At 46.2% G+C, this 121,896-nt stretch overlaps 6 protein-coding genes and 1 long non-coding RNA gene across 7 annotated transcripts; 4 read left to right on the forward strand and 3 right to left on the reverse strand.

Annotated features, from left to right (window-relative positions):
* Window positions 1–12,209: 12,209 nt before the first annotated feature.
* On the reverse strand, window positions 12,210–13,291 carry LOC147216339 (transmembrane protein 74). The gene is made up of 2 exons (XM_086178056.1): window positions 13,268–13,291; window positions 12,210–12,994 (listed from the first exon to the last, which is right to left on the reverse strand). Exon 2 carries the CDS (start codon window positions 12,943–12,945, stop codon window positions 12,238–12,240), a length of 708 nt encoding a protein of 235 aa, XP_086034182.1. The 5' UTR covers window positions 12,946–12,994; window positions 13,268–13,291; the 3' UTR covers window positions 12,210–12,237.
* A 10,516-nt stretch (window positions 13,292–23,807) lies between these two features.
* trhrb (thyrotropin-releasing hormone receptor b) lies at window positions 23,808–29,033 on the forward strand. Its single transcript, XM_086177871.1, has 2 exons — window positions 23,808–24,699; window positions 25,989–29,033. The coding sequence occupies exons 1-2, from the start codon at window positions 23,932–23,934 to the stop codon at window positions 26,409–26,411; spliced, it is 1,191 nt and encodes a 396-aa protein (XP_086033997.1). The 5' UTR covers window positions 23,808–23,931; the 3' UTR covers window positions 26,412–29,033.
* Window positions 29,034–39,601: 10,568 nt separating this feature from the next.
* Window positions 39,602–65,505, reverse strand: nudcd1 (NudC domain containing 1). Its single transcript, XM_086178256.1, has 10 exons — window positions 65,250–65,505; window positions 63,882–64,036; window positions 61,742–61,924; window positions 59,632–59,815; window positions 58,136–58,324; window positions 54,775–54,982; window positions 50,887–51,031; window positions 49,621–49,746; window positions 41,420–41,579; window positions 39,602–40,054 (listed from the first exon to the last, which is right to left on the reverse strand). Exons 1-10 carry the CDS (start codon window positions 65,362–65,364, stop codon window positions 39,765–39,767), a joined length of 1,755 nt encoding a protein of 584 aa, XP_086034382.1. The 5' UTR covers window positions 65,365–65,505; the 3' UTR covers window positions 39,602–39,764.
* On the forward strand, window positions 65,338–68,060 carry LOC147216342 (transcription and mRNA export factor ENY2-2). The gene is made up of 5 exons (XM_086178258.1): window positions 65,338–65,778; window positions 65,855–65,947; window positions 66,032–66,102; window positions 66,179–66,253; window positions 67,766–68,060. Exons 2-5 carry the CDS (start codon window positions 65,880–65,882, stop codon window positions 67,840–67,842), a joined length of 291 nt encoding a protein of 96 aa, XP_086034384.1. The 5' UTR covers window positions 65,338–65,778; window positions 65,855–65,879; the 3' UTR covers window positions 67,843–68,060.
* A 3,432-nt stretch (window positions 68,061–71,492) lies between these two features.
* pkhd1l1.1 (PKHD1 like 1, tandem duplicate 1) lies at window positions 71,493–113,131 on the forward strand. The gene is made up of 77 exons (XM_086178259.1): window positions 71,493–71,536; window positions 71,666–71,740; window positions 71,863–71,940; window positions 73,499–73,643; window positions 73,723–73,831; window positions 73,912–73,969; window positions 74,053–74,146; window positions 74,762–74,815; window positions 74,981–75,054; window positions 75,179–75,221; window positions 75,459–75,529; window positions 75,616–75,726; window positions 76,986–77,078; window positions 77,474–77,739; window positions 77,883–77,974; window positions 78,068–78,227; window positions 78,470–78,605; window positions 78,678–78,821; window positions 78,909–79,063; window positions 79,169–79,279; window positions 79,430–79,579; window positions 79,662–79,786; window positions 79,873–80,036; window positions 80,133–80,299; window positions 81,839–81,971; window positions 82,066–82,220; window positions 82,740–82,862; window positions 83,270–83,375; window positions 83,533–83,640; window positions 83,713–83,874; window positions 84,009–84,130; window positions 84,253–84,385; window positions 85,737–85,929; window positions 86,608–86,750; window positions 86,977–87,081; window positions 87,362–87,547; window positions 87,789–87,959; window positions 88,040–88,248; window positions 88,459–89,431; window positions 89,574–89,822; window positions 89,917–90,066; window positions 90,515–90,689; window positions 91,788–91,944; window positions 92,031–92,187; window positions 92,282–92,491; window positions 94,276–94,405; window positions 94,998–95,239; window positions 95,319–95,455; window positions 95,539–96,568; window positions 96,699–96,890; window positions 97,463–97,614; window positions 97,719–97,878; window positions 97,985–98,156; window positions 98,265–98,353; window positions 98,664–98,827; window positions 98,957–99,086; window positions 99,166–99,284; window positions 101,296–101,425; window positions 101,571–101,744; window positions 101,818–101,921; window positions 101,993–102,119; window positions 102,195–102,316; window positions 102,410–102,500; window positions 102,625–102,773; window positions 102,861–102,983; window positions 103,061–103,172; window positions 104,516–104,632; window positions 108,020–108,185; window positions 108,834–109,066; window positions 109,159–109,323; window positions 109,401–109,558; window positions 109,641–109,776; window positions 109,903–110,247; window positions 110,335–110,486; window positions 110,576–110,722; window positions 110,813–110,966; window positions 112,362–113,131. The coding sequence occupies exons 2-77, from the start codon at window positions 71,674–71,676 to the stop codon at window positions 112,766–112,768; spliced, it is 12,816 nt and encodes a 4,271-aa protein (XP_086034385.1). The 5' UTR covers window positions 71,493–71,536; window positions 71,666–71,673; the 3' UTR covers window positions 112,769–113,131.
* On the reverse strand, window positions 98,061–100,023 carry LOC147216344 (uncharacterized). The gene is made up of 3 exons (XR_015109164.1): window positions 99,883–100,023; window positions 99,213–99,288; window positions 98,061–98,178 (listed from the first exon to the last, which is right to left on the reverse strand). It is a non-coding gene; the product is annotated as an uncharacterized LOC147216344 (long non-coding RNA).
* Window positions 113,132–113,743: 612 nt separating the features above from the next.
* On the forward strand, window positions 113,744–116,048 carry gdf6b (growth differentiation factor 6b). Its single transcript, XM_086177819.1, has 2 exons — window positions 113,744–114,230; window positions 114,434–116,048. Exons 1-2 carry the CDS (start codon window positions 113,924–113,926, stop codon window positions 115,336–115,338), a joined length of 1,212 nt encoding a protein of 403 aa, XP_086033945.1. The 5' UTR covers window positions 113,744–113,923; the 3' UTR covers window positions 115,339–116,048.
* The last annotated feature ends 5,848 nt before the right edge of the window (window positions 116,049–121,896 follow it).

Consider the following 121,896-nt stretch of genomic DNA (forward strand, 5'->3'; position numbering starts at 1 on the left):
AATGCTGCCATCAGAGGGCAGAGGTGCTGTGACACACAAACTCCTTCCCACATAAAGTGAAAAAACAAAGATGTCTGTTTATACCTCCAACCAGAAGCAAGAAGTTTTTAATATTTATATTTCCCTTCAACCAGCGGCGTCTCATCCGTCACGGCTGTCGCGCTATCACTCTGTGCGTTGGTGTAAATCCGTCCCCCTGGAAATCACGCAGCAATGAAACGTTGCATTCATTTTACAGAACACGTTGTTTTTTCTGTTATTAATTCACCAGAATTGACGCGTCAAAGTCCAGGCCCTAATTGACAATTATTTCACGCTGCCGCCATTGGGAAGTGGAGAGTGACCGCCGCCTCGCTACCATCGCAACCATCGCTGCTGCAGAGCCCACAGCAATTAGGTTCAGAGATGGAATTGTCGAGGTAAACATTTCTAAAGTATCCCCGCCACAGAATCTGAACCTCACAGTGTGACACACATTGATCTACCTGCCACATCGGCTTCAATCGCATATTATCAAGAACGACATCAAGCAAGCATGAATTGAATACGCAAACAAGGGTTTCCGGTCGCTCGCTAAAACTGCAGAAATCGAAGTAGATGACAAGATTAGCAGATGGGTAAATATGGTTCAGTGACGTATAAAACATTGATTTCGATGGAGCACTTGAAGAAGAATAGACACAATCAATGTCCGAGAGAAACAGTCACCATGTTTGATACCTCAAGATTGCACTCAATTGATTCCTTGAAAATAAAGCTGGCTTTTGTTTGCACTCCTTCGCCGGGGTTAGGAGGCGTACGACCATGAGGACGGAGAGAGTTTCAATCCCCTCTCAGCTCTCTCCCAAGATGTGAGAAGCTGCCCTGCAGAATTAGCTGTACCATGAATCAAGCGGCCGGAAAAACAGTGCTACAACATATCGCTTGCTGTCATTTTCTTTTGTAAAAATCTATTAGGGGTGGCACAGTAACACATGGTCACAGCATGAAGGTGAGGCAAAAATTGTCCTGTTTGCCTTTTTCATTTTTGACATTTTGACAAGTCGGCATGTGACTCAGTAGTGGGGCGGCTAGCAAATTGCTAGCCCGCTTGATTGTAGCAGGGGCTATAATTACTGCTGATTAAATGTGCATTAGCCGAACGTCACATGGCAGAACGGCAGCTGAGAAGGTAACCGAGATACATTCAGTTTACACGAGCACGGCCACGAGCGCCTGCCTTTCACTTCATTCTCTTTCATTATCCACGTGCACCTGTACCGCAGACGTTTAGCCTCGAGGCACGAGCCCGTTGGTGAAATAAGTAGGATGGTCCCTGGGGATCCCATACACACACTCTGTGTTAGTAAAAATACGAAAATCACCGAAGGCTTCATATGCACAGTCTTTCCGTCAAAGCCGCCAGTAGGAAGTGTTACTTTTCAAATCTTACCGTATTTTTTCGTACTATAAGGCGCACTTAAAATCCTAAATTTTTTCAAAAATCAACCATGCGCCTTATTTATGAATTTTCACCTTGAACCAATTTTATGTGGTACGCTGTACTCAATCTGTCAAAATGTTTTAGTGCGACTTTGGTAAGCGATGAAGTCACTCCGCTTGATTGATTGTCAGACTGTTCCCACCTGACACAGGGATGTTGTATTAAAGTCGGTCCTTGGTTGTAAATGGGTTGCAATGTCAGACAATGTGAGATAACTAATTATGTAGTGCTGGAATACAAAGTTTATCCAACCTCACACTAACTTCAGGTGTCTGCTATCGCTGGCAACAATAAACCGATCGCTTAGAACGCTTACCTCCACTTTTTGAAATAGCGGTACATCCTGTGCTTCAACAAATTGTTACTGTACATTTGTTTACATGTGGACCCCCTAATATTGCATCTGTTAAGAGACATGCTTATGAAGCAGAACTCAAACTCAAGGCGATCAGTCACGCTGTAGATCATGAGAATAGTGCAGCTTTGAAAGAATTCAACATTAATAAATAAATGGTATGGAAGTGGAGGAAGCGAGCAGATGAACTGCGGCGAGTAATGAGGACCAAACAGAGTTTCCAAGGGAACAAAGCGAGATGAATTAAACGAATAAAGTTCAAAAACTGCCTGTTTTGTTTTGCTTTATATAACCGATGTTTTGTCATGCGCCTTATAAGTTAGTGCGCCTTATGGTCAACAAAATACGGAATTCTTTTAAGGGAAAGAAACTGGTGTAGTTTGTTAATTACCAAGGTATAAATAGCACTCGCCCATACTGTCTGATGCTGCTCCTGAATATTTTCAGAACTCATGGACTCTCGTGGCTTTGTGTCACGCGCAAACCCAGCCGTCGATGCTTTTCTCTTTTTCCGCTTTTCATCAGAAAATGAAACAAGCAGCAGCCTGTGATTGCTTGTCGCCCCAAACTATAGCTGACTGTAATTATGGGCATGAATATTGGGATTTATTCATTATGTGTGCCGTTTTTCCTGCAGTCAGGGTGGTGAGAGGTGGGGTTCAGGGACGCCTATAGAGATATAAAGACATTCACCTGCTCATACAAAAACGTACATCCATTCACTCTCTCTATCACATATTTGTCCAACGAGTCTCCTGCAGGGATGCCTGTCAGAATCCAACCAGGGACTTTCTTGCTTTGAGCCCAAACTGCTGCACCGCCCTGACTGTTAGCTTTCAAAATGTGTAAACAAAATTATTTTTTGCTTTTAACAGGTTATTGTGAAAAACCTTGTCAAAAAAAGCCTCGGTCCTTTGCTGTCTTTCTGCACGGCAGCTCTCCAAGGATACCCTCACACTCGCGCTCGGGCGAGTCGACGCGGGGTCGCAATTTTGTGAGAGCAAAATTCGTAATGCCAACATTTTTTTACAGCTGCTGAGCAAGGTAGCGCCCTGAGCCGACATGCAATACATTTTCTCATCACGGGTCCCTTACAAAAACAATGATGTGCTCTTTTTTTTTATCGAAACCTGTGAAATATGTGATTATTTTGTTGCCAGGGTGCAGCAATAAATAATGTAGGTATATGAATGAATGAACATTCTAAACCATGCCATTTTAAATTTTAGCTAATAATGCAAAGGTCATGGGGCACATTTCTCCACATTTCGCCCATGAGAACCCGAGGACAAACAGCGTCCGGGGAAGGCAGGTGGACATGGCCGCAGGAGTCAGCAGGAGCTGGCAGGCTCGTGACGGACTCTTTGTTCAGTTTTTATCTCTTTTCTTTATTTCAAGCCAACTGAAAGACGGTAAACTGAACAGACAGCTCAAAGACCACGGGGCAGATCCCACACAAACAGAGACCGGTTGCAAACTAAAAATACGACGTAGCAGAAACAGGTGGGAGAACACGAGGGCAGGCGATGGTAGTGGCAAGGGGGAAAGACGCAGAAAGGAGGAGGAACACAAAAACCGAAACACAGGATTGCAGGTGGGAGAAAATAAACCAAACATCATGGGTTCACGATTATGCGGACAGGAAGTAGCGAAGATGAAGGCGTTGATGGCGGGTAGCGAGACAACATGTCGAGCCAACATAGATGCCGTTGGCACAAATTACAGCTCATATGTCCCGACGGCAGCGCGCCCTGCTCCTCGTGGCATATCTGCCACGCTCGGCTGCCTCCCTCTCCTTCCTCGGTCTGGGCGGAAACATGAAGGCTCAGGTTGCCTTGACCCTCATCTTTAGCTCACCCGAAAAACACAACTTTGAATCCGCTGGGTCCGTCACAGATGATGGAGACTGGATGAACCGGTGGAAAAACCAACAAGATCCAGACTTGTGACGGAAAGAAAGTAAACGCAATCACAAACTCATTGAACGCTTTGTGCACACTGACATTCACCCGTTCAGAAACACACCGAAGGCGTCAGAACAGCCATGCAAGGCGCTGACCGGAACCGGGGGGTTCGATGCTTTGGAGTCGGGAATCGAAACCGCCGACGTCCAGAATGCCCCGCTCTGCTAACTGAGCCGGGATGCAACAGTCAAACCAGGAAGTAAGGGATGAAAAAGGAAGGGAATTTTCAGGACAAACCGATCAATCAAGCAATTAATGATAATCAATGATCGGGACGGGACCGCGCCCGTTTTCGGACATTACAGAAGACATACTTCCCGTGAACCGTGACCGATTTTGACTTTCTATGTGACGTTAGCCGTCACACTTGCAATCAGACGCTTCTCTGCGTTTGCTGTATCCAGTCGACTCCATATCTCTCAGCCTCCAATTATCGCTCACAACGTAACTGGATTCCAGGCTGCAGCTTGTTGTTTGATCTAAACATAGTCGGGAGATAGAGGTTTGAAGTATTTTCCCTTTTTTTTTTATTTTATTTTGAACCTTCTCAAGGCGTTCCCGTAGCGACGGCACCTGACACGTCAACCGCCGGAGCGAGGCATCTTGCGCAAAGAAGAGCGTCTCAACGCCGCCCCCATGCCGCATCCGCCGCCACCCTTTTCCGCTGAGCCACCACGGCTCGAAGGCATTTCTCCGTAGCAGCGGGTTGACCCCGTTTCTATGGTTATGGTGTCCTCAACCGGCGGCGCAGCTTGGACAAACAACGGTGCGATAAATTAGAAGAAAGAAAAAAAAAAAAAAAGGCTGATATATACATGGGCTTGACTTGAAGGTGGTTTCCACAAATCCAAGAGGGGGTTAATAACCACGAGGGCCGGGGAAGGGAGCGGAGGGAGGGTTCCTGCATCCACGTGGCCGAAGGGGCCGCAACAAGTCGAACAAATGCTTTTCAAGTGCCTGGCAAGAATCTCCATATCCCTAAGTACATTTATATATTTATTTGGTTCTTTCCCTGCAGGGCGCCGTGTTAAGAAGCTGCCTACAGGTAAGATCCGCTTCGACGGCTTTCGGCTCCAAAGACCTCCCGAGAGACATCTCCAAAACGAGAGGACGTCAGTTTCTTTTTTTTTTTTTTTATCCTGGGATTTTAGATTTTAAAGCCCTTTGAGCTGAAAGCAGAAAGCTGATAAATGACGCAGGGGGCGAACAAGGGGGGGGGGGGATTTCATTTCCAACCCGCTCCTTTACTTCTACGAGAAGAAGAAAAAGAGAGAGAAAATCACCCGAGCGCCGAGTCCCTTCCTTCCTTCCGCGGCGGTGGCTGGGCTGCCGTTGCTATGCAACAATCACCTAACGAGATTCGTTATTGAATAAGTCATTAATTTTAAGGCGATAGTTCAGGAGAGGGGATTCAGACCGGGAGACACCATCTAACTCCTCATTCTTAAAACTAGCACGACAAAGATGGCGCGGCGGGAGGGGGAAATTTTCCGTCCTGTGCGGCCGGCGAACGGGCGCTCCGTCACTCAGCGCGATGAGTGCCGGTGACAGCGGATGATAAGTGGCTGTCGGATGTAAAGCATCACCGCCGAGGCTTTTCCTCCTCCGCCTCCCCTGTGTCCCAAACCACACCCTGGCTCTTGACCCCGAGTGACCCCCTTCGGCAATCCAATTCCATTTCCTGCTGCCAGCTGCCCTGAATGATTACTCTGACTAACTCCATTCATGGGGGGGGGGGGGGGGGGGGGGGGGGGGGAGAGACGGGCGGGAGTTGCTGTCTACGGGTGTGTGTGTGTGTATTTGCAGGCCTCTTGGGCGGTTTGTGTGCGCTGTGTTTTATTACAGGTTTGATTTTGTGTCTGGGTGAGCCCCCTCCCCCCCCCGACGGCAAAACAAACACAGACACCAATTAGAGCTTCTGCAGTGTCACAGCCTCTCTCCATCACCGGCAGAGAGGGAGCAGCCAGGCCGCCGGGGCCGAGGTTGGGGCCGAGGTTGGGGCCGCGGCCGTAAGCTCGCACTCCCATTAGACGCACATCTACGAGTTCTTTTTCCTCTTGAATTGACAAGATGCTTTTGTACATTTGAATCCAAAAGTACAAGAGAAGCAAACAGGTGAGGGCCAAATGTGGAACATGTAAGGTTTGCGCAATCTCTCTCGCTCAACTCAAGGCCCAATAGCTGCTTTTGGAAAGAAAAGTTTAAAACAATCCAGCTCCAATTGTTTACCAGGAACTCCCCACATCCAGGGGTATTTTTTTTTTAGTTTTGCATTCCCACAGGCAGTGAGGGACTGTCTGTTTTGTCGCAGTTGACCATAGACTGCAATAGTTTTTAAAAAAAAATGTCGCTCCGCAGTCTGCAAGAATCTGGTAGGGTGGGATAGCTTAAGCAAGTTCTAAATTAAAAATGATTCCAGGAACTGAGGTCTACGACACCTGGTTCTTCTGCTCCCAATGCAAGAATCAGCCTGGTTTCTGAAAAGGGTCTGGGAACTTTCTGGGGCTAATATCCACCCGAACAGAGAATCACAACACTGAAGATAACACACCTGATCACATGACCTCCATTGCAGGCGAATATGTCCTTTGCATTTTAATCAGCCCTCTAAGGGTACGTATCTCCAACCTCGACCTAGCAGGTTTATGCCGCTCCTGGAAAATGGGTTTTAATCGAGACAAACCGTTGAAGCACGGCTTGTTAGCGCTGCCACCGAGGCCACCGTGGGGTTTTCGCGGTTTGCAAGGAATCAAATTTTGCTCTTTGGAGGTGATTGGATTTCATGTTTCAATTACAAACCTGCAGTTAACTAGTAACTGGGTGACGTGGTTGACTATCCAGAAAGACAATAACCAGCGAGCATCCGTGTCTCTGCAGTGGAACCGAATGAAAACATGAGTGAAACCGGGGGTTTCCAATGGATTTCCGAGCACCGCTTTTACTATCATATCTCGTTGGCACCACCAGAACATTTTTGCAGCAACTGAGAAGAAATTCAAGCCAAACAATTATTGTCGTGTCTTTGTAACAGCAGTTTTTCTGACGGGTCGGAGAACAAACCCTCCGGCGAATGGTTCCTAGCGTGCCTTCCCAATGCCACATTGTTTCCTAGCAACTGATTTGACATAATTGAGGTGTTAAGGGGGTGATAATGACTTCACCTGAAAACGTCATCACACAGTTGACGTGCTCAGTGTGCAAGTTGATGTTCATTTTGATTTTGACTTTGTCCAATTATTTACATATTGATATATATATGTATGTATATTATGACTGTTTATGTTTTTATATTATGACTCAAAAAAAAAAAAAATATATATATATATATATATACACTGCTCAAAAAAATAGGGGAACACTTAAAAAACACATCCTAGATCTAAATGAATGAAATATTCTTATGAAATACTTTGCTCTTTATACAGTTGAATGTGCTGACAACAAAATCACACAAAAATGATCAATGGAAATCAATTGTATCAACCCATGGAGGTCTGGATTAGGAATCACACTCAAAATTAAAGTGTAAAAACAAACTCCAGGCTGATCCAACTTTGATGTAATGTCCTTAAAACAAGTCAAAATGAATCTGTGTTGCTTCCTGAGTGGACACTATGATTTCACAGAAGTGTGATTGACTTGGAGTTACATTGTGTTGTTCAAGTGTTCCCTTTATTTTTTTGAGCAGTATATATATATATTTTATTTTATCTTATTTTCATTTTTTTTGAGTCATAATTGGTCTCTTCTTATGTAATGGTTTGACCCCGAGGTTTTTAGCAAGTACATTTTGTAATTGTTTAAAGGAGTCAAGCTTTAGATAAGGAGAATATTTAAAATGCTAATATCTTTTTTTTTTTGGTGGGGGGGGACATCTTTTTCTTTCTAAATCTGCTGGTAAGGTAGCACTCTGGCACAGTCGATTAGTCCATAGCAAGAAGGTTCCTGGTTCAATTCTAACGTCATATCTGCGTGGGTTTTCTCCAGGTTCTCCGGTTTCCTCCCACAGTCCAAACACATGCATTAGAGCCTAAATTGCCAGGTGAATAAGAGGGTGAACGCTCGTATGTATCTATATGTGACCCTGTGATCGACTGGAGACCGATCCGGGGGTGAACCCCGCCTCTCGCCAATAAGCTTCAGCTCCCTCGTGACCCTGAGTGCAGGATAAGCGGTATAGATAATCAATGAATGAATGAATGTGCAAGCATCTACATTACTGGTAAAGCATATATAAAAAAAAAGCCGCAAATGAACCTGTGCAATAGACACAAAAGTGAGGGTTGTCGTAGTTGTTATTCAAGTACTCTTATCCTCTGTCAGCTTCACGAGCTTTTCCGCCGTGCACGGGCTAATGGAGACTTAATGGACGGAGGAAACAGAAAACGACAAAAGCCAATTAGCAGTTTATTTAATTGACCTTACATTCGGAAATGGCACAAATCCCTTTTTTTACAGCCTGAATATCAGCACAGATGATACGTAAGCTGTAAAACAGACGAGATGTTCATCCGTCGCCCCCTTAAATGTAGCTGCGAGATAACAAAAAAAAAAAAAAAAAACAACAGAAAAGACACGTCTGGCACCGAGAACGTTGGATAACGAAGGCCTGACGGTTCTCTGGTGTCACTCAGGCTCTGTAAATCTGAGGACGCTCGCTCTCGACGGTTCCGGGATATGACACACGCATGCTGCGCCCACGCGGTGGGGGATTCCGCTGTTCAATCACAGCATCTTCTGTCACAGGAGGTGACCTGACGCCCCATTCTTGTCTCTGAGGTGTTTGCATCACTTTTTCCACTTTCTCCTCCTCACACACCTCCCTTGAGCAATTAGGGACGCCAATTACCGGGAGAGCATTCCCTCTGAGGTTCGCCGATTCTGCCGCTGAGTGCTTACGAACATCTGCAACAAAGTGTGTGTGAGGCTCCCAGACGCGGCGTGATTTCCCATCGGCGTCACACGTTCCCACCGGAGTGCGGCCCGGTTCATCTCAGGACAGGCGTGGGAAATGATTGACGGCTCGGTAAATCATTCCAATGGTTTGTACCGGACTTCGGGGATTTGGTTTGCCCTTCGATGGATATTTCAATATTTCGCGTCCTCTTCATGTGTGGGATGCCATTGGACCAGAGAGGTGGCTTTCAGAGCGCCGGCCTAGCAACACATTTAGGTTCTACAGAAACAAACAGCCATTCACTCTCTCATTTACATGCATCTGCAATTTAGGCACGCACTTTGGTGACAGGAACTTTACCCAGCTGCCGTTCTGCCGCGTGACGGCAGGCTAATGCAAGCGTAATCGACGGTAATTACGGCCCCTGATACGATCAGGTGGGCGAGCATCGTGCTAGCGATGCCAGTCACACGCCAACGTGTCAAAATGTAAAAAATGAAAAAGGCAAACTGTGCAAGTGCTATCGTGTCAAGATTAAATTTTAGGGTTTCCAATGAACCTCTTGCATGATTTTGGACTGGGAGGAAACCGGAGAACCAGGAGGGAACAGAACGGGGGTGAATGTGGAGACTCCATGCAGAAAGCCGCTGTGCCACCGCGCTGCTCACTGGCAACAGATTACTCACATATTTCACATGACTTGATAAAAAAAAAAAGCGGATCATTGTTTTTGGAAGTGAGGAGCTGAGATGTGATGAGAAAATGTGTTGCGTGTCAGCTAAGGGCGCTACCTTGCTCAGCTGCGGTGAAGAAATGTTCGCGTTACGAATTTCGTTCGCACAAAACTGTGACCCCGCGTCGACTCGCCCGACTGACTCCCGAGCGCGAGCGTCACTGCATCCTTGGAGAGCCGCCGCGCATAAAGACAGCAGAGGACCGAGGCTTTTTTGACAATGAACAAGGTTTTTCCACAATAAACTGGGTAAAAACGAAAAATAATTTTGTTTGCACATTTTGAAAGCTAACAGTCAGGGCGGTGCAGCGGTTTGCACTCACAGCAAGAAGGTCCCTGGTTGGATTCTGACAGGTCAGAATTGGACAAATATGTAAATGAGAGAGTGGATGGATGTTTGCGTCTAAATATGACGTGTGGGTGAAAGAGTGAACGATTGTGTTTACGTGGTGTCTGATAAGAGGGTGAATGGTTGCATGTCCCTTTAAGACGTGTGAATGACTGCGCGAATGTCTTTATATCGCTATAGACGGCCCAGAACTCGCCTCTCGCCACCCTGACTGCAGGATAAGCAGAACACATAATGAATGAATAAATGAATCCTAATATTCATGCTGGTAATTACAGAGTCAGCCACAGCTTGGGTCAACAAGCAATCACGAGCTGCGGCTTGTTTAATTTACTGTTTAAAAGCTGGAAAAAAAAAAAAAGGAGCGAAGGCTGGGTTCATGCGTGACTAAAAGCTGCAAGAGGCCAACGGTTTTGGAAAATAATCACGCACAGCTTCGTGATTGTGCATGAGGTGTGAAGGGTATTTATACCTTAGTGATTAACAAACTATACCTGTTTATTCAATTAAGGAAGTAGATTTGAAACGTAACACCTCGTGCTAGCGCCATCAACGGAAAGACGGCGTGCGTATGACGCCTTCACTGATAATCTCCATATTTTTACAAACCTGGAGTGGGTGTATGGGACCCCTCCTACTTGTCTCAACAATGGGTTCGTGGCTCAAGGGCGGCGGATAATGAAAGAGAATGAAGTGAAAGGCGGGCGCTCGTGGCCATACTCGTGCACCTGCACGCACCTTGTCACAAAAACTTGTGACGGGAAAGTGACGGGAGGCTAATACACGGGTGCTCCACGGTAATTACAGCCCCTGCTACACTCAGCATTCCGCTAGCCGACCCAATGTCGAATCACACGCTAACTTGTCAAAATGTCCATTATGAAAAAGGCAAACTGTGCCGTTGCTTTCATGTCCAGATTAAATCTTATATCAATGGTCATTCAGTCATTAACCATTCATTCATTCACGCATCTGAACAATTTAAGCTCTCCAATGAACCTCCTGCAGGATTTTGGACAGTGGGAGGAAAACCGGAGGAAACCCACTCTGACACAAAGAGAACATGGAAACTCCACACACAGAAAAGCCACCTGTCTGATTCAAACCTTGTCGCCGTGAGACAGAGGCACCACTGGAAAATATGAATTCATTACCAGTGTACATGTTATTAAATGGCTTATAGCTGCATTATTTAGCACGAGATATATACAGTTAACTATAGCTACTGAGTCAATCAACCTTAAAATAGACATTAACTCATTGAAAAAAAGGTTAAAAAAAGTTTTAAAATGGTAGAATATTTGTGTTTTTGATAAATAATGTTAAGGTGCCGATATTTATTCAGTTATTTATTATCTATATGACGTAAAATCGATGAGATGGAAAAACAATGTACTCCTTCATTCCAGCGTCAAACAGACATGCAGTCATTCACTGTCATTCACACATTATATCCAGACACGGAACGATTCGTTCTCGATCAAATGCCCAGGCAATTTAGGATCTCCGATGAACCTCCTGCGTGGTTTTGGATAGCGAAATACGGCCTCTGAAGAAACCTGAGAACCTGGAGGAAACGCACGCAGACATGATGGGTAACATGGAGGGAACCTTTGTGCTGGGAGGTGGAAGAGGTAAGCGCCGCACCCCCCTGCCGCCCACACATTCCTTATTAACATTACATTACATACAGTCATTTAGCAGACGCTTTTAGCCAAAGCGACTTGCAAAAATTGCAATTCAATAACCGAAGATCCAAAGTACCGGTAGTCGTTATTCAGAAGTCACCACTCTACCAAATAGCCATCTCAAAACTATATACAGTACATACATACATTCATTTCTTCATTTTATTAAGCGCTTATATGAAAGGGTTATCATTTAGTTGTTCTATCCCAAAGTGACTTTTTTTTTCTCTTTGTTTTTGGAAAAGTGAATAGTTCCTTTATCATCATTTCTTGAAAACTGCAGTGCAAATCCACATATTTTCATAACTAACCGTTTATTAATGCTTTTAAGTGACACTTAATTCAATGCATTATGGAGTTCCCCTCACCACTGCATTAAGCTTGTGTTAATTAAAGCAACCTCGGTGCAAAGTTAGCGCACGATAGTCGAAAGCCTACGAACTCTTTAAGAAACCCAAGGGTGTCGTCAGCATAGAGGGAGCGCTTTCCATCCACACTAACAGCTCACGAAAGAAAATCAACACACAATCTACTGATCCCACTTACGAGCGTATAATTTAAATTCGGAAATATTCTTTTTAGTCTGAGCCTGTGTGTGTGTGTGTGGGTGGGTGTTACTTTTACACCCCCTTACCCCTTTTTTGCCCTTTCCTGACAAGAAAAAAAAAAAAAAAAAGGTTTGAAAGAACTGTCAAAGAAGAAATACATTTATTAGTTTATTTGTAATAAATAAAAGCGGGGGTGTTCATTCATCCATTCACCGGGGATTCAGCTGAGCGCCTCCGGGTCCTCCTCGGCCTCCGACAGGTGCGAGCAGGTGTCCCGGCTCGGGCTGGATCCGGCCCGCAGGCTGAGAGAGCCGTATAAGTTCGCGGCGTGTTTGGAATAAGCGAAAGCCTTCCTCCTCATCATCTCCCCCTTCCACATGGAGACCATGAGCAGGATGGAGAGCAGCACCCCGCCGAGGGTCAGCAGGCACAACCCGGCTATGACGCACCGGTCCAGGTGGGCCCCTACCCGGGCTTTCTCCCGCTCCAGCCGCTCCATCTCCCGGGCGGACACGCTGTCCGGGTCGACGCGGACGTCCCGCGGGACCGTGTAGGAGATGGCGACCAACGAGATGCCGGTGACGAGGCAGGTGACGGCGATGATGAAGCCGTAGTCCACAGACTTCCCCGGGGACAGATCGTCGTCCGAGAGCAAGTAAAGTTCCGGGATGTCCCCCGCCTCCTCTTCCTCCTCCTCCTCCTCTTCTTCTTCTTCTTCTTCTTCTTCCTCCAGATCGCTGGAGGAGCTGCGCGTCAATCCGATCAACCGGACGTCTTCCTCGGCTTTACAAGCGAAGGATGTCTCCGTCTCCTCCGCGGCTCCCAGACCGGACCGGAGCGACTCCTCCTCCACGCACGGCAGGTCCGGAGGCGGGGATTCGCCCCACGAGCAGGGCTGCTCAAAGTAAAACAGTTCCAGATCAGCCATTCGGACCCTGGGTTGGGTTCCCCCGGCCAGCGAAGCCCATGCGTCCCCGCTGTCGGTGAAGCAAGCACAGAACAATGGGAGTCAACGGCCGGTGCGTTCAAGGACGCGCAACTTCTTTCGCTCCCCGCGTCTGCGTGACACTTGTAAGAAGTGAGTGCGGGATTTTTCCACGATCACCCACCCAGACATCGACGCCACCGTGGAACACGCGCAGAAACGGATCCAAACACTTCACGTTCCGGTACCGGAAAAAAACAAGAACGGCGGGCTGCAGCCTCCGGTTCCATCAATGGGAAAACACGCAAATCACCGGGAATCCTACCTTCCTCCGGTCCGCGCCGCTCTTTCTCCCCCGGTAAATCACCGGCGGGGGTGGGGTCGGTGGACCCCTCCCTCCCTCCCTCCCACGGACACACCGGACCGCCTTCCACGCTCCTTAAACGAGCGCGGTGCAGTGATCCGTCCCCCCCCACGCCAGGCGTGCGGGAAGGCGGGGACCTCCCGCCACTTCCGCGTGAGTGAGTGTCCGGGGAGGAGGACGCGTCCCGAGTGGGTTCATTAACGTGGAATTACGCCCGCTATGTGCTGGGTATCCGTGGAACTGCATAGTTCAGGCAATGTTGAAAATCGTGAAATATGTGTTTAATCCCACATTTTCATTATTGTGTTTTTTAAAAAAAAAAAAAGATTTACTTTTTCATTATTTTACACGGCATTACCGCATTACTCGCCTTTATGGGCCCGAACGCGTTAAAAAAAAAGTCTGCGGGAAGCTGTTTTGATTGTAAAATCATTAAAATCTCTCTCTCAAAAAAAAAAAATTACATTGAATTAAATTTAAAAAAAAATTACGTTGAATTAAATTAAAAAAAAAATCCTCTGGAAATATCCTTAGAAATATCAAGAATTTAAAAAATTGTCACCGAGCTCTTAAATACACGAGACACAAACAAGATTTGGCTCGCCACCTTTGAAATAAAATAGCAGGGAGTGGTTCTCCGCCGGCCAGCGGAGAGCCCTTCTTTGATTCCCAATTACAACCGTGTCAAATCCCATCCAGTGAGGAAAAAAAAAAAAAAAAAGCAAACCCACAGGGAGAGGGCCGTGGTGCCGTCGCCGTCAAGAAGGTACAAGTTCATCTGGAGAGGCTGGGGGTACCTGCCCCACTTTGAGGGTGAAAAGGACCCGAAAGAATTAAAGAAAGATTTATAAATGCCACAATATGCAGAAAAAGGGATCGTCCTCTTCCTGAGCTCCTTACTGAAATCCCGGCCCCGCGCTGGTCCGCTCTTAAGACGTCGGCAAAGGTCACGATTATTAAACACATAGTCGCCCCGCGCTGGTTTTACCCTCATGTTAGCAGGCTCTCGGAGAGCACGTGCACACGCCTGCTGTACTTTTACCGGTCAGGAACCAATTGGAGGACTCTGACATCTAAGTAAGACTCCCCTCATGAGGTCCATATCTCCTAAAACCCGACGGTGACGTGAAAGATCAGTCTCCATGCCCAGTAATTGATTTTTAACACGAAACAGCCCACGTGCTTTGTACACAACCTGTGGGACGGGGTCACACACACCCACACACTGCATATTAAACGGTTTTCACATTTTCATATAAACAGATTTATTTACACACACACACAGAAAGAGATTTTTATAAATAACAATGCTCATTATGCTTCGTAGTACAACCCTGTCCATCCATTTATCGACGCACCAACACACAGAAAGACACGCTTTCTTTTATTTATTCATTATCTGCACTGCTAATCCTGCACTTAAGGGTTGTGGGGGCGCTGGAGCCAAACCCAGCTGTGATCGGGCGAGTAATTGGGTTCACCCTGGATCAATCACCGGTCATGTAGAGGCAAGAAACAAACAACACCCTCTCACACATATCTGGACAATCAGGGGTCATCAATGAACCCTTTGCATGGTTTTTGGACCGTGGGAGGATTTTCGAGAACATGGAATTGAACCAGGGACTTCTCACCATGTGGAAGATGTGCCACCATATTTAAATCTGTTATTTCCATGAAAATATTTAATTTTTGGCAAACCTATGCAACACTAGTAAAAATCAATTTTTTAGTTCACAGAGTCCAATGGGAAAACAGCATGACTAGATCAGAAGAAAAAAAAAATAGAATATATAAATATATTGTAACAGCCCAGGAAATAGCTGAGAAATTAAATGAAAGAAGTTTTTATAAAATATGTATTATTCAAGAAACAGGATTGGTTATCAGTCTTCATGAATAATGTGACATGAAGGTTTTGCCAAAAGCGTCTCCAATTATCCGGTTGGAAATTCGTTCGCCTTCTCGATTCATAACTAACTAACCACCGTTACAAGCATCTATCAAATTGTCCTACGCGGGAGTGTTGTTGCACCCCAATCGCACCTTTACGTCTCTTTCAAAAGCGGGAGACGACATAATCGGCACGTTGTTCACCCCGGTGGTCCGGACTCCCTCCACAGCAACGGGGAAAATTGAACGAGGCCGTCGTCCCGTCACCATGACGCTCTCTTCTAGAACAAATGACTCCTCTGAGGAGATGATGTCGTTGGGGGGGGGGGGGGGGGGCGCGTGGCGGTGGCGTGCACTGATCCTCTGATTTAAGGGCCTCCAAAGTGGGTGGAGGGGCTCCTCGGAGGATGACGGCGAATGCTATTATGAATAAAAATGACTCTAAAAAACGGTTTCAGCTGCGACGGTTCCAAAAAAGAAAACAGATAAGTGTGAATGAGTGCGGCGGCGGTGAAATATTCAGGAGCCCCTGCTCGACGGCGCCGCGAGTCCCAGGTGAATAATGGGATGTCGGACTTTTTAAAACCTAAATGTGTCACACAAACACTGAACTCATAAAACGCCGGCTGAATATCATTTAGTGAGTGTTCCGATGCATCATAACTTATAAATACACAAACTTTTAAAAATAAGCCACTGCGCCCTGTGGGTATGTTTTCTATGGAAAGTAGTTTATAAAACCGGTAGAAACACTGAAAAGAGCCATCACTGGCGACGAAGCCGTAATTACTGCTCGCATTTGGCAGGTAAGCCCGATAAAATGTGACTTCCCGCCTGTTCTCAGCCACATCTGAGTGGATTCAAGATGTTTGCATTGCTGAGGAAAGCGTTCACTTAGCCTGCCTCATAAGATGACCCCGTGACAAGCTAATGCTAGGATGCTAATCTAACACATCCTAGTCGCTCATCAGTGTCCGGCTTCCTTGCTCAGAACAAGATGTTTGTATTCAGGTACTTTACTTATAGAAACGTGATTTTCAACCCAACTTGTCTCATTTAATGATCGGGCGACAGTGATTTAAGGTGATCGATCAGCCGGCGGAGAGATCCTACAGCATTGATCATCCAGGTCGATATAAATCTGGAATTAGTGCCTTGGGGTTGTTATTCCAGTTCACACCCATGTCAAGTAATGACTCCGAATTAACAACATGACCCATTAAAATGAATCCCATGTTTAGCATAATGGGAAGAAGGGTTAGCTATTATCAATCCAGACAATATTCTTCCAATCGATGGACCGACGGAGCTGCGTCGTATGTTTTCGGTCAGTCCAAACAGGAAGTGCCAATCGCTGTCTCCCGAAAATCAGATCAATGAAAAACCAAACTACACTGGATTCACTCAGAACGCCGAAGACCTACTTCAGGGAGAGGGCGGACAGGACTTTGTGAAGATGGCGATCAATCACATTTCAAATGAAAGATTTCAAACCACGGTTAAATTTATCTAAAAAAAAAATAAAAATGATGCACCCAGTCAACATGGTCTGCCATGTTGTTAATTACCGTTTTATAACATGCGGTTGGTATTTCCAACGGTTTCTTTTTTGACAGGGTTCAGATTTCCATCCAACTCACCCACGGGCGATAATCGACAACAACCAAACCGCGGCTGCGTGAACATGATCGCCCTCCTTGTTTGCAGTGGACATCCCTTCAAAAACACGCTGAATGTTTTTTGTAAAAAAGATTTAGCATGCTGTGAAATTAATCAAAAAAAAAAAAAAAAAAAAAAAAAAGTTCCCGGGTCTATTCAATATTAAACCCTTACAAATGTAAAAATTGAACCAATGCTAAAATACACCGTGCATGCCAACTAGCAGGCACAAAAATAATTAATGTACATCTTTCTTTAGCTCACCTGAAACGGCCTTTTACAGTACATTTGCAGGCTTCTAAAGAGTAAATTCAGGCATTATTCGTGAAATGTGCCAATGAAGTGCACTCTGTTGGAGGCGCAACGGCTTCGACTGGACAATGACGCAGCTGTTGTCTTAGTGACGGCGCACCAACGCCGGCCACAGAAGCTGCCACCCCACACACACTCGCGTCCCTTTCTCAATCCAATTTAAGATTCTGCTGATCACTTATAAATCCTTACAGGGCTCTGGCTCCGCTCTGTGTCTCGACTCCTTTCTCTGCACCGACTGCCTGGGTTTAGGATCTTTTAGTATATGTCACCAAGGCTACACATGTCAAATGCATTTGATGTGACAAACACACACACATGCACACCCGCGCGTGTTGTCGATAAAGTACACAGCAATAAGGGTGTTACAGTGACATTATAAACAAGGCGTGCTGCAACGACAAAGCTGCACGCTCATGCTAATTGCAGACATAGAACAGCCCCTCATGCATAAACATGACTGTGCCATGTCACAAAGAGTCACGCAGACCCCCCCCACACACACACGGACCTGAGGGGGCTGCTGGCATCGGCTTAATCTTAAACATGGCATGTAACATTGTCCACATGCCAAAGTCCAGCTCCTGGAATAAAGCCCTGGCCTGTTTTGTTGTATTTCTATAAATCTGAATTATAGCAGGACGCGCCCCACTTTGTGCATCGATAAACATTTGTCTGTTTTTTTTTTGACGTGGGAAAATAAATGGGACTGGACGTGGAGCTTTTCCTTCACCTCCTGCAGTTTGGTGTGTGTGACCTGCTATCCCCCGACCAGCAAAAAGTTGAATTTATCTGTCTAAACAGGAGTCCGGATGCTGTGAAACGTAAAGCGATTCCGAGAGACGCGCACAGAGACGAGGGCTCCCATTGGAGGTTTTTTTTTTTTGTTGTCCGCCCCCCACAGTAACGTCGGTGCTCTGTTGTTTGTGATCCGAAGTGATTTGTCGTTTCCTCCAGAGACGCTCCCAACCAGCAGGCCCCGGTTTTTATTTATGCCGTCCGGCCAAGTGAGGCGTGTTAACGCTGACGGATCCGCCGCGAAGAAGCTAGAGCGCAAGTTAAGGCTAAGAATAGCTGGCGGGGCGTTGACAAAAGACGTCGGCCCAGAGGTCAGATCGGGGCGTGCGGAGCAGGAGACGCGTCTAACTCAGATGACCTTTGAGCAGGACGTCTTTGACCGGGCAGAGAAACACACACTTCCACCGAGAGCTGTGTGTGTGTGTGTGTCCTGCAGCCATTTTACTCCCCTCCAATGCCCCCAACATCCAAGCACAAAGAAAAAAAAAAAAACACCTACCTGTTGCCATAGTGACAGCATTCCCGGCTCTGCCCCGGATGGAATACGTGATTAAGGGTCACCTGTTTAAAACCTGTCTGGGAACAAAAAAAGGGGGGGGGGGGGTCAAGTGTCAGTTAGGGGGTCGACCACCTTGTTTTTCCCGCCACCAGATTGCCTGAACATTGTAATATCTTAGATTTTCATATTTGCACATTTCAGATGAATCCTGCATTTAAGTGCAGACGCCAAAGTGAACTGTGTGGCGGGAATGTTAAGAGGAAATAAAATTATTTAAAAAAAAAAAAAAGCTCCTCACCTGATGGGAAGGCAGTGGAGGAGACGGTCGAGGTGTTGCCATGGAAGTGACAGGTGATGAACCGCTCAAGCTGTTAATTCATGTAGGGGGTGGGGGGTTATGGCTGACCTTGAGTCGTAGATATCTCGTGTGTGTGTGTGTGCATATGGGTACACATACACACACACACAAGCTCGATAGCTTCAGGTGCGTCAAGCTGATTATCTGCGGATTGAGCTGCAGTAAATCAGGAGTCTCTTCACATCCTGGTGTCCGGGTCGTGTGCCATGGATAAGAGGGGTTGGACACGTGGGCCATCAGGGGTTTTGAGAGGGTTGGGTCTTCCTCTGTGGAGCCTCAGGAGACAAACACAGGCAGTGTGAGAGTGTGAGTGTGTGTTTGTGAGGGTTAAGTACACCTGTGCTGGTGACGAGTGCGATGGTGAACAGGTGTGCGGAAGCTCAGGTGTGGAAACAACCTCCAACTTACATGGGAGGAGGGGAGACGCGGCCTGGAACGGGCAACCTGCGGCTAGGACGCATGCAGAGACATCGTTCCCTTATTTTTTTGTTGTTCTGTTAGTTATTTTGTATTAAAAATGACATAAATATATATTTTAATATATAACATATTTTAATATATAATATATAATAAATAATACATTTTATTGTTTTAATCATTTATATATTAAGTTAAAAAAATTATGTATGTCATTGTGGTGCAGTGGTCAGCGCTTCCACCTTGCAGCAAGAAGGTCCCTGGTTGGATAATGAGTGGAGTATCTGTGTTCTCTGTGTCTATGTGGGTTTCTTCTGGGTTCTCTAGATTCCTCCCACAGTCCAAAACCATGCTCGGGGAGCAGAACGTGAATCACTTAGATTTGTGAATGAATGAGTGAATATTTGGATGTCTTTATTTGATGTGTGATACGGACAAAAAGACAGGAGACAGAGCTGGAAGTCACAGAGATGAAGATGTTGAGGTTCTCTTTGGAGTGACCAGGATGGATAGGATCAGGAATGAGTCCATCAGAGGGACAACACATGTTAGATGTTTTGGAGAGAAGGTCAGGGAAGCCAGACTGAGATGGTTGGGTCATGTACAGAGGAGGGATAGTGAATATATTGGTAGACGGATGCTGGAATTGGAGCTGCCAGGCTGGAGGTCTAGAGGAAGACCAAAGAGAAGATTTATGGATGTAGTGAGGGAGGATATGAAGGTAGTTGGTGTGAGAGAGGAGGATACAGGGAATAGGGTGAGATGGAGAAGGTCGATTCGCTGTGACGACCCCTGAAGGGAAAACCCCAAAGGACAAGAAGAAGAAATGATGTGTGTGTGAAAGGTTGTATGAAAGTTCCCCATTGTGGGACAATTCATGTCAGATTCTATTCCAAACTCAAACCCAGATACACAGTCGACCAAAATTCAAAACTGCGCTAAAGTCAACATTGATACTTACTGAAAAAAAATCTTCCTCCAGATATAACAATGAACCCAAACAAGTTTTGCTTAAAAACGAAATATGGAACAAGCATAGCTTAATACTATACAATATATAACTTAATATCGCACACATGCAAAATCCTGTTTTCTGCCTAAGTAGCAGGGTGCCAGTATCAGAATAAGTTCGCTATGGCTACTGTAAACAGAGGAGAGGACGTTTATGGGTCCTGTTGTAATTTTCATGCCGAAACACCAACGAAATTCTTGGATTTGTAGAATTAGCAGTACATGCACCGTAGACTACACCGGCAGGCCAGCTCTAATCGTCTTTTGGTATGACTTTGCGGGCCAAATAAAATTACAGTGAGGGCCAAATGTGGCCCGCGGGCCAGAGTTTGACACCCATGTTCTATTCCATACTGGGTCTCTCTATGATGAGGGAGGGAGCGAGGGACTCAGGGACAGAGGGAGTGAGTCAGGGAGTGGTTCCATGTCTATATATGACATATAAAGGAGGGAGCGAATACTTGAATTTATCTTTGTGATCAATCATGGGGCCACAGATGGAGACAAAAAAAACATTAATTGACTCCCCCACTCATTCAGTTATCATCCGAGTGAACCCTGCCTCTCACACAGTAACAGCTGGAATAGGTTCCAGCACCCTTTCCACCCTGAGTCCAGGATAAGCAGTATAGATAATAAATGAATGAATGAATGAATGAATGAATGAATGAATGAATGAATGAATGAATGAATGAATGGAAATGACCTTCTCTGTGACCCTGCGTCCACTATGCTGCCGGTTTTCCCTGTTCCTTTTGCACCAGTTCATCTTATTCCTGCAGAAAACAAGGAGAAATTTGTTTTTCCTGGGTTCTCAGTGCGTTCTGGGATCCGGGGCCCCGTCGACCCCCCCATGCCAACATTTTAACCACACACACCACCCGCAGAGTCCTGTGCGTTGGCGTCTCCCTCAGGGCGCCAGACGGGTTTGTCCTTTGGGTGGCAGTAAAACTCTTCCGCTGAATTTCTCTGAACTGACGCTTTCCTCTCTTTTTTTTTCTTTTCTGAACGCCTTTTCATGTGATCCAACTCATTTTCCACGAAGGACAAATAAAAAAAAGAGGGCTTAAATAAAGGACGGGGCGTAACGGAGGACGAAGTGCACCTATTTTCACCCGCATGTCTTCGAAAGTGAGAGGCGAGATGGGAGAAAACTGATGCTGGTTCAAGTCCAAGGCACTGACAATGATTTAAAAAAACTGAAATAAAAATGCACAAACGTCATTCATCGGATGTCCATCAAATGGCTTGATTCAGTACAGAATCATTACATAAAACACACACACACCTCTCCTTGGTCCCGGTCCACCTGTTAATGGGAACGGACAGTTGGCAACTCGTGGAGCAGTCGCACAATCAAAGTTGAGTCGTCGGCAGCGTCGACAGTTGGTGCGGAGGAGAGTCTCCTCCACCTCCGCTCCGTTGTTCACTGACATGAATGGGATGTACAGTACATGCACTCACTGCGCACACATATAAGAAAACCAGCACAATGATTTGCATTGAATGCAATTGTTGCAGAAAAATTGTAATGGTTTGAATAAAAAGGATGAAGTCGAGTGAATATATATATATATATACATGCTTGAGTGTGTGTGTGTGTTGCCAGAATGTGTGATTTGATCATATATGTTTACTGAGCAGTTGTTTATAGGTTGTTCTTGGAGTACAAAAACAACCACTTGAGCATCTTTTTGGGGGAAAAGATGAAGGAGGAAAGGAAGATGGGGGCTTCAATGGACCATTCATTCACTTATTCATTCATTCATTGATTCATTCATTATCACAAATCAAAAATCAAGAATCAAAGTCAAGATTTTTAACATCATTGTGCAGGCATAGTGATAATTTTGTGATAAGAAGTCCCCGCTCAGAGTATGTACAGGTTTTTTGTTTTTTTTTAAATAAATAGACAGACAAGTTATTTACATAGTGCGTAGTTATATAAATGATGCGGATGGTATGAAAGGTGATATGAATATGACTGAGAAATCTATTTGTCATCATCATCTTTCTGTACAACTTGTCTTGCATTCATTCACTCTCTTACTTGCATATCATATAGAGCAGTAACATTCATTCAGGGGAGACACAAGAGGCTGTGCCTTACTCGCCAATATCGGAAAGAAAAAAATGTTAAATGAAAAAACTAAGAAAATTGTTATATTTATCAGTGATTGGTACAATAAAGATATTTTCATCACCAATTTTAGATTGTTTTGTTTTCAAATTCACTGGATTTTCACATTTACTGTTCAGATACTAGGAGATGTGCAGTGAGGCCACAGACTGTTGAGCCTCAATGTAGATTGTGTGATGACAGCTGGCATGCTCTGCGCTAAGACCGCATCGCTGTCTTTCTGTATGTCACTATTAAAATGTTTAAACACTTTTGCTTAATGAACTACATTTCCAATGTGCAGTGATTTTTTTTGTAAACATTGTATGTGTGTTACTAGTTCCTCGTGCTGAGTGATTATAAAACGGCTGCAAAGAGCCACTAAGTGAGGCATGCGGTTCACTTGCCTCACCAAAAAGTCAGCGCCTATCCAACCATGCACCTCAGCGCACGTCACCGATATAGACACATGCACCATTCACACTCATTCGCACGTCATATAGATACATGAGACCATACACTCACTCATTCATTTTCGATACCGCTTATCTTGCAACGAACCACCCTCTCATTTGCATATCATATAGTTACATAACCTTTCATCGTCTTATTTATATGTCACATAGACATTTGACTATTTAGGTTTTTGTTCATTTAATACATCTGAGCAATTTCTGTCTCCAATAAACCAGTTGCGTGTAGCTGAACTCTGGCTCCGTCCTCACACTGTATATGCAGACATGTCAACGCACACGCATCCATATGTCGGGCACGTTTTTCCAGATGCCCAGTTTAATTAAGTATTTATTATTGCTCATTAAAATCATTAATAAAAATGCGGTTCCCCTTGACGGAATAGTCTCCGGCTTCATTATGAACTCCATCTAATTTACTCTTTGTGACCCCAGAGGGCTCTCTGGTTTTTTTTTTTTTTTCCTTTATGAGTGTGTGCAGTTTAACCCTTTCACTTCCAGGCATCACACGAGCCGGCTTGGTTTGTTTTGAGAGGTATAAAAAAAAGTCAGCCATCATAAAAATTCGGATTTTTTCGCCCCTTTTTTCATACTGAACTCCGGTTTCGATATTAGGCGGTTATTATACATGCCAGCTTTATTACTGTGTCATTCTATGTTATTACTATGTGATAACAGTGAAATAACAAAAAAAGCAAGAGGTTGTTGTTCTGGTGGGGGTCGTCGGGATTTAAACCCGGATTCTGATCTCGCGCCAGGAGCCGGATGGAGGTTCGAAACCCCGCGAGAGTCCCATCTGCCCGGAGCGCATCCGTGACGCGGACATCGCATCCATCGCTTATTACGCACGACTCGGAGTGACACCGGACGCCCTCCTTCCCTCCTTCCCTCCTCCCGCTCCTCCTCCTCCTCTTCCTCTCCTTCCCCGCACTCCTCTCCACTCCGTCCGCGTCTTCCTCCCGTCGCCAGATCCGCCGCCGCCACGGAGATGAAGAGTCCGCGGCTCCTCCGCCGTGCGTAAAAAGCGAAAAACGGGAAAAAAAAAAAAACTCTCCACGGGCGCCTCCATCCCCTCCGGACCCCGACATGGAGAACTTCACGGCGGCACCGGAGCCGAACCGCACGCTGGGCGTCTGGACTGACTACAGCATCCAGTACAAGGTGGTCGGCACCGCGCTGCTCCTGCTCATCTGCGCGCTGGGGATGGTGGGGAACGTGATGGTGATCCTGGTGGTGCTCACCACCAAACACATGAGGACCCCCACCAACTGCTACCTGGTGAGCCTGGCCGTGGCCGACCTGATGGTGCTCTGCGCCGCCGGCCTGCCCACCGTCGCCGACGGCCTCTTCGGGTCGTGGGTGTTCGGCCACTCGGGCTGCCTGTCCATCACCTACCTCCAGTACCTGGGCATCAACGCGTCCTCCTGCTCCATCACCGCCTTCACCATCGAGAGGTACATCGCCATCTGCCATCCCATCAAGGCGCAGTTTCTGTGCACGCTGTCCCGGGCCAAGAGGATCATCTCGCTGGTGTGGGCGTTCACGTCCCTCTACTGCGTCATGTGGTTCTACCTGTCCGACCTCCAGGAGCTGCGGTACGAGAACGTCACCATCGTCACCTGCGGCTACCGGGTTCCCCGGAAGTTCTACCTGCCCGTTTACTTCTTCGACTTCGGCGTGTTTTTCGTGCTGCCGCTGCTGCTCTCCGCCGTCCTGTACGGCCTCATCGCCAGGATCCTCTTCCTCAACCCGCTGCCCTCGGACGCCAAGAGGAGCGGCCCGGGGAACCACGGCAAGAACGCCAGCTGCAAGAACTCCTGCCACTCCAGCTCCACCGCCACCTCCCGCAGACAGGTGGGTGATCGTTTCAATCCCGGGGCCGCGACCTCTCGCCTGCGAATCTGACGACTTTCATTTTAACATCCAGACCGTTCTGTTATACATGCTCTGTAACACTTTGGTTACACTTTTAAATCGGGTCCGCTTCCAACAATAAACATTGTACAGTCCAGTGTAAATTCACCCCTCAGCATTTAAACCCTACTTTTAATACAGTCTTGTGAAGAATGTGTTTTTTAACTTCAACACTGAGCCATTTCTCACAAATATAGAATGACATAAATAAATATAATTTTCATGTCATTCATTCATTCATTATCTAAAATGCTTATCCTGTATCTGACCGCTGCCGGAGCCCATTCACAGACCACAGTCCATCCCAGCGTCGCATAGAGACGACACGATTAACCTTCTCATTTACGCGTCACCAAAACATACAACCATTCACTTTCTCATTCACAATGAGAGGCGATTATGAAAAAAAAAAAAAATCCATTTAAAATTTTCACATTGCACTGAATGCATGAATTAATACTTTTGCATGAATGCTGTCCAACACACAAAAACACATATGTATATGTATATATGTATATACATACTTACCTACATGTATATATGTGTATATGTGCACATATACATATATTTATGTGCGTATACATATATGTACACACACATATACGTGAATGTATGTATACATGTATATATGCATATATATGCTTGTGTATGTTTGTATATGTGCATATAAACATATATATTACATATTTGTTGCAATCATATGTATGCACATGCACACACACACGCACAGACACACATATATATGTGAATATATAAAACCTATTTATGCACACATGTATATATTTATATACATACTTACCTACATGTATATATGTGTATTTCCATATGTATATGTACACGAAATACGTTTGCATGAATGCTGTCAAACACGCACAAACACATATGTATATGTATATATGTATATACATACTTACCTACATGTATATATGTGTATTTCTATGTGTATATGTGCACATATGCATATATTTATGTGTATATACATATATGTACACACACACACATATACCTGTATGTATGTATAGATGTATATATGCATATATATGTTTGTGTATGTTTGTATATGTGCATATAAACATATATTCATATATGTATACAATTATATGTATGCACATGCACACACACACACACACATATATAAGTGAATAAATAAAACTTATTTATGCACACATATGTCATTTGGCAGACCTGAGTAGTAGGGTTCCTGAGTGTGTCCCGTTGTCGCGCTGCAGGTGACCAAGATGCTGGCGGTGGTCGTGATTCTGTTCGCCGCCCTCTGGATGCCGTACCGCACGCTGGTGGTGGTCAACTCCTTCCTGGAGCCGGCCTACCTGGACAGCTGGTTCCTGCTCTTTTGTCGGCTCTGCATCTACCTCAACAGCGCCATCAACCCGGTCATCTACAACGCCATGTCCCAGAAATTCCGGGCCGCCTTCCGCAAGATCTGCCGTTGCGGGCGGAAAGGTTCGGAAAAGCCGGCCGCTTACAGCGTCACCCTAACCTACAGCGCCGTCAAAGACACCTCGGTTGCCGAGAGCGCCGATCACTTCACCACGGAGCTGGATGAGCTGACGGTCACGGACGACCTGCTGTCTGACCAGAAGGTGTTCCCCGGCTCCTGCGTGTACAGGAGGGAGGATTTCAGCGACGCTTGATGTCGGAGAAGCGGTTTCAAGGGGCCGGGGGGGGAGGGGGGTACAGAATTTGGAGATTTGCGGGCCCGTCGAGAGGGCGCGCTTCTTCCCAAATGCTCCCTGACCTTTTCAGAGTCGGACTGGAGATGTAAACAAAAGATTACGACCGGTCACCCGTAATGGCTGGAGGGTAGGAGCGCTCTGCATCTGCAACGGTACCGCGGAGTCGTAAAACGCAGTGTCGTTTGCACAAAGTGTCGGTCTACGTTGGACTTTGACCCGTCGCCTCTCACCTGTCGGATTTCGTGGACTCCGCGTCACCTTTTTTTTTTGTTGTTGTTGGTTTTTTTAATCTTCATTTCAGCAGGTAAAAAAACAAAACAAAACACTGAGATCAGGATCTCTTTTGCAAGGGAGGCTTGGCCAAGAGGTACAGCCTCCGATGCGAAATAAACCGCACCCTTCTAGTTTGTTATTAGAGACGGAGCGGCCGGGGAAACGGTTTGGATCTCTGCAATCCCACGGTGAGCGGCGTGATTCGATATCTGACGCCTTTTTCCTTAATTTCCTGCCTCCGGAGGGAAAGGTGCGGATTTTCACCAGCCTTGTTTTTGACGGATTGGCGCTATATGAAAAAGTCGAGCCGTTAACAAGAACTTTGTTTTCTGCACAAACTGGGCCAGCACCAACACTGACCTCTAAATTGAATGTTTTAGCCTCAGGTGTGGTTTGGAGGCTCGCCGCTGCCCCTAGTGGCTGTTGCAAGAAGTACATTTTCACAAAATGACTCAAAAACTCCGAGAAACATGATGGCCTGATGGTTCAAAAATATTACGGAAGTAAGGACAAGAAATTCAAAATAAAAAAAGGATAAAATGAAACAAAATTAAATCAAATCAATAAGTTGAAAGGATTAGATACTCTCTAAATTCATCCCCCAAAACACCTTTTGTGCATTTAAATAAAAGCAAATTCAACATTGAACGTCAGACAATGCAACATATTTTTGTTTCACCTAAAAAAAAGTCGATTAAGAGCATTCGTATTATCCTTGTTATAAAATGTATTGGGTGTAACTTCATTTCTTTACGGATCCAATACAACCTTTTGATAAAATCGATCCCACTGATACTGTGAAAGTCATCCTGGCCGATATTTTGTCCTCCATCGCATATAAGACGGTATTTATATGAACTAAAATGGACAAACCCGTAAATCCAAATCCAGTGGAAATACACCGTTTTCTTACTGTATGGAACGTCAGCAGAACGTTAGCGTCACATAGCTGACGTCCACCTCATCCCCCCACTGGCCGGTGGATCTCTCAGGTGTGTGTTTCCAACAAACAGCCGCGCAGGCTAATGGTCAAACAGAGCGCATGAAACACCGGCGCCATGACTTTTATTTACGCTCCCTTGCATCCTGTAATAAATGCTCTATACGGGATAAATAACTGTTCACAATCAGCTTCTTCGCAAATAAAGGATAATCGTCATTCTTGAATGGGTAACCGAGCGCAGCTTTTCATGTTTTATTCTAATGGCCCTTAAAGTGCAGCGTTTTCTAACTAACCGGATGCCATTTGAATGTATCCAGCGGATTTTAATGACGTCCCGCCCACTCGCTGCTTATATCACCGACGCCAAACCACTTCCTGTTTCCAATGCACTTCCGACACGAACCCTCCCACAGTGACCAACTCAGCTGTCTAAATGTTTGTGTTTTTTTGTTTAGTTTTTTTTTTCTTAGTGTGAGGTAGGGAATGTAACAAATGTAATAATCGCGTTTTCAACGAAGAATGCAGAGCAGGCAGCTACAGCGAATCGGGTCACGAGTTTGAGGGAAATGTTTTCAGTGCGCAGTTGAAATAAAGACATTTTATTTCCATATTTATTGCAACGCTGCCACGCTTTGACTGCAATTACAGCCCTTCTCATAAATTGGAAAAATTCGACACAAACAGATAGGAGAAGACTTGGGATGGATTTATATGATATTCATGGTTTTGTGTTTTTGTGAAACGCAGATTATATTTCATTTGCACTTGTCTGGAGATGAGGGGGTCACTAGTGATGCATGATGGATGTCAGATTATTTCTCAGTGTATTTAGCGATGTTATTCATCTCAATTGGCGCTAATAACCATTTTATAAATTGCCTCGACAGTCTCTCCATCTCACGCGGAGGCTTCGGTTTTATTGTATGAATGTTGTGACAGCCGCGTTCATCGTGTCATTGTGACGGAGGTGTAGTGAGATGTCCGACAGGTAGATTTCATTGTTTGATTTTCATCGCCGTGCACGTGTCGGTGATGTTTCTGCGCGGGGAAGTAAAACGAGCGTTCTTGTCTCCGTTGTGGATCACGCGAGCCGTGTGTTTAACAAACTCTGGCTTTGCTAGCTTTGTCAGCGTAGTGAAGTGGCCATCATGTTGGTTTTCTCTCCTTATACGCTGATGATGTGCTGAACTGCCGGATCAGTGAATCCCCACAAATTTCCGTGAACATTTAACAACGCAGAGTTTTAAAACTTGTTTCAGTGACTCATGCAGAATCTCACACATGACCAGAGACAGATTTGTCCAGTGATTGTACCGCTGTGTGTATTACATGAATGTTCCATGTATATCAAAAGTGAATTTGTTTGTGGCAGCAAGATAATGCTAGTTGTGAATATTTATGATGCCTGTTGCTTATTAGCTGCTTTTAATAAAAATCATTTTGTGAAATGCTGCCTTGGTCCTACTGTTAAATTCTAATGCTATTATTTTGATTACGTTGGGGTTTTGCCGTTTTGCAGATGATGTGGCTGTGTTAGCAATATTTCCTGCTCTCGCTCGAGCGGTTTGGACGCCGAATTTGAAGGGATGAAACCGGCCACCTCCAAATCCGAGCCCACGGCCCTCGGAAAGTGGAGTGCCCTCTCCACGTCAGTGGTGAGATCCTGCCTTAAAGTGTCTTGGGATTTTGTTACAAGTGAGGGAAAGACATAGCAGGAGATGGACAGGCAGTTCGGCGCACTGTCAGCAACTATATTGAGATCGAGCAAGGAGCTCTGCCGCTGCCGCTGCTCCATCAGCATCCAGGGAAGCTGGCTGAGGTGGCTCGGCCATCTGGTCAGGATGCCTTCTGAACGTCTCCCCGGTGAGGTGTTCCTGGGGAAGACCCAGGACACACTGGAGGGGCTTTATCTCACTGGGAACCTCTCGAGATTTCCCTGGAAGTGCTGGACCAAGTGTCTGTGGGAGGGTCTGCTGACACCCAACCCTGGATAAAGACAGAAGATGATGAATGGATGAATGGATGTGGATGTTTTTTGGGATGCGAGGATAAAAGTTGATTCTGGGTCCTGAGGAAGTGACAGTAGATCCCCTCAACCCCCCACCCAGGAGGGGTCAAACCTCCAGAGTGAAAGGCGTGGACGGCATCCATTGCAGAAGAGTTAACCATGAGGTCAGATGCTTTCTCTGGATCTTTATTGTGCTTTTAAGCTGAATAAATTAGCATTTAAGATTCTTTGTATAGCTCTATCTGTATTCCTACGGCATACGTCATAAAAGCAGCGTGGCTGTGGTCTGGATGCGGAGTCGTGAAAGGTGTTATTCAGCATCACCGGAGGAAAGAAGAGGATTACTCTTCGCCTCTTGTGGCCCCTGAGGATCTGCAGCCGCATTAGCGGCTCCCGCTTCGCTCTGATCCTTTTCAATCAAAAGGCGATCTCTGTTTGTCACGTGATGACGGAAGGTTTCCGTCTGAGAAGAAAGACGGGGCATGAGCGGACCAAGTAATACATGGCTAATAAACACATTTTTCCCATTTCTGTGTCTCTTTTTTAAAGGCCAAATATGGCAAAAGAATTTCACTACAAAAAAAACTCCTAGAGAGAGAAATCAGAACATTGCATTCTTGTCCGTTGAGAACCAGCTCATGCGCCTCCTCTGGCAGGTCTGGGTGACGTGACAAGAAAAACGATAGGCCTAGACTCCGGGAGCGTTAATTGATGTGGATGCTAGCACGCCGCCAGCCCCCCCAGCACGCCAATGTCGAGCCGCCGCCGTCTCCAGGCACGGAGGTGAGAATGGTGGAGGAGCCCCTTTTGGAGAGGGAGACGGGCTCTCCGTAGAAAGACATTAGCCTTTGGCCCCCGTCCTCGGTGTGCACCCGCAGCACAATGAAGGAGGTGAGGAAGGGCCGCTCACGACCGACGGCAAGAGATGGCGGCGGTAATGGCGAAACATAACCTTCCAGTTCCATCAGGTCCTGAAGGGAGTTTAACAGAACACTTAAGGTAGTCTGGCAGTCAGTGACGCCGACGTGGATTCGGTTGTCAAGGTTGTCAAGCCTCCATCCTTCTGGGAAGAATTTGGACTTGAAATCAGACACCAGCCGGCGTTACCATCTTATATTCGACGGAGAACCTCAAGTGAATGTATGATATGAAATGAAAAGGTCAGTTTTGTTGAAAACATCGGGGAGGGGATCCCCCGCAAAGGTCTTATGAGCCAAAGCCCGAGGAAGAAAACATGAAGAGTGGCTCCGAAGGTTGGACAAAAAGGTAAACAAACAGGCGAACAAAGGGCTTCATCTAGATGAAGATGGTGATCTTCTTTCATCCATCCATCCATGCATCTTCTACTGCTGATCCTGTGGGGTCCCAAATTTCCCTCTCCCCAGCCATTGCCTTCGGCACTTCCAATTCCGAGGCATTCGCAGGCAAGCCAAGAGACACAGTCCCTCCAACGTTTCCTGGATCTTCCCCCCTGGACCTGCTCCCAGTGGAACCTCCCTGGGAAACCCCACCAGGGAGGCGTCCAGGAGGCATCCTGACCAGATACCCCGAACCATCTCATCCGACTCCCCTGGATGCCGCGGGAGCAGCGGCTCTACTCTGAGTCCCTTCCAAGATGACCAAGCTCTCCACCCTCGAGCCGTGGGATTCCCTGTTTCCACCTAGAGCCGGAAATGGCGGTCCGATGGAGCTAACACAACCGCATCATCTGCAAACAGCTTTATCATTAGGATGGAAAGCGCTGCTCAGAAAAAAAAAAAACTTCAAACTATGTCTCCGGCCCAAATAACAAAAAGTTGACCAGATTTCCTGTATCAATCAGGAAATAGTAGCTCATCGTTATCTGACAGTGGAATGGATCAGCCAGGTGTTCAAGTTTAAAGAATAATGGCCGCCATTATGTTGACACCTGTAGCCACGACAGCTATCAGCTAGTAAACCCTCCTGTATGTCAACGCTTTCAAGAATCTCCCCCACCGACTGTGCAATGGATCAGTAGCATTAGCTTGAACAACCTGTTATTTATTACACCGTTATACAGCTGAAGTCGCCACGACGCCTCATCGCCCGACAGGCAACGAGTCTTCTCAGAATCATCTCTGGAAACAGTAGTGGAACACGACCTCCAAGTGGATCCACTTCGTTTATTTAAGCTAATTATTTAAGGTCACAAGCGAGGGCATCGTAAAATGTGACGCAAATGCCGGCAGCAGATGGTGCACCTGCGTCACAGGGGTTTCTGATTCAGCGGTTTTGCAAACTTTTTCGGTTCTCCTGATGTCGGTCCATGTGGGTGTGCGGGGACCAGATGGGGCGTGACACGCCGGAAAGCATGTCTTTGGACCGGCATGTTCACATCCCCGATAGGAGCCTGTTTTACCGACACAAAGAGCCATTTGTCGCTGGAAGTCTTTAGAGGCGACTAAAGTCATTACGGCATCTAAAGGATGGAGATGAAGCTTAAAGCCAACCTTGAATTTGCAAGGAATAAGATCAGCACAGATTTACTTGTAAAAGAGTTTGTTTACATAATGAAAGACACCCTTGGACTCTTTGGATATGACCTCTTTGACACCCACATGAGGGTTTAACTTATTTTAATACTTCAAATTTGGAAAAAAATAAAATACACTATTATTATTATTATCATTATTATATGCATACATACTGTATACATACACACACATATATATGTACATATATATATACTGTATATATATTTTACCTTTGTTGTCATTCCATGTTTTTATCCTTGTCATTCTGTTGTCTCTTCCTATCTTTGTCATTGTCTTTATCTTTTTAACGGTCTCTTCTATTTTTACTTATATTCATATCTATTGATATTGATATTGATATTGATATTGTTGCGCTGCTGTGACAAACGAAATTCCCCTATGGGGATCAATAAGGTATTCTCTTATTTTATACTGATTATCATTATTATTATTACTTTATGTTATTAATAATAACAACTGTTAACAACAACAACAATAATAATGATGATAATGCAGCCTCAGGGGGGCACTGGCCAGTGTCTCCCTGAGCCGGTCCAAAGCCCGGATAAATGCAGAGGGTTGCATCAAGAAGAGCATCCGGCATGAAACGTTTGCCAAAACCAAACATGCGAATCAAACCTAATAATCTCATACCAGATCAGTTGAGGCCCGGGTTAACAACAACCGCCATTGGTACCGATGACCTACATGGTACCAGTGGAAACTGGGCTACTGTAGGTCAAAGAAGGAGAGGAGGAAGTCGCGTTCGGAGGCAGAGAGAGAGGAGGAAAGGCAAGAGTCTGGGACTGAGAGTAGGGACTTTGAATATCAGGACTATGACAGGAAAAGGTAGAGTTGGTCGACATGATGCAGAGAAGGAAGGTGGATATACTGTGTGTCCAGGAGACCAGGTGGAAAGGTAGTAAGGCTAGAAGCTTAGGAACAAGTTTTAAGTTGTACTGTCATGTTACTGGCAGGAAGAGATATGAAGTAGGAGTTATCTTGAAGGAGGAGTTTGTTAGGAATGTTCTGGAGGTGAAAAGAATGTCAGATAGACTTATGACAGTGTATACAGTGGGATAAAAAAGTATTTCATCAGCCACCAATTGTGCAAGCTCTCCAACTAAAAAAGATGAGAGGCCTGTAATTTTCATCATGAATGCAAAAAAAAAAAAAAAAAAATCCAGAAAATCACATTGTCTGATTTTTAAAGAAATTATTTGTAAATTATGGTGGAAAATAAGTATTTGGTCAAGAACAAAAGTTCATCTCAATACTTTCATACAATACCCTTTGCTGGCAATGACAGAGGTCCAATGTTTTCTGTCTTCACAAGGTTCTCACGGTTTTTTGGCCCATCCCTCCATGCAGATCTCCTCAAGAGCAGTGATGTTTCAGGGCTGTCGCTGGGCAACACGGATTTTCTATGAAGATTTTCTGTGGGGTTGAGATGTGGAAACTGGCTCGGCCACTCCAGGACCTTGAAATGCTTCTTACGAAGCCGCTCCTTCATTGCCCGGATGTTGTGTTTGGAATCATTGTCATGTTGAAAGACCCAGCCACAATTCATCATCAGTGCCCTTGCTGATGGAAGGACGTTTTCACTGAAGATCTCACCATACATGGCCCCGTTCATTCTTTACTTTACACGAATCAGTCATCCTGGTCCCGTAGCAGAAAAACAGTCCCAAAGCATGATGGGCCTCGACATGTACTGGCCTCAGCAGGGGGACACGTCTGGGACTGCAGAATTTCAGTCCCTGGCGGCGTAGTGTGTTCCTGATGGTAGCCTTTGTTACTTTGGTCCCAGCTCTCTGCAGGTCATCCTCTAGATCCCCCTGCATGGTTCTGGGATTTTTGCTCACCGTTTTTGTGATCATTTTGACCCCACGGGGTGAGACCTTGCATGGAGCCCCAGATCAAGGGAGATTATCAGTGGTCTTGTGTGTCTTCCATTGTCTAATAATTGCTCCCACAGTTGATTTCTTCGCAATAGGTAAGTTGCTTACCTCTCGCAGATTCAGTCTTCCCAGCCTAGTGCAGGTCTACAATTTTGTTTCTGGTGTCCTTTAACAGCTCCTCTATACAGTTAATGTATAGAGGACTAAGGCGTCTCTGACAAAAGAAGTTACAAGTCTTGCTTGTTTGTAGGTGACCAAATACTTATGCAAATAAATCCTTTAAAATCAGATAATGTGATTTTCGGGATTTTTTTTCTCATTCTGTCACTCATAGTTTAAGTGTACATATGATGAAAATTACAGTGGGAGAACTTGCACAATTGGTGGCTGACTAAATACTTATTTGCCCCACTGTATGTGTGAATGAGAGGAACCCGGGTGCAACGGTGAGGCTACAGGGAGTGGAGATGAAGAAATTGGAGGATTTCAGGTACTTGGGGTCAACAGTCCAGAGCAACAGAGGGTGTGGAAAAGAAGTGAAGAGACGGGTTCAAGCAGGTTGGAATGGGTGGAGAAAAGTGTCAGGGGTACTATTTGATCAGCCAGAATAAAAGGAAAGGTGTACAAGACAGTGGGGAGACTAGCAATGCTGTGTGGACTAGAAACAGTAGCAATGACCAAAAGACAGGACACAGAGCTAGAGGTTGCAGAGATGAAGATGTTGAGGTTCTCTTTGGGAGTGACCAGGATGGAGAGGATCAGGAATGAGTCTATCAGAGGAACAGCACATGTTCGATGTTTTGGAGAGAAGCTAAGAGATGCCAGACTGAGATGGTTGGGTCATGTACAGAGGAGGGATAGTGAATATATCAGTAGAAAGATGCTGGTATTGAACTGCCAGGCAGGAGGTCTTGAGGGAGACGTATGAAGACGTATTTATGGACGTAGTCAGAGAGAAGAGAGAGGAGGATAAAGAGAATAGGGTTAGATGGAGAAGGTTTATTCGCTGTGGCGATCCTTGAAGGGAAAAGACGAAAGGAGAAGAAGTAGAATGGTGATGATGATGATAATATTAATAATAATAATAATAATAATAGGCAGCATGGTGGAGCATCGGTTAGCACGTCAACCTTACAGCAAGAAAGTCCCTGGTTTGATTCCAACAGGTGGCGTATAAGAATAAGAATAAGAATAAGAATAAGAACAACCTTATTAATCCCGAAGGAAATTGCATGAATGTATGAATTGTATGAATGAGATATGTCTCTACATGAGGTGAGTGACAGGGTGAATGGTTTGTCTTAACATGACCTGTGAATGAGACTGAATGGATGTTTGTCTCTAAGTGGCCCTGTGATCGGACGCCGCTTCTCACCCACTGGCAGCTGGGATAGGCTTCAGAGAAAGATAATTCAGAAAAACAGATTTGATGTAAAAAATAAAAAAATAAAAGGGTGGAGGAGAGATAATGTTCATCACGACACAAAGGGTTGTGTAATTAGAGCTCTCTGCCAGCAAAGGGACTGACATGGTAATAATCCTGGCAGAGAGTTGGAGAAAACAAACCCGCCTTTTTTTTTGACGACAGCCGTGACGAGAGGGGAGCTGTGGTTGGTGTTCCATCTGTCTTTAAGTCAACAGATCTCCTGAAACACCCGTCGTGCCGGACAAACCCTCCGAGGATCAACTAGAGAAGCCAGAGACACACACATTTTTGAAACAGAAATGTGAAGGGAGAAAAATTTAAAATCTTGCGACACTGTGTGAAATGTATGGCGAATAAATGAGAAATGAATGAATAAGTGAAGGTGATATGGGCGAATAAAGTTAAAAGATAGATGAATGAGAAAAGAAGGAATAAACATAAATGGAATGAATGAACACAAAAAACTTAAGAAAGAAATGTGCAAGAAATGAATGATAAATGAATTATTCAATAAATAAGTGAATTAAATGATAAATATGTAAATAAGACATGAATGAGTGGATGAAAATAAAAATAAGAAATCACTGAATAAATAAACCAATAGATAAGAAATGAATGAATAATGGGTATTTTCTATTTCTTCATAACTGATTTGTTTAAAGACAGAATAAGCATAAATGAAATGAATGAATGAACACAAAAAACTTAAGAAAGAAATATGTAAGAAATAAATGATGAATGAATTATTCAATAAATAAGTGAATTCAATAATAAATATGTAAATAAGACATGAATGAGTGGATGAAAATAAAAATAAGAAAAAATTGAATAAATAAAACAATAGATAAGAAATGAATGAATAATGGGTATTTTCTATTTCTTCATAACTGATTTGTTTAAAGACAGAATAAGCATAAATGAAATGAGTGAATGAACACAAAAAACTTAAGAAAGAAATATGTAAGAAATAAATGATGAATGAATTATTCAATAAATAAGTGAATTCAATAATAAATATGTAAATAAGACATGAATGAGTGGATGAAAATAAAAATAAGAAAAAATTGAATAAATAAACCAATAAATAGATAAGAAATGAAGGAATAATGGATATTTTCTATTTTTTCTTAACTGATTTGTTTAAATCAGCAGCGGCTGGGCGCGTGGGGGGGGGGGGGTGGAGAATTATTCATCATAAAAGAACATCAAAATTGAAATTAAAGCTCCAACCGCCAGTGACAGGCCTGCCCGTCCATCTGCTGCTCCCAGGGGTTGTGGAGCCAGTTTGTATGTGCATGTGTGGGTGTGTGTCTATCATTATCCAAGAAAGCGCAATCAACGCAATTATGTTTCGGATTCATGGGAAAATATATGGATTTGTTAACTTTAATGAGCTAATTGCTTATAAAAGGTGTTCATTACACCACTGGAGAAAAGCGGGATTTCAATCACAGACACACTGCTTTCGCTCCTCTCTCTCCTCCATCTCTCAGGTGGAACAGATGAGAGTCAGGAATAACACTGAAAGAAAGCTTTTTCTTTAAAAGCCTTTTTGGCTATTTAGTCAAAAGCTACTCTATTATACAACATCATTATCATCATACCACATCAATATGGTTTAAATTTATTTGTGGGTCACTGTCATTTCAGAAAACAAAAATAGTTAGCTATTGAAACCCATTTGATCAGGTGATCACAAAGGAGACTGATTATTACACACTATCACACAAACACAATAAATATCCCATTGTTTTTTTTCCGTAAACGTCGTCGCTGAGGTTACCCCATGATTTCCCACGCTAATGAATGCGGAGCCTCTTTGTAGTCGCAAAGTTTTTGAAATGTAAACAAAGCTGTTTAGCTGCAGGTCGACGCCATAAGCATCGTATGACGCGGACCGCCTTTAAAAGCGGTCTGAAGTGTCTTGCCGGAAACGGGAAAACTCAAGATGCTCTCAGAGTGAAAACATAGCGTTTGCAGCCCTGGAGGTATAACCCCCCCCAGCCGACACATGACCCTCTGTGGACACACAGACGTGGGCCTAAATCATATTACAACTGTCGGTGAAATCATGAGTCAGGTTGTATTATTTGTCCTTCTTTGCACATCACTCGGCTCTGGCTACGTAGGACACGAGACGCTTTCGGACAGAAAATTCTGAGAAATATCCTCTTAAATTTGGTGTGACACAGATATGAATTTAAGTATCACACTCAACAACAAACTGTCGTGAAGAAGACGGACGACATGAAGAAAGACGTTGCCATGGCGTCCGTGTTCTGCATGGCAGAAGTTATCACCATCATCAGATGGTTGGATGTGTTTATTTCTTCTCTCCTCTGCATCGTCGTGTGAAAAAACCCAGCCATTCGCTAACTCTGGACTTATTTTGGCCAAAATGGTAATATCGCAGCAGACCGGAGGAGCTCGGAGCTCTCGGTCGGTCTGTTTCTTGCTGCTTCTGACCATGCCTAATATGTTGGAGGTAAGAAATGGAACAGCTTCATTCCTAAAAAAGTACCTAAAGTGAGAAAGGGGGCTCAAGATACCCGAGTCGCCCAACCAGGAAGTGCAATCAAGCAACGTTGAGCCTGACTGATAAAGGTACGGCCATGCCGTTGCCGACTGTCCGGTTGAATCTCAAAGTGACGTCTCCACAATCTGGAAAGCCCACTTTTCATAAAGGTCGCCAAAACGAGGTTTGAAGATGGTTGCGCGGCGGAAAATCCACACAGCGAGCAGTAACCGGCTCAATTCGCCGCGGTCGGATCGACCCGCCGCCTCTTCACGTCTGAGGAAACACAGAGCCCGTCCGCTGGGACATCAGCGCCCCGGACGGGTCTCCTTCACTGCGGAGAAGCTGCTACAACTAATAACGACAGGCAGCGCAGCCTGATTCAATTGCACTCCGGTAATTCGATAAAAAACGACTTTTTCCCCCGAAACAAAACAATGGCGTCCGAGAGAGATGGCAATCGCGAAGCCAATAGCGATTCCTCTCCACGGCCTCGGGGGAGACGAAGACACCGACCGCGGGAGAGCCGCTGACCTGTGAAGACAAAGGACTCATTGCTGGAACTAACAACGCACAGACTGGACGGGTTCACGTTCCCACTCAAAGGCAGGAGAACATCAACCCGGCGGATTTGATGGCGCGGCAGTTAGCACTCCCGCCTCACAGCAAGAAGGTTGGATTCCGACAAGGGAAGAGAGACCCTAAATTGCCCAGATATGTGAATAAGACAGTGAATGGTTGGATGTCTATGTGGTGCGAATGAGTGAGTGAATGGTTTGGTGATCCATCCACCCATCCATCATCTGCTGTTTACGGGCACTCAGGGTTATGGGGGAATGCTTCGCGGCTGGAGCCTAAACCAGCTGGCGAGAGGCGGGGTACACCCTGGACTGGTCGCCAGTCAATCGTAGGGCCACATATACAGACGAACAATCGTTCGCTCATTCGGGGCATTTTGACCAATTTTTTTCCAATTAACCTGCAACATGTTTTTGCATTGTGGGAGGAAACGCGTGCAAACTCTACACTGAAAGGACCCCTTGTCGGAATCGAACCAGAGTCCTTGGTGCTGCGAGGCCAAAGTGCTAATCACTGCACCACCATGCCGCCCTGGTTTGATGACTGAATATTTTTTTTTTCAGAGGTGTAAATGACATTTAACGCTCATATCTCTCTATATGAGGCTGAAGGGTTGCATTTCTTTATTTAACACGTGAATGGCTGAACGGTCATGTCCCTATGACATGAGAATGAAAGGGTGAATGGGTTTATCTATGATGGTGGGAAAGAGAGAGTGAGTGATTGCACTGTAACTCTCAATATGACGTGTGAATGAGTGAGTGAATACATGTGGATATATGATGTCTGGATGAAAGGGTGAATATCGGTGACAGATTGGTGACGGGTCCGGGGTTAACCCCCGCCTCTGTCCAACAGCTGGGATAGGCTCAAGCGCCCCTGCCGCCCTGAGTGCAGGATGAGTGGAGAAGATAATGAATGAATGAATGAATGAATGAATGATTTTCCAGACTTCAATAGCGACAGACAGGTGGTCTGGAAAATTATGAATCAGTCCAAACATGTGATCGGATTTTCTCTGCCAATGTCATTTATTGCTCTGACTGGCGGACATTTTGAATCACGGGAAAACCCGTGACAACATAAGAATCGGTATAAAGTCTGAGCGTGCACGTACGAGCGCTTCACGCGTCAGGTTCGGAATGCTGGCGCTCCACCGAGACGTCCGGATCTAATTATTATTGACCTTGAGAACAAAAAGCCTATCGGAGGTCAGAATGTACAGCCTCTCATTGGTCGCTCTGAAGCCCAGGATTGGTTTGTCGGAGTCCAGGCTGGCCACCTGTTGCTTGGCAACCTGTCCTATCTGACGGCCCTGTTTCCTGTTGAAGAGGACGGTGTCCACGGGCGACGGCTGTCGGTAGATGAAGGTGCGGCGGAGGCACTCGCACAGGGAGGCGTAGGAGAAGTTCGGGGCGCAGGTGGAGAACTTTTTGTCCCGCTTCGACGCCTGAACGTAACCTTTAGGGGAGAAGAGAGGGATGAATAAAGCTGATCCCAGAAACACAAAAGCTAGCTTTTGCATAAGTCTAAAATGACACGAAGGGAATTCTTTCATTGTTATCAAATATTTGAAAACATGTATTCGCCCACTATTCGGGTCTTTTCTTCCAAGCTGTTTACTTCCTGCTTTGCAGGTGACAAGTCGTGGGTGTGTTCGAGACCTTTTCTTGTAAAACAGCGTAGTTTTGAGATACGAGCCGTTGCTCAGGCGAGTTAGGAGAAAACGGGAGCGTTTTGATGCCGTTGTCCATGAAGAATTTAAAACAGTCTCTCGTGAATTACCGCCACTAGGTATACCAGCAAAAATCATGCAAAAACATGAGCGAGGTGTGCGCGTTGTCGACTTGTCCATTAAGAGGTGGAGAAATTGTTGGTGAGATACCGTGACAGAGAGAATCATCTGTGAGAAGGCGGGGAAGAGTCATTCAAAGCCGGTCAGAGGTGGTTCGATCATTTTAAAAAGAGGACCGGCATTCACTCTTTCTCTAAAGTTTAGCGATGGGTTATTCACATTTCACAATACACTGTAGTGTTAAGTGCGTCTTGAGTAAGTTAAGCAATGCTAACACTGCCGGCATCTTCCTCTGATCTTCAAGGTAAATACATTTAAGTTTATTTACTTACATTTATTTATCATGATACGATCATGATACTATCAAAAAGAGTGATGAGCTTGGTCACAGATCGAATAAGACTCATAAGTCTAGATTTTACCGTATTTGATATTTATTCATTTTCATTCATCACTTAGGAATTAAACTACTAGCGCTTATTTAGCACTCAGGGTTGCGGGCGGGCTGTAGCCTCCAGGCTAAAACTGGGCCGGAGGCAGTCCAAACAACCATTCACTCTCGATTTCATGCGTCTGTGCAGTTTAGGGTCTCCAGTAATCCTCCATGTTTTTGGACTGTGGGAGGAACCCGGAGGATCCAGCAGGAATCCAACCACAGACCTCCGGCACTAACCACTGAGCCGTCCTACTCGATATTTAACTCACGCTTATAGGAATAAAACTGTTTTTTCACCGAAGGCGACAACAATCATTCTGAAGTATCCGTGTTTATTGGCGGCAGACAGCTGTTAATAGCCTGCAATTACAGGTGTAATAACAGGATCGTATTGCAATCTTACGTGCCTCTGCAAATACTAATCGTTCTTGCAGCCTCGTCAAATAGAGACAAGGCAGACGTTCTCTTTTTTTCCTTCTACTTAAATATCAACCAGGTGGTATGGGAGCGAACATTAGCATGATGATGATCTGGAGGTGAGTCAGCAGTGTGTGTGTGTGTGTGTGTGGGTGTGTGCATGTACGAGGGTCTTTACCCAAAGCGTTGAAGGTGGCGACGTGCTCCCACATGTTGCCGGGCCGGTCGGGCCGCGGCTGCCACAGCAGCGCATCCACGTCGTGTCTGAGGCAGAGGCAAGGCATCTCAGACGGATCCACGTGGACGGTGAACAGGTACTGATGGCTCCCCAGGCTCACCTGGGGGGGTTATTTAGATATACTTAAATATCTATATCTCTCAATATATATATATACACACACAGTCACCCACAGCAAAATTAAGTGTATATATACATATTTATATATATAAAAAAATTGTATATATGCACATACTTAATTTTCCAGACTATTGAGTGCACCTGAATATAAGCCACATTGGCTAAAAATAAACAAGTAAATATATGTGTACATATATAGGCCCCACTTGTCTATAAGCTGCAGGGGTCCACGTTATAACATGAGATATACATAAAGAAAACAGAAAAAATTGTTTTAACTTTTAACTAAATACATACCGGAAACATTGACAAATATGAACTGGAAATGCTTTCCCCAACAGTGCCCGTGACATGGCTGATGAAAAATATTAACAATAAATAACAAAAGGAAAAGTCCATCCATTTTCCATCCCCGCTTTGTCCTATTCCAGCCGATCGCTATCTTCGTCTTCCCCCCGCGCACTAAAACCATTAAAGTTCACTTCTTCAGTGTCGGAACTGAACCGCCTCAGACTTTCATGATAATTTCATTGGTCCGATGTGACGAGGCTAAGTTTTGGGCGGCATGAAGCTCTGAGCCCCAAAAAAATCCAGAAATTAGCCGCATCATCGTTTAAGCCGCGTGGAAAAAGTAGCGACTTATAGTCCGGACATCACGATATATTCACACATTAAAAAATGTCATAATCCCTTCCCTAACTTGGGTAGATGAAAGTTACACCTTCTCCTCCACCCTGACATTTGCAGGGGGAGTGACCTGACTTGTGACTTCAGCTCGTAGATGCCAACATGCACGGCATGTGTGACACGATGGCCCCCCACCAACCGACAACCCGCCGCCCCTCTACACCTCCACCAATGCCCACTTGATGGTCATTGAGAATTCAGCAGATGGCCGGAGGCCGGTGTCGGCCGGCACGCTCGCGCTGACGAGCCTGTGAGTCATGCCTCCATTACTCCACACCAGAGCTCATTTTCTTCTTTCTTTTTTTCCCCGCGACTGCGACCCGGCCCTGGACTGGGGGGGGTTAATTATTAAACCCCCCCGCAGCCAGCAACACTCACTAATTCAGGCCCACATCTTCTTGGCACCTTCCACGTCTTAGTCAGGAGTGAAAGAACGAAGGGTGGGCCAGTTTTCTTTTTTACGCGCCACATGATTTGTTTGTTTTTTTTATGAATATTAAAACTATTTTGGTATGACGTCAGCTATTATCATGAAACTAACAGCCCAACCTACTCTTTTGACAAGCTATGAGGCATCGGCCCTCAGAGCCGCATTTTTTGCGCATGATTTTTTTGCGCATGAGGACATTAATACGTGACTAAAATGTCTGCTCGACTTTGGTTCTCATTCTGTTTGTTGCATTTTTTTTGTTAATTTGTGCGATAAAAGAAGTTTAATTAGAATATTACACCAAAGTAAGAATGGTTTAGTAACAGAATATATGCACAAAACAAGCAATTGTAAGGCTTCTAATTACCGTAATTTCCGGACAACTGTTTTTCACTTAAACAACGATGCGGCTAATATATGGATTATTTTGGGGGGATGGCTGACAAGCTTCACGCCGCAAAAAAACGCCGCTTTATCCTCGACACATCGGACCCCTGAAATAATCAGGAAATTCTGAGTCCACTCAAGTCCGACGCCAAAGAAGACGACTTTGACGGTTTTAGTGCGCAGGAGGAGCCCAAGATAGCGATCGGCTAGCCGGCGCAGCTTATATTGAGGTGCGCTCGATAGTCCGTAAATTACAGTAAACACTGAACGCAAAAAGGTTTTCATTACATGACCTATAGGTTTTTCCTAGTAAAGCTGCAAAAATCCTGTAAGCAAATATGGGGTCTACAAAGATCCCAAATTCAGAGCTTAAGAGTCGAAAAAGATGTCGCTTCTCTGGGAGATGAGCCAAAAGAGCCGAACTTCAGAATCACTAGCTGGGATCTGTCCAGAGGTTCCTGCACAGGTAAACGGCAGCTGTTTCCTCACCGCCGTTGCCAAGTGCTTGCTCACGGGCAAATGTTGGTTTTGTGTTAATCAAGCTAAATGAGAGCCAGTAGAGCTAAGAGAGGAGCCTGAAGACCAGAAATGGACAAGTAGGGAAGAGGATTTAATCAAAACGGCCTTTTTTAGAGGCTGAACCGCCAGTCCCGCAATGCTCTCTGGAGTGAGGATGAGCAAGACTCTGATTCAGAAACAGATTGCCAACGTGACACTCCTGATTCATCCGCTTCCAATCTACTGTTAGTGTGGAGTCTGGCCAGGAAAGATTACCGATACACACTTTCATGAGATATTCACTGCCTGGATAATGTTTTCTTCTTTTATTTTAATCCAATCACAATGCTTTTATCAGACTATTTTATGGCGCGTCGCTTCAAACGCCAGCCGAGGAGGCTTATCACTCGCGTCTTCTGCCGCAGACGGTTCTGGATGACCAAAGCCTCTAGTGAACGGGTGTTTAAACAGAAGCCCAAGAATGGAGACCCCATTTTGAGTTGATTTCTATCTCAGCTGCAAAACATCAAGACGTTGCGTGGACTCAGCTTTAAAGACCCTCGGGAGATTTATTCATTTTTTTATCTCAAGTGCGTGGGCAATCCGTTGCTTACGACGACAAAATAATTGCAAAGACTGCAATGAGGTGAGTCTGCTTTGCAGAGCTATTAATACGACAATATTTGTGTACTACCAAGAAGTGAGGGCAGTACTGAAGGCATTTATGATTCAGAATGGGGTGATTAAATGATCGACCAATGGACTGAAGCTTAATCATAGGTAATAATACAAATGTTGCTTTATCATCAGAGGTTAAAAACCATCATGGGGTGCAATCAAATTATCATTAGCCACTTTCAGAAAGAACAATTCAAAGACCTCATTTCTAACAACTCCCCAGCTCACACTGGGTTCCAGGAACTACCTCCTCCACTGGATCCTTTTAATTTTGTATCCGCACACGCAATAAGGGACCGCTCTTTGCCATGTGAGGAACTCCGTGTTAACATTGTAATGGCAAAGTCTGTACTTATTCGGGTCAAAATGTTGATGTTCTGCTGCAAGCCCTGGAAACCCTGCCTAGGAGTAGTAGGCCAGAAGAGATTGGACTCTGTTGTCCATTTGGTCGCAAGAACAACTGACCAGTGACCAAATGGTTTTTCGGAATGGCGCTCCACAGTCCAAACCAAGTATCTGGTAAATGGTGTGGCTTTTGATTTCTACCAATCAACAAGCACCTATATCATGAGCTCCTATGGAGCCGTAAAAAGACCCTGCCTCGGAGTAGAAGCTAAGATGGTTCTAGGAACTGAGGTCCACAGCCCTTGTTTCCTATGCTGTCTCAATGCATGGAGAAACGGTCAGGTTCATGATAAAACTTGAGGAACTGCAAAAAGGTCCCACTGTGAGAACGGGGCTCATGTGTGAGAGGTGCTCAGCTACATTTAGTGACCAAACCTCCAAACAACAATGGCCTCACCCTGCAGGATAGCACATTATATTGTTGTAGTGATATGACCTGTGTGTGGACCTGTCTTGATAAATAAAGCGTCTGAGTCGATGTAAGTTGGCTGATATAGACCATTCCATTTTTATTGCAATATCTCAGGCCAAAGGTTAACGTCGCACAATGACAGAGCCCCTCGTCAGAAAAACAGAGAAAATGACAACATGGCGTCGGTATAATCGTTGAAAATAATTCTCTGTCCATGTGCCACTGGCCACACAGACCACCGTCTACTACACTGCCTCTTTCTTGGACTGTACATTATCACCAGGTCCTCCACGGTTGTCATGTTTGTTATTGTCAGAAATGGAACTAATTGGAAGTGAACTCCGGACTCTGCACTGCCCTCTAGTGGACGTGTTGCTTAACAACCATGACAAGTATTCGGGCGGCGACATTAGAAACAGGCGTACCAGTTTCCTTATGTAACCTGTGCATACATGAGCCTGTACATCCTGAGTAAAGCTTTGTGTCACCGCGCAAAAAACACGGTCAACCTATTAGAAGTGATTTAAAGGACCGAAAAAGAAGAAGAAGGAACTTGGTTGTGCCTCTTCAATGCTGCAATCAATATCGGCGAAGAAAAGCATCGATGTTTAATTGCTGGCGTCGGGCGATGCAGGATATGTAAGAGGCTGGCGAAGTATCTACGCTGGTTATGTGACAGCCTTTCAGCGGATTCTATTGCCGTTTGGCGAGCGACATGAAAACGGCTGCTTTGTAAGAACATTAAGGAAACCTTGAGGGGAGGTGGAGGTGCAAAGGTGGGTCCGAGCACAGCGAGTACTTACAAGTACCTTTTGTTGGGATACAAATGTTCTAGCCAATAGACTGCTCTTGTCTACCAACAAGCCCAAAGGGATGGCTGACGGAGGCCAAAACTGAGAGGGTGGCGCTATGAGCAATCGCCCACAAAGGCCAGAAATCTGCGACATCAATGTCATCGCCGTCGTCGCCGCTTCCTCCAAAGTTTTAAAGCAGGAGATTTCATTTACCTTGTGCGCTCTCTGGCCTGAGACGCCGAACTTTGTCCTTTAAAAAAAAAAAAAAAAAAAAAAGCATCCACTCTGATTCATTTGAGGGGGAATAGAAGTGGCGGCCCCGACGCAGGCTAGCCACGGGGGTGACCTTTAAGATCATAGAAGTGCGATCACTCTCCCTGCCAGCGTCAGCTCCTCCAAGTCACATCTGATTACCTCCGCTCCGCCAGGGCAGAAGGGAACGACCAGATCGCTTTTTTTTTTTCCCCTATGTTTATTCAGCTGGTAGTTGAATCTCGGCAGTTGGGCACAATTTCACACATCTCTGAGCGCTGGCTCCGTGTGATCGGCAGAGCATGCGCGTGGGCTGCCTCCGATGAAGACAAGAACTACAAATCTACAGAAAAACTACAAAAAAAAAAAAAGGTCAGAAACAAAGATATTCAGGTAAAAGCCGTGTGACGTTTTCGAGTCCCTTCGCCAGTGCATGATAGAAACCTAATTTCTTCGCCATTGTCCCTCTCATTTCGCAAGTTCACAGGTGACTTGGATTCTTCCACTGCAGCAGATCTACCAGGCATCTGCTATTGTTATTTCTTTTCTGGATATCAAAGCTATTATTGTATAATTTCATCTATTAGCGCATAACTGTTAGTGCTACTGTTATTATCAGTGAGAAATCATTTGCGCCTGTCCCTCTCAACCCTTACACCCTCGGTTTCTATAACACTTGCTTTCTCTCTCTCTGTCCTTCTACGTCTCTTTCTACCCCAACCGGTCCGGGCAGAGGGCCGCCCATACTGATCTGGGATCTGTCCAAGGTTTCTGCGCCAGTAAAAAGCAGAGTTGCCATATTGGGTTTCTCTCAATCATCTCATAGAGTGGTAGTCCAGACCTGCTCGGAGGGTAAGGTGTCATCAAACAAGTGTGTTGATTTAGCGCCGTATAAATAAAATCTGACTTGAATCAATTCGACAGAAAGTCAGTGGAATAAATAAACATGACATTTCATTTATTGGAGCTCACTAAAGAGGCCTGATGACATCTCCCTGTGGTTCTATATGGAAATGTGCGATAGGAGGAGGTTTGCGGGTTTCCAAATAGCTCTTTTTCCCTGCCGTTCCCCCCCCTTCCTCCCTCGGTTGGCTTCACTGCAATACCCCACCGTGCACGTGGTTCACAGATGTATGGATATACCCCTGTGACTCACACCCCGCTTGCAGACAGGCTGAAACAAAGACGAGCGGGACGACGGGGACACTAAATTAATAGGACGTGCTACTTTAAGGATGAAAGGATTTCGTTTTTTTTTTTTTTTTTTTTATCACGTCTCTGAGTGGTCAGGCGAGGGACTGGAGTGCCGAGGCGGATTCAGGAAACGTTGGACGAAATAAATAAATAAAAAAAATCTAAAGGGCTTCCTGGCTGAGCTAGAGATAAACCCAGACAAATGTCTCCTGCCTCACATGTTCACGCATGGGGAACGGACACACACACACACACAGGCCTTATTTAAGGCTGGCAGCTCGCGCCGGCCGGACTGTTTGCGGAGTAAATGGAGGCCGAGACATTAAAGGGCTTTTATTCACATTAAGCCCTTCATGGTAGAAAAGCCCTTTGTGTTCAAGACTAATCATACGTCTTTCATGGCACAATGAAAGGCTGCGTTTCTGTCTGTGTGGGCTCGCCGGATTTCTCACAATAAACACTGTCAATATTTTTTTGGGGATGAAAAATTGTCAGGGGGAGGGTGCCTGTGAGTAATGTCCGCCGGAGGAACAGGTCTTTTCAAAAAAAGATGTCATAAACCTGCTGCAATGGAGGAGGAGGACGAGGTTTTCTTCCATGAAACGACAAAGAGCTTTCGCTTGAATAAAGTTCCGGACCTTTTTTTTTCCTGTTTTTCTTATGAATAATTGCTCTAGCGTTTTCGGCGAGGGAGCCGGCACAGCCTGTCGTTGGCCGCCGTGACGATGTGTCCCGATGGACCGCTAACTGAGAGATGAGCCGTCCACTCGTCTGGCGTTTTTTTTCGGTTTAACCGATGACGCATCATGGCCCCGTCTACACTGGAGAGATACTTAGTTGAGCCCAGCGATTACAACTTTTGGAGCAACATCAGCCGCAGGTTTAAGAACTGCCAGTTCCAATTTCACTCCGGGGACTACCCTCCTCCAAGGGAAGCTTTAAGTTTTGCATTCCCACTGGCATAAAGGGGCCACTGCAGGAACCAGTGTGACGCAAGCATCAGCGATGGGCACGTTAAACCCCACACCCAACAAAAAAACCACTGCAAAGAAGAGGAAGACAACACTCACAACATGGAGGGAGAAGTTTACACACCATTCACTAGCCCTCAGCTAACTCCCCTGGAATGTGAGGTATGAGGACAGAAGAGGAGCTATGACCTCTTCCTCATTAAATTTCTCGGTGTGTATTTGGTCGCAAAAAAAAAACAGCAGGCTGTGTTCCAATCAGCAGTACACAGAAAGTATATGGTGATGCGCGGGGTTTATAAGTTCTGCCGAGCACCGACGTCACCTGTGATCCTACGTAACTGTACTAAGACCCTGCCACGGAGTAGGAGCGAAAAATGGTTCTAGGAACTGAGATCCGTGCTCCCTGGTTCCTCTGCTGTCTGAATACGGAGAAAGGGCCTAGTTCCTGAAAAGTTTCTAGAAACAGCAAAAAGTTCTTCAGAGAAAAGGGAGCTGTTATGAACTGACATTTGCCAAAAATAAAATGAGCAGAGAACAGTTACAATAAGACCTAAAAGCAATTAGAGGGATAAAACTAGTTGTTATGGTGAAAGAGTGTGCACAGCTTCATGTGCCTTTAACCGCGGATGGAACCGGACACGTCAACTCGATACCTGTCTGGTTGTTGTTAAGAGTTGGTTATCGGCACATTTCCTGGTCGGGAATAATCATCACTGGACCCGAGGGGTCAAGTCATCTGGCCGATAACTTTGGCCTGTCCTTGGATGCCACTGCGATTCAGTGCAGTGAGAGTTAGGAATCAAGGTAAACCGTAAAAAGACAGTGCCATGGATAAGGAGCTAAAATGCTTCCCGGAACTGAAGTCCATGATCACTGGTTCCTATGCTTTCCAAATGCATGGCGAAACGGCCTAGTTGCTGAAAAGGTCCGAGGAACTGCACAAAGCTTCTGTGTGCAAAGACAACCGACCAAATGGAGAACAAAGATGTGACATCCCTCAGATCCCTCAAAACGCACAAACCTTTTAGGGTTACTTCAATTTAATACCCGTGAAATTTCACCCCCTTTTTCTAAAAAAAATGTATTCTTATTTATTGTGAACCTGATTTTAGACATGGGTGTCCCTACTTTTCTTCACCATGCTTTTATGGAGGTGCCCGGTCAAGTGGTTGCCTGCTTTAGGGGCGTGGGGTTTCTCGTAAAGGCAGCCGGCTGGCCAACGATGCACTCGAGGGGAATGAAGGACGAACGAGCAGAGAGAAGCGACCGACGTGATTTGCAGGATTCCGGTCTCTCGGCGGCGTCTTACTCACCACCTGAGAGGGCCTGAGCGACTCTCCGTCGAAGTACGTGAGGCTGGAGCTGTCGTCCGGGAACCCGTCGCAGTCCTCCAGCTCCTCAGACATACAAGGGGGCTTGTGCCCATCAGGATTTGCACTCTGGACAGAGAAGGCGTGGGATAACAAGGAGCTGGTTACTCTTGCTTTGCATGTATTAGCATGTAAAAGGTCTGATTTGCATGAGGGCCCGGAGTGGGGCCGGGTGACACTAATGAAGGGCGGGAGGAAGCAAGGGAGAGGCTAAGATCGCTGCTGAACCTGAGACTGAGAGGAGCAGTGGGGCAGTGCCATGATGAGTTCAAGACAGCGGGGAGAAGACGCCTCGGAGATACACAAGGGATGATGAAGAGGGAGGCTAAAATTCCAGTCTGCTTTTAACTGAGTTTAGTGTTAGCGCAGTTTTCCAGATACAATTGTTGTTTGATGTTTTATTGTTGCGATTGTCGTTCTTGCTTCTAATTCTCCTTTGAGCTGCTCCCTTCGGGGGACACTTTTCTCCACACTCTCCATTACTCTGGATTGAAGTGTTTAAAATCCTCCACCGTCTTTGTCCCCACTCCCTGTAACCTGACTGTTCCACATTGTTCCTCTAATTCACACATAAATTCATTCCTCTCCTTTCCAGAGCATACCTCCTCCCCTCTACATTCTCCTCGACGTTCACCCCTGCGCTCACCGCGGATCACAATGCCATCTGCAAACGTCATAGTCCATGGAGATTCCTGTCTAACTTTATCTTTCAGCCTCTCCATCACAACAGCAAACAAGAATAGACCTGGAGTTGATCTCGGATGCACTTCAGCCTCTTGTCATCCTCCCCACTGTCTAAAAGCTCTCGTGCAAGCCCTTCTCCAAATTACTTGTAAAAAATTTTTTTTTCCATCAGTGTTGTGATTGGTATTGTTGATGCCAGTGTTGCAAGTAACATTACTGCTGCCGAGGTAATCGATGTTGTTGATAATACTGGCCGTTGCCGTTACGGTTGCTGTTGTAACCATTCTTAAAAATTTTCATCCCAATATCACCCCACGCTCTCAGCACCCGTCTTGTTTCGCATCCTCGTCAACAGTGTCGCAACTGACATTAACTCCTGTGATGTGTGATTTAAAGAAATCCGACTGGATCGATGTGTCAAAACCGAATACGAGACATTTTTGAAGCCTATAGGTGTTGACTGGCGTCCAACTTTTGTCTTGAATTTGGGCTCATTCCACCCAATTCAGGGAGCGTGAGCCTCACCGTATCCTCCGAGGTGAGGTGGGCCAGTCGCTCGTGGATGAGGGCTGCCTGCTCGTCGCTCATCACGTACTCGCCCCGTGTGTCGCCCGTCACCAGCTCGGCCCACGCCGGCCCCTCGCTGCGCTTCTGCAGGGTCACCTCCAGGCTGAGGAAACAGGCAGGGCAGATGAGAACCCGGAACCCTCCGCCGATCCACCACCGTTTACATGTAAATAATCAAATCCAAAAAAAAAATCAGGCTAAGGTTGGCTCCATCGTGGGCTCTTCCAAGCAGCAACCATGGAGTGGTTAAGTCTCACTTTCGACATGGTATGACAAGTCGTGCAAAACACTTAAGTTTCAAAAGGAGACCGACTCCTTCGGGCTTCTGAGGGAACTCTGCTTGAGATGATAGTGATGAAATCACCCAGTCGGCATCCCAATCAGGAGATTGTCAGAATGCGGAGTTGATGAGAAAGGTCAGAGGAGAACGTCGAGAGTTATCCAGGCTGACGAGGTGCTCGCCGATCGGCGGGTTCAGATACAAATGATTTTCCTGTCGCTAGCGAGATTGGGAGGAGGAGACGAACGCCGGACTGAAGCGGGCAAGGATGGAGAGAGAAAACGGATGTCGTTGTCCTGAGGCAAATCTCTTTCTCTGTTAAAACTTAAAGTTAGCGCTAGGCTAGCCCTTAGGCATGCTGCCATCAGCCGAGGGATATCCCATGACGAATTCTTCCTTTCCTGTTTGCACTAAACTCCTTTCATCAATGCATGTTAGTAACCTCACATCTTTTCTGGAGTCTTTGGGAGCTCTTATGGTTTCCAGAGGCAGGGTGTCATCTACTGCAGCGTCTCAGCGGGCTCCCACCACGATTATTTTATGAATGTTAAGAGCAGGTAGCATGACTGTTAAATACTGTTAAATTAGACTCGACTCAATTTGAGTTTTTTTTTCCCCACCGGCAACTATCAATATCTTGCATTTCTTGGCGATTAGCAAAATCATTCTCTTGCTGGCATTTGGATTAGTCCCTCCTTCTCCTCGGGCCATTTCTCACCCGTCTTTTAATAATCATTCAAAAGTACAGCAATTCACCTTTTGGTGATCACGACAGGCCTAGAAGATATGAATTCCACCCAGAAGAAAACAAATTAACTAACTGCCGCGACCGTGGAATTCACAGGATTGCACCCAAATAATTTTCACAATTCATCTAGCCCAGTATCTGTGACTGAATCAAAAAACGTTAACGGTTGTTTTTCTGGCACCTGGAATACACAGTTTTGCTAGCAAGGATGATTGAATGTTAAGCTTCGGCTGTATAAAAAAAAAAAGAAAAAAAAAAAAAAAAAAAATACTGGTTTCCCATGGGAGAATGAACATTTCGCGAAATGACTCAGAGCGCTGTTTGCAGCTGGGTGTTGTGAAAGCGGCCCGTATTCAGGGAGAGCGATGAGAGCGCAGTGAAAGGAGGCTTCTGAATTCAGCTCCGGAAGTAAGGAGCTCAGCTGTCCATCCATAAAGAGCAGGGGCTCCATTTGCAATGGAAAAAAACGTGCATACAATGGCGATGGGTAATTTTTCTTTCCTTTTTTTTTTTTTTTTTAAAGCATTTACATCACGAAAGGGGATCAGATGCTATCTACACAACCACACAAAAGAGAGCGAGTAGACAAATGCATCAAAGCCTGTAATGGAAGCGTCACGGCCATTCTTTTCGGACCGAACACTGGTCAAACACCGTTTCGGAAGATGACCATAATGTGTTGAGGACAAATTAACCAAAAACCCCCAGGTTTTTTTTAAACATCGATCCCCGGATGCGTGTTACTTCTCAGTATTCATCCTCTTTGAATGCATTAGAAATGAAAAAAAATTGAATAAATCGGTCGTGTCCATGTCCGTCACTGAGCTTTTACTTTATCAAGGACTAACAGAATGGAACAGATGGGCAGTTGTGTAAATAGTCTTGAAACGGAAGCATCCGATGACGTGATCTCTTGATGTGGGGGGGCTCGGCTGTTACTCACTGCAGCTTTGACAGAATAAAACACTTTCAGGTATTCTGCCACGCTTCTCATCTCATATTCCTCCATTGGTAATGAGCCGTGAGTCAGACGGAAACGGATTTGAGAGGACATCGTCAGTGAGGGCGGAACGCTGAAAAGACGAAGCGCATACGCCGGATGTAAACAGCAACCTTGGTCTGGCTAATATGCCGTCCGATCACCTTGCGTCCATGTCCCTTTCAGCTGAGATTGAAAGACAAAAGTCCCGAAAAACACTGTCTGTAATATGGTGGAAATAACTGTCTATGCATATAACTGCGACAATTCATTCAAACCTTATCTAATGATGAAGTCTTCCCGTTGCTTGGTGTCTTCCTCGATGTCAGGTCATCTTTTTGTTTTGAGGGGGCATTTTAACAAAGGAAAATAACCATCAGCATGCTGATTATTCATATTTTCCTGCTATGGCTAGTTTATCTTTAAACCACACCAATGCTGACGTTTGCGTCATCATTAAACACTCTTATCATTATGAATTACTGTTATTAGTCATTCTCAGAGGAAATTGCAGCTTCCAAGGCTACTGTTGGTGGAAGACGGAAAGGGGGAAGGCGTATTCATAAACAAAGAGAGAAGAGGGATGGAAAGAGTCTTGGACTTAGAACAGAAACTTTGAATATTTGGACTCTGACAGGAAAACCAAGAGAATTGGAGACAAGGTAGCGAGGCTAGAACCTTAGGAGCAGGTTTTAAGTTGTACTATTGTGGTATTGACAGGAAGATAAATGGAGAAGGCGTTACCCTGAGGGAGGAGTTTGCTTGGAATGTGAAAAAGTGTCAGATAGACTGATGAGGCTGAAGCTAGAAATTGAAGGTGTGATGCTCAATGTTGTTAGTGGCTATGCCCCTCAGGTAGGCCTGGAGTTAGCAGTGTTGGACTACTAAGGCCTGGACTAATTCTTGAGTGAGTTAGATGAAGTGATGCGGAATATCCCCAGAGGTGAGAGAGAGGGAATTGGTGCAAGCCTTACTGGACATGTTGGTGCAGGCGATAGAGGCGATGAAAAAGGGATGGGTAGCTTTAGAAACGGGGATAGGAACCCATCACGGTATAAGGAAAGGAACAAAGTAGCGGAGATTAGTGAAGGTGATGCGAGGAAAGCGCTGAAGAGGATGAAAAGTGGAAAGAAGGTCAAGCTGCGCTGCACCGCAAAATTTAGAAAAAGCATACAAGAGGGTACTGAGAGAGGAACAATGGTACTGTCTGAGGAAGTCTGGAGTGGCGGAGAAGTAAGACCTGTATGAGAGCTGGACTGCAGTGAGGTGTGTTGTAGAAGTGACAGACAAGGACAAGGTGAAGTTGGTAGTGCATCAGTGATCAGCTCATTCTTGTTGACTATTGTGGCGTGCTGTCTGAGAGATGAAATTAGACAGGACTCTCCATCGACTACGATGTTTGCGAATAACATGGTGATATGTGGTTGGAACAGGTGGAGGAAAATCTAGAGGGGTAGAAGAATACCCTGGAAAGGAGAGGAAGGAAAGGTTAGCCGCAGCAAGATAGAATATATGTGTGTGAACAGCGAGGCTACAGGGAGTGGAGTGGAGGTGGAACAATTTCGGCACTTAGGGTCAACAGCTCAGAGCAAGAGGGTTTGGAGAAGAGGTGAAGAAAAATGTGCGAGCAGGTTGGAACGGGTGCAGGTGTGAATGCGGACGATCGCTACAAGCAAACGTGGACATGCGGTCAAACGGAGGTGGCTACGTCAATGTCACACCGCCAAACACGTTGTGTCATTTTAAAGTGGTGTTATAAACCTAGCAGCAACTGATTATGCCCCATGAAAAAGACGCACAGACGAAATAAAAGAAAGTCGCGGTTGCAGTTTTGCAAACCTTTTGTCGTCTCTGATGATCCAGGTGCTGGCTTGCGGGTCTACCGGCGCGTATAGCTGGCCTGCCAGCAGAGGCGGCCCGCCCCGGACCCCAACACTGATGCTGTCTGCCGTGAGCAAGAACTGCACCTCCTCCTTGGCGACGCCCTCGGGCGTGCGCACGCACACGGTGACGTCCTCCGCGGTCTGCTGCCAGAGGTAGGCGGGATCTGTGCGCGGGGAGAGATGCATGGCGTTGAAATTGACCGTACCTTTGCAACAGGCACAAAACAAATGGGTCATAAATAAAACATGTGCAACGGCGAAGGATATAAAATATTCCAAATATTCAGATGCATCGCAGAAGGGAGATAGTAAATGAACCCCTGACACGGCAATACTTAGCTTTGCAGATGAAATAAACTGTGCCCTGTGAACTAAAGAGGAGGAGATTAATAGACAACATGTCACATGAAAAGGCTCTTAATCACCTCACGTCATAGTTAGACATATTTGACAAAGAATTACATCAGCCCAATGGGGTTCTCTTTAACATATAGAGACGTATCACCATTCACCCTCTAATTCACACATCTAGACAATTTAGGGTCTCCAGTGAACCTCCAGCATGTTTTTGGACTGTGCAGGGGGAACTAGAGAAACAGGTAGAAGACCCACAGAGGGAAAACATGGAGACGGAAAGGCCCCCTGTCGGAAATCGCTTGACTGGGACCTTCTTGCTGTGGTCGGCAAAGCAAATTACAACCGGGTAGTACATAAAATGGTCCTGATGGTTTGATACAAATCCAAGGTTGGCTGTACGATTGATTCCTGGCTCTTCCCATCTGCATGCTAAAATGACACTGCACAAGATACTGTAGCCCTAGCTGCTCCCGATGGCTTGGTTAGTGTGTGTGTGTGTGTGTGTGTGAATGAGTGAATACTATCTTTGCGTTTTGCATGATGGCATCTGTCCCTGTCAGATGGCACCCAAAAAAATCGCGATGCTCTCCTTTTTCTGCCTCTAATGCACTGCAGATCCGGCGGAGGCTGACAGAGGCGGCTGCTGTAACCATAACGACACTTTCAGGGGACTAATGGGTGACATAAGAAGAGCGGGGCCACAGCGGCTTGAGTTTCTTGCAGTGCCGAAGCGGCTGGGGCGTCTGACTAACAGATGACGGACCTCCTTCCGCTCATTAGCCACAAACACACCTGTTCTCACTGCTGCACACATTTCGGTCGCACCAATTTTTCCCACTGCCTGTGACTCAACTCTCCGGTGTCCTGCTCTTACTTGAAGGTCCCTCCATCGGATGAGTCAACGGAGGTCAGGTGTTTTAGTAACAGCTCTGTACCTTCCTTCTACGTATACGCCAGCTTCCGGAAGACTCGTGTCCTTCTGAAGCTGCGGTCCACAGACACTCGGGTGGAAGGCTTGGCAAGTGCACGATCAAAACGTGAAGAATTGGAAACAATTTTTTCAGCTTTCGCTTTCTCTCAACTCCAGCTTCTGGCAGACCACCTTGCCAAGTATCTCAAAGGGGATATAATCCTGTGGCCCAGCACTGGATGGGACTTCTCCCTTTATCAAGCTGGCAGAGTAAAGGAATAAATAAAGGCCCAACTTGTTTAAAACGTCTCCAGTAATATCAACATATACTGAAAAAATAAGGACATTTCAACATGCATAAAGGAGGAGCTGCCAAAAACCCAACTGATGCCCCAGCTAAGCGACCGCCATCCATTGTATGTATTATATATATATAGTCAGGGTCCCCAGTCAATTATAGGACCACATATATAGACCTACAACCATTCACTGTCTCATTCACAGGTCAGGGCAATTTAGAGTCGTGTAAGTTTAAGCAAATGAAGTTTGTTATTTTTTCCCGTTTTAAACTGCCTTCATTTGCCTCTCTGCCTTGGCAGAGATGTCACAGAGGTCCTGCTTCCAGAAGAGGAGGAGAAAGGAAGGGAGGGCAGCGTCAAGACACAAAGGGCCAGCCGTTCTCCCATTAGTCCCTGAAACTACGAAATGTCTGTTATAAAGGGTTTCCTGAAATGGGCAACGGGCTCTTCGCATCCTCCGGAGGTTTCCAAGGCAACTTCGCTGATTTCATTCTACGTTACTTATACATTACGGCAATTATTTTCAATTCATCCATTAGACACAATACAGGTTATAATTATGTTTTTCCTATATGTGTCTTTAATTGATAGATATGTAAAGACCGGTTCGGAACAGCAGACTAAACAGACATTTCATATCGTAGGCAGAACGATGTCTAATAACATCAGGCCTTTAGAGGGGGGCCTCTGACGGCATGGACGCTTCTCAGCAACTTATTTATGTCATTGTTTAACGCAACCCACCACACACTTGACGCGCCAGACGGGGATAAAAGCTCCATTAGTGCGATGAAGGTCATCAGCGATGATGTAGACATGTACACATTACTTGAGTGATGTAAACAGGGACAGGGTCACAGGAGGGTCTCACGCAAATACACACACGCACACACACACACACACAGAATGGCTCTGCTGTCGCCAAAAGGCTCCATGCCAGTTCTTCCTCATATGTGGCGCCAGGCGGGACAGAACGCCAGATACTCCATTTACTGCGCAACACTCGGGAGAATCCTGGCAAGGAAGAGCACTGGATGCGATCCCGGGATGGTGTTGGGAAGTGACGTGCACGTGTGTGTGAGGGAGCGACGCCGCCTCATCGTCACTTTTTCTTACCATGATAGTTTTGATATCTGATTGTCTCTCAACACTGATTATGATTGGCTTATATGGACTGTCTGTTAGAATTAAAAAGATTCTTGAGTATTTTCTTTGGTAATATCTGTGGTTTTGGATGTGTTTGGAGACGGGTTGGCGTCGTCACCAGTGAGTCAGAGCCAAGTGGTCTGAAGATGCCTCCCTTCCCCCCAAAGAAGTACCTGGGACCCTTTGGCCAACTTTCACTCAACAGAAGCTAGCACGATATTAGCACGATAGCATATGGTACCAGAAACATTACAGACCAAAGCAATATGGCTCCAGTCCACTCGGGGGAAGTAAGACATTTAAAATTCCAGCTGGCTTTTATCGATAGATTTGTTCGCGCCCATTCATTGAACGTGCGGCTTTGCTGTGGAACCTTCACTTCGAGGCCTTCAACCAGTCAGTCACTCATTAACCAACATACTGAGGCATTCAACATTTACCCTTTCATAATTATATCATATGCATATACGACAGAAAGGGCAGGGGAAAATGTCTAAGGCTGTTTTCTCTTCATTTGAAGAGTTAAAGATGCCCCATGAGTGCTGTGTGTGTGTGTGTGTGTGTGTGTGTGTGTGTGTGTGTGTGTGTGTGTGTGTCCCACCCACCTGTCTTCTCCACATCCATGGGTTCCGCTTCGGTGTGCTCGACAGGCCGGCCATCGACGCCTGTAAAGACGAAGGGTTTCTCCGACGCCACCATCACCCCCTTCCCGTTGGGTGCCACCGCTGCATAATGAGGCACCGACTTCCCCTTTAGCACCCTCCTCTTCGTCACCTCGTACTTCTTCCCCTGACCTGCAAGGCAGACCCCGAAATCACGAGAGAAGTGAAGATTACTTGTTTATTTGGACTCAAAATTCCACATTTTCTCTATTTAATTATGCTGCTTCTCCAGGGTCTTCCGGGATAGGCTGTCAGCGTTGACCTTTGTTTTGCAATTTCCAGACAGAAGAAGTGCTCTAAATGGTCCGTGGACTTGAAGGGGAGAGCGAACGGTTGTTCGTCTGGCCCGGGTTGAACCCCGCCTCTCATCCCCATGTCAGACCCTCGGTGCAGGGCTAAATGGGACAGCTCACAAATGAATAAATAAGTACCAGAGTGACGATCAGTGACTCAACGGACTGACCAAACAGTGAATGGGTGGTGGATTCTACGTCATAGCAAGACGGTCCCTTGTTTAAATCCGACAGGGGAGGTGGGGGGGCTTTCTGTGCAATTTGCCCAGACAATTTAATGTGAATGGGAGTGAATAGCTGTATGTCTATATGGCATATGAATGAAATGGTGAATGGTTTGTCTCTATATATGAGTGAAGAAGATGGTGAATGGTTGTATGCCAGCCGGAACAGACTCCCTCCCCACATTCATTCATAATGAATGAATGAATGAATGTATGGCATTGGTACTGACTGGTGAGGGGTGTGTCTGCCTCCTCCCTGCTGCAGGCGGCTTTCAATCTGTCTTTTTGTGTGAGTGTTTTAGAACCCTTCACCACCGCTTCTCCATTTCAGGAGCAAATACAGTTTGTTTTTTCCCTTGGAATTTCAGCTGCGTGCAAAATTGGCTGATATTCATTGAGAATGACAAGAGCCGCACAGACATCAGGCCAATCAGATGTACGGGTGTGACATACAGATCGACAGAGCCGTCCGATGGGCCGACGGATAGGAGGATTTGAAATAAGCGGGCCGATATGGTAGACGTTAGCGTAGCAAAGAGGGGGCGCCAGAGCACGTGGGATGTTGTCCTCGTTTGGGGCCGTGAGGGAACTCTGGGACACCCTTCATCTACGCCAGAGATGCCTGTCACGTCTCTCGGGTGATAACAGATCCCTGTATGAGCACGCTCAAAGTGCTCAATCACCTACAATCAGACGCCAGCAAGGTGAAGATAAAGCCACGGCGAGCAGACATCTTTGGGCTGAATCTCCGAAACCCAGCAGCCCGCCCGGACTGAATCCCTGTCCCTGCCAGAGGCTTTAATGAAAAACCCATCTGGACGATAATCACCTCAGTGTGTGCCGATCTCTACCCCGATATCTCGCCCGGACGCTGTTTGCGATTTGAAAATTGAGAATCCGGGTTCGACGCCACGCCACCCACCTGGGCCCGCCGTGTCGCCCACGGTGAGCCACTCCAGGGACACGGAGAAGCCGCTGCCTTTGGTCTCTTGCGGGTCTTTCTGGACGCGGAGCAGCAGCAGCTCCACGGCGTGAACCCCAGCACGGACGTGGGAGGCGCTGTGGACGATGGTGAACGGCTCGCCCAGGTCCTGGCTGAACAAGGGCTGGTGGACACGCATACACAGACACTTATTTATCTAAAACTGCTTTATTTGACAATCTTGGAAACATTGAAGAGAATGGGGGCTGGCGATGATTAAAATATGATCTTTTTTTTTTTGATTTATGACAATCATCCCACGAACATCTATCTGGTCACCATGGGAACCGACGCAAGAGCTGTCTAGGCATCCCAATTGCCCACCCGCTTCAAGTCAAGACAACATGAAAACATTCAGCCTCTCAATCCCGTTTCATAGACATGAAACCCATTCATGTCATATCGAGATCTAAAACATTCACCCTCTCATTTGCACGTATCAGCCATTCAGGGTACCTCATTGAAATGTCTAAATGCTAAAAAGTGAAGTTTAAGCAGGGGGGGTATTATTTAGCCTGACCTTCCTTTTTTCTCCACCTCCAGTTATCCTCACCCCTAAATTGATTCTCTATGCATTTTGTTTCAGTCTTATTGCAACTGTTTTTTCATGACTTACCTCCCCAACACACCCATACACACACACCATCCCATGCCCGCGTTACTCTCCAAAAGCAGAGGCTCAAACTGAACCAATCGATTTGTCATCCAATCAGCCGTCAATCCCTCTCTCTCTTTTCCCACCTCTGCGCAGCCCCGCCGCTCGCACTTCCACGCCAGGTGTGCCTCACCGCAACAATCGCTGGTAATAACCGCTTTGAGAGTGGAGTTCATAAAACCGCCTGTACACTGAGCATGTCTCATGTATATCTGACGTCCCTCTGGCGCCTTCTATCTCCGATGTCTTCATCACTGCTCTTCATCGCAGCCCGTCCCTGCTGACTTCCATCAATCTGCCCACCGCTGCTGCTGGCACCTGTCCCCGGTTGTGCGATTGTTATGTGAATTAAGCCTTTTGTCATTGGGAAATTAAAATACACACACACACACACACACACACACACACACACACACACACACACACACACACACACACACACACACACACACACACACACACACACACACACACACACACACACACACACACACACACACACACACACACACACACACACACACACACACACACACTCCAGCCCAAAAGAATACGTCACGCTTACGGCCTCATCCATTCTTAAGGGCTAACGAACGCTACTGCAAGGGGATCCCAGGGTCAAAGGTCACCAATCAGTTTCCTCAGCTATAAAAAAACGCAGATTTTGACCAACTAAATCAACGGCTGTGGGTGTTTGTTGAGAAGTGCGATGGGATTCTTGGTAGCCCGACTGTGATTGGTCTCCGTAGACACATCCTATTTACGACCCTGTGACAAGCACACAAGATGTCACGATACGCTGAAATCGTCATTCCGAACTCCGGGACGGGCCGCGACCACAGTGACGGGAACGCCAAAGCAAGACTTGTCATCTGGACCCGCCCAACCCCGGGCGCCGCAATCCAATTCCCAAGGTGCGGGCTGTAAGCCTATTAGGGACGGAGGCCAGCTGGGTTGGTGACTAAGCTGGCAATTTACATAAAAAGGACATTGTGCGACAGATAACAGAAGATTACATAACGCGAGGGCGGCGGGTGAACAGGGTTCCCGCCGTTTAGCTCATTTAGCAAATCTTTGGCCAAAAAAAATGGCAACTGCTTGTGTTCTCAAATTTTCATTGTTGCGCACTGCGAATTCCCCAAGGCAATGGCGACGAAGCCTAATTGCTTGACGACAACAGGCAGCGCGCCACAAACAAAAGGTTGACGGCACATCGAAGGGCCTTGATGGAACCGCCTTCATCATTTTTTAAAAAAAACGAAGCCGTGAGGCACGCAGGTTGTCAATAGTCGTCAAAAGAAAAGGTCATTATTTAATAAATCATGACATTACCACATATCATTATACCCAATACACTGTGATCCAGAAGAAAAAAAAAGTTGTTATTTCACGCACCTCCCACTTGGTATGGGCGCTGTCTCCCCTCTTGCCGGTGCGGAGGAGGTGGAGTCTGCCGGCACCGTCGCTGAGGGACGCCCAGGTGGCCGAGGTGAGACTGAGGGAGGCGCAGAGGCGATCGTCCCGCTGGCTGGCGTCCGTTATGCGGAAAACCTCCCGGGGCTTCCCCAGGGCCGTGTCCTGGATTCGCAGCAGAAACACACCTTTTAAAGGACTCATCGGATTGTCCAGATATCGATCAGCCGGTAGGTTATTGTCTTTGTTAACTGGTCACGGATGGGAAACACACGCCGCGCTCCCTGAACACTGATGTCATGGCCTCGGGGACGGATGGGGTCACCTTGCCAAACACGGCTGCTGAGCCACACGAGGGCCAATTTGCTCAGCGTCTGAGGCAAAAGCCACTGGAAAAGTTCCATGGCACGGTGACCGCTGGTGTTGCCATGGAGCCAGGCGAGGCGGATTTGGTCGATGTCTTGCCTTTTGAGATCCTCCTCTCCGGCTCATCTGCTGCTAAACACAGCAGAATGGGTACCGAGGGTACACAGAGGCAATTACCATCATGCGGCGATCGTAATTAGAATTTTGGCAACAAGTATTTGGGCTTTTTTCCCCTTAAGAGGACGTGAAATTATGCCACTGATGTCTTGGGAATAAAAAAGAAGGCGACCGGCCCCAATTTAATTGTGCTGATTTCACCTCCCCCCTCCAATTTTGGTAATGACTCTGGATCCTTCCATTGAGCCTCAGCCAAGACCAGACGCAAAAAAAAAGAAAGGGCTTGTTTAGCCTTCTGTCCATCATCCGAGTTCACTTGACGCATCATTCTATATGTTCCTGGGACCAAACTGCGGCAAACGGGGCAATACTACCTGGGACCACAGGGTGTAGTGTTGCAGTGTGCTCAATTATGAATAAATGGTGAAAGGCATATAGAAGAAGATAACATGGCTTCAGTGTAGCCACGTGCCGCCATGTATTTAACATCTGCACAGACCGACGGCGTCTACAGTGCCGCCCCTTTTTATGGTCACCGTGTTTGTTATTGTCTGAAACAGCTCTCTACTCTGCAATGCCCACTAGAGGATGTACTGCATAACAACCATGGCAAAGCAGCACACATGAGAGGTACGCAGGCGATGATTTTTGGCGATATTTGAAATTACGTACGTAATGTAAATATGAATGACGCTTAGGTCACATGGCTTTGTCTCTTTTATACACAGTGGTACAATTGCAGTCTTAGTACAGTTCTGAAAAAATCTGCATACTGAAAAATGCTCAAAAAAGATATGTGTGTCACACATATCTCCGGAAAGCATCTGACAAAGTGCCTATTTTTGGCTCGAAACGTCATGCATATGAGAATAAGTGTTTTGCCTTACATTAAAAATAAATCATACTTTCTTTTTGGAGCATTTTTGGGTTGCGGAATTTTTTTCAAAAGTCTACTAAGTCAAACTTTTTTTTTTGGATCCGGCATTCATCCCCAACTGGGCAGCGGATGTGCGTGTGTTCTTCTTTTCTAACTCAATTGAAATCTTAATCTTTAAACCCAGGCAACGTCACACAGAAACACTGATCTGACATTTAGATGTTGCACAGTGTGTTCTAAAAAGCAACAATGGCAGATTTAGACTTGACTAAAACAAATATGCAGGGGGTAAATAATGAAATGCTATTTCAGTGCTTAACATAAATAAATTGAAATAAACTAACATTTTAAAAATCTTATTTAAAAAATCCACCACACGATGACTAACAAATAACATTAAATACAACCCGGCATTAGTCTGAAGTACATGGAATAAAGGCAGCGGTATGAAGGTTCTCTGGTGCCTGAGGGCACATTGGGGTGCGACTGAACCCTCTGTTAAAAGTGTGAGTTTTAGGATAAATTCATCTCTGCCAGGAAGGACTATTTGGCTGCGTCCCTTTTTACACGAGTAAATATTGGTATTTGGCCACCACCTGCTGGTGTTCTGCAGGCATTAAAGGACACGGCTGTCAAAAGTAGCAGCATCCCTGTGTTCATCCCACTCCCCGGGGGTTGCCTCGTACCCGCGGAGACGCTCGCCTAACTATAAACATTGCAGGCGTCACTTTGAGATGTCTGCACAGACAACTGGGTCCTTACCAGGGTAACGGTGAGGACGAGTACGCGTCCTTCGCGGTCCATGAACAAAACGCTGTCATCGTACCACGGGTCCAAGTGCAGGTAATTGTACATGCCGAAGGCTCGCATGTGCTCCAGGGTGTACTGGGTGTCCTGCAGCTTGACCTCCTCCACGGCTGCAGTCCAGAGAGGAGGAGAATTCAAGCAATGAGACAGAAATCCTGGACAGTGACTGACGAGATTTACATCTCAGGGAAGTCCTGCACAATAATCAAACACACGTTTGAAATGTTTGGGGATGATGACCCAAGATTACGAATGCATTGCTTTTCTAGATCATAATTTCCTAACGGGAAGTTACCAAAAACTTTTGACTTTGTGATTTCACGCTTTTTTTAAGCCACGATTTTGAACACAATCAATAGATTTGCAGAGAAAATTAGTGTTAATGAACAAAATGTCTTCAGGCAGCCATTTCTGTCGAGTTTAGAGATAGTAGCATTGACGAAAATACAGGAAGGTGAGATGAAGACATCGAGGTTCTCTTTGGGAGCGAGGACGATGGAGAGGATCAGGAATGAGTCCATGGGAGGGACAGCACATGTTAGATATTCTGAAGAGAAAGTAAGACTGAGACGGTTTAAAGGATGAAGGGGTAGAAGGATGCTGAGGTTCGAACTGCCAGGCACGAGGTCTAGAGAGAGACCAGAGAAGAGATTTATGGATGGAGGGAAAGAGAGTTATGGAGTTAGTTGGTGAATGGGAGAAGAGGATGCACAGGAGAGACTGGTGGAGTCAGGTGATTGGCTATGGCGACCACTAAAGGGAGCAGCCAGAGGAGTTAAAAACAAGCTATTTCTGGTCATTTTATGGATTACTTTTCTTTCTCATAATTGTCCCAGTATCTGGATATTTGCCCCCCGACCCCATCTTATAATCCATCAACTGACAATGGTAATGTTTGTAATAGTAATGTTTGTGTTGCCTAAATTTACAATGCACCCTCCCGTACATCAGCAGCTGCAAATACTGTGAAAATATTGTGAGTCCAACTTATTTTTCCAGAAAAACTCAGCCTGCAATGCTGATGTTTTGATCGAATTCATAGCAATTTCTTGTAAAATGAAAACGATCCTAACAGCACCTGCAGCCCAGGGCCGAGGCTGACGGTCAAGCTGCTCCCAGCATGTAAACACAGGATCACGGAAGTGAGTCTGGAACCACGTGACCCTGAAGAAACACTGCTAAACGGATGCGCGACGCTTAAAATAGCAGTATGTTGGGTTATGTATGCTATGCAAACATTAGGCGAGCTAGTTTCTTTCGTTCTTTCTTTCTTTTTCCATTAAAAGAGGTTTATCAGAGACGCTTTCACGTCGTTCCTCTCACCGGCGTCAAGCTCCACGGTGTACGTCGGTATGGCGTCCAGCGACAACCGGTAACTTTCGAATTTCGGGTCCAGTAGGTCCCTGTTGACCTTGAGGGAACAATTCGAGTCAGCCATGTTCTCCCGACCGCCTCTACCTGCGGTTTACCCTCGACGTGTTGTTTGGGAGGCAAAGCTGTGCTCGCAAAAGGGTTGACGATGGACACGATCACGGAGCGGGACTCTGATGGGACACGCGTTTCCTGTCTTCCCGCACACGGAAGCTATTATGGGACGGACCACTTTAGCCCAGACACTCATGGGAAGCTGAGTTTTTCTTCTTCTTCGTTCTCTATACAACCCCTTACGTCAGAAAACTTCTCCCGACATTTATTATGCGTTTTCTGTGTCTGATAATAACAGTTTTCTCGGGAGGTTAGTTTGTTAGGCGTAAAACCAAGGGCGGAACCTTGAAGCATACGGTGTTGTTTCCAGTCGGACGACTATTTTGAAGGGATTCCGGGCTTCCACAGCTGATCCATCTCGACAAAGGTAAAAAGAAACACGGCTTTCAAAAACACCGTTCATCCGTTGTGAAATATTTCCTAACACCCTGACCCTGTCGTAGTTCCGGACCTACTTTCTGTCAGATCATGAGCAAAGACTCCCAAATGAGGGCCGCCATAAACCAGAAGCTGATAGAGATGGGGGAACGGGAGCGGTGAGCGACCGATATTTACCCGATATTCCCACCCTTTTAACGGCTCCCTGCAACACCGATGTTTATGAAAATATGTGGCCGCAGGTTGAAAGAGTTGCTCAGGGCGAAGCTGGTGGAGTGCGGGTGGAAGGATCAGCTTAAAGCACACTGCAAAGGTAACGTGTGTGTGTGTGTGTGTGTGTGTGTGTGTGTGTGTGTGTGTGTCGGTTAACTGTCGCCTCCCGTGTTTAGATGTGATCCGGGAAAAGGGCCTGGAACACGTCACGGTGGAGGACCTGGTCACGGAAATCACGCCTAAAGGCAGAGGTAAACAACAGTCATGTTCGAGTCGTGGACGAATCGTTCAAAACGGTCAGTTCTACAGACTCAAGAGTCATGAGTCGTCCTTTGTATTGACTCGTTCACAATGCCGTCCCTGCTACTGCTGGCAAGCTAGCTGCAATAAGAGATAACCACCACTGTTGCATGACTTCTCCTACTTCTGCATTTGCATTAAGACATACAGATACATACAATACATATACATTAATTGTATTAGCCCTATGGACAGAGCAGTCGCTCTTGCTTCAACCCACACCTCTCTTTCCCTCCCTGCTATGAACTGTGAATGCAGATTCTCAGCACTCAGGGCAGCCCTCCCTGCCTGCAAAACAAACGACTCACTCAGTAACTTAACAAAGGACACACTCAATGACTGAGTAGCCACCTGACAGAGAAAATGATTGACTTACTCAGTGACTCAAATAAGTCAAAATCCTGATCCTATCTGGTGACTGACTCACACAAACTCGAGTCAGTCTAAAGAACCTGGTTTCCCATCACTAATAACGGCGGTCATCAAACCGCCAAGCACAGCGAGTTAAAGAATAGTGCCTCTGGTTTGCTGCAATAAAATGTTTTAAATGTATTCCTGTCTTTAATAATTTTTTTTGTCTTTAATTTTTTGCCAAACCACCATTTAAAACAGTGTTTCCCAACTTTTTTGAGCCATGGCACATATTTTACATCAGAAAAATCACACAGCACTCCACCAAATAAATATGTCTAGAACAACCAGGTGTATCTACTTGCAGCTATTTGAGCAGCAGCAGGTAGATACACGGGTTAATGCACTACCTGTTGCCACCTAGTGGAAGAGCATTTCATTGTTCTGCCTGTTACTGCATGCAGCCCACATAGATAGACGTACAAAGGCACATTATTTGCATTGAATAAATAATTTTTTTGAGTAATCAGGTGATTGTGGGCATTTTTCCATGAAACACCTGATGATCTGTCACGACGCACTAATGTGCCGCGGCACAGTGGTTGGGAAACATTGCTTTAGAAGACCGATGACCTCTGAAATAAAAAGCCTCGTGCGAGCGTGTTTTGTCTCTGCAGTCAAAACAGTGCTCTTTCAAAAGGTCACTTTAATAACCCCTCCCAGGCTGCGAGGCGTCTGCACCCAGTCTCGATGCCTCGCCTTTGTCTGTCTTCTCCATCAGGTCTGAAAAAATACCTGCGCCAAAAATCGATACTTTAATTTGAGGTGTTGAAGGCGGAAGGCGTGCACACGCTGAGGGGCTCGGCTGGCGACCAGTCAAATGAGCCAAAACCTAAAAAGAAATAAGTAGCAGTGGATGCAGATGACAATAACGACAACATTCTGTGTATATGTTAATTGCTATGCTGATGACATTTATGCTACCTATTGATCTATTTATCAATTGACAGCTGATCAGTGACCCTTTGGAAGAGGGTCATTTATGTGGTTGTTATTTTTATGATGTTTTTTGGGGGGAAAACGAAAAAAAACACCCATGTTCTCTCACACAGTGCTGGTACCGGACAGTGTGAAGAAAGAGCTGCTGCAGAGAATCCGAGCTTTTCTCGCCCAACACGTCGCATTGTGAACAAAATCAATCCTTCTGCTTTTTTTTAGTTTGTTTGTTTTTTATTGTGTTTTTTTTTAATCCACAGAAGACCCACAACTACAGTTCAAAGCAATGTGATGTTTTTGTGTTATATTTGTTTTGTATTATATGCGTGTGAGTGCAAGCGTGTGTGTGCATGTGAGTGCGAATGTGTGTGTTATTGATTTGCAATACTTTTGAAGAAGAAAAAAAATAAACTCATACCTATTTTGGTAATCTGGTCTTGTTATTTCCTGTCAGACACTCAGTACCATCTCCTCTGTTTAGGAAGACCAAAACACGGATCATTGCTATGACAACCTTTTGAACCCTCTAGTAGCCCTGGCTTGGATAACAATTATGTTTAAATCTTTATTTATATTTTATAGCAACAGTTAAAATGGCGGGTAGTAGTTTAATAAGGCAGCTCTAACATAAGAATAGTTTTTACAACACATGTAAAGGCGGACAGGATGTAAGTCATCTCTGTGAGATGGTCTCCAGGTATCATTTCTGGTTTTTAAACTTAATTTCATTTTTATTTTTAAATTTACCCTCAAGAGCTGGACGCCCTTCGAATGTGCCCACAGAATTTGTCCTTACGCTGGAACATCTGGGCCCTTTTTTTTTTCTCCCGCATGAATTCAGATCCCAGCCACCGGCAGCACCACTGGCAGTGATGGGAGGTTTAGAACTTTTGAGTTCCGTGTGTGTGTGTGTGTGAGTGTGTGTGTGTGTGTGTGTGTGTGGGCGGTGTGACAGTGTGCGCGGGCGACACAGCTGTAGGTTTCGCAGCATGGAGTCCGTTATGTAACACAACAGTGGCCTGTTTGCACACGCTCGCCGCAGTGAACGCACACAGTATTTGGTGGAAGACAAAGGGAAGACGCAGGAAGCTCGTGGAGCAGACAAGAGTTCCTATCAATGAGAAGTTCAATTATCATTGCTGCACCTCAACATGAGATCACGTCTTGACACGTCGTGCGAGGCCGCGCACGGTTGCGCAAACGGAACACACCGCAGAGAATCACAAAATGATGTGATTTTGTAACTGAGATTAACCTTGCAATGCCTCATGGATGAGCTCATGTGCACTTCTATTTCTGCTTATTTTCTCTCCATCGTCTAAAACCTATCATACTTCCACTTTTCTCCTTTCATAACTTCTATTCCCGCGGATTTCAGGCGTGGCTGGGGGATGCTGGCCTCCAGTGGTCCGAGCAGAAAGTGCATGTAGTAAAACAGATAGATAGATAGATAGATAGATAGATAGATAGATAGATAGATAGTGGTACTTTGGTGCATAATATATATTAAGATTTTAGATTTATATTTGCATTTATATATTCATTTATTTATAGACATTTATATGCAATCTATCTATCCAATCTTCATATATATATATATACAGGACTGTCTCAGAAAATTAGAATACTGTGATTAAAGTTCTTTATCTTTTGTAATGCAATTAAAAAAACAAAAATTACTTTTTTGTACTTTTTTTAAGCCATAATCAGCAATATTAAAATAGTAAAAGGCTCTCCATATTTCCGTTGATTTGTAATGAATCTAGAATGAATTACATTTTTGTAATTGCATTTCATTTCATTTCAGCAGACATTTGTCTTGTGTTGACGAGGGGGGGGGGTGCATTACTATAAAATCAATTATTTTTACCCGGTGCCACTTATCACCACTAAGGGGTGTGAATGCTATGTTTGTTTGTTTGTTTTCTTTACTTATCTCTGAAGTATTTATGAGCATCATGTGATTATTACCGACAAAATGTGATAATAAGAAAATAATGTGTAATAAATAAATGACAAAAAATACCTAGCATGTGTGTGATCGTTGAAGTTTTATCATTAACTTTTATTACCTGTTGCTGTGTTCATATTAGATTATATCCAAATAGTTTACATTTTATTACATTTTTATTGTGTTTTTTTTCTTCTTCACAATGTACTATTAATCACAAATATTTATTATTATTGTTATTCACTATATTTATTCTGGGGTTCCTGTTTACACCAGGAAAAGGGACCACCGATGAAAACTAGCCTTTTAACCTTTTTATACTTTTAAATTTGTTTTTTAAAAAAGGAAAATGAAATAGCAGATTTTCAATTTTCAATTTTAATAGCAGTGTTTATTATGGTAAACTACATATTTAGTTGTTAAATCTGTAGTACGGGATCATTACTCATTTGTACGCCGCTATTTTAAGGAACAAAGAAGTAGAGAAAAGAAGGAAACAGTCACTTTTGACTAATTGGATCACTACTACGATACAATTTCCATTACACAGTTGTTGTTGAATTATGATAGAGTGATTAATCATCGGTAGCTTTTTCAGCATGAAGGTACGACGTCCTGGTTTAAAGGTGTAGTGCCAGAAACCCCATCCTCCCTGGTCTTGTTTGTTTCAGGTAAATTCCGGCAATGCAACATCCAGTTCCTGGATGTGTAAATAAATTGTCAGTGCATTTTCACTCCCGACTGATTTAATACCCTGGCACATGATTGAACAGATGCCCACTAAGTCACTATTTTTTTGCTTTTGATTGCGCAACATTTTATTAATAACCCGATGTTACAAAACCCCTGTGACCTCAGGCTTCCTCCCCAAGCCGCTGCCACTCATCCCCTCAGCTGAGAGGTTGCCAGGGCAACAACTCCCAAGGACGCAGATCAGGGCATAGAAGCACATTCAAAGCAAAGCCTTACATATTACATATAATATCCTTTGAAAAAAAATTATAGAAATTCATATACATTGAATAATATAGAAGGCATGAAGAATAATTAGTGAAGAAATCTTTTTTTTTTTTTTGAATTAATGAATAGTAAATCTATGCGAATGAATAAATTTAGAAATCTGCATTTGCTGGTTAATTATTATTATGCATTGATACATGAATATTCAACATTTTCTTGTTTAAAACAAGAAATCTTATTTTCTTGCACATTTTACTACTTTTAATTAAGATCTAGTAATCGGGATTTACAACATATTTGTATATTAATTTGTGTATTAATTTGTGTATTTAATTTAATCACATTTTGCTGGGGGAGACCACCTGTTCCGGTTATTCGGAGTTCAGTCCCAGGATTCAGTTTGGGGGAATTCAAGGGTGAAAAAGGATTTCTTTTTTCACCTCTGATTAGGAGTCCTGTGTCCTTATTCAACTGCAAAATCCGTGTAAACGTCAATTGTCAGTGGGCGTTCGGTTATTACACACACATTACTGCTTATTAGGCTTTAATAAGCCAAGTGCGCCCTTGCGCGTCCTTATTTGAGCGTTAATTGACAAAAAGCACCGCTTAATCAAAGAGCACAGGTGTGTGTTGCTCCACACCTACAACCAAATCGACGATCAATCATCGATACCCCCCCCCCCAATTCCACCCAGTCCTTCTTTTTTTCCTCTTTTTTTTTATCGATTTCTGCAATCCCGGAGTGTGCGGAGGTGACTCACCGGCGGGGAACGGGGAGGACAGACGGGAAGGACTCGACCCGCCGGCACCAGGTGAGAAGAGGAGGAGGAGGAAGAAGAGGAGGAGGAGAAGGAGGAGGAGGAGGAGGAGGAGCACCTGGGGGAATATAAAAATCTGTGCGTCGGAACGGCAAGTTCACCTGGAGGGGCGAACAGACCCTCCTACAAAGACGCACCTCGGACCTACTGACCTTAAGGTGATGAAAACTTTAAATTGTGACTAATTAGTAATTATTAGGGAATTATTTACACTTTTTTTCTCCAAAAGTAAATATATATATATGTGTGTGTGTGTGTGTGTGTGTGTGTGTGTGTGCGCGCTCCAGGTGGAGCTATGCCTTGGCCGGAGTGGACGCCCGGGCGGGTGTCCCTGCTCCTCGGCCTCTGCTGCGCCCTGAGCCGTGAGTACCTACCGCCCAAAAAAGTTAAAAATGTATTAAATATATTGCTTAATTGAAATAGAAATAAATAAAGCTAATACATGTGTGTGTGTGTGTGTGTGTGTATGTGTGTGTGTGTCCAGACGCCCAGGAGATTGATTACATCAGTCCACGTCGTGGAAGCGCCAACGGAGCGACGCGCATCACCATCCACGGCTCCGGTACGAGCGGCCGCCGCCTGTCAATCACACACATCCGCACACACACACACAAAAACACACACACACACACACACACACACACACACACACACACACACACACAGGCCTCCTTTCTGAAAGATTCTGTCACTTTTACATCAATTGAGCAACGGAGAAACAAATGTTCGGCAAGTTCTACAGGAGTCTGATGGGAAGGGTGTGTTTAAAGATTAGATATTAAGTACTTTTCATAGTTTATACATTATAATTATAGATAAAATTATCAGTAATTTCAGTGATTTATATCTGTTTTTGAATCCGAGTTATCCAAAAAAAGGAGGTTCATTACAGACCCCTGAAATTGGCCGGATGTGTGAATGAGAGGTTGAATAATTGTTGGTTTTTATGAATTTGAATAAGAGCTGACAGTTGGATGTCTCTACATGACGTGAATGAGTGAGTGAGTGCTTGTATGTCTCTCGCCGTGGCCCTGCGATCGATCCGGGTGAACCCCACTTTTCACCGGACGACAGCCGGGATCGGCTCCATCCCCACGGCGACCATGACTGCAGGATAAGTGGTATAGATAATGCATGAATGAATGAATGAATGAATAAATTAAGGCAGATAGCTGATTAGTTTCTCCTCATGTATGTATGCATGTAGCTACAGTAGTCATAAATCCGTCATTTACACTCTGTTCATGTGTTTAAAAATTCCTCTTGAAAGTCTTTTATTTTTCTTCAATCAGAAATTTCATTTACGCACCCATACCAATGCTGAGTGAACGCTCTGCTAACCGGTTACTCGTCAGTTACTAACGTGTAGTTTTTTTTTGCGCGTGTCAATAAAGTGTCCTTGGGTGTGAAGTAAAGGTAACTTCGAATAAAATGCATTATTCTTATTATCTATTCTGTATGTGTCAGTGAGGTGCAGTGAGGTTCATGGCCGGTGAGGCACTGACTTCATCACGATCAGATTTACAAACAGATGAATCTCACAGAGTAGCTTATTCACAATTTGATAGGCAGCAGTAAACAGGTTGTGTTTAAAATCTCTTTCAGCTTTCTTCACGCATACAAACTGTTGCGCACAAAAAAGCACATTTAATTAAAAACAAGTTATTATGGTCTTACGTTTACTGATCAATGAAGTCCTTGCGTCGTTCCCTCTGAACAAAAGCATCGATAACTTGATTATAAAAGTTTCCCGTGGCGTCCTTCGGTTAAAAAATAACTTTATAGTGCAAATCACTAATAAATATAACCATTTAATTCTCTTTTTCATTTAACATTTCTTTCTTTCCAAGATTGGCAAGTGAGGCACGGCCTCTCCCTGCCTCCCCTGACTGCACGTCACTGATATGTCTATATGTATGTGTGTTTGCATACATAAAAACATAGAAACCAATATTAAACAAACCAATGTCCAGACCTGACATAAAGTTTTGATAGGCTGAACTATATCCTCCTCTCCAACTGCCCATTTTGCGATCATTTTTTTATTTGTCCGTTGCCAGTGAGGAAGACGAGGCTCTTCTTCCCGTTTTAAAACTGCCAATCTTGTGTGTTTCTTCCAGGCTTTGCCCAGGAGGGGCAGTTTCAGATCAACCCCAAAGACGACAGCTTCGGCAACCGCGTGACCCTGGTGTCGGAAACCCTGTCGGTCCCCTGCGACGTGGAGAGGGACTCCACGCACGGCAACCAGATCATGTGTTACTCCAGGTCGCCATCTTCGAGTTCTGTCGCCTTCAACGCGCTCAGCTGGACAGGTTTAACCCCCGCCGCGCTCTTTACCCCGCAGACCGATGCCCCCCGGACAGTACGTGGCCCACGTCAGCGTGGACGGCGCCCCTATTCCTGACAGCCGGATCTGCAGAGGCCACTACAGGCCGTACCACTGCAGCCTCTATGTAAGCGTAATAACACCTTAACACGGACATTGCTCTTTTATATTTTGAGCGTCTCTGTACCTCCCGCTTCCTCTTCTCAGACGGTCTGGTACAGGACGCCCACCATCGTCAGCCTGGACCAGTTCAGCGGGCCCCCAGGTGCGGCCCCCGACCTCAGCTGAGAACGAGTTCACCGACATCGATCCAGGCGTCAAATTAAATTTTTTCTGCGACCGATGCAGGGACGCTGGTGACACTGTGGGGACGGATCTATACGGACGTGTACGGGAGCAACACCGCCAAGAGCTCTAACGGCCTCAACGTGCGGGTTCTGAGGTACGAGGACCCGCGGCGAATTGGCCCCCTGCATTATTTGGACCCTGGACCAAATCCAGTTTTCCCTTGTTTTTTTTTTATTTTTTTTATCCTTGTTGTTGTCACTTCATTCTCACCCCAATTATCAAATTTTTCCCTTGTGGTTTTTTTTCATTCTGTTATCTATTTTTATCCATGCTGTTGTTGTCGTCACTTATTTCTTCTATATCCATGTTCCTTCTATTTTTTATTTATACTCATATTGATATTGATATTGATATTGATATTGATATTGATATTGATATTGATATTGATATTGTTGCACTGCTGTGACAATGAATTTACCCTATGGGGATCAATAAGATCCTATCCTATCCTATCCTATCCTTTCCTATCCTATCCTATCCTATCCTATCCTATCCTATCCTATCCTATCCTTTCCTATCCTATCCTATCCTATCCTATCCTATCCTATCCTATCCTTTCCTATCCTATCCTATCCTATCCTATCCTATCCCATCCTATCCTATCCCGCTGCCTCAATCACGCCACTGTGCTTTGGCCCATGTTCCTCGCAATGATTTGTTTTCTCTGATAAAAAAAAATTATTATCCCATCAATCCTTGTCGACTTCAGATCCTACATGGGAGGGATGCCGTGTGAGTTGCTTAAACCAGAGTCGGATGAGCTGTAAGTACACGTGTGTTACATTGCTTTTATAAGGTTTTTATATAAAAATAATCACTGATTCAAGCGCAGATTGACATTATAGCTGCTTCTGTACGTGGTGAAATCCTTGGAGTTGTGGTGTAATAACATGTTTTCTAATGCTATAAACACATTACGAACTGACAGGTATAACCTGAGACTGGATTCCGAGCGGTCTCACTGGGGACACATGAGCTGCAAGATGACCGGGACATACGTCGGTAAGCGTTTCTATAATTTCTTTCAATTTGTTGTTTTGTCTGTTGTCGGGGGGGCTGGATGTTACGAATCTACGTTTTTTAGACCGTTGTTTGAATAAATATCTTGTCCAACTTCCTCCCACAGGGCATCACAACTTGTCTTACATTTTGGACAATGACTTTGGAAGGTAAAGCGCAAAAAATGAAAATAAGAAAATCTTCCCGTTCAAAAAATGATAATAAGTGGATAAGGATGGGTTATACATGGGTCTTTAGCATTAATTGTCCTACACAAGACCAAGAGTCTCAGACTTTTGTGCCTTTAAGAATGAATTACGATCGATTGCTGGGTGTTTTTATTTCTAACCCCGGTCATTCTGGAGCCGCATCGGTAACCGGATTTATTCATCTCTCCTCCAACACAGGAGTTTGCCGGAGCACAAACTGTTTCGACTTTCGTCGCTCAACAAACTCTCGATGTTCCAGACATTTGCAGGTGTGTTAGGACACGGGAAGGAGGGAGTTGTTCATGGGGAGGGTGAGCGGCGACATTTAATCTGCAAATCTTGTGTTTGGTCCCAGAGGTCACGGGGGTCACGCCAGCCAACGGCAGCATCTTAGGCGGAACCCTGCTCACCGTCCACGGCCGCCACTTCGATGAGACTGACCTGCCAGCGCGTGTCTTCGTGGGAGGTAATTATCACCACGAGAGTGGAAACACACAAACACACCAGCTGACATTGCATACAAACTGTTCAGTGCGACCAGACGGGTTTCACACGCCTCCGCCGCCAAAACAAAAGTCCACGACGGTCTCAGCTGAGATGTCGAGACTCGACACGGAGATAATCCTGCTCAACAAAATAGTACGTGAGCATTCCTTACGACAAAAGATGAGTGTCGAGTCATAACCGGGGGGGGGGGGGGGTGAAGAATCTGTTGAAACATCAAACTCACAGCGGACCGTGACAAACTGTCATAGCTTGTTCGTCTACTTGTTTGAGTCACACTCCACATCCGAGGCCCAGAGAGACTCACGCTAGCAATAAGGGAGGGATGCAGAGCTAGAACTGAGGACGTCAACATGCTAAAGATAGCATGATTGCGCTACAAAAGGTCAAACCAAGGGCAGCTCGGTGGTTAGTGCTTCCAACTCAGAACAAGAAGGTCTGCTGGTTCTGTTTCCACGGATTGGGGGACTTTCTGTGTTGACTCTCCAAGTTTTCACTGTGTCTGCATGGGTTTTCTAGTTTCCTCCCAATGTCCAAAATATGCAGAAGGCTTCATTGGAGACCTTAGAGACAAGTAGATGAATAAGGGAATGGCTGTTTGTCTCTAAATCAGTGCTTCCCAACCACTGTGCAGCTGCACACCAGCGCCTTGAGAGATCAAAAATACCCACTTTCACCTGATTGGTCCAAAAACTATTTATTCAACGCAAATGCGTCTTTGTATGTCTATCTATGTGGGCAGCATGCAGTGACAGACAGAAAAATTAAATGTTTTTTTAAATTAAGTAAATTGAGACTACAGTTTCTTCTATTTCTTTAAAAACATTTTTGGCGTATTTATTTGGTGGTGCCGTGTGATTTTTCTAAAGTAAAATATGTGCCGTTGGTCTCGCCCAGTTTGATCTGGGATAGACGCCAGCCTGTCCCTCTGGTATGCTGCAGACAATGAATGAAAGAATGATGCTAAAAATAGCTTAATTGTAGAATAATAGATCAAATCGGATATGATAGAAAAGTCCAATACGAAGCGGCCGTGGATCACCTTTGCACTCCAGGGATGGCAAACATTTCCGAACCTCAGCTTAGAGTTGCGAGCTCTCTCAAACGAATCAGGAGTGAAGTTCATCTGCTAAATGCTAACTGCTAACCACTACATTGGTCTTATCTTAGTTGCTGGATTTTACTGACACCCTCCTTCTGTTACGCGATGCTCTCCTCCAGGCACGCCTTGTGAAATCCAGCACGTGTCTGACAACAGAATCACGTGCAGGACTGCCGACAAGCCATTGAGCAACAACATGACGATCTACCCCGGTGAGACAAAAAAAAAATCCCCTCTTTGTTTTGTTTGTTTTTTAAATGTACAGTCAATGGGCCAAAGCATCCAAGGCATCTGCCCTTGTACCCATCAACAAAGGCTTTTACTTTGAAATTTATCCAACAGTTCTTGTTCTTTTCTTTCTTTTGTTCTCCACGAACGTTGATGCAGCACGGAGAGATGAGGAACAAGATAGTCGATTTTTTCCGACGTTTATCTTGACAGGATACATTTATAATGCGTTGAAAGAATTTCTATCTATAAACACGACAAAAATGCCGCCATGATGGCATTCGACTCTGCACTGTGTTTGATTCAGATCTGTTATCTTTACATCAAATGTACCGGTATGTATTTGAAATAGACTTAATCTAATTCCTATCGAACCCAGGGAGCAGAGGCTTGAGGATGGAGGTGTGGAACAACACAAGACCCCGTTACCTGACCGACATATGGGGATACAGCAGCGACGACAACGGCTACTGGTCCGAGTGGATCGACTCCATGCCCCGCATCTTTGCCAGGGAGTTTGACCTTTTTACCACACGGACCCGTGGCTTCTTGGTGCCTCCAGCCAGTGGCAACTACAACATCTACCTCCACTGTGATGACCGATGTGAGCTCTACCTAAGCAACTCCAGCAACCCCGAGAACATGGTATGGTTATTTTCACAAATGCTTGTGAAATATTTCACGAAAAATTCACAGAACACATTTTTAGTAACAAATGTATTTCTGTGTGAGAACAGGACTGCTCACTATAACTCCATTATCTGTGACTTTTTTTCGACCCTCGTCAGGAAAAAGTGGCTTACCAGCCTTATTATGTCAGGAACTACCTGATACTGCCATCACAAAAGTCCAGGTTATTGACCCTCGAGAAGGGTGCTGCGTAAGTGTAGCAGTTCATAGAAGTTTCTGAAAATACAAATTGCACAAATAGCAACTCCTTTGCCATTGTGACCGTAAAAATGATGTTCCGTAGCTACTACATGGAGATTCTGCAACAGGAGTACCATGGCCTTGCGAGCCTCAACATCGCCATGTTCCAAGAGGGCGGCTCATTCACCGAAGACCAGACAGACGATGCCGTCAATGAGGTTCAGGAGATCAGGGCGGAGTACGACGTGTATAATGAACAGCAGGTAATGTTGAGGGTTGCACGATGCCTTCACCCTTACCTCGAAGGGGTAGAATGTGAAAAGTGGATTAGTCCGCAGTACATTGGTATGGCCGGCGGTGAAGATAAGTCCCCTAACAATTAAGGTATCTTGTGCAATAGATCTTGTCCTAGTCAGCAAAGTCTCGCCCTGTTCAAGTAGCGGAAATTTCTGACGTCTCACCACCTTCACGTCTCCCCTAATCTCTTTCTTTTTGGTCCCTTTAGGTGATCACCTTCGAATCTCTGCCTGCAGGTGCTGACCCAGGCATGGAGGTGCAGCGAGTGAGCGTCAGCAGCAACTGCCTCAGCCACCTGTGCGCCAGCACCTACTTCACGCTCGGCTACGGCCAAGCGACCACCGGTAAATCGGTCATTACTGAAAATGCATAAGCGTATTACTTTTGCTAATTTGAATCTCCGATGTTAACTTCAGGGCCGATCCCTGTGAGCGCCTCGGCAGACATGGTGGAAACAGCTCTGAACCACTTGTGGTCCATCAAGCCAGACAGCGTGGAGGTCACCAAGGTGGAGGACAGCGAAGGGTCTCATTTCACTGTCACATTCAACTCCAACAGAGGTAAGAGTCTGCAGTTCCTGCAACCGCTAGCTTGAGAGGCGCAATGAGTGCATGAATTATTTATTCATTTATTGATTTTTACCCAAGGTGATTTCAGACCACTCCATTACAACGTTTTTGGCTCTGACACCAACATCACCGTTGAGGAAGTTGCCAAGGGGAGAAGCAGCATGGAGACTTTCACTCTGCTTTGGGGTGGGGTTCCCACAAAACCCATCGCCTTCAGCGCAAATGGATCTGAGGTGTGTTACAAAATCTCTCCAAGTCCTTCATCTCACTTCCATTCACCCTCACCGATTTTTGTGAGCGAATTTCCGAATTGACCGGCCGTCCATGTAACTGAGCAGGTCCAACGAGCCCTGGAGGACATGATGGAGGCAGAGTGTCCCGCTGAGATTCTGACCCTGGAGGGAAGCCTCGTGAAGTACTTCAATGATTTCGAGGACGATGACCGAGAGGTCAGTGAGGGCAAGAGAATAAAAAATATGAACACAGAAATGTACAGCACGCCTGTAACCATAGCGATGGGAACACAATGTGTAACCATACGGCTCAGCAAGTCACACCTGTAAAACCTTTGTCTTTCTCTGACTTCTCACGAATCCCAGTACGCCGAGGCCAGTAGAGGAACGCTTGTGAGAAACTCCGCTTTTTGCGGCACGCGGTCGCTAAAGAACCCTGAGATCCTCTTCAAGGACAATCACGTGACAGAGTCCGGCACCCCCTACGGTCCGGTTTCTTTGGACCAGTATTCCATGGTGAATAAGGAACTTGTTCGGTGGCCAGTTCATATTTGTACTCACAAATGTTTTGACAGCTTGCTCTTTCATCTCTCAACAGCTTTGCTTCGCGTACAAGGGAATCTTGAAAGATGAAATCAGGATAAGGTTCTCGTACCGTGACGCCAATGGCCAAAATCAGATACTGACAACAGAGATCCAGACTATCTTTACCAAAGGCCACGAGTCAGTTGGGTTGTCCGTCTTTTACGTTGTAGATATGTTTAGGTATTTGTAGAATGTATCTAACACGCAGTGGGATTGTTTCGCAGCTGGAATTACAAATGTATAGACCTGAAGAGCCCTCTGCAGGCCGTGTACATCGGAAGCGGATACACTCTCCTGGAGCTTAACCTCTACAGAGAAAACTCCGGTGAAGATTTCTACGTGGATGTGGTTCACATTGGAAGGACCCCGACCACAAATGATGAAAATGGTACAACGAACGAACAGCAGTTTCGATTTCCTATTACTCATTTTGAATCTATGATGTAAAATGATCCGTATGGGGAATTTGTGTTGTTTCCCATAGCGGTTCCCATGAAAAGGAGACCTCCACCTTTTGAAAAATCCGGCCTTTCTTTCGACGCCATCCATGTTTCCAAACATTCAAACTCGTCAAAGATCATCTATGAGATCACCGCAACACCAATGGACTGCGCTTTTGGGTTCCCCCTCCTGGAAGTGGGTTTCATGGAGGTAAATGACTCTTGTCTGCTAATTCTGCACTTTTCTCCTTTTAGTGCAGCAATGTTGATCTCATAAGGGGGTTTGGAATACATATGAGATATTTAAAACCATGACTCCTTATCCAAATTAGGATACAGCATGCAGTGAGCAAATGACAGGGGAGTGAGTGACACAAACACTTGCCGAAACTTTGCAAATAATGCAATAACGCAGCTATTGCTACTTGCCTGTAAGAAATGTGTGGGGCCAGTGAGCAAACCTGGGTCTTTGCAATACAAGACAAAATAAAAAGAAACATGTCATGTGATTACAATGATGCCACTTCCACTTTTGGCACCAGGCGGTTGACTCACTCATATCCCCACTGCCATATGAGGTAACTTGTAGAACATCTTGAACGTGCGTCATGTCTCATTTTAGTCGTTTACCAGACAGGACGCAGATCACTTTTCAGAAGTAACTGTCCAATTCCTGTAACGACTTCTGTAACCTTTTGCTGTTGTGACCAGAATTCCTTTGCACATGACATAATAGTATGTATAGTAAATTTGTAGTATATGAAGAATATCACAGATTAGTTGATTGTGGTTGATTGTTAATTATTACAGAAGGGATTCAACAGCTATCATCGCAGTCTTTGTACTTATTTACCTGTTTTCTACATATAGAAAGTCATACATTTTAGATGGCCGATCCTTTGATTACATGCACATCCAGTCCTTAAGTCCTTTAATTCAACAGAATATTTAGTTCAATAATGCGCCAGACAGGTATATTTATTGCTCCTCGACTCTGCGCCTGTATGTTGGGGTTTAACATGGTGGACGAGAAGGTAGCCTCCCTCCGCCTTCTCCTGGGGTGATGGGTTCTGACTGTTGTTTGTGGCTATGCACCCAACAACAGCTCATTTTACCAATCTGTGACGAGCACAGAAGTCCAAAAACAAGACACCACTCGGGTTCAGATCAGGGGGCCATTCTTCCCAATCACTCCTTTCCAAGTAGCACTGTCATGGCCCACGTGAGCATTGAAGTCTCCCAGTAGGACGAAGGAGTCCATGGTAGGAGCACTCTGTAGAAGCCCTTTTGGGACCCCAAGAAGGGTGGTCCATAACAAACACCATGTTCAGGCATAAAGGTGTCCATTTGTGCACTTGGCACCAACACACCTTAAGCCACAGTTCTTTGATCGACCTTGTGGTCGTGTTGTTGGACCTGCGGCCGCACGTCCCGGACACTCGGGTGTCGGGTGAAGAGAGGGGAAGAGCTGTCAACTGATCACCACCTGGTGGTGAGCTGGCTCCTATGGTGGGGTGGGATGCCAGTCGCACCTGGCAGACCAGTACCGTTACACTGGTAGACCAGGGTGATGATCCGGATGACATGGAGCCTATCCCGGCTGTCAGTGAGATAATCCTCCAAAACTACTAAACTTGCAGATTTTTAAAAAGAGCTCTTGAAATTAATTGACTGGTTCTTGCTCCACCAACGAAGAAGTGTTTTTCTTGCCAAAACGTAATCTTCTTCTTTTCCTACCTTGATTTCAAAGATGTCCGAAAGCGCTGAGGACATGACCGAGTACAAGGAAGAGGAAGTTGTTGCGACCGTTACTCGCCCGTACCGAGCCACCCCACCTCTGGACGGCACATTCGATGTGGAGATTCATGGAGGACGAGCTGAAGGTAGCTTCAGCTTCTGGACTGAGTATAGAAAGTAAAACACCAACAAATGGCCACTTGAGGTACTAGTGTTGTGATCTATTTTGTTTTTTTCCAGGTTTGTCAGTGGACATCAGTGCAGAGGACCTCAAGTATGCTCTGGAGGGAATCGCAGGGATGGGTCAGGTCAAAGTGCAAAGGTTGGGAAGCTGCAGGGACCCCAGCTGGAGTGTAGAGTGGCTCACAAGCCCTGGAGATCACCCACTCATGCAGGTCAGGCTTCGTTTTTATCTCCTACTTTGACGATCCCCTTGTCAGTCTTCACCTGTTATTGGCAGCAGAGTTACCGGCAGACACAGCACACAGCAAGAGAGGTGAACTCAGTCGAAATATTCATGATGTTCTGTCGAATTCGATGAAGTTTCACGCCAGTTTGCAACTTCAACTTCACCGTAACTGAACTGGTAGTGAATACAGAACGCGGGGTTTGCAGTATTGCAACTACAGGGATGCGAATTATTGTAGTACCCTTGAGGAAGAAGAGGAGCCGCCATCTCTCTGCCACCACAAGCTAACCCACGGGGAGGAAACAACATAAAATAACAACTTACAATAACACTAACTGGACACAAAGTAGAAAACCCCAAAGTTTACTTGCTATACTCCCAGAGTATGCTAATTTGTGCTATTTTGTTGACATCAAAATTGGATAACAATATGTTCAAAGTACTCCCTCCATGTGGCTCAAAAAATTCTCAGTTGAAACATTTGTTTGGCTGTTTCCGGTTGCAGGTCGACGATTCCCAAGTGGTGGGTAAGAACGCGACGGTCTCGACCACAGAGGTGAAGAAAGGAGGACTGCTTATCCGAAGCCTTTCTGGAGATTTCTTCCGCGTTTGGGAACCCAAACCGCAGGTACTAAATACCCACAGAGCAAGTTCTTATTTTTGTCACCGTCCCATTTGTGTTTGTCATACCTGGAGGCGCAACTTAAGTTGCACGGCATCCGTAGTAACACAAAAGACTCCGGGAGGTGATTGACAGCTGGAGTCCTCACTTTGTTAAATGGTTTCGACTCATGTTGTGCTTTGGTGCCTAATGGTGTCTAAGTAATTTACAGTGGATTCGATTCAACCATTCACAAAAAAATGGCAGTACCTGAGTGTTTAGTAACTTTCCCAAGGCAAACCGCCAACCTTCCGATTGGAGGGATGCCACCGTCCCCCCGATGCAAACCTTGCCAGAGGCCTCAAAAACACGACGTTTAACTCGATCCAGTAAAATCGATATCATGTCTGCGAATTCTTGTGATGCTGCCGCAGGTGGAGGTCCTCATCAACGGCATCCCATCAAAGTGTTCAGGAGATTGCGGTTTCGAGTGGTCCGAGGAGCAGACCCCGCTGGTGACGGCAGTTACCCCGTCTGAAGGTGCTCATTTTAATACGTCATATCATTCAGCATTTGGAAGTTTTGAAAAAATAAAAATAAAAAGTCCAAGTGTTTGTTGTGTTTCCATTAATGCTGAGTGTTTGACATCGGCAGTTGTAGCAACAGTTTAAATATACGTTGTTGTTGTTGTTGTCAGGATCCAACGGACTGGGAACCCTCCTAACCGTTACCGGCACCGGCTTCGGTGACGAAAATGCCACCATCGTGGTCGGAGAAGCCGAATGCCTGGTCGAAGAAGTCACCGGTAAGTAAAGTCCGCCCGGTGATGAGGGTTTGAGTCTTTGTACGAAACATAATTTTGCCATTTGGGTGTCAGAGAGCACGCTGGTGTGCAGGCTGGGTGCCGCCAGCGCCGGGACCTACGCCGTCTCTGTCAACTTCCCCTCCCTGGGTCACGCTGGCTTCGCGGGCGGTGACATCCACTTCACCTACCAGCTCATTGTCTCGTCCTTCTCCCCGATGGCCGGAAGTCTGGCAGGTCTGAAAACACGTCATATTCCGTTAATAATTCTGGCATTGCTTGGGATTGAATAAAATAACAGTGAAGATGTAAGTTATAATCAACAGTCTCACAATTATAAAGAGTTTGATTACTGGAGCTCTTGTCGACAGGAGGCACGCTGCTGAATGTGACCGGCTTCGGCTTCAGTGACGACACCGTGGTTACTGTTGGCAGCGAGGACTGCACTCTTGTCCACGCCACCAACACCGAGCTGAACTGCAGGACGCCGGCTGTACATTTCAACTTTTTACCTTTTTTTTTTTTTATTTCTATCATTATTTATTCAGGCTATTTTGGAGCCCATCCCAGTTGTCAGACACAACCATTCACTCTTTCATTCACATGTGGTTGCAGGGGGTGGAGGGATCGCAGGAGGTCACGGTGACGGTGGGAAACATGAGTCGAACGGCCGGCAGCCCCTTCACCTACGACAGCGACCTCACGCCCCAGATCTCCAGCCTGAGCCCCGAGACCACCACTGTGACCGGTAAGCGAGGAGCTGTGTGTCTTCAAATGTGTGTGTGCCACCGTGACAGTTTGAACTCTGTATCAGTGTGTTGTTGGAATTCGCCGGGTAATCCCTCTATGATGCTCCTCTGCCGTCAAAGTGTATTGTCATTTACTTTTGTTGTGTCAGCCAGCAAATATTTTCCCCAGCAGGGCGGTGGTGGAGCTCAGCTCCATCTTGCGTGAAGGACCTTCAGCTCTGACAGGCTAATAGCTGGCTTCAAAACATGGCTACGCAAAGTTAAATTTTTCAATTAAATCAGTAAACAAGGTAAACGGGGAATACAGCATGTATTCATTTTCAGAAATAAAATATCTTATAGTGGACAGCACGGTGGCGCTGTGGTTAGGTCTTCTGCCCCGATGCAAGAAGGTGCCTGATTCAATTTCAACTATGGGCCTTCCTGTGTGGCGTCTCCATGTTCACCCTTGTTTCTGAGAGATTTCTCCAGATTCCTTCCACAGTCCAAAAACATGCATTAGGTTCACTGCAGACCCTGTGATTAAGAGGGTGAATGATCATACATCTCTATATATGATGTCATAAATGCACTCTCAAATGAGAGTGAATGTTTTTATGCCTCCATCTGATGTATTATGAATGAATGAATGGTTGTATGTCTCCGTATGGGTCCCTGTGGTAAACAGGCGCCTGGTCCAGAGTGAACCTCACTTCTCGCCCAATGAGAGCTTAGATTGGCTCCAGCACCCCCTCGATTCTCAGTGCGCAGTAAACAGTATAGATAATGAATGAATGACTGTCCAGCGTGATTGGTTGAATACCTTGGTACCCGTTGTACCTGGATTGTACTGCCTTGAAGTGAGCTTTTACGCTGACTGGTTATGTCCGCGTTGTTTGAGTAGCAATTCCGTGGCCGAGGGTCATGGAAAAACAGCGGGTAGTCGGTGCTGCTTGCCAGAGATATGGTAACATCCGAATGTGTTAATAACTTCTTCAAGCAGGCATGAGGTGTTCTGTTTTGGATTGTGTTGAAGATTGAAGCCACAGTACAGGTGATGCAACTTTCTAGATGTCAGCCCAAAGAGGTGCACGGGAAACCTAGAAACGCGTGCGCTCATGTTGCATAATGCAGATTCTTGCAAATTTTGGACTCACTAATCTCTCAGACATCTTCTGATTTGACAATGGCATCTCCCTTTATTTTTCAAGAAAAGAGCAGGCCACAGGAATGCCTCTTAAGTCGAAACAATGACGCTTCCTAATGTTACGCCGTGTCATTAGGCGGCTGACAAGTGCTTATTATCTCAACTTGTGAATGACAATGGGAAAGAAAAAAAAATGCATGTTTGTTGTGGTGTCAATTGTGCAGGGCATCGCGTGCTAACAATCGAGGGCTCAAACCTTGGAGGCAATGACAATGACGCTGTCGTGCACGTGGGCTGGAAAGAATGCATTACTTTAGATTGGACAGAGACAAACATCACCTGCCTTCTCCCAGCGCTCCCACCTGGCCTGCACAAAGTGGACATACAGGTTGGAAACACTGGCCGCCCCCTGACAAGGTACAGCTACCATGAAAGCGCCTCAACCGCTATTTCCCAACAAGAATGGCTTGCGGCCAAATTTAGACTTCTTCTCAAATATGTGGAGAGAAAAAAAAATCCCGACCTTTTATTCCATATTTAAAAAGATGCCATGAGATAAAAATTCGGCATGGAAAAGCTGGTCGATCGACTCCGATTTAAGTATTTCATCTTCTATTGCCAGTGTTGCCATGACATTTTTACATTCCAAATAGGATGGATCTAGCAACACAGGCACTAAATAGTATGTCATATTATGTAGTAGTATTGTGTGAAATAATAATTAAAAAAAAGATAATAATCAGGCAGGATAAACAGTAGAAGATGAATGGATGGATGGATTATAATCAGAAAAGTCATTTCACTTTATTCTTTTGGATGAGCTAATGAGCATGCTAAACTAAGCTTAACATTTTACCGCTTAAACTTTGGCGTCACTTCAGGCATGTTAGCCTTGCTGACGCTGAGCTAAACCACTAAAAGTGAGACAAAACTTCAAAAAACTGCAAGCAAAAAATTCCCTCCTGCAGTTTTCGTATTACCGAGGCTAAAACAACCTCTGAGGTGGTAAATTATTTTGCTGTTTTGCCTCTAAGCCGGAAAGCAGTCATAAATTGGGATATTTGTGTGACTCTCGTATTGCTCTCCGCCTGACAGCGACGGTGTGAACACCACCATCGAATACATCCTGGATATCTACAGCGTCTCCCCCTTGTTTGGCTCTCTGCTGGGAGGAACCCACCTGACTATTTCTGGCTCCGGTTTCAGCAGCAACATCTCTGATACCAGAGTTTCTGTTGGTAAGCGACATTCAAATACACAGCACTTACACGTTCGTGCATGGAGAATAGCGCGGTTTGACCAACAAACTGCACTTGGGTGAAATCTTAGTGCGGAGAAGCTTCCCGACAACGTCACAGCTTTGCACACAACTTTCACCCAAAATAAGAAAAACAATACAATAATTCCCCTGATCACATTGCATACGTGACTTCAGGTGTTATGTGCGGATTTACCATGTGACAGGTGAAGCTGAGTGTGAAGTCAAGGTCGCCTCAGAGGATGAACTGGAGTGTGTTGTGAAGTCAGAGGAGAAGACCTACACCGTAACCAACCAGGGCTCGCACAACAGTAGGTTTGCCTTTCCACCCTTTTGTCTTGTTGTCAAGTGAGATTTCTGCCACAACAGAAGTGGGGTTAATTTACGGATCAGCGCTCGGAGCGAGGAAGTTGTCACCCATAGCGTATAAACCTTTTCAAACAACAAATTGTCTCTAAACCTGTTTGACCTCTGCTTTTCCACAATTATGTAAGTATTAGGATTACAGATCAAGAATGGAACCCTTCCTGTGTGCGTCGATTGAACTGTGAATTCGACATCGAACTGCAAATATTTGTCTGTTTTGCACAGTTTATGGACAAGGGTTCGCCTGGGACCCGGCCTCGCTGACGGTGTCCGTGGGCGACAAAGTGTTTTGGCGTTGGGAGGCGCCAGCTTTCCAAAAAGTTGCCTACCGTGTGTTCAGCGTCTCTACTCCGAGTGGTACCACCTACGAGGGGGGAGCGTTCAGCAGTGGAAACTCGGGAAGCTATTCAGGTACACCTGAATGAGACGGATAAGAAATGATGCAGAGCCTCATCGAAGGCTCGGCAAAACATCCATAGAAGTCCAATATTGCTTGCACGTAGCAACAGTTGCCACGCATATTTTGCAAAGCGGAGTGAAACGTCAATGATTTCCAAGATACACATAGATTGTTTTCAAATTCTCCTCCAGGCAGGGACAGAATGATAATACGCGAAGTTTGGTAATGACTTCCTGCCTTACTGTCCTTCAGGCTTTTTCAGCTACCGCTTCACTGTGCCCGGGGTGTATTACTACAGCAGCGGGCACATTGACTCGAACGGCAGAGTGCTTCAGGGAGTAATAAAAGTTGAGCCTCTGATGGACAGAAACGGCCAAATCTCTGTCCACGTCGGGGGAATGGAGGCCAGACACGTGGCAGTTGGTAAGCAAAGTGTTTTCTCAGAGAAAAGAAACAAATCAAGGTTTCTTTCTCACTCTTTTGTTTCACTGTGTGCCCCGCAGGGTCGTCAAGCCCCAGGGTCCGGAGGTCAATCCACGAATGTGTCGCTTCGACGAATTGCCCGGCGGCCAACGCCACGTCACTTGTCTCTTTACTTAGCTCCTCCTGCTCCACTCCCGTCGTCTACGCCATTTCTCCGAACCAAGGCTCGTACCACCAGGTCATCCACATCCAGGGGGAAGGGTTCAGTGACATCACCTGTGCCAACGAGGTGAGCGGTCACAGAAATGTTCTTGACACTCCAACTGTCCAAGCATGGCCCGTGCTTTTTTTGGTGGCATTCAGACACTTGTAAACACAGATATCAAACCAACAGAGGAACAAAACAATTGTTTCTCTCCATGCCCGATGAAAGTCCAGCGGTATGAAGGAAACCAGAACATTTCGGATTCTGACGCCCGACTTTTTTGGTGTCCGGCAGGTGACGGTGGGTGGTCAGCCCTGTGAAGTGATCAACAGCACCTCCTTTGAGATCAACTGCCAGCTGAGTCCGGACAGCGGGCTCCCTATCGGTATAGCCTATCCCGTGGCTGTCAGAGTCAACAACCTGGGTAACGCCGTCCTCGCCATTCCGAGGGAACTCCACCGTCGTTTTGCACTCCTGCCCGTGATCGACTCGGTGACGCCTCACATCGGCAGCCCCGCCGGCCACACCAGGATCTTCATCCATGGCTCCGGATTCAAAGCGGGACTTGTGACGGCAGCCAGTAAGCTGTGCGCTGTTTTATCACTGAACTACACCCAGATCGTGTGTGACACCTCCCAATCCAACCCGCACGCCGGCGACATCATCTTCATGGCGGGAAGGATCTTGAGTACCTGTCACTCGAACTGCTCCTTCCTGTACTCATCGTCCATCGCCCCCGTCGTCACAAGCATTTCCCCCGACAACGTCAACGAGCCAACCGGCGTCACCATTTCCGGCACAGGTTTCGGAGACGACATGGATGACGTGGCGGTTTACGCCGACTCGGTGGAGCTAGAGGTAACCGACGTGACCGACGAGCTAATCGCGGTGAGCGTGGATGCCCTCCCCGCAGGCGACCACAAAGTCCTCGTGATTGTGAGGAGTAAAGGCCTGGCGTCCGGCTACATCACCCTGACTAGCGTTCCACAAGCCAACCTGGAACCCGATGCAGGCAGCCTGGCGGGCGGCACTCCTCTCACCTTCACCGGGAATGGCTTCGCTCCAGGGAACACGAGTGTCAAGGTGGACGGGGAGGAGTGCGCGATTCAGGAGGTGACGCCCAGTCTCCTAAAATGTCTGACGCCTCCCCACGGCAAGGGGCTCGTGTCCGTCACAATCCAGGTCTTCTCGGTAAACTATCCTCCCCTCGGCTTCAACTACTCTGCCGCACTCACACCAGTGGTTACTTCCATCAGCCCCACCACAGGTAATTCTGTCCCTTGAGGACATTGTAGTCATGTCCTTTGGTTGATTTTTGGCCAACTTGCACTTTTGAACAATTTGTCGGTGCAGAAATTCTTGCGGCTACTCATCTCCCCTCCTCTTCCTCGCGCCTTCCATCCCCATAGGGCCGAGCGGTTCGGTTATCACTCTGACGGGCTCCGGATTTGGCACCGACCCGGAGCAGGTATCCGTCACCATAAACCACGTGAATTGCACCGTGTCTGATATCAGTGACACCCAAGTACAGTGCACCACAGGAGACAACCCAGGGGGCATGTATCTGGTCAGCCTTCATCACCAGGTCAAAGGTTACGCCCAGTCAGAGGTCATGTTCAGCTATGAACTGACTCTCAGCGCTGTGCAGCCGGACGAAGGTGAGCGGCTCGCTCATCATTTCGCGGTTTGGTTTCTGGAATAACCGGGTGCAGTTGTTGTTACTCCACTTATTTTCTTCTGTCTGCGTTCTAGGAAGTTTTGGTGGTGGGGCGCCTCTCGTCGTCCAGGGCACCGGATTCGACCCGCACAACTCCCGAGTGCTCATCTGCGACCAAGAATGCGAAGTGGACAGAGAAACCTCCACGTCCACTCGTCTCTACTGCCAGTCCCCGACCAACAACGGTGAGAAAACCCACGTTCCTGTAGTTTTTGATCAAATTTTTGATTTTTTTATCCGGTCATCGCTGCTCTTCTGAGTCAACAACTCGAGGGCATAGATTGTACCAAATGCGGCAGACACTCAAATGGGCAGGAAGCTAAAGCTGTAAAAGACAACCTGGACTTTAAAAAAAAAAAACACATCAGCGTCTTCATAACAATAATGACACGGGAGATGATCCTTGACAAAAGCTCAATAAGGAAAGAATGCAGCCCTGCCGGTTTTTATCGCCTGAGAAATCGCACCGGTAGCTTGAAAGGCCCTTCAAGAAATGTTGTTGGTCTTTAAATGTGACAGATGTGACAAGAAGATATTGTGATGATGAGTCATCTCTGCTCCCCCTCCACCCCCAATGCCCTTTGTTTTGTTTTGTTTTTTGCGTTGATTCACGCTCTCCCGCGTGTCCCTCAGGCACGGAGACCGACGTGAGTTGCGTCGTCGCGGTCGTCAACGAGCACGACGCCATCGACGTGTCGGACGGCTTCACCTACAGGTCCCTGCTCACGCCGGCGATCGCCGAGGTGTCCCCGCGCAGGGGAGGCACAGCCGGAGGCACCAGGATCACTATCAGCGGCTCGGGTTTCAGGTGCACACCCACGTCACTGCTTTCATTTTAGCATCACCGCCTTGTTGGCTTTCGTTAAAAAAAAAAAAAAGGAGATACTGAGAAGATACAAATCACACACTCGTCTTGTGTCTACTGCCCACCCAACACAGACCGTTGGATCCCTGGTTGGATTCCAACAGTAGACCTTTCTGTTTGGAGTCTCCATGTTCTCCTACTGTCCTCCAGGTTCTCTGGTGTCCTCCCACAGTCCAAAAGCATGCAGGAGGTTCATCGCAGACCCTAAGACCGACAGAAATACAACCATTTACTCCCTCTTATAGAGACATACAATGACCTCCTCTCCACCACGGTGTCCAATGTCAGCAGACTGAGACACAGAGCGATCACAGAACTGCCCGTCTTGGTAATCCAATCATTTCAGATGAAGCTGCCCCAAAAAAAAAACAGCGCCGTAGAATAGAAACGTTTTTCAGCAACTTTAGCATCAGCAACTTAAAATGAAAAAAGAAAGGGCGATATACTTTAAACTGGATTTCCCCGATTACCCCTTGTGTCCAAATCTAGTAGAAGCCTCAGGGTGGATGTTTTCAAAATACGACTAGGATATTAGGCCACTCTGGCTCCAGCGCCTCAGTTTTTCCGGGCTCGAGTAACATCTTCATGATCTCATATGTATTCAGACAGCTACCGCTCCTTTGTCCGAGGCGGGGAATCCCAAGGAACGGGTTCATGTCGGCTGATAGGCAACACGGTGCCTTGAGGAGCCGGGTTTTACCTCGCGAGATTTACACGGCCAGATCACTTGGAAGGGCGGATTACGGATTGCGCTCAAAAAAAAAAAACTTCTGTAAAGGCCTAATGACACAGTAATAATGCAAAGCGAGATAACTTAAATCTCCCAGGGAATCACCTCTTGAAGGAACGCCGATGCTGCATGTCATAATAAATATGTAATATTCACCAGCACAACATAAAAGTTTCTTATTATGGTATCATTAGGCTTTATGTGGATTATATCAAATTTAGATGCAACGTTCTTATAAAATGAACCCTATCAATTCCGATATGGGACATTGTTTTTGATTGACATGTTGCGACGCCGTGTCGATCTTACAGCTCTGACGTGTCTGAGGTCAGCGTGACCATCGCGGGCTCGGTGTGCGACGTCCAGTCCGCCAGCGAGACGCAGATCATCTGCGTGACGAACGCCCAGCCGCGGTCCCAGGAGGCCAAAGTACGCGTCAGCATCGGCGACCGGGGCATCGCCAGGATGGTATGCGGGATTTCCGTTGCGTTTTTTCAGCCTCAAATGACTCCTTGGAGAAAGCTGTTATATTTTATCAACAACTGTTTCTACAGGACAACGCAGATTTCTTCTACATCGACGTCTGGTCATCCAAGTTCACCTGGGGCGGGCTGTCCCCGCCGGAGAGGGGCGCGTTCGTCGTCATCACCGAAGGGCAGACCATCCTGCTGGACACCAGCACGCCGGTGCTGAAGATGCTCCTCATTCAAGGTATGGGCTCTTTTAAAACTTTAAACCTTATTCCTATTTTAAACACCTGTACCACCAATCATGTATTATATTCCGAGTGCTTCTTTTCTCCAAGGAGGGACGCTGGTGTTTGACGAAGCGGACATCGAGCTACAAGCAGAGAACATCCTGATCGCCAACGGCGGGCGGCTGCAGGTGGGAGAGGAGGGGGCGCCGTTTCAGCACAAAGCCATCATCACGCTCCACGGCAACCTGCGCTCGCCAGAACTTCCTGTTTATGGGACGAAGACACTGGCGGTCAGAGAGGGAGTGCTGGACCTGCACGGTAGGAAAAGCCACACCCGAGAGTTACTTTGACATTTGAGCCACTCACGAGTCCTACCTCACTTAAATGTTTATTTTAACTTGAATTTTAATTGATGCTTTCATCCCATGGACCACCAATATATATGTATACACACACACACACACATATTCACAATACATAGGACTGTCTCAGAAAATTTGAATATTCTGATAAAGTTCTTCATCTTCTGTAATGCAATTAAGAAAACAAAAATTACTTTTTCATGATATTCTAACATTTTGAGATAGGACTTTTGAGTTTTCTTAACATGTAAGCAATAATCAGCAATATTAAAATAGTAAAAGGCTTGCTATATTTCAGTTGATTTGTAATGAATCCACAATGTATGACATTTTTGTTTTTGTAATTGCATTACAGATGATAAAGACCTTTATCAAAATATTCTAATTTTCTGAGACAGTCCGGTATATTATATCTAGATCTATCTGTATATATGATCAGTCAGTTATAAAAGCAGATCATGAATACATGTTGACTCAATCAGTTGTATTATGGCTAACATTTCAAAATATAGCTCTTCTGTAGATCAAATACACACATACACACAGACACACACATCTATAACTAGAGATATAGGTGTAGATTAGCTTTAGATATAGATATACACACATAGATAAATATGTGCTCATATAAACATAGATAAATATATTCTATAGATTATATATTCATATTAATTTGACATTACATTTTGAATAGAAAAGGGCATGCATGTAGTGCGACAGAGAAAAACTCCCCACAAAAATGTATATGGGCCTACATATACATATATATATATACTCCACTGGATAATCAATACATTAAGTATATATCTGATTTTCAATCAGTTATATGGACAGATATGTACTACACATAGCCCTCAATCAGTTGTTTGCTTGCCAACATTTCAAAATAAACATAATTTATGGACCATGCGCACACATATATGCACTTCTATACATATTATATATTCTAATTTATAGAGTATATATAAGATAAGATTACTGAATACTTAATTGATCCCCACCAGGGAAATTCGAATCATTGTCTTTTAAAAATGATAGCCGAGTTTTTCAGAAAGCAAACAATCAAGGGCCATATGTAAGGAGTTGATTTAGATGGAAAAAAAAAAAATTGTCAAAACAAGACCATATATATTTACATATCTTCAATCTACACAAATATTGACTTTAAAATCACGGGTAAAGTGCTACAGCTAAAAAAGCATATACAATCAATATTTGTGTCTGTTTAGAGCATATAACTGTATGCTTTGTTTTTCTCCGCGGGACAATTCACATGGCCTTTACCCGTGGTTCTATAATCGATATTTATGAAGTCAAATTAATTCCCTGGGAGGCCAGTCAGCTTCATCAATCATCTGTCGCTTATCCCAGCTGTCACCGGGCCAGAGGCAGGGCACACCCTGGGCCGGTCGCCACTCAATCACAGGGCCACATATATAGACAGACATTTACTCGGGGCAATTTTCCAAATTTTTTTCAATTAACCTGCATGTTTTTGGACTGCGGGAGGAAAACCCACACAGTGAATATGCAAACTCCACACTGAAAGGTCCCCTTGTCGGAATTGAACCAGGGTCCTTCGTGCTGTGACGCCAAAGTGCAAAACCACTGCGCCCCAATCAGCTTCAATAAATAAATGACTAACTGAAATTTCACCTTGTATAAAAGGCAACTTCTATTCTTTTTTTAAATGCATTTCTCAACCCCTGTGTTCAAGTCATTGTCGTATGGTATCCCCAGGTATCCCGATCCCCGTCCCCTGGACACACCTGGCCCAGACGGCGAGCGGCGGCTCCCAGACCCTGTCCCTGATGGAGGCAGTCACTTGGAAAGCGGGAGACGAGATCATCATTGCGTCCACCGGTCACAGGTACAAACACACCTTGCTGCGGAAGTTTGGTCCGCGTGTGTGTCAGTCATTAAATCCCAGAAGGAATACATCCTGACGGTTTTAGGGCACAAATTTGTAAAAGCCCCCTTTCTTGGGAGGGAGAACGGGTACTCCTGCAAAATATTCAAATCTCTGATCATCGAATGTGTGTGTCGGCATGATTATTCATTCATTACAAGCAGCTCAAATAAATTGTATTATTCAATTATTAGCCTTTATTATAATTAAGCAATGCTCAACATTATTTAGATAAATTACAGTATGCCAGGTTTTTAATTATATACCAAACAAATCATGCAATTATGAATATGACATGATCGTGCACTGAATAATGTGATTTTAAAACATCACATTGGTAGCAGTTTAAACAGTTTAACAAACTAAAAAATTTGAAGAAAAAATAAAACGTGCGATTTGTGTTAATGATAGAACAAGGTTAATGAATAGATAAAAAAATAAGGGAAGTATTTTGTAATGGCTCGGGGAACTGGGCGGCCTCGAGGTAAGGAACATACCTGAAGTGAATTTAGATATACATGTCTATAGTTGGTTTTTTTTTGTTCGTTTCCAGGCACAGTCAGAGAGAGAATGAAGTGAGGAGGATTGCCACGGTCTCATCTGATGGTCGGACCCTTACCCTGACCGAGCCCCTTGAATACGACCACCTCGGAGTGACCGTCACCCTGCCCGATGGCACAAAGCTGGAGGGCCGGGCCGAGGTGGGGCTTCTCACCAGGAACATCTTGGTCAGGGGCTCCCAGCACGAAGAATGGCAGGACCAAATCGAAGCCTGTCCAGATGGTTTCAACACAGGCACGACCTTTGAGGCTTTACATTTCAACTCACGAGACTCATTTAAAGTTCTTGATTGATTATTAATTCCATTCTGCAGGTGAATTCGCCACCCAGACCTGCTTCCAAGGACGATTTGGAGAAGAAGTAGGAAGCGACCAGTTTGGGGGCTGCATCATGTTCCACGCTCCCCGGCCGAATGAGAACCTCGCCATCGGAAGGATTGAATATGTCGAGGTACCGCACATGTTCCGAGAACTCACTCTCAGATTATATGCCCAGGTTTTATTTTTTTCCTAATTGAAGCTTTGGTGCCTTAGCTGTTTCACGCAGGCCAGGCCTTCAGGCTCGGGCGCTATCCCATCCACTGGCATCGGATGGGAAACATTGACTACAAGTCCTACGTGAGGGGCTGCGGCATCCATCAGACCTTCAACAGGGCCGTGACGATCCACAACACGCACCGGCTGCTGGTGGAGCACAACGTCATCTACAACATCATGGGCGGCGCCTTCTTCATCGAGGACGGCATCGAGACGGAGAACATCCTGCAGTACAACCTGGCCGTGTTCGTTAAACAAAGCACCAGCCTGCTGAACGACGACGTCACCCCGGCCGCCTACTGGGTCACCAATCCCAACAACATCATCCGGCACAATGCCGCAGCCGGGGGGACCCACTTCGGCTTCTGGTACCGCATGCACGAGCACCCCGACGGCCCTTCCTTCGACCCGAACATCTGCCAAAAGAGGGTTCCGCTCGGCGAGTTCCGCAACAACACGGTGCACTCTCAGGGTTGGTTCGGCCTCTGGATCTTCCAAGACTATTTCCCGGTGAAGGATGGAAGCTGCCGCGGCAACACCCCCGAGCCGGCTGTGTTCAGTTCCCTCACCACCTGGAACTGCGAGAAAGGAGCGGAGTGGGTCAACGTGGGCGCCGTGCAGTTTGAGAGCTTTCTGATGGCCAACAACGAGAAAGCCGGAATCGAAGCCAAGCGGATCTTTCAGTGGGCCGTGAGCGGCTTCGGCGAGGAGGGAGGGGCCACGGTGTCCAACAGCATCATGGTGGGTCACGTGGATGAACTGGGACTGGGAGACGACTACTGCACCCGCCGCGGGGTCATCACGCCGTTCGACGACGGTATGAGCGTCCTCAATACCAAGTTCATCAACTTCGATCGCGACTCCTGCACGGCCGTCGGAGTGACGACGATCGACGGCACGTGCGGGGACAGGTGCGGCGGCTGGGCCGTCAGATTCGCCGGCATCCAGTACTTCAACTCACCCAACAAGGCCGGCTTCAGGTGGGAGCACGAGGTGCAGCTGGTGGACACTGACGGCTCGCTCACAGGTACGCCGTCTCCAGCCCCCTCTCTTTGCTAACCCATACATTTTGTCGTAAGTCACACTTGTGCACGACAGTTCAGATGCCATTGCTCACCGGTGCTGAATATATATTCCCGTGCCAACTCGTTTTCTAGGCAACATCGACCATAAGGTGGTTCCCATGAGCAGGCTGCTGGACCCGGCTCACTGCTCCGAGAGCGCGGAGTGGAGTTCGGGTTTCCCTGGTGCCGTGTGCGATCACACCGTCAACTTCCATCGTTTGTCGTTCAACAAGCCCACGCCGAGCACTTTGAGCGGCAAGGACGTCATCTTGACCAACGCGCACGGTAACAAATCGCAGACCTGCTAATGGATCTCAGATTCGCAGAAGAATCAAAACCGGGGTTGATTGGATGAACAAAATACCGCTTGAATACGGGGGCCTCAAATTAGTCAGAGAAATAACTGGAATGCACGGTGGTTAGTGCTTCTGTCTCACAGCGAGGAGGTCCTCGCTTCAATTCCGATAGGGGGGCTTTGACTGGCTGTGTCTACGTAGGTTTCCTCCAGGCTCTCTGGAGTCCAAAAACATGCAGGAGGTTCATGGGAGGCCCTTAATCACCCACTTGTGAGACTGACAGAGTGAATGATTCTTTGTCTCAATGTGACGTGAATGAAAAAATGAAGAGATGGATGTCTCTATTTGCAACCTTGTGAGCGCTCCAGGGCGAACCCCGCCTCTCGCCAAACGACAGGATAGGCTTGTGCCACTCTCCTCAACCTGACAGCACGATCAGCAGTATTGAAAATGAATGAATGAATTAAACATAACTGGACGAAGCTAAAAAAAGCCTTTTCCGTGAATCAAAAGTAGATGAGGTTTTGTTTGGTGTTCTGATTGGAAATTGAACCTTCACAGGGAGCAGTGTGGTTCCCTTCCTGAAGAAGAGGATGACTCACAAGCTGGGCTGGATGGCCCTGCTGCCCTCTGGACACACGTACAACTGGTACTTTGACAACATGGACCAAATCACAAACATCACATACAAGGCCCGCTTCTACAGCTTCAAGGTACCTACAGGCCACTCCTGTGAAACAGATGCAGCGGGACAAATGAAGTGATCTCGAAGCTGCCTTCTGCCCGGTTCAAATCATCCTCTCTCTTCCCCACACAGCCGGATCAATACGTGATCATCAATCACAACTTCACCCAGAGCCCCGACAGGTTCCGCGTTGTGGACAACAGGAACGGATCTATGGCGCCGCTGACTTTCAGCAATAACAGCAATGGCGACTGGTACTTCGACAAGGACTCCAATGATCTCTACTACATGGGTGAAAGACACTTAGATACAGATTTATTGGGTTTTGGTGCAGATTTGCAAGAATTATTGTTCACTTCATCGTTTTTCATTCATCCTCTGACCTTCCATCGCTAAAGTGTCCGGGAAGATCAGCGATCGACGGCGGCGGCACAGCGTGGATCGCTCCACAATCGACGTTGACGTGAACCTCGGGGTCTTCCGCTGCTTCTTCCCCAACTGCATCCCACCTCCTCCGCCACCCCCAGCAACGCTCACCCCTCTGCCTGACCGTCGTCCCGACGACTTCATGTACGACCACTGGTTGTCCATACTAAAAAGAAAGCCAAAATTAAACGTATGACTTATATGCACAAAATTTGGTAATCATTTTTCATTGTGCATTTGTTTTTTCTCCAGTCTGTGGTCCAACGCCTCCTTCTGGGAAAATTCTGCCGAAAACAACTTCACCGCGCCAGCAGAGGGCGCCAATGTGGTGATCCCAGGAGGTAAGGTCCCAAACATAAAACCGAAAACAAACATTTTTAACTTACAGTGGGAAGGGAAACTAATTAATAAACACACTTTATGTAATAATAATTGTAATGAATTACAGGTACTTTACCGAAACCTGATAATTTCTCTGATTTTAAGGCTGATAACAGGCTTGATTTTGAAAGGAGGTTGGTTCTCAACTGACCCTGAAAACTTCCAGTGCTCAAAGTAAAACAACAAACATTTGTATTACTTGTTTGTTGTTAAATGCTACAAATGCTAAAGATGCTAGAAATGCTAAAAAGCAAAACGATGCTGCCACAGGGACATGGGTGGTCCTTGACGGTGACACACCCCCTCTCAACAAGCTGACCGTGGTGGGAGTACTGGAAATCCCCGACACCATGAACGCCACATCCAACCGACCTGCTCGCGCCGTGCCCAAATACAGCAACGTTGTGATCGACGCCGTCTACATCTCGATCCAGGTAGGAGCTCAGTCTTCTCTGCTTCAGAACACGAACGGTTTAGATTTGCAATAAAGTTCTGATTTCAAATGCAGATATGAGAATATTCGGGCCCTTGGCTGTTTTCTGAGTCTCCCCTCTCCGTCTCAGGGCGGCCGGCTGATCGCAGGATGGCACGACGAGCCCTTCATGGGTCACCTGCAAATCAAGCTTAGAGGAAACCACGGCACGCCCGATTGGCCACTGCCTAACGGGCCCAACCAGGGCTCCAAAGTCCTAGGTAAGAACTTGTCTTCAGGTGGAACATACAGAAAATGGTATTATTTTGTAGTATTCATGTATTCATTGCTCTGTCTCAGGTGTGTTTGGGAAGTTGGAGCTCTACGGACAGCCGCATGATGTTTACCACAGCAAGCTTGCTGCAACTGCTGACGCCGGCACCGACACTCTGACGCTGGCCGAATCCGTGGACTGGCAGGTATCTGTGGATATTTGAAAACAGACAATTGTTTCTAGATGCACAATTAATAAGATTTCATCAATCAAGTCAGATTTTTTGATATAGTGCCAAATCACGACACAGTTGTCGGGTGACACCTTCCACTTCGAGCAAGTGCGGATCACACTCTATAACAGGGGTGCCAAACTCATTTCTCATCGGCCTAGGTAGATGTCAAGTGGGCCGGACCATTAAAATAATAGCATACTCAGCAATAAATAACCAAAATATTATGTCTTTCCTCTGTTTTGATGTAAAGAAGTACAAGGAAATTAGGAAAATCTTGGAATTTAATGAACAATCCTTTTACAAAATACTTCATGAAACACCTCATATTTCCTTTGACAAAAGTGCAATTTACTTTTATCATTCACATGGATGTATTGCAATCATGCGATCCCACTGATCGTACAAAGGCACAAAACTTTAACAAGGACTTTAAGATTAAATGAGACATATAAAGAAAAGGATTTTTAAACCATTTACACATGTGCATATAACATCTAAATTGAATCCCCGCCTACACCCTCCAAACTAAAGAAAGTGCTATTAAATGTGTGAGGATGAGAGTATTCACCTGTCCTGTAAATGTGTAAACTCCATCCATGTAAACATGCATACTCATACAATACATACTGAAAATGTATGGAGTTGCATGAACAGTAGAATTCCATCATACTCTTTTATAGTGAAGCTGGTGACTAACATTAAAATGCACATTTTCGCTAGCAATTAGCTAGCTGGCTTTTACCGCTGCTTCACTGATTTCTCGGCTATGGGTGAAAGTGGACGCTGTTTCCTCAGATCCGCCAGCAATTCGTTGATCTTATCTCTCCTCAGTTGTCTTTGCTAGCTGTCATATTTTTAGCTCTGATGAGTCTCGTGGTGTCGCCGAATATTATATTCCTTAAATACCGAAACTTGTTACAAACACACCTAGCACAAAGGTTTCCCGTGCGTCTCCATAAATAAATAGGGCGTAGTCAATTTTTCTTTGAGAATTCTACACTCTTTAACTACTTTTCTCTGTTTTGATAACAACATTTTGGCTAATGAGGGAGTAGCGGGGAGGTAGAGAACAGGGCAGAAACGACGTCATAACAAGCAGCAGGTGGTGCATTGATAACGTCTGCTGATTGGTCCGTCTCAGTGATGCAGATTGTCGTCTACTCTGACCAAAATAGTGCGCCCCCTAGTGGATTTTTTTTGAATTGCAGTTAATTAAAAAAATTTAATCCTTGTCTTTTATGCATTTTTTCACTTTCAAATTATCCTGCGGGCCTGGTCGAACCCCCTTGTTGGCCGGTTCCGGTTTGACACCCCTGCTCTATAAGATGATCTACAGCAACCCAACATTCCTCCATGACTACTTGTCGCTTGGCGATGGGGGATGAGGAAACACTGCCTTTTCGCGGTGCAGAAACCTTGAACAGATACAAGCTCACTTTGGGCAGCTTTCTGCCTCGAGCGGTAGAAACAGAATGAGGGGGTGTGAGGGTTTGGTGGGAGAAACACAAATGATCTATTTATAATAACAGTTGTGCAATAGGAAGGATGGGAGGCATGAGAGAAGTGCATCAGTAGAGTAATCCTATGGCAGCAGAACGAGAAGCTAGCCTAGCGCTGCCTATACGTTTTCCATAAAAGAAACGTTTTGAGCCTGTGCTTAAAATGTTGTCCACGTGTAGAGAGAAAGATGGATTTTACTAAATTATAGTGACATCACCCCCGTGGCCTGAGTACAGGATAAGCGATACAGCGAATGCATGAATGAAAGAATAATTACACCAACTGTGTCATGCCTGATGGGGTCAGAAATCACTTGGGATTTGTCGTTGAGACTCAAGCGGATTCATGTGACTGTACAAGAATTCAAAGTGTAGCGTCCGCATGTGAGGGCTCGGGGTCACGACAACGACACGCCCCCGCCGGCAGGCATCGCTAGCGACAACGGTTAGTGATCGCACGTCTGTTTGTTTGTCTGTTTCAGGCCGGAGACGAGGTTGTCATCTCCACTACCAGCTACAATGCATGGGAGACCGAAAAACGCCGGATCACGCTCGTGTCCGACAACGGACGAGTTCTGACTCTGGATCGACCTTTGACCCACACTCACATCGGTCAGTACGACCTGTGTAAATATTTGAATGTATAGGAATACGATGTATGAATTACTGTCATTTTACAGTAACATTAGATGGTTTTTTTTGGCAGATGTGTTGAGTTGATCTCAAAAAACCTAAAATACTTCGGTGCGTTTTCCAGGTGAGACTCACTCCGTCTCGGGAACGTCACACACCTACACCCTGGCAGCCGATGTGGGCCTTCTGACCAGAAACATCAAGATCATCGGCCAGACGTACGCAGAGATGACGGAGGAGTCCTTCGGAGCCAGGCTGCTGGTCGGCTCCTACTCCTGGGCCGGGATCGACTACAAGGGTGAGTGGTTCGTCTCTATTTTGAAATAATTCCGTCGCACCGGGTTCATGTGTTCCCATGTTGATTTCTCCAGGCAAGGCTCAAATCAGGAACGTCGAGTTTTTCCAATCCGGTCAGGAAGGCTGGATCGATGACTTTGACCCTCGCTATTCCGTGGCCTTCCTCAACGTGGGAGAGGTAGCCCCAATCTCTGCAGGACTCTTGCGGTTTGGGAGCAAAGGAGTAAATGCTCTTTCTTTGTCTAACAGGTTCGGGAAGAGGAGTCCTACCTCCAGGGCTGCGCTTTCCACGACGGCTTCGCTCCGGCCATCGGGGTGTTCGGGACGGAAGGGCTGAGGGTGGACGATAATGTCATCCACCGCACCGTCGGAGAGGGTAAAGATCACGTGTCAGAGAAACTCGCCTTCTCTTTTTTTATCTTCTTTTTAACGTGTGTCTTTGTGTTTACAGCCATCAGGATTTGGGGCAGGAACATAACAGTGAGGAGGAACCTGGTGACGCTGTCGCAGTGGCCCGGATCGTACCAGGACCGAGAGGAGGATTTCAACTTCGCCTGGAATGCTGCCATCGAGGTCTGTCCTTTGGATATATAGGAACTTTTTTCAACTTTTCACCATATGTGAAGGAATGAATGACAAAAATCACGTATTTCAATTTGGTATCAGGTCAACGAGGGAGTGGACGTTGTTCTGCAACATAACATCGTGGCAGGATATGAGCGGGTGGCGTACCGCATCGATGGAGAGCCGTGTCCAGGTGACGCCTCCGTCATATATTCCAGTGTATTCAGTCAAAAACAGCATTGCTGGCTTTTCCAATCAAACTTTTTGTTTTTCTGAACAAATGGATGCACTTGTGACCCGATTACTGGTCTGCGTAGGTCACGGAAACGCGAACGAGAGGTGGCTTCACAACGAGGCCCACGGCGGTCTGTTCGGGGTCTTCATGAACAAAGATGGCCTCCCGGGCTGCAGCCACATCCAGGGCTTCTTCATCTGGAGGAGCTTTGACTACGGCATCTACTTCCAGGTGAGAAAACTTGGCTCATGTACAAGCTCAACCACCCGAAAACAACAGACTCAATCTAGACGAACCTCCTCCTCAACCTCCTGCCAGACCATCATGAACGTGGTCGTTTCCAACGTGACCTTGGTGGACAACGGGATGGGCATCATGTCCCTCATCTACGCGCCTCCCTCCGTCTCCCACGCCTTCGCCGACAAACAGGCCCACATTAAGGTGAGAGTTAGCGCGTTTTCTGAGCGCTTTCCCTCGTGACACTCCGAGCCCTGACTGGGACTCCCCTCTCCTCCCAGGATGCCCTGATCATCGGCAGCAGCCCCAACTTCAACTGCGCCGATACTTTGTCCAACAGCGACTACAACATCTTGAACAGCGAGACTCATCGAGCCCCCAGACCCGTCAACGGTACGACACGACCTTCCGGATACAACACACACACACCGGAAGGCACCTGATTCTGATGCCTAGAATTCCATTGAAAACAGAATGGGCTTTGCAAATGTTCTTGACCCCCATCCTGCTAGGAAGTCCAAGAAGAAGAACCGTTATTGTCACATATAGCATAACATCAGTGAAATTTGACCACTGCATTTAAGCCATCATGGATGAACCATGAGCAGAAGGCTGCTGAGGGAGCAGTTAGGGGTTCAGTGTCTGCAACACTTCGAAAGGCCAGGAGGAGCCGGGAATCGAACCAGGAATGTTCGTTTCCAAGGACGACCACGTTGCCACACCATCCCTCCCTCCAAGAATATACATATGTGTTGATAGAGAAGTTTAAACCCCTAAAAATATAGAGAAACAGAGGTTATATGTAATGTTAGTGGTAAAAAATATATACTTAGCTTAGCCAATATCACATGGGCATGGAAAGACTGAAACCTTAGGAAGGAGGTTGAAGTCAAGTCAGATTGTATATCTACGGGGCTAAATCACGTAATAGTTGTCCAATGCCACTTTCCATGTTGAGCAGGTCTCGGCCACTGTTCTTTGAGATTATTGACAGAAACCTCAATATTTGCCCTTGAGCAAACACTTGGTAGCCGTTGCAAGGAAATACTGCCTTTTACGGGTGCTCGGAAAGATCCCGGCTCAGTGTGGGCGGCCTTCTGCCTCGACCGGTTGGGGTTAGAAAGGGAGACCGAGAGTAGGGTTCTTTAGACTACCATCAGATTCCTGAACAGCTGACACTTATTCTTCTTTTTCTGCACTTTACATGCAGCACTGCACATGTAACTACTGTCATTTAAACAGCACTCATCCTTGTACCTGCACTTTGTGAGTTGCACACCAAGCTGCATTCAATGTTTTACATGCATTGCCAACACTGTTCATAATTATAATAATGTTTACTCTACGTATTTATCAGTCAGTGCACATCCAAATGCACTGCGGACAGCAAAGTAAGAATTGCATTGTACAGGGAAAGCCCGTCTCCACACTGTACATATGAGAATAAACACTTTGAATCTATTACTAATACCAGTAGTGCTTACAGTTATAGGTGAAATGATACCATAATAGCTTTAATATTCATAAATTGAAGAATTCAAAATAGCAATGGTTGGCAGATGGCCTGGGAACCTATGACAGACATGAGTGCAGACGGGATATGGGAGGAATGAGTGAGGTGCATCACCATTGGACGCGGGGGGGGAAATCGTCCGGAAATGTAAGATTAACGCAGTCTGAAAGAAAACTCGTGTGGCCAAAAATTTCCCAGCATCCCTTCTGCTCTCCGTCTCTAGGTGGCCGGTCTGGAATCTGCTGGCCGACTTTTGGCTCATCGCACAACAGTGGTCCGCTGAAGCCTTATCACATCAACAATAACTACAATGCAATCAAAGGCCTGATGAGGGTGGAAGGTGAGTGACGCCGTTGTTAAGTGTCCAGGGGAAATGCCCTTTCACCATGCTAATTTCCCAAAGCTATCCATAAAAGAATGTACATTTTTTGACTGGAATTGTCACGGGTCGGGCGGACTCGAGCAGGGAACCACACCACCAGAACTGGAGTTAGATCGAGTCTCTTTATTTCTGACCGGTACTCGGGGTTTCGCAGGGTCGGGGTCCGGTGGTCAACAAGGTGGTCTCACGGGGTTGGGTGGAGAATTGCAATTCTCCGGCGCCAGGCGGAGCATGTCACTGCTCTTTAGAGATCTTGATGAGTGGCAGCTGGCCGCTGATTTTTAATTAGGACCCACCTCTCAGCTGCCGAGAGATCCTGACAGTACCTCCCCTCAACGGGCGCCTCCCGGCGCCCCGTGGAGCCGGCCTGGGTGGAACTGCCGGATTAGTGAGTGTAGTAATTAGTGTTTCACTACTCCTGTCCAGTAGAGGGCAGGAGAGGTTAACATCACTGTGGGTATTTAAGCAAGGGTAGAAGACAGACCTGTACGCACGATGACCGGTGTAAGTACTGAATCAACTTTGTGCTCAGTAAAAACAAGCGAAAACCACATCCCTGGTGTTTGTGAATCTTTCGAGGCAAGGAAATCACATTTTGGTGACGAGGACGGTAGCACTGACTATGGTATGGCTGCTCCTTTGCTAGGAACGCTTACTGCATTTGACAGTCAGGAGCAGACTTGGGAGTATTGTGAAGTTTTGGAGCACTTCTTTGTGGCAAATGGAATTACGGATGAAGAGCGAAAGAGGGCCATATTGTTGAGCTCGGTAGGCAGCAAGACATACAGCTTGATAAGGAACTTGCAAAGCCCGGACAAGCCAGGTACAAAGTCGTTCAGAGTTGACGGAGCTGCTACTATCTCATTACAATCCTAAACCCAGAGGTTTAAATTTAATTCCAGGACTAGAACAGCGAATGAAACAGTAGTGGAGTATGTGGCTGTTCTGAGAAAGCTGGCACAACATTGTAATTATGGGGATAGATTGACAGAAATGCTACGGGATAGGCCTGTATGCGGCATTGCAGATGATCGCATACAAAGGAGGCTATTGGCGGAACCAGACTTGACATTTGATAGAGCCTCCCGGATCCTAACTAAATGATCCGCGTTTCTTAGATCCAATTTAGTGAAAATCTGGGCCCCATGGAGGGGGGGGGGTAAAGGCCGAATCAATAAGGGGACGTGGGTACCTGTTCCGGATGGTGATCCTGTTCAGACCCCGGTAGTCCACGCAGGGTCTGAGGCCCCCATCCTTCTTCCCCACGAAGAAGAACCCCGCCCCGGGAGGAGGATGGTCGGATCAAGCCGCCGCCAGGGAATCTCTAATATACTCTTCCATGACGGTCCTCTCGGGTCTTGACGGATATAAAGTCGACCTCTGGGTAGAACTGCGTCCTGCTGTAGGTCTATGGCGCAGTCATAAGGCCGGTGAGGGGGGAGGGTCAGGGCTTGGTCCTTGTCGAAGACCGGGTCAAGGTCATGATAATCGGGAGGGACACAGGATAGGTCTGGGGTCGATGGTCGCTCTGGGGCTGCGGGACTACCGGGGGTTGGGGCGGCGGTCAGACAGGTTACATGACATGATGTGCTCCAGGTCCGGATCTTACCGGCGGCCCAATCGATGTGGGGATTGTGTAGCTGCAGCCAGGGGAACCCGAGCACCAGGGGGGAGTGAAGTCTCGACAGGATGGTGAAGGAGATTGACTCGGAATGGTTACCTGAAATCCAGATGCAGACCGGGACGGTCTGGCGCTGAACCTGGGCCAGCCGGCGGTCGCTCAGTGACACGGCGCAGCGGGGCGGTTGAATGGCTGTGGCGGGGATGAGGAGCTCTTAACCAGGGCCTCGTCTATGATGTTGCCCTCTGCCCCTGAGTCTACCAGTGCCGGGACAGAGCGCTGGTACATGCCCCACTCCAGCGAGGCCGGCACCCGTAGGTGAGCCAGCAGGGAGGCTCACCAGGACCCCCCCCGTCCCTGGCGGCCCCCGGCTTTTCCCTTCCTGGCCGGGCAGGTGGTGGCGTAGTGGCCCACCTCACCACAGTAGAGGCATGCATTCCGGCGCCACCGGGCAGTCTTCTCCTCAGCGGTGAGGTGCGCTCGGCCCAGCTGCATGGGCTCCTCCCCCGACGCGGCGGAACTCGGGGCCGAGGGCAAAGGACGAGCACGGTCCGGAGGGGGACCCTGGGTCCTCCTCTCCCGCCGTCTCTCGCGGAGACGATTGTCTCTCCGGATTGCGAGGTTGACCAGGGCACGCAGGTCCGGTGGTTCATCCCTCGCTGTCAGCTGGTCCTTCAGCTCCTCGTCTAGTCCCCGCTGGAAGGCGTATCGCAGCGCCGAGTCGTTCCGGTTACACGCCGCCGCCAGGGTCCAGAACACGACAGCATATTCGGCCACGCTCTGTCCCCCTCGGGTGAGGTCGCCCAAGCGTTTCGCCGCGTCGTTTCCCTAGAGAGGGTGGTCGAAGACCTCCCTCATCTCCGCGGTGAAGGCGGCATAGGACCGGCACGGCGGTCCGTCCTTCCGCCACACCGCCGACCCCCAGCGTAGTGCAGCTCCGGTGAGTAGACTGATGGTATAGGCGATCTTTTGTTCGTCCGTTTGGTAGGTCATCGGCTGCAGACCAAACACCAGTGAGACCTGTAGCGAGAAATCACCACACTCCCCTTGGTCTCCGGAGTATCGCAGGGGATCTGGCACATGAGGTTCCTTCACGGGAGGATGTCGAGGGGCTGGTTCCAAAACAGGGGCCGGTGGAACGGATGGATTCTGCTGCTGCGACATCTGGGCTAGAATCGAGGAGATCTGGCCAAACTGGGCGTTGATGTTCTCAATCAGGCTTTGACTTTGGTGCAGAGAGGTGGCTCGGTCGCATAGTGTCCTCTCGTGTTGTCCAAGCCTCTGGTCTCGCATGGTCAGGGCTGCTAGCAGATCGCCCTCGGGGCTGGGATCGGGCCCCGGTGGTGGGCTCCCCGGGTCCATACTGGCCAGAGAATTCTGTCACGGGTCGGGCAGGGAACCGGTACTCGGGGTATTGCGGGGGGGGGGGGGGGGGGGGGGGGGGGGGGGGGGCTCTCGCAGGGTCGGTTGGAGAATCGCAATTCTCCGGCGCCAGGCAGCGCGTGCCACTGCTCTTTATAGAGATCTTGATGAGCGGCAGCTGGCCGCTGCTGCAGCTGGCGCTGATTTTTAATTGGGACCCAGCCGTGTCTCCTCTCAGCTGCCGAGAGGAGATCCTGACACGAATTTAATATCCGTCGGAAATATTGTACTATTCAATACGACCCGGCCGCGACAAAAATGAAAACATATTGTTTTCTCTCTCTCTCTCTCTCCGTCATCAGACACAACATTTGTCGGATTCAGAAACGTCTGCTCCGGCGAAACAAACGTGATGTTCATGACCAACCCCCAGAACGAGGACCTGCAGCATCCTGTGCAGGTTTCGGGGATGAGCTTGTTTGAAAGCACGGAGGAGGCCAAGATCTTCGTTCACAGGCCTGATCTGGGGTACATTTAAGAATGTGAATATATGTGTTAGGGGACTGTGTAAGTAAATGTTACTAAATGCAATGGAGAGGAAGTTTATGGAATATATGTCAAGTCAGATTTTATAATTTATTTATGAGAAGGTCTGGACCTTTAAGATGCTTGACAGAAACTCAACATTCTGCCATGAGCAAGCATTTGGAGAGAGCGGCGAGGAAACAGCTGTGTTTTACCAGTGCAAACATCTTGAACAGATGCTAATAGCTGTCGAAAATACAAAAATAGCTCCTCAGAAGAAGATCTGAGGTTACTATCATACGTGGATGAAGGGACGTGGGTGCAGACAGGATAGAAAGAGTGGGAGGAATGAGAGGAGGGGATCATGTGCTATCCCTCAGCGCTAGCCTAGCGCTGACGATACGCTTTTTCAAAAAGAAAGGTTTTTAGCCTATTTTTATACAAAGAAAGGGTGTCCACCCCTTGGATTCAATTGGAAGATGGTAACTAAATGCCCCCATTCTACTTTCTGACACTCCATGAACCACGAGTAACCCTTCGGTAGGGCTCGTTCCTTTTGGTAGGAGCGAATGCGAGAGCGAATGGTTCTGTGTTTCTACATTTTGCCCGAAACACGACCCAACCCGAGATATTGTGCGTTTCGTGTTTCAGCAAAGTGAACCCCTCCGACTGCGTGGACATGGATTGTGACGCAAAGAAGAAAAGCATGCTGAAGGACTTGGACGGCTCATTCCTGGGCGCCATGGGAACCGTGCTGCCGCAGTCCGAGTATGAGTGGGGAGGAGATCCCAGAAGGGGGCTGGGCGACTACCGCATCCCAAAAGTCATGCTCACGTTCCCGAATGGGAGCCGCATCCCTGTGGACCAGATCGCTCCACACAAAGGTGCAGATCGGTTGTCAGTTATTCCTTTGCATATCGCTAAATTACTGGTGTTGTTGGTATGAGGTCCTACTTCCTGCTCCTTCTTCCCCCAGGTGTGATCAGGGACAACTGCACATTCATGACTTCCTGGCAGTGCTACAAGTGTTTCGGGCTGAATTACCGGATGCTGGTGATCGAGAGTCTGGACGCCGACACGGAGACCAGGCGCCTGTCGCCGGTCGCCGTCCTCGGAGACGGCTTTGTGGATCTGCTCAACGGTAGGACCGTGCTATTGACAGGATCCGTTTAGTGTCTTCCAGCAAGGGTTAACTTCCCCCTGTGTGTTGGTTTGCAGGCCCTCAGGATCAGGGCTGGTGTTCTGGCTACACCTGTCAGAAGAGAGTGTCTCTCTTCCACAGCATCGTAGCCACAAGGCGGGCCTTTGACGTCTTTTTCACCAGCGTCAGCCCACAAAAGCTTCGCCTCATGATGCTGAACGCCAAGCCCTCTGAGGTCTGCACCCGCACCCGCACGCCAAACCTGTCAAATAAAAAACATCAAATTTCACAAAGCTTCTCGATGCTCCCCCTGGCAGAGCGTCCTGGTGTCAGTGTTCTACTCCAAACCCCAGCGGCTGGATGTTTACGTAAACAACCAGCTGGTTGCCCCGACCAATGCCGAGTGGAACGGCGACAGAACTGACTACACCCTGAAAAGGCCGATCTTTGAGGGTAAATGAGGAAAGAAGACATTTCAGGAAATGATAAATAACCAGCGGTGGAGTTCAAAGAACCCGTGTTTGGACTGAGGATCCGAATTTTAGATTTTTCAACGTTCACCCCGTCTTATCCCTGCAGGTCAGTACGTCCCTGCTCTGAATGCCAGTCTGGGCAGCAACTTCTTCGACCAGAAGTACAAGATGCTGAAGGTCATCGTGAGCGGCTCCACGCCGGTGGAGATCCGGACGTCCCCGGTTCTCGTTATCGCCTTCGAGCTTCCCGCCATGACCGAGGACGAGTTCTTCGGGGACGACCTGGTCCGGAACCTCGCTTTATTCCTCAAGGTTCCTCCGAACATGATCCGGATCACTAATATTATCCGAGAGGACGGAGGGGCGCGGCGCAGGAAGAGGTCCACAGGCTTGATGGTTGAGGTGGAGATTAAGAAACCTCCGGCCCAGCAGACCTCCAACGCCACCGATGGTTCGTGGGACCCCCCTAAAATCAGAGTTATGTCCCCGGTCACGTCAGGATGTTGGTAAAGTTTCTCTGTCCCTTGTTTCGTCGCAGATGAGGAGGACTTCAAGCTGCTGAAGGACATCGCCAACGATCTGGGGAAGGCGGCGGTTTCGGGTAACCTGAGCCGCTCCATCGGATTCAATGTTTCATCGATGGGCGTCGTCCCGCCTCCGCCTCCGCCTTCCGACCCGGGCTGGAATGAGGTATCTCAAAGACTCGGAGCTTGAGGAGAGCAGACTCTTGACACCCGCGGAGCTTCTGTTGAATTTTGTTTTTGCGCCTCAAACGTCAGGTGGCCTCCGAGGAGGTCTCAAGGGAGGAGGAGGAGATGAGCTACGTCGCCACCGTGGAGGCTCTAATGCTGATCAGGGAGCCGATGGCGGGCGAATACGTGGGTCCTCTGTACCAACAGCCAAACCTCATGGCGGTGGACAGCCGGGTGAGGCAGACGTCAATTGTGTGATAAAGTAGGACGTATCCCGTATGTCCCGGACGCCGAATGACAAACGCATGCGGAATCGATTCGCAGGGCGAATGCGTCTCGGTGGGAGTGACGTCTCTCACCGCCACCGCCAGCCTGAGGGACTCCGGTGGCCATTCTTCTGACGGACTGGATGGAAACACCACCATCCTCTTCAGCAGCTGCTGGGCCAACTTCACCGACCTGTCCCTTCTGGAACCTGGTGCGTTTAAATTGATTAGTGACATGGCTTTATGAGACTGTGAAACTTCTTCTCTTTTGGGCCGTACCCATCACAGGTCACCACATTAAATCCTCTTCCTCCTTCTCTACATCCTTTTCTCTCACACCAACTAACTTCATTTCCTTTTTCCCTCCATCTATAAACCTCTGTGGTCTTCCTCTAGTCCTCTTGCCTGGCAGCTCCAATCTCAGCATCCTCCACCCAGCTCTTCACTATTCACCTGTTCGTTTCTCTGAACCAGACAACTTGGCTGGTCTCAACGCCTTCTTTAAATCTTTCCATCAATTCTTGATGATGCTGTATTATCTTAGAAGCAGCACTAATAGAAGTTTGCACGACCCCTTCGAACTCCTATCTCAATGTATCACCACACAAGGCCATGCAATATTTATATTTATATTTATTTTCATATTTATATTCATATTTATATTGTAGTGTTTTAGTTAGGGAAAACACACGGTTGACGGGTGTTTTTTTAAACGTCCGTTTAATAAATAAAGTTGTTCTTATTCTTATTCTTATAAGCAATAGCTGTTGTTGGCCACAGCCACGACACACAAGCCTGCAATACAACCAACTGTTCCCGCTCAATTCCGGATAAAAAAAAAAAAAGAATTCCTTGCATCCCAAACCGCACCCACAAAATTCCCAGCAACCCCAAAATCACACAGAAAACAAACATCAACATAAACCCCAACATTTGTGAGTCGCTACAATGTAACTATGCATTCTCTCTAGAACACATCCTACTTATCAATTCCACAATCCAATGCAAGGCAACAATTTTTTTTTTTCCATATCTCTAAAATTTTGCTCCAGACTGTATATATTGTTCATGGTCTGTTTCTGTTACGTTTGGAATTTCCTCATTGTGGGATCAACAAAATCAATCCTATCCTATCCTCTTCTCCACCTCTTCTCTGTCTTGCTCTCCTTTCCAGAGCATATTTCCACCTCTCTAGATTTTTCTCTGCCTGTTCCAACTACATATCACGATGTCATCTGCAAAGAATTTTAGTCCACAGAGATTCCCGTCTAAGCTCCTCTGTCAGCCTGTACATCAATATGATCCCTGATCCCCAGTGTTTTAAGGTCTTAACTCCTCTTCCTTCAGCCGCAGGGAATCTTCAAATCTTTGCACTTAAAACCTTAAAACACTTTATAGCTTTGACTTTGACACTTTATATTTTTATTTGTATTTCTTATTCTCCCCCACTATTTTTTTTTACTGTCTATACAATTTCCTACTATTATTTATTATTGTTTTGTTTTACTTGAAACTCTGGCACAACAATTTTCTTCGGGATATGTAAAGTTATTCTTATTCTTATTCTGATGCACTCCCGCCTCTGATCGCCTCTTGACTCCCGCCAGGTGAAAATCTGACCATGGTGTTCACCCTGAGTGACTGGAGGGCCGAGTCACGCGCCTTCAGCGTCAAGGACACCCCGATCACGCAGATGCCCGAGGCCACCGGCGTCACCGAGGCTACGCCCGACCACCTCGCCACTGAGGCCACGCCAGACAACTCCACCAACAAGGCCACGCCAGACCGCCTCACCACCGGCGCTACGACTGATCGCTTCACCACCGAGGCCACGCCAGACCACCTCGCCACCGGCGCTACGACTGACCGCTTCACCACCGAGGCCACGACTGTCCACGTCACCACCGACGACAGCCTCTTCAACTCCAGCCCCGCCGTGACGGCCGGCAGCCTGTGTCTTGTCGGCGTCATCTACTCCGTGACCTGCTGCTTGAACGCCAGCCCCCTCTGGTAGACACTGCTCCGTCACCTGAAGGGAACGTCCTGGCGGTTCTTCTCTCCTCCTTCTCCTTGGGTTCTCCTGCTCCACTAAGTGCCATTTCCCATTATAAATGATTATTCATCAAATTTAACCTCACATATACTTTATTGTAACTGCTATTTTAAAGTAAACACCTGAACGAATGAAGGAAAATTTAATGTTTCTCATATTGATGGTGTATTATAATGAGCTCTATTCTTTTGTTTTCAATAAAATCTATTTTGCCTCTATTCTTCTGTTACGAACTCCCTGAATAACAATCTATATCACAAATTTTATTTTCAGGTGTTTCTCACCGAGCAAAAAAATGTCAAATAAACTCACACCTCAAATCAATGCAGATTTTATTTATCTGCCGCCGGCCCAGTTTTCTGATCACACTTTCCACGCAGAACAGGTCTGCTCTTTCAGACGATTGATAGAAAAACAGCGTTCATCCACGAGCCAGCACTTTGGCGATAGCAAAAGTCTTCGCTCCCAGAGGATGGGCAAACAGAACTTGGCCTCTCTGCATGGATTTGTTTTCTCTATGGCCGATTATTTCCTGATATCGAGCAGAGGCTCTGTCCGTGGTGCTGAAGGACGCTGCCCGGTTTCCCCTTCAGGGAAGAAGGGACGGGATGTTTTTTTTACCATCCACTAGGGGGAGGCAGAATCCACCGAGAGCCGGAGCCTGGTTCCGGGGCAACGGGGAAAAAAAATCTGCAATACTTTTGGAAAAGTAAGTTGAAGAAAAAAAAAAAAAAAAAAAAAAAAGAGGTAGTTTGGATTCCGGAGATGCGTTCTGGAGCGCGCGTTAAAAAAACAAAAGTGGGATCTGTTCCCCGAGGAGGGGAGGGATGGGGGGGGGGGGAGGGAGGGGACAATTACTTTTACAGCCTTAATTTGCGCCCCGCAACGATAACAACGCACAGTGGGCGTGCACCCCCCCCCCCCCCACTCCAACCCCTTCTTTTTTTTTTTTTTTTCTTTTTTTAAAGAAAAAAACTTTGCACCGCCTGTCCTCCGGAGCTGCGCGCACTTTGCGCCGGAGTCGATGCGGAGCGCAGCCCCGGCTCCGGTTCCCCCCCGGTTCCCCCCCTCCTCCCCGCCCCCGTCCCCCCCGGCCCTTCGGCTCCAGAGCAGAGGATGGATTTCTCTCGCTTCGCTCTTCTCTGCGGGGCCCTCGTCTTCGCCCGGGGGGCCCCCGGCTCCAAGGCCCCCGCCGCTTTCCCCCAGTCGACCCCGAAGGGCGGACGGGACGAGAACAGATACGTGAAGGAGTTCCACGCACCGCCTTCCGGCAAGACGTCCAAAGACGCGGTGGAGCCCCACGACTACATGCTGTCCATCTACAAGACCTTCTCCACGGCGGAGAAGCTGGGGCTTAACGCCACCTTTTTCCGCTCCTCAAAAGCTGCCAACACCATTGCAAGTTTTGTGGACATTGGACAAGGTATGTGGACCCCCTCCCACCCCCGTGTCTGTGTGTGTGTGTGTGTGTGTGTGTGTGTCTCTTCCACATGTCTCATATTTTCCCCATTAACACAGCAGCAGACAATGGCAGGATTCTTTGTGTCTGATTCCACCTCTCTGTGTCGAGCGCATCATCTGACGCCGCCGCCGCCGCCGCCGCCGTCGTCTTAATGCTTTCCACAGATGACCTCCCACTCTCGCCGCTGAGGAGGCAGCGGTATCTGTTCGACGTGTCGACCCTCTCCGAAAAGGCCGAGGTGCTGGGGGCCGAGCTGAGGATATACACCAAAGCGTCTGGGAATCTGGGGCCGTCGGACACGGGGCCCGTGGACGTCCAGCTCTCCTCCTGCCAGGACCGCCGCCTGCTGGATTCCCGGACGCTGGACCTCCAGGACTCCCGCCGGCCCACGTGGGAGGTGTTAGACGTGTGGGAAGTGTTCAGAGAGTGGCGGCACCTGAGCCGCGGGGAGCTCTTCTGCCTGGAGCTCACGGCCGTGCTGGACAACCCCGAGAGGGAGGTGGACCTGCACCTCCTCGGCCTGCACAGGCACGCCAGGCCGCAGCAGAAGAAAGCCATCCTCGTGGTCTTCACCAGGTCCAAGAAGAGGCAGACGCTTTTCAGCGAGAGGAGGGAGGGAAGGGTACTGCTTGGCCTCGGGAGGAGAGCCAAGGAGAGGGGCCCCGGGCCCAAAGCCAGCCGCGGGAGGAGGAGGCGGAGGAGGACGGCCGCGTCCAAAACTCGTCACGGCAAGAGGCACGGTAAGAAATCCAAATCCAGGTGCAGCAAGAAGCCGCTGCACGTCAACTTCAGGGATCTGGGCTGGGACGACTGGATCATCGCCCCGCTGGATTACGAGGCGTACCACTGCGAGGGGGTCTGCGACTTCCCCCTGCGCTCTCACCTGGAGCCCACCAACCACGCCATCATCCAGACCCTGATGAACTCCATGAATCCCAGCGACATGCCGCCCAGCTGCTGCGCGCCGTCCAAACTCAGCCCCATCAGCATCCTCTACATCGACTCAGGAAACAACGTGGTGTACAAGCAGTACGAGGACATGGTGGTGGAGTCCTGCGGCTGCCGGTAGCGGCTCTCTTTTAGGAAAAACATAGCGATACAAGTTTATACCTCATTCTTTTGTCCGGATTCGTTTCTTGTCCGGATCGGGAGTTTCGCGGCAAGATCGGCACCGCTTGTGATTTCCCAGGAGCGGTTCTCCGTCGGCAGATTAGCATAGCTTAGCGTTAATAAGCCGAGCAGCCGCTCTGGATCTGCGTGAGAGCGACTAAAACTCTTAAAGTGACCCCTCCCCCCCGGGGAAAAACCCAAGATACCCGGTTTAACTCAAATTAATCAAATTCAATAAAAAAAATTAGTCGAAGACGTCTGTAAAGCAGATTCTCCCACGGTCCATGAAGTCATGAAGGGCACGTTAAAGAGTCGAAAACCAGAGCCTGTCCAACGGCCCAGCCTCTGGCGACGGGAAGATTTGTCCAGAAAAGGGTGAATGCGTGAAATTTGTGTAACACAAAATTTTCACTTCACAACAAACAATCGATCTTAGAATGACCCAAAAAGAAGAAAAAAAAAAATCCCGGGAAATCGTCCAAAATTTTAAAGGGACCCTCAAAAAACAGCAGGATGGACAGAATTAGATAAGCAGTCTAGAAGTCTTAGTCTATCAGAACTGGAGATCAATAAGCGTGGTATTGAGCTCAGGATCAGTCGATAGATGAATATAATGCCAATTCCTAATCAGGACGTATCAATATCTCATAGGATATGTTCAACTCCCCATCAATCTTCCTCCATCTTACCCAGTTCTTGTCTACAAACCTCCTCTGGTGCCTTCATAGCGATCAGATATTTTCCAGCCCCGTGTTGATAATCAATACATCTAACGGGGACGCCAGGTTAATCGTTTATCGGGAAAACAAAGCAAACGTAAACGATAGCAGCTAACGTTGACTGTAAACATTGGATATGGATGGAAATGTGCCGCCTCTGATAGCGTTCCGTGGGACGGCACCGGTTTCAGACAATTATTGAGCGACGGCAAAGGTGCCTTTCCAAACCCAACCCTAAAAGTAGGAGACCCGGTACTGGAGAAGGTCCAAAACTCACACTGAGATCCTCGTGGTCCAAAAAAAGGCCATCGATTGGGGTTTTTTTCACGGCCCAACTCGAATCGATCACAGCGCGTCGTGGTCTGCGACTCAGGGAATGCACTCCTGGAGAGAATAGTATTTTTATTATGTTTTTTTTTTTTTTTTTTAAATAAAGATTCACTCCATCAGTACATTTCCGCTTTAAAAAAACAAAACAAAACAGGAGGGTCTCTCACCGTCTCGCTCTCCATTGGCCTCCGGGGGAGGAGAGGCACATCTTGTCTGCTATGCACTGATGTTCAAAGGTACCATGTGTAAATATTTGAAATGGAAATGATAATTTATGCTCTATGAATAAGTTATTGGATCGCGATTTTTTTTTTTTTTTTTCCTGTTTCATCTTCCGGGACATCTTGTTGTTCAGGTTCAGAATCAAAAATAGGGTAAAAAGTGTGTGGAAGCTTTGCAAGGGAAATGCAATAGCTATGTAATAGTCACAGACTGTGAATTACTGTAGTATTACAAATGTTGTGTATATATATATATATATATATATATATATATATATATATATATATATATATATATATGTGTGTGTGTGTGTGTGTGTGAGTGTGTGTGTGTGAGTGTGTGTGTATATATATAACCACACATATATAAAATATATAGGAAATAATTATGCTCTTAAATACTGTGGGGCGAAGGCATTTTTATGCTATACAGTAAATATTAGTAACACATTTAGCCGCATTTCTTTTTACTGAAATGTAATTACAGATTGAAAAGAGGATGAATCAACATCTATTTTATCTGATCTATCCTTCAACCACCAATTGTATTTCTAAACTGCATATATTACACATAAATGAATGATATTTGCTTTCTCGTGTTTAAATAGTGAAAAAAAAAATCTGTAAAACTGTTTATCCAAATGAATCTATTATAAAATGTAATAACGGTGTAATAACAGGTCAATTAAAATGTCTTCACTGATGTGTTGGTTTGCAATGTTGATAATAACACCCCATGAAGCACGATACAACCAGCCCCCCCCCTCGGAATCGAACCAGTGACCTTTCTGTGCTTACCGTTGCAAAACTGTGCCGCCCGAGGTCCATATTATTTATTTGTATGTACTTTTTAAACAAAAATTAATTTTCATAACGTCAGATTCCAATAATTATTTCCTGACCCACTGACTGCTCCTTATCACTCCCTCCTAAACAAACGGCTTTATCTGATCCAGAAAGGATTAGGCGGAGGAGCATCATGCAGCAACAGTCATGTAAGAAACTGGGACACTGTCGCGACCTTATATTCTGGTGGTGCCTGAATGCAACACAGATTCTCACACTGTATGGGCCACTTTTGCAGGTTCCAGCGCCGGACACCGAACATGACCTGGAAGTGAGAGTTTTAAACATCTTTGCACCTATTGCACTGATACAAAATTCAAAATTTTTCTGAAATTATATCCTTATTCTTCAAAAAAGAGAAATATCATAGTCGGCCAAATTCACTCCCCACCCCATCCTGTCTGGACAGGAACCACCGGTACTTTATGGGAGAATCCACGGGGTTCTATGATGGATCCCGTCTAACACCAGCCCTGCTAGATGTCATATGGTGATGAGCTCAGTTGGACCGCATTGTTCAGGATAAGCAGAGAGGCGAGGGGCCCACAACACCCCTTCCACAATGGAGGCCCTAAAGATGGACTACCCAGACCCCCCTGTTCCTGACCCCCTCGGGAATGCGGGAGAAATACCTTCAGAAGCGAACATTACCAGGTTACCTAAACTAACCACTATGTGGGGTCTGTCAGGTAGTGGTTTGCCAGTTCGGGTTTCTTCGTGATCAGAGGGGCTGCGCCTGACGGCGAGGGACGCAACAATCAAAACATCGCACCCGAATCCGATGTCTCTCCTTATTTTGGGTTTGTTTCTTCACAGTTCAGACATTTCCCACGGTCATGGCGACACAAATCCCCCCACAATTACAGTTCGAAGAACGCAGCTCTGAGACCAGTCTAGCGGCAGTTTGGTTCCAGGAACTACCACCCTCCAGGGGAAGCTTTTAGTTTCGCATTCCCACAGGTGGCAAGGGACCACGGTAGGGACCGATATCCGTGGCAACTGTTTTTTTAAACGTGCCGCTTAAGGTACACATAACAAGAAGGTGTTCATGTTCCCCATGGCGGGATAATGACCATGCATCAGATGAGTTGAAGTGTTTTTATTTCCTCCCTTTGCCATGTGAAAACCCCCGACGTGAGCTAACTACGAATTTATATCGGCCAAAATGTTGATGTTCTTCTGCGAGCCCTGGAAACCCCTCTGAGGTGCAACAAGCCAGAAGAGCTTTGACCTCTTCGTCGGCCCATTTCTCATCGGCCCTTTTCAATTTGTCGCGCGAAAACAAACAACCAGTGACCACAATAGTTTCCAAAATGGCACCCCTTGGTCAATACGAGGTATCTGCTAATGGGCCACCAACCATCAAGAACCTACGTCAGATGACTTCTACGAAGCCGTAAAAAGACCCTGCCTTCTAGGAACTGAGAAGTTCCTGGAGAAATAGACCTATTAGCCTGAAAGGGACGATACATTCCAAAATACGGATTAATCAATTGAATTTAAATAAGCGTGATTGTGTGTGTGTGTGTGTGTGTGTGTGAGACACAGTTGCACTCGTGTTTAAAAATGCCCCTTAAATGCCCTATAACCCAGGCAGTCCTCATTTCCCATCAGCAAGTCAACATGTCTTGAAGGAATTGTCCGTATTCTTTGCTTGAACTTCCTGATACATTGATCCCCGTTTCATTCGATTTGCGGCTTCATTTTTTCTGTGCCAAAGATGCAATTTTGCTGATCCCGAATAGATTGTTTTCAGTCCGGACGAGACGGCTTGGATGCTTTCCCCGCTCTGATGAGACAACGTCTGCTTCGTCTCGAACACAATGGGATTGGACGATAGTCATCTTGCATGTTTGTGGCGTGAAGGGAAGAATGGAGTTCAAAACAAGGTTTTGCGGAGGATCTTTAAGTACTTTAAGTAGCACATATAGATAAATGTATTTCAGTGTGAGAGTGAAATGTTGCATCTCTATATGAAGTGTGAATGAGAAGGTGAAGGGTGAACCCCGCCTCTCGCTCGATGACAAGCTAAATGAATGTAGAGCATTTAAATATTTCCAAAAAACATATGGGCGTGTGTGTCTATGTGTCAGGTGTGTGTGCATGTGTGTATATACATGTACAAAATATTATTATTAGGCATTACAAGACCAACTCTTCTAAAACCTATTGTGTTTGATTGAAGACAGACGTCTCTGTCTCAAACCAAAAAGGTCTACAGGGATAAAAAGCTCCATAGATGTATGTTTTATATTATATATGTGTATATAAATATGTTTTATATGTATTGTATTATATTATGTCAAGTGCTTTTACTTTCGATGGTCTTTAAAGATATTTCTCATGGCGTGTCCTGGAAATACTTATCGATATGTTCCGGATCAGCAGTAAATCTTCAGCTTTTAACCACTGAAACATCATATTTCATTGGTTCCGTCGTGAATGTAATATCTCGGGAACTCAGAGTAACAATGCAATAACTATAGTTTAACGCAAAATTTGAACATTAACTACAAAAACTACAATTCATGAGGATTCACTTCAGTCTATGTTCAGTGTGTAAATTGTGCAATCCCATCATGCATTCTGATTTATCCTTTTCTACTCTATTTTTATTCCTTTAACATTGAATTCCGCTTCTTTCTGTACGGATGTATTAATCATTCTTATTTTTAGATTTTTTTCTCATGTACGTATCGCCCCCTCACTGTTATGACATTGCAAATTGCAAAAAAAAGTAATTTTAACATAATATAATATAATATAATGTAATGTAATATAATATAATATAATATGATATAATATAATATAATACAATATAATTGTATCCCTGATTCTTTTTTCCACCCAATCCAAGCTGCTTGAACCCATTTCTTTGCCTCTTTTCCACACTCTCCTTTGCTGTGGACAGTTGACGCTAAGTACTTGAAATCTTCCAATTTCTTGATTTCCACCCCCTGTAGCCTCACCATTCTACTCGTGTTCCTCTCATTCACACACATATATTCTGTCTTGCTGCAACTAACTTTCATTCCTCTCCATTCTAGAGCATACCTCCACCTCTCTAGATTTTCCTCTACCTGTTTTCTGCTGTCACTATAGATCACAATGTCATCTGCAAACATCATGGTCCATGGAGATTCCTGTCTAACCTCATCTGTCAGCCTGTCCATCAACACTGTGAACAAGAAGGGGCTCAGAGCTGATCCCTGGTGGAATCCCACCTCCACCTTGAACTTCTCTGTTACTCCTACAGCACATCTAACCACTGTCTCACAGCTAGCATACATGTCCTGCACCAGTCTAACATACTTCTCTGCCTCCACAGTCTTTCTTATACAATTCCATAGCTCCTCTCTCGGCTCCCTGTCGTATGCTTTTTCTAGGTCTACAAAAGCGCAATGCAGCTCCCTCTGACCTTCTCCGTACTTCTTTATTAGCCTTCTCAAAATAAATACTGCATCTGTACAATTTCTAGGCATGAAGCCATCAGTCTAGTTTCCACTATCCTTTCCCATAAATTCATTGTATGGCTCATCAACTTTTTCCCTCTATAGTTACTGCAACTATGCACTCATTCTTAAAAATGGGCACATTCACACTTCTCCATTCCTCAGGCTTCTTCTCACTCTCTAATATCCTGTTGAATAATGTAGCCAGAAACTCTACCACTACCTTTCTTAGACACTAAGAATTATATTATATCATATTATATTATATTATATTATATTATATTATTTATCTTAAGTTTCACATAATCTGCATATGGTCTGATCTATATAAATTCAAATCCCACCTAATCTGAATATGAAGTCCAATCTGAAATAAAATGGGCTTAATTAATGCTTAAAAGTCCATTTGAATTAAAAAAAAAAAAAAATATATATATATATATATATATTTCTACTTTGCATGCGTGTGCGTGTGTGTGTGTAGGTGTATACATAGATATGTATACATACACACTTGTGTGAGTATGTATATATATTTCAGATTATTGATGATCACGGTTGTCTCCATGGTGACGATGCTGTAAAAAGATTGAATATTTGAACATCTGATGTTATTTTGAGCTGATTTCATGGGCCTGTTGAGTTTTGCTGTGGCCACTGAGAATCCTGACAGAGGGACAGAGGGATTGGACAGAAACCACGTCTAGCTCGAGTACCCATGCGGCAAAAAAGTGTGTAAAAGCGGGCCGATCGGACCGCTCCGCCGCCGGTCGGGATAAACAAACGGGGAGCTGTCGTGTCAAAGCAGCCTGAATGAAAGTTTGCGGGGTGAAAGGAGGGTCAGCAGACACGTAGAGCGAGAGAGAGTGCCGTCTTCCATGGGTGGGCCGTGTCTGTGTGTGTGTGTGTGTGTGTGTGTGTGTGTGTAGGGACTAATATGGGGCAAACA

Source organism: Fistularia commersonii, chromosome 30 (assembly GCF_037954325.1).
Source record: "Fistularia commersonii isolate RoL2024-O1a breed Wild chromosome 30, RoL_Fcom_v1.0, whole genome shotgun sequence".
In the NCBI taxonomy this organism is placed as follows: Eukaryota; Metazoa; Chordata; class Actinopteri; order Syngnathiformes; family Fistulariidae; genus Fistularia; species Fistularia commersonii.

Coding starts and splice junctions, on each gene's coding strand:
- trhrb (XM_086177871.1), top strand. CDS start 23,932: ATGGAGAACTTCACGGCGGCACCGGAGCCGAACCGCACGCTGGGCGTC. Junction 24,700..25,988: donor CCGCCACCTCCCGCAGACAG/GTGGGTGATCGT, acceptor GTCGCGCTGCAG/GTGACCAAGATGCTGGCGGT.
- pkhd1l1.1 (XM_086178259.1), top strand. CDS start 71,674: ATGCCTTGGCCGGAGTGGACGCCCGGGCGGGTGTCCCTGCTCCTCGGC. Junction 71,741..71,862: donor CCTCTGCTGCGCCCTGAGCC/GTGAGTACCTAC, acceptor GTGTGTGTCCAG/ACGCCCAGGAGATTGATTAC. Junction 94,406..94,997: donor ATTGCGTCCACCGGTCACAG/GTACAAACACAC, acceptor GTTCGTTTCCAG/GCACAGTCAGAGAGAGAATG.
- nudcd1 (XM_086178256.1), bottom strand. CDS start 65,364: ATGGCTGACTCGAATTGTTCCCTCAAGGTCAACAGGGACCTACTGGAC. Junction 64,037..65,249: donor CACCGTGGAGCTTGACGCCG/GTGAGAGGAACG, acceptor TCTGGACTGCAG/CCGTGGAGGAGGTCAAGCTG. Junction 40,055..41,419: donor CGCCACCTTCAACGCTTTGG/GTAAAGACCCTC, acceptor TCTCCCCTAAAG/GTTACGTTCAGGCGTCGAAG.
- gdf6b (XM_086177819.1), top strand. CDS start 113,924: ATGGATTTCTCTCGCTTCGCTCTTCTCTGCGGGGCCCTCGTCTTCGCC. Junction 114,231..114,433: donor TTTTGTGGACATTGGACAAG/GTATGTGGACCC, acceptor TGCTTTCCACAG/ATGACCTCCCACTCTCGCCG.
- LOC147216342 (XM_086178258.1), top strand. CDS start 65,880: ATGAGCAAAGACTCCCAAATGAGGGCCGCCATAAACCAGAAGCTGATA. Junction 65,948..66,031: donor GAGATGGGGGAACGGGAGCG/GTGAGCGACCGA, acceptor ATGTGGCCGCAG/GTTGAAAGAGTTGCTCAGGG. Junction 66,103..66,178: donor GCTTAAAGCACACTGCAAAG/GTAACGTGTGTG, acceptor TCCCGTGTTTAG/ATGTGATCCGGGAAAAGGGC.
- LOC147216339 (XM_086178056.1), bottom strand. CDS start 12,945: ATGGCTGATCTGGAACTGTTTTACTTTGAGCAGCCCTGCTCGTGGGGC.